This window comes from Phyllostomus discolor, chromosome 9, assembly GCF_004126475.2.
Source record: "Phyllostomus discolor isolate MPI-MPIP mPhyDis1 chromosome 9, mPhyDis1.pri.v3, whole genome shotgun sequence".
Classification (NCBI taxonomy): Eukaryota; Metazoa; Chordata; class Mammalia; order Chiroptera; family Phyllostomidae; genus Phyllostomus; species Phyllostomus discolor.
Window position 1 is genome coordinate 123,428 of NC_040911.2, and position 136,472 is coordinate 259,899.

The window sequence follows — 136,472 nt, forward strand, 5'->3', positions numbered from 1 at the left end:
TGAGGATGGAGTGGACACGCTGGAGGGAGGACCAGGGGTCACAAGATTTGCTTCACCCACGTTGACCGTGGCTGCTGAGATCTGTAGGGGTTATTGTCAAATAGATGGTTGGAAATCCAGGTCTGGATATAAGAGAGCCCAGGGCAGAAATACGAATTTAAAGGCACTGTAATATGGATGACAAGTGAAGCCATAAATGTGGATGAGAGAGAATCTTGAGCCCAACACAAGGGAGCGTAGCAGACGGAGGTTACTTTCTGAAGCCACTTCAGCCTCGTGGCCCTACTACCTGAATACAGTCATAGTCGAAACAGAGATCCCTTTACGATCGCTTCCCTAGGTTCTTATGACGGGCGATGGAAATTAGGTAACGAAGTCTTGCAGTCCATGAGCACGGGCTGTGTTTCCATGTATTAATGTCTTCTTACTTTCTTCAGAACTCTCTTGTAGTTCTCTTTGGGCAAGTCTTTCACCTCCTTGGCTGAGTTAACTCCCAAGTGTTTTATTGCTTTGAATCTATTGTAAATGGAATTGTTTTATAATTTCTTTTTCAGAAAGTTCATTGTGTATAGAAATGTCTGATTATTTTTATATTGTTCTATATCTTGCTATTTGCTGAATTCATGTATTAGAGCTAACAGCTTCTGTGTGGAGTCTTCAGGATTTTCTAGACATAAGATCATATAATCTGCAAAAAGGTCACTTTACCTCTTTCTCTCCAATCTGCTGTAATTGTATTTCTTTTTCTTGTCTAATTGGTCTGGCTAGAACTTCTGGTATGTTGAACAGAAGTGGTAAAAGTGGACATAATTGTCTTATTACTGATCTTAGAAGGGAAGCCTTCAGTTTTACACCGTTATCACATCTGCTGGAGGTTTTTCATACACGGCTTGTGTTATATTAAGATAGTTTCCTTCCCTGGCTGGCGTGGCTCAGTGGATGGAGTGTGGGCTGCGAACCAAAGTGTCGCAGGTTCAGTTCCCAGTCAGGGTACATGCCTGGGTTGCAATGTGCTCCAGCAACTGCACATTGATGTTTCTCTCTCTTTCTCCCTCCCTTCCCTCTCTAAAAATAAATAAATAAAATCTTTTTTAAAAAAGATAGTTTCCTTCTATTCCTATTTTGTTATTTTTCATGCAAGTATTGAATTTTGTCAAGTGCTTTTTCTGCATCAATTGAGATGATCATGTTTTTTTTCCCATTTGTCAACATGGCATATCACTTGATTTTTAATGTGTTGAATCTTGCATCCCAGGAAGAAATCCCACTTGGTCATGGTGTGTAATGTATTTAATGCACAGTTGAATTCTGTTTGCTAGAATTTTCACATCAATGTTCATAAAGATACTGGTCTGTAGTTTTCTTAGCTTGTAGTGTCTTTGGCTTTTGGAATCAGGGTTATGCTGGCTTCTTAGGAGTTAAGAAATGCTTCTTCCTCTTCAAGTTTTTGTCAAAGTTTGAGAAGGATTGGTATTCGTTGTCTTTAAACATTTGGTACAAGGTAAAGCCATCGGGTCCAGGTAATTTTCGTTGTTTTGGGGAGATTTTTTGGTTACTGATTCAATCTTCTTACTTGTTACAGATCTCTACAGACTTTCTGATTTTTCATGGTGTAGTCCTGGTAGGCTTTTGTTTCAGGAAATTGTCCATTTTGTTGAAATTTTCCAATTTGCTGGTGTACAATTTTGTATAATTATGTTTTTCATTTCTTTAAAATAGGTAGTATTGGCCCCACTTTCATTTCTGATATTAGTAATTTGAACATTTTTTCTTACTTCATCTAAAGATTTGTCAATTTTGTTGCCCCTCTTGAAGGAATGTTTAGTTTCATTGATATTCGGCAGTTTTTCTATTCTCTATTTCATTTATCTCTGCTCTTTTCTTACTTCCTTCTGCTAGCTTTGGACTTCATTTGTTCCTTTTCTATTCCCTCATATTGTAAAGTTACATTGTTGATTTGACATCTTTTTTTCACGTATTTATAGCTATAAATTTCCCAGGAAGCATAGCTTTCACCATGTCTGTTAAGTTTCACTATGTTGTTGTTTCGCTTTCGTTCACCTGTTTTCTCATTTCCCTGTGGTTTATGTTATCCACTGATTACAAGTGTGTTGTTAGTCCTGGCTGCTGTAGCGAACATAGTTGGACCATCATCCCATAACCAAAAGTTTGCAGGTTTGATTTCAGGTCAGGGCACATACCTAGGTTGTGGGTTCAACCTCCCATATACCTGGGTGCAAACGGGAGGCAACTAATCAATGCTTCTGTCTCACATTGATGAATGTCTCTCTCTCCCTTCCTTCCTAAAAGCAATGAAAAAAAAAATCCTCACCACCCATCCCTGCAGTGAACATTTTTAAAAAAGAGTATGTTGTTCAATTCCCAGATTTGAATTTCCATTTTTATTTTTGTTGGTTTCTAACTTTATCCCATTATGTTCATAGAAGATATTGCATGATAGGAGTGTTTAAATCTACTGGGACTTAATTTGAGGCCCGATGGTCTCTCCTGTGGAATGCCTCATGCACATGTGAGCACGTGTGTGCCACGTGTTTGCTGCATGTAGTGCACTTGTGAGTCCTCCACTTCCTCACCATCTTCTGTCTGGGTCTCCTGTCCATCACTGGGAGAGGGGTGCTGAAGTCCCCGTTGTTACGTCAGAAGTTTCTTGTCACTTGTGTCAGTTTTTCTTAATATTTGATGGTTCATCATGAAGAGCCTACATGTTTACCATGTATCTTCCTTTATTGAAACTTTTATTAATACAGATCCTCCCTTGTCTCAAGTAACTTTTTCCACTTGAAGTCACTTCTGCCTGGTGTCAGTGTAGCCAACGGTGGTATCTTTCGGTTACTATTTGCACGGGATGTCTTTTTACGCCCTTTCACTTTCAGTCAGTTTATGCCTGAATCTGAAGTTAATCTCTTCTAGACAGCATATGGTTGGACAGTGTTTTCTTTTTAACTCACAGTTTTGTTTTGCTGTTTCTTTTCTGTATGCTGTACAGCTTTCTCTATCCCTCATTTCCTGCATTACTCTGTGGGTTTTTTTGTAGTTAAACATTTCAATTCCTTTCTCATTTTATTTTATATATTTCCTTATACATAGTCTAAAGCTATTTTCCTTGTTGTTACTATTGGGGTTACATTTAGCATCCTAAAACTGTAACATTCTGAATTTATACCAACTTAATTTCAGGGACACACAAACTCTAACAGCTATGTCCCTGACCTCTTGGCTGTTGTCACAAAGATACATATATGTACATCATGTGCCCTAGAACATAAACTAATAACTCTTTTAAATGCTGTAGTCCTTTAAATTATGTGGAAAAAATATGGAGTTACAATCATACTAGCTTTTATAGTATTACTTAAAAGATTTTATTTTTAGAGAGAAACATCAATGTGTGGTTGCCTCTCCTGCACCCCCTACTGGGGACCTGACCCACAACCCAGGCCTGTGCCCTGACTGGGAATTGAACAGGCAATATTTTGGTTTGCAGGCAGGCTCATGCTCAGTCCACTGAGCCACACCAGCCAGGGCTACACTATTAATTTATTAAAATGTACTGGTCTCTTTTAAATCATACAAAAAGCAAGAGTACTTACAAGCTGCTCTTCACTAGAACTTTTATAATTGTTCAGGCATTTACCTGTGAGATCTGTATTTCTCCATAAGGCTTCAAGTACTCTCTAGAACCCTGTCAATTCACCTGCAAAACTTTTTTTTTTTAAGACTCCTTTCTTGCAGGTCAGGTCCAGCTGTCACAAACTGCTAGCTTCTACCTGGGAATAACTTAATTTTTCCCTCACTTGAAGACAATTTTGCCAAATATAGGACTCTTGGTTGATTTTCCTCCCTTTTACCACTTTGAATATATCAGCCCACCACCTCCTGACCTTCAAGGTTTCTGATGAGAAATGTAATCTAATTGAGGATCCCTCGCATGTGATGCTTCGCTCTCTCGCTGCTTTTGATTCTTTGCGTTCGGCTTTTACAAGTCTCACTATGTGTCTCTCAGTTCATCTTCCTTGGAGCACACTGAGCTTTCATCAAATGTGGGAAAGTCTCAGCCATTCTTTCTTTAAACATTCTCTCTACCCCTTCCTCTCTCTTCCTGGGACTCCCCCAGCACGCTGGTCTGCTCCAGTGTCCCACAAGTCCCTAGGGCTCTGTTGGTGTCTCGCCAATCCTTTTTTTCCCCCCATTCCCTAGACTATAATTTTGATTATCTTGTTTCAGTTTCTGTTTCTTTCTTGTGCCTGCTCAAATCTGCATCTGAATCACTCTAGCGAATACTTCATTTCGAGTATTTCATTCCAAAATTTCTGTATGGTTTCTGTTTTTTCTTTGTTGCTAACTTCATTTTGTTCATGTATCATTTTCTAGACTTGCTCTAATGTTTAGCCCTTTGAGCACTTTAAGACAGTTTTAAAGTCTCTGTCCAGTAAATCTACCTCCAGAACTTTTTAGGAGACAGTTTCTGTGGATTTTTTCATTTGCATGGGCCATACTTTCGTATTTCTCTACAGTTTTGTTGTTGCAGTGTATTAACTCTGGAAATCAGATTGTGATCCTTCCGCAGCCTTTGCCGTCTTCTTGTCCTTTTTTTCCTCTCATTGTGGGTTGTGTCCCTGACCTCGACGGGTGTGGGGCTTCCCCAGATGGAGCCAAACCCACAAGACACCTGTTGGTGGCACAGGCTGGGCAAGAGTGCCTGTCATGACTGTTGTATCTTAAGACCTTGCAGGCCTAAGCACAGGTACACACACACAGGCTCACGCACATGGGCACTCACACTCACACACATTTTAGGACAGTGTTCTGAGGTTGTATGTAGCACACATTCATGCTTTGCTGGTTTATATGAATAGGATTCAGGCAAAATCTGCAGTGAATCTTGTCATTTCTCAGAGATTCTTCCTCTGCTTTTCTTCTTCTGGTAACTAAAACACACTTGCAATTACTCTGGGCTTTCCCACCTAGATTAACACAGTCTGATAAAACTGCTTGGAAGACCTAGTGTTGGAGCACGGGAGGCAGAAGGTGGCAGCTGACCCCTCGCAAACTTTCTCGGCCCCAATGCCGCGTGAGGCAGGCATCCAGCCCATGTGCCAATGTGCAAGTCATGGGCCTGAGCAGGGACCAACACCAGCAATTCGACCTGCCTAGAGGGAAGGACCAGCCTGCAGGGCACAGAGGCCTCTGCCACACCAGTCACTCTGCTGGAGGAACAGGGTGCCTCTCTGCTTCAGGCGGCTGACTCACCCCACATCGAGCCCCTCGCAAACCCAGGGCCCGAGCGTCTGCACGCAAAGCGGAGGCACAGGGAGGCGTGTTGTTTGGGGCAGAGTGAAGAGGCTTTACTGGACACATATTTATTGAGAGTTCCGCACAAGTTCTTCCCAGAACAGCTGTCTTTTAAAAGCCGAGTGTGACTTTCTCGTGCTCCGTGCTGAGAGGCACTATGCGTGAGTGAGTCTTATAAAAATGGGGTCATGGGGCATTCCTTCCACAGAACTTAGCATTATCCAGAGATAAATGAAATATTGCAGGCTAGAATTTTTCTGCTCTGCCTTCAGCCACTGAAAGTGTTTTTTAAAAAGACAGACGGAAACCAAATTGCTTTCATATACACCGGGAACATCTGTGCTCCTGGTCAGGACACACCCCTGGGTTGTGGGTTCAATCCCTGGTCTGGTGTGTTTCTCTCCCTCACCGAGGTTTTCTCCTTCCTCTGTCTCTAAAATGGACAGACATACTCTCAGGTGAGGATTAAAGAGACAAAAATGTGGACAACGCGGCATGAAACCAACCGTGAAAAGCAGCCATTCGCAGCAGGACAGGAATGCCGGAGCCTCTGTGGAGACGCATGTGTCCCGGGACTCTGAACCCCCACCTCTGTGGGTGCGTCCCAGAGTGAGTGTGCCTGGGGGTCGCCGGGACTCCAGCCAGGAGCAAACCTGCAGGTGATGAGGACCCAGCTGCTCATCACCCGTCTCACCTTGCACAGGGCAGCAGCAGCAGGGCAGGGGAGAGACAGGGCAGGGCACCTGGGCGCCAGTCACCACGGGCTTCCCGCGAACACGCCAGAGCTGACGGTGCTTCCCAGAGCAGAACTCCGATGGGGCAGCGCCGGAGCCTCACAACCCACGCCCGTCGTGGCCCCCGACAGCCGCCTCGGTCCTCCTGCCCCCGCCTCGCATTGCCTCGGTGTCCGGCTCTGCTTGTCCGCACTCCCGCTCGCACCCCAGGGCGAGCTCCTCCGGAAGGGCCCTGCCATCCTCCGGGTCGTCCCCACCCGCCAGCTCCCACGGGTAGTCCTTGGGGGAGAGCTCCTCAGCCCTGCGGGGCCTGGCCTTCTTCCGCCTTTTCATTGCCCTTCGCAGCTCAGCCGCCGTCTCCAGCCCCGGGCAGGCCGGGCTCTCACTCTCGCCCTCGCGCCCTTTCTCCTTCCTCCTCTTGTACTCCGCGATCTGCTTGTGGAGCGCCTTGTGATCAATCCCGCACAGACTGGAGGGCACGGCAGGCCCCGGGATGTCATGTGGTGAGGGGGCCTCTGGGGCCTCGAGCTCCCTGCAGGGGAGAAGCACAGATGAAGCGCCGGAGCAACTGAGTGCGGCGCCCGGGCTGCCTGGTGCTGCACCTCCCCGCACCCCATGCACGTGAGCCATGCTCACACCGGGCAGCGGCCTGCGGCCCGTGGCGAGGACGGCACAGTGCGGACGGTCTCCAGCCCAGGACCACCCAGGGCACCGGTGGCACCTGCCTGTGGCACTGGCCATCCCAGTTCCGATGCTGCTGTCTGCACTGTCATTAAACACATTTTAAATTGTTCCCCCACTTAAACTTGGCCAATGCCCTGTGAAACAGTTGCGGGTGGGACCTTTGATACTCAGCCGACTTGATGAACCAAAGCAAAGGAGAAGCTTCTACGCCGACAGCAAACTGGGAGGACCCTTTACTCCCGAAATCCTGCCGTGTCGCCCCTCGGAACCCTCCAACTCTCCACTACAGAGGCCCCATGCCCACAGCTTTGGCCCCCACCTGCCCCCCGCCGCCCCTCCCCCCGCCACCCGCCGCGGGCTCCTCGCTGGTCCCAGACACAGTGCCTCACTGCAGCGCGGAGCCTCTGCTCAGCCCTGTGGCCCCGGAGTAGAGCACACGTGGCAGGCTGGGGTCCTAACAGAGCCCGGGGGAGGCGGTGCAGCCGGTCTCGGACCCCAGGCCGCGAGCCTGCTCGGGCTGTTCCCCTGCCTGGGCCGGCCCCTCCACACCCCCCAACTCCTCACCACCCTTTCCGAGGCCCGCCCTGCAAGGTCACCTTGCCCACCGCATGCATCTCCACGTTCACTGCTGGCGGTCAGCCTCCCCGCAAAATGCAGGCCCCACGCACGGCCGAGCATTTGCTCGCAGGGCTGCAGCACGCAGCCCTGACCTACGAGTCTTTGCAGTGTCCGCAGCGGCCAGAGGTCCGAGCACCACGGGAGGATGCCCAGAGCCCCAGGGCGTGCAGGGGCCCTGTAGCCAGGCGCCGCCGGGCCGCGCAGCCCGCCCGCCCGCAGACCCGGTTGGGCGCCAGGGCAGCCGCGCAGCCACACCCGCCGCCCGCCCGCCGGAGGCCCGGACGCACGCCCACACGCAGCACCTGAGGTCCCCGCCTCCAAGGTCTTCTTCATCTGCCGGTCCCAGATCAGCGACTGCCAGTAACCGGTCCACCTGGAGAGGAACAGGAAGGAAGGCCCTCAGCACGCGAGATCGTGCGGCGTGACGTCAGAGGGATGCGCGACCGCCATGGGTCCCTTCCGGCGCCGCTTGACGTCACTCCCGGAGGTGACAACTTCCGGGCACTGAGTGCGTTCGCCCCCTTTCAAAGAGCTGTTGTTCTAACAGCCACGTTTCTTTAATGATGAAGTTTTTAAAAACTGGATTTAAAAATATGAAACATATTAAAACTGGATTTAAACGTGTAAAAGCGAAAGTTATGAGCCAGCAGCTGGACGTCAGCCGAATTGCCCAGGCAACTTGCACCGCCGCACGGGACGCGCTGGGGGCGTGGGGAGGGGAAGGCCGGCAGAGCGTGTCCCCTGGAGCCGGAGTGCGGAGTCACCACGGCACCGGGGACGGCCCTGGACGTCTGAGGACGCAGACCTGGGGACTGTGTCTGAGCACAGGACTGGCGACGCTGCACACCGTGGACGGGCGGGGAGGAAAGACTTGCAACGCGCGCTCTGGCCAGGGATGTGGACTGGACCATGCAGCTGCACAGCCAGACAACCCGCGAGAACCGAAGGCATCACCGAAGGAGGGACGACCCGCAGCGCTCCAGGCATGCGCTGACCCCACCAGGCCGGGCGCTCCCAGCCCGCAGGTGCCCACGGATGCTGCCAGTCTCCGCTCAGTCCAGCTGCCCACCACAGCCTCACTTGGGCAGAGGACCACCAGGTGCTGATGGGTGGAGAGTCGCTGTGCTGTGTTCCCAGGGCAGATACCTGTCCCCAAAGGTGCCACCCCCACAGGAAACGCAGGGACAAGTCTTGAAGCACTGCTCGAGCCAGAGGCCCAAAGCAACTGTCCTCAAGGCCTGAAAATCAGGTGCACCGGGGGCGAAGGGGCCAGCTCCTCGGGGTGGGCAGGAAGGCGTGCATTCTGTGCCCATGATGGGAGATCACCCATCGATAAAGCTTATTTTAGAAGGGTTATCAAAGAACCAAATGCAGCCCCCAATTCTGACACGTGAACACTGGCGCACTGTGTCTCTCGGACCATCCTGCAGGGAACCCCTCGTGCAGGCCCCACTGACTCCGCCAGGCAGCGCTCTGCTCTCAGTGCGCCGACAAGCAAACAGAATAAACCACAAAACTGGCCTCCAAGTCCATGCATTTTCTTTAAAAAATTAGACTTTTTTTTCCTTTATAGTTATGAAAAATCCCATTGTAAACGCCTTCTGGTTGAAGTGTAAGATGCACAGGACAAGTACACAAGCCCCTCTATGCACAGCGTGAGACGTTTGGAGACCAAGCCCTCCTCCACGCCCGCCCGAAGGCAGCCGGCGTTCTGACTTCCAAAGTCGAAGGCGAGCACGCCCATCCTTGCTCTTCTTATAAACAGAACCAGAGCACGGGCCTCTCCTTTGGCGTCTGGGGTGAGGTGCGGGCGCAGGGGGACAGCTGGCTTGCACCACAGCGCGTTCAGCTGCTGCTAACTCGTGCCCGGTGTCCGCAGGAACTCCACACACGCCCTCCCACCGCCATCGGTACCCCCACGGGATGGTGGGGCGCAGGCCACTCAGCTTCTGAAGGTTCGACCCCAGCCTCCTCCAAAGTGGCCACGCCCGAACAGCTCAGGGGCCTGTTGCTTTGGTCAAGACCTGCAGTGTCCTCACTGCTGTCCGGTGGGCCTCGCTGGGGCAGGGTGTACACCGGAACTTTTGTGGCTTCACGTCCACGCTCCTGATGACCGTGACGCTGAGCCCTGCACCTGGGTTTACCAGCAGTAATGGGCTCAGTGTGACAGAGCTTATCACCACCCCTCTGTGAAATGTCCGCACCAGTGACCTGGAGACCGTCCTGAGAAGGTACAGGAAGGAGGAGAAACTGTTAACACCACTACCATTGCGCCCCCTGCAAGCTTCCCACACAGTGCACCCAACATAAGACACTGAGTAAACTGGTAGAAGACTCAAAGTTTCACCCATATTCCCAACTTTAATGTTTATGACCATCCAAGCTGCTTTCCCATTGCCTGACTTCAACCTATCACAAACGCAAGGGCAAGCAGGAAACAACGTGCCCTCAAACACTCATCTGTGCAAATCCGAGACCCTCTCCGAGTGAGGCCTTTGCTTACTTCTACCTGCAGTGAGACAGACTTCACGACAGCGAGCCGAGCCGAGACCAAGTCTTTACTTCGCCTCCGCTCAACACCCGGGCTTCCCTGGGCTCCGGGCACCTGCAGGACCCACCCTGGCAGTGGGGCACATAGCCAGGCCCTTCACCACCTCCTCTGGGCACATGTGGGCTGCAGCAGGACAAGCACAGTGGGACGGATGCTGCACAGGCCCGAGGCAGCCTCCAACACAGACACCCACCAGCAGACTCTGGAGAAAGGGCCTCTCTAGAACGCGCATCTCATGCACCTCCCTCCTCCCAGTGGCTTCTTCTGGACAGGAACCCACAGAGCCAGGCGGGGCCTGGAGACTGCTAGTTCTCCACCTCAGAGGGAGGGGCAGGGCGGGCAAGGGAGCAGAGGGCTCATCCTCCAGCCACACCAGGGTTTCCCTCTCCCAGTCTGACCACATGTGCCTGGGTGGATCCTTTTATTTTATTTATATTTATATTTTATTTTATTTTAGAGAGGGGAAGGGAGGGAGAAAGAGAAGGTGAGAAATACTGGTGTGAGTAACATCGATTGGTTGCCTTCCATACGTGCCTGAGGGCGGGGGTCCCCAACCTCCAGGCCATAGGCTGGTGCTGGTCTGTGGCCTGGAGGAACCGGGCTGAATAACAGGAGGTGAGTTTGAATGTAATGTCCTTGAATCATCCCAAAACCATCTGCCCCACCCCAGTCCACAGAAAAATTGTCTTCCATGAAACCAGTCCCTGGTGCCAAAAAGGCTGAGGACCTCTGCCCCAGGGAAGTGAACCTGCAACCTAGGTACATGCCCTGACCGGGAACTGAACCAGCAACTTTGTGGTTCACAGGACAATTCCCAATCCACTGAGGCACACCAGCCAGGGCTTTTTTTGATAAGCTTTTTAAAGGTATAATAACATGCCTTAATAACCACCAGGTAACCACCAACCAGATTAAAATACACACACACATATGCCCTGGCTGGTGTAGCTCAGTAGATTGAGCATGGGCTCCAAACCAAAGGGTGGCCAGTTCGATTCCCACCCAGGGCACATGCCTGTGTTGTGGGCCAGGTCCCCAGTAGGGGGCACTCGAGAGGCAACCACATATTGATGTTTCTCTCCCTCTCCCTCTCTCTAAAAATAAATAAATAAATAAATAAACTAAAACACATATATTTACATATATTTACCTTTATAATTAACCTGTAACTAAAGCAGGCAAGGGAATTGTAAAAGTTACAGTCACAGGGCAGCATGTCAACCTTGTGAGCCTTAATGATGGGAAACAGCCGTGGCTGGGCTGAAACCCAGGGAAGTGAGAGCAGGTGGCTTCGACGGCCTCAGGTTCATAAATCGAGACCTGGAGATCTGACTTACTAGTTAAGAGTTACAGAGATAAACATAAAAAAACTAAAGTCAGAAAATAAGGCTACCTCTGGTGACTGGAAGGTTTTTTTTTTCCAATTTCCTACATTAGCACAGACAAAGAAATACCTTTAAATAAAAATACTAAACTTTTGCTGAGAGATTGACAATCTTCCCAATCCGCCCTGCCCCTCCCTCTGCTGGGAACAAGCGTGGGGTCTTACTTATCATCTGTACCCCTCCCAGTGTTCGTTTGTAGAACTGTATACATTATCTTCTTAGAAATCCGACCTGCGTAACAGTTCACGTCAAAGAGCCCATGGTTTAGAGGCCTCACCTCGGCTACAGCTGCGTGGCCTTTGTCCTGGACAAACACTATCGGTGGCACGTTCCTCAGAGTCTGCTGGGACATCAAAAGATGCCTAGAGAGAGAGGATGCACATGAGTGCAGAGGCAGGTGGCAGTGGGAGGAGAGGTGCGACAGTGCCGGAAGCAAACATTTACGATTTCACACAGACATGAGAGATGAGATTTGCTTATCACATTACTCAAAGATGAAAACGTCAGCCCAGAAGCCTTCTCCAGCCAGCTGCACATCACAAAGGGGACAAGAAACGATGCCGATCCCTCTAAAGTCTAAATAATAGTATCTAACCAGAGGCTCCCACCTGGGCATCACGGTGGCCGTGGGCTCCACGGCTGGTCACTAACCGCCGTCAATGCTTCCTCCTACAGCCGATGGATATGCACAACAATGCCACCCACCACCCCGTGCCACACAGAAGTGATCTCTGTGGTCTTCAGTTATGCGACAGGGAGATAAAAGGTGACAATGTGGCTGTGACACACAGCACATCCGCTCAGTGACAGTGGGTCATGGAGCACACTAAACCCAGGGTGGCCAGAGGAGGGGGGAAAGAGGACGTTCTGTTGAACTGAATTTTCTAGCTACCTAAAAATTAATCAGGGGACAGTACTGTTACGGCGACACTTGTTAGATTTCTCACTTTCTTGTTTCTGTTAAATGTAACAGTGGAATGCACTTGCCAACCTTTAATAAGCAACTTTACAGACGCCAAGGCACCACTGTGGTGGACGTCTGTGGTCACGACGCAGGAGAGCCACACGGGGACATGAGTGTGGCAGCTGCCGTGCGACTCTGACTTCTCAGCACCTGCCCCCTTCTGACAGTGCAGGGAACAGGGGGGAGGGGCTAGAGCAGGGAGAAAGCCAAGGACAGTGGGAGGGAGGAATTCCAATTCTGCTAGGGCTGGCGGGTCGGGTGTCGGGGTATTTTAAGACTGAGGAAACTGGAGTAACTTCCCTGCTACCACCTAGCTCAGCAGTTCTCAAAGCCTCAGGGCTGCTTTACACTCAGAAAATTACTGAAGATCCCAGGGAGCTTGTGTTTATGTGGGCTATATCCAGCAATGTATACCATACTAGAAATTAATACCAGGAATTTAAAATATATTAATTCACTTATTTTCGATGAAAAATAGATTTTCTAAAAAAATTATTGCGAAGACTGGCGCTGTGTACACAGTTGCAGATTTCTGTAGTGCCCAGCTTAATGGAAGACAGCTGGATTCCCACATTTGCATCTGCATCCAATCTGTTCCCATGTTATTTTGGTCGAAACACAAGAAGGAAACCTGGCCTCGTATGATCTGTGACTGGAAGACAGAGGGCCGTCTAAACACGCTCACAAGAAGCGTGGACCTCTTTGGTGCTAAACAAAAACTCAACACGTGGCAGTGTTTTAAAGATCAGGTGCAACGTGGAATCAGAAACCAGACCAGTGAACACGCCGCACCATCACAAGGAACGCCTGGGCTCTCTTGCATTTGAGTTGACCTTTCCTCCCACGTGGTTCTGTGACCTCACACCCTGGGCGTCAGGAGACACTGGCTCACCAAGGTCTGCCGTCCTCAGGAGGCTGACACCTGTCACCACCCGTCTCATCAAGGTGCTGCACGTGCTGGAAAGCTGCCAAACTCGCAGCAGTAGAAACACTGCCTAAAAATCTGATTTTTACTTGAAGGCTTGAATTTTCTCACTGGCAACAAGTATGATCAATTGTTTTCCCTGAAGTGATGGGTTCACTTGGCTCATTTGCAGAAAACGTCTGTCAAAGTACCCGAATCTGAAAAACCGTGGTTGGTTCTCTTGCTCCTTCAAGTGAAAAAGTGTCTCTTTCCGTGTGCACAGCATCGGCCCAGGGACAGCCACTCCAGCCCGGCCCCCCACAGGGCTCCACGCACACTCCCACCACATACAATACGAACCAGGTCCATACCCAAGGGTCAGAGTTTAATGACATTAGTAGCGTTCGCTTATCCATCAAGGACATTCTTAAATAAAACTGGCCCTGTGTTTACTGCAAGCAGGCAGCATGGAGGTCCCCCGATCTCAGGGCCTCTGGGCCCACAGCTCTACCCACTGGAGCTTTGGTGCAAACGTCTACACAGTGGGAAAGGAAGTAATGTCCCACTGTGACAACAGCTTTAACCTGAAGAACACCTCCAAAGATCTCGGGGGTCGCTAGGGATCCAGGACCACAGTGAAGTAAAAAAAAAACACTTCCAAAGTTTTTCTCAAAAGCAAAAATACATCACTAAATAGGCTGGGCAACTCCGGGCGCTGCAAGAGCAAACACATTGGGCCGGCTCAGCGTCCTCACCTCATGTGCGCTGCGTGCCTCTGCAGCGTGGCCTGGGCATGCGCGTTCTGCTCGGCAGGGAGCGGCGTCCTCCAGTACACGCGGCAGGCAGAGAAGTCTGCGGTCAGAGACACCTGAGGGCCCCCCACCCCTTCAGCGTCAGTGGGTTTTCCGCAGACAGACACCACGCAGGAGCCAAATGCTAGTGCGACGGCCATCTCCACCCACCACCTGAGCTGGTGTTCCAGCCGCACCGTCGCAGGCACCACACTCACGGCCAATGACAGGGGGCCCATTGACCCGCCCCTCCCCAACCCCAACCCCAACCCCGTGGCGCTCACGGAAAACGCCCAACCTCCACGATTCTCCTCATTGTTTCCCTTTAGCTACACTCACTCTCACTAGACCGATGGCAGGAGGTCACCTCCTTCAGCTTTACCCCAAGACAAAGGTGACGTAGCCACGTATCTGACCCACAGGTGTGCGAATGTCTGACCCGGCTCTCGATGCTGTCCGGTCGGAGACACCTCCCTCCCCTGCTGTGGCAGCACACGCGCCCCCTCCACCTGTCTTTAGTGCTCAAATGGACGCACTTAGCAATGCTCCTGCAACCCAGACCAAGGGCCCTGGGAGCGACCCGGGGCCCCTTTCCCGGCAGCTGGGCTAGCAGTCCCAGCCGCGTTCCTTCTCGGTGTGGCCCCGCGGCCTACCTTGGACAGCTCCACGTTCAGGTCATAGACCTGTTGGCTCACTTCAGGAGTGCACAGCAAATCGCTGAGCGCTTTGTAGAGGAGGCCGTTCAGGGCCCTCAGGCGCACGTGGTCTTCCTTCCTGGTTTTCTTCGAGGTGCTCTTTGTCAGGAACTCCAGCTGGGACGGCTTGTAAGTCTGCGTTAGCAAGAACACATGCAAAGGCTAACGTTAGCCTGTGCGGTAAACTCGTACCAGCTTACAAAAAAAAAAAAAAAAAAAAGGCCACTGGGAAGAAGACCTTGAACACCTTGAAACCAGAAATAAATGTTACGCTCAATCACCTTAGCTTAGCCCTGGCCAGTGTGGCTCGCTTGGTTGGAGTGTCATCCCTGCACACCAGAAGGTCGTGGGTTCCATCCCCGGTCGGGGTGGGTATGAGAGGCAACTGATCAATGTTTCTCTCCTTCCCTTCCCCTCTCTCTAAAATCAGTGGGCATGTCCTCAGGTGAAGATTTAAAAAAAATACACTTTTTTTTACGGAGCTGGATCCTTCCAGGTTTTATCTACCATCCCTCCAATATAAAAATCATGGCCAGTACACATTTTTCCAAGAAAAACTTTTACTGAAATATAATCAACACATAATAAAATTCTCCCTCTTAAAATGTACAATACAGCCGTGGCCAGGTAGCTCAGTGGTTGGAGCATCGTCCTGACATGCCAAGGTTGCCAGTTTGATCCCCAGTTACAGCACATACAAGAATCGACCAATGAATGAGTGAATTAGTGGAACAATGAATTGATGTTTCTCTCTTCCTTCCTCTGTCTCTCTAAAGTCAATAAATTTTAAAAAATACAGATCAATGGTTTTTAGTACACAGTGTTTTTTCCTAACCAACATCATTCATTACATAGACTTTTACAATGTATCTACGTGTGTTTGATACCCACACACACTGAAAACCGAGTGCACTTTGCTATGTTAGAATTTGATCATAGGTATGACATTCCGGAAAACTTCGGTGTCAATAATATTTTTTTAAAGAGTTTATTTATTTATTTTCAGAGAGGGAAGGGAGGGAGAAAGAGAGAGAGAGAAACATCAATGTGCAGTTGCTGGGGGTCATGGCCTGCAACCCAGGCATGTGCCCTGACTGGAAATCGAACCTGCAACACTTTGGTTTACAGCCTGAGCTCAATCCACTGAGCTACGCCAGCCAGGGTGATAATATTTTTTAACTCAAAACTCCACATCACCAATTCACCCAGGCCCGCTCCTACAGACCCTGCACCACCCACTATGGGGCCGGAATGGCCACCAGGCTGCAGACTCCTGGAACCTCGCACCCATTGTGGCCACTCGACTCACCAGGTGCGAGCCCAGGGAAGGCCCTTCATACCAAAACTTCTTTCTACAGGAAGAAAATAAAAACTGTGTTGGACACTGACAGCAAATCAAAGAAGAAAAAGTTACAGAAGCTAGCTCAAGCTTGCAATACCACAGCGGTTTCTAAGGGGCTAAACTCTGACATTGATGTTATGAGAATGGGAAGCTACCTACCCGACAATGGCGGGGGGGGGGGGGCGGGGGGGGCGGGGGCAGAGACAGGAGAGGGCTTTAATTCCACCTCGGCTGTCACCCAAAGTGTCCCTCCCTCCCACGGGCAGAGAAGGAGAGTCTTGCAAACACGCCTGTCCGACTGCACGGGGCACTGCGCCCTACCCGAGGAAGCCCTGTGTGCGACCGACTCGGGCGGCGGAACAGCTACGCGAACAGGTGCGGGAGGAAGTCCCAGGCGAGCAAGGAAAGGAAGCTAGCACGGCCCGCGTGGTAGCGGATCGGAGCTGGAGAACTGTATGAACTCCAGCTTCCCTTACGACAGGCCCGCATGGTGGGTGACACGCAGCCGTGGTTACAGGCAAGTGCATTTGCAGGTGCGCTCCTGTGTTTTGCAGCTGAAACGGCCTAAAGACACAGCCCAGTAGCAACGCACACGTCCAGCTCTCGGGGTATCCGAGGCCGTTCGCTAACTACCGGGACGTGACATCTCACCTGCAGCAGCACAGAACAAAGGCCAGGCGGCGAAAACGGCGAAATGTTAACGGAGCAGCGGAACTGCTGGTGACCTTTCAATGACCACTCATCCGACAAGCGAGGCTACGCTCGCTGAGCCGGTGGCCGTGGGCCCCACCCCCGCCCCGAGGGCACCCCCTCCATGCCCGTACCCCCCGCCCCCTGCACTCAGGGCGCCGTACTTGGTTTTCGAGGCAAATTTCTTGAGCAGGTTCTTGCCGCCGAGGACCGGTGAGCCATGCAGGCCTCGGGCACCGCCGGGAAGACGCCCCGCGTGGCGCCCACCGAGCAGCGCCCGGAGCCCCGGGGATACCCCCAACAGCCGGAGGGCAGTCGCCCACATGGCGACCGAGCGAGCCCCGGGGCAGAGCCAGCAGAGTCCGACCGTCGCGGGGCGGGACGTAAAGAGGCGGGGCCACGCGGGGCGGGGCGAAGTGCAGGGTAAGTGCTTTGAAGACGAGTAGGAGGGACGTGAAGCAGAGGGGCGGGAAACGTGAGGCGGAGCCACGCAGGGCGGGGCGGAACGTGAAGAGACGGGGCGGGGATCCGAGCCTATCGGGCGACGTGCGTGCTGAGCGCTGGGAACGACGTACGGCGGAGAGACGTGAGGTGGGGCGGGGCGACGCTAGGGTTGGTGACGAGCGTGAGAAGCGTTGTGGAGAATGCGGGGCGGGGCCTAGATGAGGGTGGGCGGGACCTAGATGAGGGTGGGCGGGGCGTGAAGCAAGGGGGCAGAGTCGGAGGGCACTACGTGACTGCTGTGAGGGTGGGAGTGCTGCCTTTGCTGACGCTCCACCCTAACGAATGAGGCTGCGTCGCAGCTCGCCTGCCGCTAGATAGCAAGGGGAGAAATCGGGGCGGGAGGGAGGTTAGAGCTCTTAGCTCGTGGTTCGGGGGCGTGCTGGAGTGGAGCCCCTCATGTTTCTGACTCCTGACACCACCGGTCCCTTTGCTCACGCGGAACGTTTTCTTCCCGTGCCACCTCCTCTGCAGGTCCAAAACCCCTGCAGGACGGAGGCACACTGCTGCCCAGCCCGTCGTCACCGTCACCCCGGGACCGCCAGCGGCAGCCAGCCAGGCCCCCCCCCCCCCCCCTCCACGCTTGTCGCTGGCTCTCAGAGAGGCCGTGCTGTTTGGTCCTGTCCCCTACTAGGCTGCACCCCCTCAACAGTGGCGACTCGATCCCTACGGAAGCCCCAGCACTGAGAACAGCTCTGGCACCTGGAAGGCGCTCCATCGTCATTTTTTGAATGATTGAAATAAAGGCATGCACAGGGATTCGAGTTTAAGGAAGGCTACCTACTCCATGGAGCTGTGGGAATTTAATAGAATGGAAAGCAACGGCCGATGGAAAACCCACAGACCTAGCCCAGGCTTTTAATCCAGGTTCAAATATTTGCAACTTCCAAACGCTGGAGGGTTAACTGGGCTCAGGGTCAGGAGGAATGGTGACACCTCCGCTCACACGGCAGCCTTGAGAGTGGAGTGAGAATGGGAGTAAGGCCCCTAGCGGGCTCTCAGTGAATGGTCAGCGTCGTTGCTCTCCTTGGACTGTGTGTTGGGCTCTAACGTGAATACACACACAAAATGATACTTTCCCATTTAATCTGCCATATTTGGTCCCTCTGAGTCCTCAGCCCACACACATCATGTAACGAGCACCTCGTTCGGAATGGGAAGGCCCCTGAGAGAGGCCAGGATGCTTCCAACCAAGTTTTCCATCACCTGCCGTCTGGCCTGATGAGTGGCACTTCCAATGTGAGGTGTCAGAGTGACATTCTTCAACTTCAGCAAAGGATGATCCCTGAAATACAGATGAGTTGGGGAAACCACTCAGAGCTGTTTGTCTCTCGAACTTCATACTTTGGTTTCACATCCCCGCCCTGCGAGGGGAAGGCTGCAGGAGGCTTGTGCACACTCTAAATCACACCTGGGTATGACCACCACTCATCCAACCCTAGGGCGAGGGACCTTACATTTCTGGGTGCAAAACACATATCCTAACTGCATCCAGGCCATTATCACACAATGGCACAACATGCATGGTGGATTCAAGGCTGGCCCACAAGACCTGAAAGGGCCTTCGGAGACATAGGTGCTGGTCCCGGCATTACTGGACAAGCAGAGTGCACCTGAGGGGAGTAGTGGCATTCGAAGGGAGATGTCCTAACTGGAACGAGCAGATTAGAGGGAGTTCTCTCCCAGGAAGAACACGAAGGACAAGGGTCGGTCTGGAAAGAGGAGGTTCCTAATGCAGTGGGTCAGGCGGACTCAATGTGGTGACGGGTAACACTAGAACCCAGCGCAGGGGAAGGGCTGTAACCAGCCGGGCCTCCTGACTACTTTAATACGACAGAGGCCAGAGTATCCCTGTGACATTCCTAGCTGTTGAGGGAACGCCTTTTCGATCTTACGGACCCCTGACCCTGCGGAAATTCCCTGGGGGCACTTGTCACTGTGGCTGCCCCAGTCCGCAGGACTGGTCCATTTCAGCGTATCCTACAGTACAGCTAGCAGGGACGAACTCTTCTGAAAATGCTTGTCCTCCCCACAGGCGGGCCCTGCTGTGTGACACACACACTGGAAACCGCAGGGTGACTGGCTTGGTTGCAACTGACTTGGACCCAGAGGTAACTGAATCATGACCAACTGTAACACCTGTCCACAAACTATCTGGTGTAGAGGCAAGAGCCAATTTTGTTGAGAAAGTGGGGTGAATGCCTCTGTAACTGTTACTGATTTGTCCTGTAATGAAATGAAATTAAACCATGATCATATTGTGATGTGGCGTAGCACTAGCAGTGTTGGTAGAATTTAACTACCTCATGTAAATAAGTCATAAGATAATACTGCTATTGATGATCAATTGGATTGGGAGATTCAGTTAAAGCCTCTTCAGAATATAACAATTGGCAATGAGTGGCTCAATAGACTTACCTAAATAGTAGCTAATTTATATACTCATAGTACGGCACAAGTGTGTCATAAGGAACAGAGTGGTAGAGCAATGGGCAAACAATCAAGCTAGCACAAAAATACAAAAATGCATGCAATGGCTGTATAGGGTGGGTCAAGGGTTAGGCGATGACCCACCCTAGGGTGGCCATGAAATAAAGGGTTAACTCAGCAGACAGGCTTGCAGAGGTCAGACCCTGCACATTCCAAACACAGGCCTCTGGGAGTTGACCTTTGAGCCCTTGGGGTTCACTGCCTGATGTGGCGTCTCCTTATCCTTAGGACCTTGAGCACAGCCAGACAGTTTGTGTTAACAGTGGAATTTGGGGTGAATGCCTCTTTTTTGCTCACCTGGAACCCTGGCCCACTCTGAGTCATTGTGACCTCTGGCGAGGCTGGAGAGTAAGTATCTGATGTCAGACCTGTGGGCACTCCATGCCTGCGTGCTGTTTGATACCGAGGCTTGGGTGTGCTTCCCTGGTTGGAAATACTGCGTGTGTTGTGAACTACCCACGGAGGGAGGATAACTGGAAGCTCACGCCACGTGTCCCCTGGACTCTACAGGATACACTGTGTATGTTTGCTGATTTTAACCCGCATCCTTTCCCTGTGATAAATTGTAAGTACGAGAGCTTTTCTGAGTTCTGTGAGTCTTTCTACCAACCCCTTAAGCCTAAAGATGATCTTGGGGACTCCTTACACTATCAACAAATGAACTTTCCTTTTTAAAATAATATTGCAGTAAACCCTTGTGTAAGGTGAAGAATACTTTTGTAGTATGACTAGGTAATAAATCCCTAATATCCTTTTTTTACAGTAAGCAGCCCCAAAATTTCTCCCTTCAAAAAATCAAGATGAAAACTCAAGTCTGTCTGATAAAGATAATATAGAGATTAGAAATTAATATGGATATGTGAATTTAAGTTATTTGAAAGTAATTGCTAAATGTATCGGCCACAAAAATGATTTCCCACGGGGCACTAGGAGTGTACCACCTATTGGAATAAACATAACTTTAGGAAATAACTCTGGTATTTGCCCTGTGTCACCTTGTAAGTGAATCTAATACAAGCTCATTTTAGCAGACTAGACAGCATGGGTGACCACTGACTTCTAGGTTTCTGAGTAAGCGGACAACTGATTAAAATGTCCATACTTCTTCATTTATGTTGACATTATTTTTTGTTGTATATTAGTGGTGCTTAGACACTGGTTCTCAGGACCTCTTTACACTGTTAGAGATTGAAACCCCATTTGTTTATGTGGGGGTCTATCAACATTTACTGTACTAGCAACTAAAACTGGAAAACACTAATACAATAATGCAGAAGCACACGTTTCTGTGGCTGTCAGAGGGTCACCACACACCATCAGTACACTTGTCAGAAACACGCATGGAAAGTAAATCACCTCTGACAGCATTATGAGTACAGCTGCGACTTCGCAGGCCCCTGACAGGGTCTCCAGACCACCTTCTGAGAAACACTGTTCTGCCCTGGCTGGTGTGGCCCAGTGGGTTGAGTGCCAGCCTACAGACTGAAAAGTCACCGGTTCAGTTCCCCATCAGGGCATATGCCTGGTTTGCAGGCTGGGTCCCCAGCTGGGGATACTCGAGAGGCAACCAATTGATGTTTCTCTCCTCCTTTCTCCCTCCCTTCCCCTCTATCTAAAAAATCAATAAAATCTTTTAAAAAGAGAGAAACACTGTTCTAAACAAATTATTGTTTTCCTCAGAAATGCCTGTAAGTTCTACGGTCAGTCTTGGTAAAGTTAGACATTAAACTTGGCTGTAATGTCCTCCTCCTGACAGTGATTTGCTGACTAGGAGAAACCAAAGCTGGAGGAATCACAGTGCCTTACCAAATGGCAGCATCACATTTCACAGGAAGCGACAGAATCGGGACTGTCGCCCTAGCAGCCTGGGTCTTAGGGTCAAAACGCAAACACAAATGGAATGCAACAGAAATAAATGTAAAGTTCCATACATACGCTTAAAAAACAACTGCAGGAATAACAATTTTAGCCCTCTAAAAATGCAATGAGCTAAGGGCACAACGAAGCTTCTAGAACCAAGTGCTGCCAACACAAACTCTGTGTAATTTTCTGCAGCGGTCAGGCTGCGACACGAACGCTGAGTTCGGTCTCGAGAGCACAGTTCCAGAGCGCCTTAACAAAGAGTGCCGCGGGACCATGGCGACGTCCAGAAATGACAGAGGTGCCATCGCTTAGGCTGTCGTCACAGGACACGCAGATATTTAGCCTCAAAAAAACAGACTAGGATAAAATGTATTAGTTGTCTTAAACCACCTGAATGGGTTTTTATAAAAAAAGATTTTATTTATTTATTTATTTATTTTAGACAGAGAGGTAGGGAGAGAGAGAGGGAGAGAAATATCAGTGTGTGGTTGCCTCTTGCATACCCTCCACTGGAGACCTGGCCTGCAACCCAGGCACGTGCTCTGACTGGGAATCAAACTGTGACCCTTTGGTTCACAGGCTGGAGCTCAATCCACTGAGCCCCACCAGCCGGGTCCACATGAATGTTTTTAAAAGAGAAGAGAACCAAAGTTATCCTTTGATACTGGATAGGGCAGCCCAGGACCAGAGGTTTGGGGAGGACTCCCCGGAGGAAGGCGGCTCGGTGCAGAGTCCACCCACGCGGCCAGCTGCCAAATGGGCTGAGCCTGTCCGCAGAGCTGCCGGAGCAGAGGGTAGACTGTCTGCAGGACTGGACAGGTCCCCAGAGGCCTGCAGGCCCCTGCCGGCCAACGCCCTACATTTCTGTGACAACTCAGCTGCGAAAGCCACAGCAGGACAGCCTGAGGCCCCGCCCCTCCCCGCCCCTCCGTCAGAGAGGGCTGCGGGTTCTGCCTGGCGTCCTTACCTGGGCAGGGGCTCAGGGTGCGACACGTCCAGTGCTGCTGCCGTGATGACCCCGGTCTGCAGAGCTCCCACCAGGGCGTCCTGATCGATCAGCAGACCTGAGCCAACGAGACAAGTCCTCTGTGGTACACCTCAGGTAGGCAGCGCACAGAAAAGATGCTTCCACCACGTCAGCCGCTGTTCCCAGCACATCCTGACACAGGTGCACCGAACCCTCCAATCGCCCACAGTCGACACCATGTGTCGGACGAGCAAGCCGAGGCTCCTGTTTGCGCGCTCGGCAAAGACCACAGGCTCCGCCAACCTAGGTCTGAGCCTGGGCCCGGCTCACTTCTTCCCGCCACCTCCCCAAACGGCCCCCAGAGATCAGCTCTATCTGCACTCTGTACACACACTGAAAAGTGAAGCAGCCACAAACACGACCTGTAACTGTCACTTCAACACAAAACAGCAGGGTGGATGCTCAGAAGGAAACCCTTTCCTTCCAGCAGAAACCTACAAGGAGCCCACCACTGACCAGCCAGGAGCAGCCGCCCAGGTCAGGGCCAGTCAGGGCACAGAGCCCCCTGGCTTGCCTGTGTGGCTGTGGGAGAAGCCGGGTGCGAGGCCCTTGCCTGGGGCATCTGCTTCCTCAGGATCGTTACTGTGGTCACTGGCCCGTGGCATCCCCCAAAGCACGTAATGCCTATGCGGGGGGTCTGAATTCTCAGAGAAGCTCCAGCAGGTTGGTGCGGCCAGTGGGGCTGCAGGCAGCGCTGTCTGCTCACAGACAGCCCGCGGGGGGTGGGCCAGTGCTCGCCTGTGTCCTCAGCCACTGACCGCAGAGGCCAGCAGCTTGGTGTCACTCCTACCCTCCTGTGTGCGGTTGCCGGTAGGGGTCCTGAGGACTCTGTGTCCCTTCTTTACGAATGCCATGCCAGCCCGCCCCAGTAACTGGGTTAAAGCACCAGCCCACTACCTCCTGCATACAGACACAGACAGCTCTGCTACGGAAATGTCGAGCAACCAAATGAACACTGTCATTTTTCAAGTGAAGGCTCAGAAAACTCATCCCCATAAATTTTGCTTGATTGCACCCAGATGAAAACGCAATGCCCCTGCCCCCAGTGGGTGCCCAAACCTGGATCTGAAAACTCCCTCACTGACCTGAGGCTCAAAAGAGGTGAAGACAAAGATCAGAAACATTTCTAAATAAGCAGCTCAGCACCCCACCCGTCGAAGTGGGTTTTTCAGCCGCTCAGGGAACACGTTGGCTGCAGGTGCCCAGAAGCTCCTGGAACTCCTGTTTCATGGCCTCCTGGCCGCTGGGCCTGCACTCGGACGGACGGTGGCTGTACCTCTGCCGATGTTGACAAGGATGGCAGTGGGCTTCATCAGCCTCAGCTCCCTCCTCCCGATCAGCCCCTGGGTCTGGGGCGTCAGGCTCACAGCCAGCATCACAAAGTCTGAGTGCCGAAGCAGGTCGTCCAGGCTCTCGCAGTAACTGGCCCCGACAGCTTCCTCCTCCTCCAACTTCCTGTGAAGAGACCGAGGAAGAAAAACCGCATTTCCTAGTCAGAGATTCATTGTGTTGCCCCGGGGACGAGTTTCTGGAGGGGGCCAGGGACTGTCCCCAGGTGGGTCCAGGACTGGTCCCGGAACCCCTGTGGGTACCGGCCTCTCTGCAGGGCCTCGCAGTGACCCAGGGCTCCTTGAGCCAGGGCTGTGCTCTCGCTGAGCCCGCAGAGCCTGGTAAAAGCACGACTGTGTGTCAGACGTGCTTCAAGTCATGCCGGAGCGTCAGCAAGTGTGGGGACATGCATCACCGTTCCCAGCAAACAGTGCAAAACAGGGGAGGGCCGAGAGTGCTGTCTGTCTGTTAATCAGACTAGAGGGTCCGAGCGTCTGGCGGAGGCAGGGTTGTGCTGCGGCTCTGGTCCAGTCTGAACTCCCTGCGCTGGCCTCCCCAGACGGCTTGAATGCTCCACGGGAATTCCAGGCTCCAGGAGGTCACGGCAGGCAGCTGCCAGTGCCACCAAGAATGGGACACGAAATTCTATGAATCGGGCACACCAGGAAGGAAGCACACCCAGCTCCCTCCGCGATGCCCTGCCGGCGCGGCGCAGCCTGTCCAGAGGGCACTGGCCTCGGCCTCGGCCCTCTCCTCACACTGAGCACTGCCTCCACTGCGCGCTGTGCAAACAGTGGCTGAAAACAGGGATAGGTCTTGACCTAATGTCCCCCGGCTCACCGCACCACCCCGGATTTCTCATCAGCCACAATTCCACTCCACAGTGCCAGGGCAGCCACCACGAGGGGGAAGCAGTGTCGTGCTGGCCGATGTGCGGAGCGGACTGGGTGTCCAGGAGCAGGCTGGCGGCCCCTGGGGGATGTGCAAATGGGGTGAGACAACAGGCGGGTTGGAGGGCCGTTTGGTGACCAACCATTAGGGCTGCTGTTGGCTGAATCGGACATGACAGGAAGCGGCCTTCAGACTGGGGTGAGTGGGTGAGCACAGAGCTCAGCACTAGAGAAACCGGCCAAACTGCTGTGTGTGTGTGGACGGCACCTCCTGTGATCAAAAGTCACTCAAGAAATAAAAAAGAACGATTATATTGAGCTAAAATCCCTTCCTGGTGAGTTTTTTTTAATGGAAACCAGTCACACATTCCTGAGTCATGGTAAAAATACTGCCGCCCCTTTCTGGACCGTCAGCTCTGCTTTCTGGAAGAAAGAGCAGGGAGTCTGATGGGAAACGTGGAGCTCGTACACCCCAGCCACAGTCAGGGCAGCGCTGGCGTGCGTTCTGCTGGGCTCACTTCCAGTCCGCTCCGGCTCTCACCTGCGTCTCCTGTTGTGGTACAGAATCTTCATGTCAAACGCCCTGGCCCGCTGAGCCACCTTGTAGCCGATTCTGCCCATGCCCACGATCCCCAGGGTGGCCCCCGTCACTTCCTGACCCATCCAGTTAGTGGGAAAGTTCTGTGTGTCCGGTGAGATGGCCAGCTGGTGACCTAAGGTGCACGAGAAGACAGAGGGGAGTGGGGATGGCACCACACTGGAACCCACGGCCTTTCCTGAGGCCGCTTTGTCAAGGTGACACGGGTAGGGGACGCCAGTGGCAGACCATGGCTCTCATGCACTCTCTGGGACAGCAAACGAATGTGTCCGCCAGGGAAGCAGGGGGACGGACGGCAATGTCCTCCTCGCACAGCCAGTGCTCCCTGGGGAAATGCCATAAAAGAGCAGGTCCTTTCGAACTGGGGAAGTCTTCCTGGTTAAAGTCGGTTGGGGGTGTGTCTGTGCATGTGACTATGTGCGTGGCTGTGTCCATGTTTATATCTGTGACTGTGAGCACGTGTGGGACTGTGCACATGTGTACTCTATCTGTGTGGGACTGCACACGTATACTCTATCCGTGTGGGACTGTGTACGTGTGTACTCTATCCGTGTGGGACTGTGTACGTGTACTCTACCTGTGTGGGACTGTGTACACGTGTACTCTACCTGTGTGGGAGTGTGTACATGTGTACTCTATCCATGTGGGACTGTGCACATGTGTGCTCTATCCATGTGGGACTGTGTACATGTGTGCTCTACCTGTGTGGGACTGTGTACACGTGTACTCTATCCATGTGGGACTGTGTACACGTGTACTCTATCCATGTGGGGCTGTGTACACGTGTACTCTATCCATGTGGGGCTGTGTACATGTGTACTCTATCTGTGTGGGACTGTGTACACGTGTACTCTATCTGTGTGGGACTGTGTGTGGGACTGTGAGTACATGTGGGTTACTGCATGTGTGTGTGTGCGTGCATGAACCAGCATTCGGAAACAGAGACTACTTCCTGCTTCTCTCTCCTCGGACCCTTCACACCACAGCTCCACAGGGAGGGTGGGCGAGCCGAGGGGATACCCTGCCTTTCCTGGGATGCCCTGGAGAGGTCCGGTACACGGACAGGTGGGATGTTGCCTACTCACAGGCAGGCCTTCGCCCCCAGGTGGCATGCTGCCCAGCCAGTGAATGACCCCCAGGGCACTTCCAGAGTGGAGCTGAAACTACCGCACGCACACACTTTCCACCTGTCATGCGAATGAGTGGCATTTGGTGGAGGGAAACGGCTGCCAAGAGAAAGGCTGCTGAAGTACTTGTGCCTGGAGCGGGGCCTGAGCACTCAGCAGGATGCACATGGCCAGGAGGGACTCCAGTTCCCAGGGCCACCAAGTCCGGGACGTAGTGTAAAGCAATCAGGGCCAAAGACTTGAAGTTTGAAAGTAATGTTATACTTGTCATCTGTTGATAAGTGTTTGCCATCGATCTCTTGGGAAAACCAGCATCTCCAAGGTGGCTTACCTTCCACTACCCTCCGGGCTGCCGCCAGCAGCAAGGCCATCCCCATGTCAGCCGTGGGGCTGGACACAGCCTGCGGCGTGTTGGCCACCTTCACACCAAAGCTGGCGAGGAGCTTCAGGTCCAGGTGGTCTAGACCGGCTCCTGGGTTGGCAACAATCTTCAGGGCGGGCAGGCCCTCCAGGAGCTCCTGAGTAATAGCTGGCTTTCCGCCCCAGATGCACACAGCCTGAATCTGTGGACCCAATTGTGCTTTATTGTCCAGAAATTCTTGCATGGTAATGAGAGTAAAGTGTTTCTGCAGCTCTGCAACATGATCTTCACATATACCAGACGGTCCTTCCAATGCAGACACCAGAACTCCTGGAAGGTCCCAATCCCCCATGGCCTGCGGAGAGACAACCGTGACTTCTGCTGTCAACACAGAGTCTGTAGGACAACAACCTGTGTGCTCCCCCAATCTTCAGATTTTCTAAATTACAACCCAGCTGGAATGCATTTGAAAGTCCCCAGACCCAGAACTCTGAAGGCACCCTCCTGGCAATCAGGCCTTGGTGTGACTCCAACCCTGGGGTGTGCTTCCAGTGAAGAGAAGATGGCAGAGCAGGAGGTCGCTGCCTGATGCTGGGAAGCAGCCTGTGCCGGCGCCGAGACTGAACTTAGAAGCAGGTCTAAGAGGCCGGCCTAAACCAGGTGAGCCTGGAGATGTTGCAGCCCCCGTCAACACCTCAGTTAAAGTTTCATGAGAGACCCTGAGCTAGGGCCACCCAGGTAAGACACTCCTGGGTTTCTGACCTGGAGGCCTGGGAGATAGCAGGTGTTTGTTTTTCCAGCCACTAAAATTTAGGGTAATTTGCTATATATGCAACAATAACTAATAAAATTGTGGACAAAAAAAGGGTTCTGTAAAAAGTAACCTCACCGGGTGATCTATGAGGTCATAAATTCCTAACTTGGCAAATCACACCCCAGGTATATAACTTTTTGTAGCAAAAACTTTATCTTTGCCCTAAGAAAATCCTATCCATTGTTGTTGTGTATCTGGGTAAATGTGGCTTTGAAATGCCAGGTTACTCCTATTTCTCAGACCCCTGAAGTGTGGCCGCCCTCAAGGGAGGCAATTTGGTCAGCCCCCCTGTAATCCAATCCCCACCTGCTCTGTCCCACCTTCCTTTCATCTTCCTCACATTCCCTTCTTCGTTCCAAGCACATTAAAAACAAACAAACAAAAGACATTCATGCCCTGGCTGGTATGGCTCTGTGGTTGAGTGCTGGCCAGCAAATCAAAGGGTTGCCGGTTCAATTCCCAGTCAGGGCACATGCCTGGGTTACAGGCCAGGTCCCCAGTAGGGGGCATGTGAGAGGCAACCACACATTGGTGTTTCTCTCCCTCTCTTCCTCCCTCCCTCCCCTCTCTCAAAGTAAATAAATAAAAAAAAATTTTTAAACCCAAAACTGTCATCCTGGGGAGCGTTTGAGATCTTGCCTCCTGGCAATTTTCAGTTTTGGGTCAAATAAACTCTTGTTAAGATTCTCTACAGGTTTGGAAGTTACAGTGACCATTTTTCACCATGAAAATAAGATATTTTTTATCTGTCAAATGAATTAAGTAAGGTTTTATGTTCCTTGTCACTCATTAAAAATAAGGTATTTCTAACATTTTATAGCCTTCCTCAAAAGTAAAAGCAGCTGTGTTTTGAGAATTGAGGCCAACAAAGCATTACATCTTTGTGTCATGACTTAGCTAAACATATTTAACGCTTAGGGCACAGCTGGTTTAAAAACGTTGTTTGGATGTTAAGTAAAAGGGTAAAAAAAACTGTATCACAGTAAGAAGACTTCAGTTTATTTTTGCGGAGAGGGAACTTGATCCCCAACCACTTTGCCCTTGACCTTCCACCAGCACCAGTGAAAGGGCAATGGCACACGCCCATCACACCACTACGGCCAGGGTTCTGGGTGGAAGAGAGCTGAGACTCTCCACGCGACGCGCGGCTGCTCCAGGAGCTGCGAGGGGGCGAGATTCCCCGTGGGGGCGGGGAGGAGAGGAGGCCCAGTGACGGACCTCCTCTCCTCCCCGCCCCCCCCCCCCCCCCCGACCGGGCAGACGCGGGGCTCAGGCCTTTCCTGGTCTCTGTCTCTCGCACCGGACTTCGACCCTCGGCAATCACGGCCCGGAGCCCAGCGAAGGGGCAGGAGGTGTTGGATTCGCTGGACAATTGTCTGATTAGCGCAGGACCAGATAAGGGAACTAAGAGATGAAGCTGTGCCAGGGGTTTTACCGAGTCCTGGAGGACCTGTTTGCTAGTCCGAGATTAATGAAAACTGCGCCGTTTGCGCCTTTCGGGTAAGGTTTCTTGAGTCACCAGGCATTAACAAATGCGATATAATTCTAAACCAATGCACTATCACGCCGCGTCCCAGCAGAAACAGGTGTTACGCTCCTAAAAAACCGGGTTCGCGTGAGGAAGTAAACTAGGACCTAAAATCTGATGCGGGTGTTGGAGGTTTGCCCACTTAAAGCCAAAGGGCCCGTTGCCTACAGCTTAGAAAAATAGCATCTGTCCACATCGACCTTTAAATTCTGGCCGAGTCCCCGACGCGCGGCATCGTCCCTCCAACGAGGCAACGTGGCGTTTTCCCCGTAAAACCCTCCAGGACCCTCCTGTGCGGGTCGGGGTGGGTCTCGGGACTCCAACGCGGCGCACTTGTCCCGGGTGAGGTCTGCTGTCCCCGCCCGACTCCTGCGGCGGAACTCCGTCCGGTCTTCCGCCCTCGCCACGACGTCCTAGGGGCGCCACGACGTCCTAGGGGCGCCACGACGTCCTAGGGCACGCTTACCTTTTCAAAAGACCCCGGGTTTTACGGATAAACGAGCAGAACCCAGGCTCTCAGCCGCGCACCTCACAGTGAACGCCAAGGTTCAAAGAGCACAGCGACCTCGCACCTGCCCACCCCGTCTCGCCTAACCCCGCCCCTGCTCCGCTTAGCCCCGCCCCTTCCCGGCCTGCCCCGCCCCCGCCTGTGCGGGGACCAGCAGGACCGCCCCCTATTCCTCGGGCTCCGCCCCGGCCCCGCCTCAGCCAGGCCCGACAGGCCCCTCCCCCTGTTTTAGTTTCCAGCTGGAATTCCGCGGAAGCCGAGGCTGGGGCGCACCGGAAGTGCCTTTGCGTGCGTGCGTGCGTGTGTACGGTGGCTGAGAAGGGCTTGACGCCCGTGATGGCTGGGGCTGGGTTTGGGAGGGAGCCTCCTTCTCGACCGTTGGCGAAGCCGGGGCGGTTCTGCCCCTGGGAGGTGGGGCGAGTGGCGGGCGTGGCCAAAGCGCGGCGGGAGTGGAGGCTGGCGTGGGGCGGCACGCCTCGGAGCCAGGAATCCCGGGGCTTCAATAGCCAGTTAAAGTTGTACGTATGGTTACTAGGGTTTCAAAGCCACATGTTTACAAGTGAAAGTGTTTTAATACACTTGTAAAAAGAGTAAAATGTGGCTTGGACGTAGGAATGAAGTAGGGCGCGCTACATCTGATGTCCGTGATGGGGAGCAGCCCAGCTGCTGGGGTGGGGCTGGGCTCAGCGATGAGAACCTGTGGAGAAGCCACGACAGCAAGGGGACATTAGGTTACAAATACTGGGAGTTTGCAAGAACTATCTGAGAGTTTCGGAGTGGGTGAGGCAACTCTTCTAAAAATCTCTCTGAAGACCCTTGCGGCGTTCCCGCTGAACAGTAGCAAGAAACCACAGGGCCCACCTACCAACACTGCAAGGTCAAGGCCAGGGTACAAAAGTCAATTTTGTTTCTATACTCTAGTTACGAAAGGTCTGAAAATATTTAAAACAATCATTTAAATAGCACCAAACAAGAATAAAATACTTAGGAATATAACTAAGTGCAAGATGTGGACCCTGAAAACTCACAGAAATTTTAAAAAGTCTTAAATAAATGTAAAGAAATCCCACATGCATGGATTGGAAGAATTGATCTTAAATGGTAACACTCCCTAAATTGGTGTACGGGTTCAATGCAAATCCCTACCAAAATCCCCAGCTGCCTTTTGCTGAAGTTGGCAGACTAACTCTAACATTTGTCGGGAATGCAAGGGACCCAGGAGAGCCAAACCAGTCTTGAATGAGCAAAACTGAGGGACTCACTTTCGGATTCTAGACTTACTACAAAACTCACGAATCAAGACAGACTGACATAAGGCTACACACTGTTGGGGACCGCCCTGCCTGGTATCAGAAGCTGTAACCCCCCGCTAAGGCTAAGGCTGAGGGAGTGACCTTGGCCCTTAAGCCAGCAAGGAGACAAAAGCTTATCTCCCTGGCAGGAGAGCTGCTTCTGCTGCTTCATTCATAACTGAACCCCAAGGCTTGGTCGGTTAGCCAATAATGGGTAAGATTCCCCAAGGAGGGAACAATCTAAGACAGGCACGATCACATGGGAGGCCCCCAAGGAAGGACTTTGGGGGCTACAGCAAAAGGGGGTGATTGACCCTCACCCCTAAGCTTTGACAAAGCCTGAGTCATCTTCGTCTGGGAGAAAAATCTCCTTATCCCTTGGCTGCCTTGCTTCCCTTACTCCAGCTAAGCCTGAAACAATGACAGAGGGTGGTACCACCCTGTGCTGGAAAGGGGGGATTTGGGTGATCAGGCCTAAGAAAGAATATGTAAAATCCTGTGAAACCTGCTTTGTTTAGAATGCTCTCAGTTGAATGAGAAGGGTCCAAGGAAGAAGTTAGTTTGTCCCTTAAAGTTTTTTATAGTTCCTTAGCTATCTGACCCTGACTCAGAATAGGCCCTCAGATTTCCCTGTTATTTGATCCTTACTTCTGGGCAATGATTAATGAGCTTTACCTGAATTCCTGGGTAAACGAACCCAATAAAAGCAGTTGGGGAAAAGGCTCCTGGTCCTTCCTGTGAGAGATCGGCCACCTTTCCTCCCCAAGCAGATCGTGTCTTGGTAGACTTGCTCTCATCCGTGGCGGACGGCGGGCTCTGCGGACAAAGCTCCCCCACAACACACAAGGATCACTGGAGTAGAACTGACACTACAGAAATAACTCCTTGCATCTAAAGTCAATTGATGTTCAATAACGGTGCCAACGCATTTGATGGGGAAAGAACAATCTCTCCAATAAACGATGTGGGACGACTGGATACCCACATGCAAAAGAAACAAGTTGGACACCTGACGTACACAAAAGTTAACTAAAATTATCGTAGACCTAAATGTAAGAGTTAAAAGCATAAAATTCTTACAGGAATAAGGAGAAAACAGGAGTAAACATTCATGACCTGGGTTTCTTAGGCATATGACACCAAAAGCACAAGCAACAAAAGAAAAAAATAAATTGGACTTAATCAAAATGTGAAACTTTTGTGCTGCAAATAACACCAATATATTAGCTTGGGGTACTTTCGTGTTAACAAACTGCTTTAGGCAAGGAAAGCAGAGTGTGCTTTCATTCGGTGCTTCTGTGGAGTGACTGGGACAAGCCCCGCCCCAGGCAGGGCGGCTCCGCCCCGAAGCCGCTTTCAGTCCGACACAGACCCCGCCCTTCGGACGGTGGACCCGCCCCTTCGCGACCAGACTCGGCGACAGCCAGAGTACTCACCCGGGCAGGCAGCCCCAGCACGGACGCGCGCACGGCGACGCACGCCCGGCGGGCACGCGCACGCATACGCCCGCACGCACGCCCGCTCGCCCGCCGGCCGTGAGCGGCCACTGAATTGGAGTTCGGGAATCTGCGGAGGTCGGTGTGGGCGAGGGTCGGGGCTCCGGGGTCCGGATCATGGGGGGGGGGGGGGTGGCGGGCGTTCGGGCCGGAGGGGAGCGGAGCTGGGCGGGGAATCGGGAGTGGGGTCCTGGGAGGAAGTGGGGCCCGCCGGGAGTGGGCGTCCGGGGTCCGGAGGGGGAGTGGCGACCGCGGCGGCAGCGCCCCCCGCCAGCGCCGCGCGCTGGGGTTGAGCCGGAAGCAGCTCGGCCAGCGAGTCCCTCTCCCACAGAAGCCAGCGGAGTCGCCGACATGTCGTACATGCTCCCGCACTTGCACAACGGCTGGCAGGTGGACCAGGCCATCCTTTCGGAAGAAGACCGGGTGGTGGTCATTCGGTTCGGGCACGATTGGGACCCTACGTGCATGAAGATGGACGAGGTTCTGTACAGCATCGCGGAGAAGGTACCGCAGCCCGGCTCCCGGGGCGCTGCAGCTGCTCGGTGTCTGCTTTCTTTGGCTTTGCTGGTGGGCAGGGAAATTTGAAAGTGAGGGTGAAAGCTGCAGTCCGCACTCGTTCTTCAGGCCTTAATCTCCAGAAGCCACCGAATGAAGAGAACTGACTTGGTGACGAGCTTGATTCCTAGCTATAGGGCGTTTTTCAAAATCTGCATGTGTAGTACCACGAACATAACACATTTGCAGACTTTGGCAAGAGCGGTGGCATTCACTTTTAAAAGCTCAGCTTAAAAAGTTTGTCCTTTTTTTGGTACCACGTTTACTTGTATTTATAAAGCAGAACGTTTATGTTAATGGCATAGTAAATCCTGCTGTTTCCTTTTTATTTTAATGCCACCAGGCTCATCGTGTGTCACTTGATGTGATCATTTAAATGCAGGGAACAGTCGGACAACATAGAACTGTTCCGTGTTAGATCTGGTTTTCCTGACATTTCATATACACAGGGGTTTGCCTGGGGCGCTGGGCTGCAGGCAGTAAGTGTGCAGCTGTAGGGCGTTACTCTGTAACCAGGGCCTCAGTTCTTTTTTGAAATTTCTTCATGGCGATTTTAAGATAACAGACTAGGATTTTTGCAATTGCAGCAATAGAGCAAAAGGCAAATATATTAGAGTGTTAATGAAATAATTAACTTCTTACTAATTTATGAATTATCTCAGGTTATTCATTTGATTGAAAAGTAAAAGTGGACACATTGAAACCATCTTCTTTTTAAAGATTTTATTTATTTTTAGAGAGGGGAAGGGAGAGAAACATCAGTGTGTGGTTACCTCTTACCTGCAACGTAGGCATGTGCCCTGACTGGGAATCGAACCGGCAAGCCTTTGGTTTGCAGGCTGGCACAGAATCCACTGAGCCACACCAGCCAGGGTGAAATCACCTTTTCTTTCATGGTAACAGGTGATACTAACACAGGCCGGGTTAAAATGACACTTTGAGTCAATAGCAACAGAGAAAAAGGCACGTCTTGTACTTAGGAAAGAAAAGCTGATTTTACAGTCTCCTGTTCGACAGGAGAGGCAGAGCCGGGGTGGGGGGTGGCACTGTGGACGTCAGGGACCGGTCTTCCATGTCAGTCATAATCAGTGCCCCTAGGAGTACTTACCAAGTGCATCACCAAGATCCTGACTCCATGGGTCTGGGGTGAGGTCCAGAAACGGCTTCTGTAACAAGCTTTCAGAAGCCCCTCAGCAGAGGCCTGGGTCTGAGTGTGAGTGTGGTGCCTGTTGGCCATTCCCAAGGTGCTGAGGGGCTTGAGGAGATTCCTGGGGAGCCCGGAGAGCCTCAACCGGGTCATTTGTTCATTCATTGTCTCGGCTGCAGTGGTCAAGAGCAGGTACTGCTGAGCTCAGTGGAGATGCTACTGGGCACTTTCCCGAGAAGCAGATCCTTAGCGTGCTGTCAACTAACCCAGGGTGTGTGTGCCGGGCTCTAACTTGCAGGTGGTGGCATCTCACCTGGTGATGTCCAGATCCTGCTGCCCGCAGCGCCGGGCTAGGATGGCTAGAGACGTGAGGGCTGGTTGGCTCTTCATGTCTGAGCAGAACTCGGCAAGGTGCCCTTAGCTAGGAGACAAATTTTATGCGCTAACTTAAGTTTTTAGGGATTTTGACCACAGTGGTTCTTTTCCGACACCTGTATGGCACTTTTCAAGCGAATCACGGTGTCACCAATGACCACACTCCTCTTGTAGCGAACCTGTTGATGCTAAGTTTAACTAGACTCAATTTGAGCATTTTCCTCTGGCCTTTTAAGTTACTCTTTTTCTTTTGTCCCAAAATTTGGATTTTTATTTTAATGAACTTTCAATATTGTACTATTACATAGTTATTCAAAATGCAGACTTGAAATTTGTTATAAAGCTGTTAATGTTTTTATTTCCTTCTTAGTATAAGGGCCAACTATGAATTTATAATTCTGGAAGTTCTTTTGGGAAGCTCAACAGGAATTTTTGAAATGTAAGATTTTAGTGTAAAGAACAATTTAACTCTTTAAAAATCTCCCTCTGCAGAAATGGCAGATAATGGGGGATCTTCCTCATCTTGTTACGCGCCCCGTTTGGATACCCCAGCTGTTTTAAAGTGAGTAAAAGTCCCCATGCTGAGGCTGAAATGTGGAGTGTTGACTTGGTGCTCTGACAGTGCCAGCCCCTCGTACTGGATTCGTGTTGAGCCGTCCTGAAACAGAGAGATGCTCTTTACAAATGTCCCAAAGTCGGGAGAGTGGTCATAACAAACTTTTCTGTTAAGCAGATGGTTTTATGTGCAGGGCACCCCGCCCCGCTCCCGCCGCCGCCCTTTTTTTACTTTGATTGATTCCAGAGAGGGGAAGGGAGGAAGAAACAGGGAGAGAAACATTGATGTGAGAGAGAAACATCAGTGAGCTGCCTCTTGCACGTGTCCTGACCAGGGACTGAACCCTCAACCCAGATGTGTGCCGTGATGGGGAGTTGAGCCCAGGACCTTTCGGTTTGCGGGACGATGCCCCACGCACTGAGCCACGTGGCCAGGGCTGTATGCAGCTTCGAAAAGAGACTGGCTCGCGTCCCTCTGCGTTGTCTGCCGTCCTGTAGGAACACAGTCTGTCACAGCCCGCTGTTACCTGAGTCTCGTGAGGGGTAAGAGTAAGTGGGGTGTTTAATTTTTGTGTTAAAAAGCCCAGAAAGTAGTTTAAAACATGCAACACCCCAGTAGCATTGGCTTGGAACTATACATTCTAAAAGGAGCTGTGTGTAAGGCAAGCACACGGATAGGACTCTTTGGGGGTGGCCGTGGGGAGCTTTCTGAAGCATCACGTGATGTGCGTGGACCAGCGGGAGCTGGTGCTCGGTCAGTGAGGAGTCGACCGGAGCCAGCAGAAGGCGCACTGTTGTGTTTGCTGTGGGCTTGTGGCTCTGGGTGTAGCAGCCCTCCAGCAAGCAGCTCCGCGTGGCAGGACTGAGCGGTGGTTAAGGGTGAGGCTGAGCTGGAGGCTGCCACCTACTACCTGTGTGACCTGGAAGTCTGCATGACCAGGGCCGGACCCACCGGTAGCTGTGAGAGCGGAGAGGACAGAAAGGCTGCAGAACACGTCCTGCCGTGTAGGCAGTGACCGGCCCGCAGTCCCCGCCGCTGCTGTTGTGATCGCTTCCCTCACGTCACGGTCTGTCATGAATGCAGCCGTGTCGTGAGTGGAGCTAATCAGGGCACGCAGCTTTAGGAAATAAAGTCACCGTGTAATTGTTTTCGAGGCTTTGAAATGGATTACCTAGAAGTGTAACAGTTAGCCGGGGGACGCACAGACCGCGTGTCCTGGTGTGTCCGAGGGGCTCCTAGCCAGTGCGGGGGCTCAGGGCTCGTGGCGGCGGTGGCTGGTCACCGCCTCCCTGAGGAAAACGCGAGTTAGTGTGGGGGCAGCGGGCCTGGAACGGGTGTTTACTGATGCGGATGATGTGCAGACTGTGGGTATTAGAAACAACTTGATGATAAAAGTGTAATTTGTGGGTGCGGTTCATGGTTAAAAACATACTACTGAACAGCCAGTTATGATGGCTACAACGTAGCAGGGAAGTATTGTAAATATGGTAGACTTACGCAAATGAGTTCACGGTACCATTTGAAAAGACAATTCCCCTGGGTAAGTGGGAAGAGAACCTGAAAAAAGGGGAAATTCTAGTGGTTAGGTAAACTTCAGGGAAACACATTAAAATGGGCACGGTCACTTCTTGGGCACCTCAGAGACAGAAGGTGTGAGGCGTTGGGTGTGCTCCAGCCGGGACGTTCAGGTGGTGGGGCCGGCGTTGCACAAAGAGCCTGGCGAGAAGTCACCCTGTTCTCAGCCCCCGGCCCTTCGGAGGCGAGGCCTGGTCCCCCACGGGCCCATGGCTGTCGTTCACAGCGACAGGGGAGCAGCCACAGTGTCCAGTGACAGGGGGCAGTGGGCCAGGCGCAGCACCACGGGGGGGCCCCGACAGCGCCAGAGCAGGTGCTGGCAGTTGGCGGGCCAGGTATGGACGTTGGGGCTTAAACTGGAAACGCACACCCTCCCGGGTGGCGTGTTATGTGGCCGTGAAAGACAGTCTTCTCCCGGCTTTAATGAATGCGGGGGGACGATGGTGTCAGCTGGGGAAGAGCAGGGAATACAGGCTGTAGCTATTTGAAGAACTAATTGTTTAATGTAGCCATAAAAGTTGTGTTTTTGTCAAGGACAGTGTATATGAGAATGCTTGTGATTAAAGCCAGGCACTAAATATCGTATCTGTATGATCACATTTTGTTAAAACACTATGACCAGGTTTTTTTTTTTAGATATTTATTTATTTTTAGAGAGGAAGGGAGGGAGAAAGAGAGGGACAGAAACATCAGTGTGTGAGAGATACACCTATTGGTTACCTCGCACATGCCCCCTACTGGGGACCTGGCCTGCAACCTAGGCACGTGCCCTGACTGGGAATTGAACCAGCGACCTTTTGGTTCCCAGGCTGGTGCCCAATCCACTGAGCCACACCAGCCAGGGCTGAACAGATTTTTACAGTATAACTATGTATATACCAGAAAAAAATGGGAAAGAATATACTAAAAATACCTTTGCAGCAGTTAACTGTGTGTTGGTGTTGAAGGTGATTTTATTTTTCGTTTTTTTTGGGGGGGGGGGTTCTAAATCTTCTCTGATGAACTTGTAATTAAAGAAAATTTGACATACACGATATTATTTGGGACACTAGTGTTTTAGTATTTACAAGAGGCGAAACCTAAGTACATGGGGAATGTACAGCTGAATCCCAAAGGCATGTTGTAAAGCAGCTGTTCCGTGCATGTGATGAAGTATTCATACAAGTACAGCTTTGAAAAGCTTGTATAGATTATTGCTAGATCAGCGTGAATAACAGCACGTGTGGACATTTTCTGCAGGTTCTTGTAACTTGCCATTCTGAAAGCGTTAAAAGGAGGTGTACACAGCCAGTGAATTGCTCAGAATCCTGAGCTTGTTGGATTGTTTTCTGTGTTAATGCTCTTGGGGGAAATGCTGGAGAGTTAGTGTAGAAGTTGTTCTATTACACACACAGAGATGATTGTTTTCACTTCTAATGTGCTTTTGCAGAATAAAAAGTTGATTTGTTATTTCAGAATTTTTTCAATCTTCTTTCAGGTTAAAAACTTCGCAGTTATTTACCTTGTGGACATCACGGAGGTGCCTGACTTCAACAAGATGTACGAGCTGTACGACCCGTGCACGGTCATGTTCTTCTTCAGGTGCGCCCCCTCCTGCCCTCCCAGTCGCCACTGGGGTCGCCCCCTCCTCTTACAGCTGTTTCGATTGGAGTGGCTGGTCTGGAGGTCTAATGCGATCAAGGTGCCTTTAGATCCTTTTATTCAGAAGGAAGTCAGTTACGTCGCCTTGTCACTTACACGCTGTATCACCAGGCCATCAGTGCAATCCTTTAAACAATGTCCAAAGTAGCACAATTTCCCGTTTTATCGTTTCCTCGCTAACAAGTTACTCTTTTGAAATAACTTTGCCTAGAAACCTAGATGAGGTGTAATTACACAGAAGACATTTTTACTCACATTTAAGGTACCTTTAAATAACCTGCTGGTGAAAAATGTCTTTTAAAACAACTCACTTTTGAAATGTGACATCAGTGACTCTATTTAGTATTCTTTGTGAAACCTGCACTTAATTTCTTTGTTTACAAGTCATTCTGTCAGCGTAGACCTTCTGTCGTGGACTCTAGCCTGTGAATCGTTGGCCTGAAGAACAGCGTTTCCCTGGCTGCCGTAGGTGCATTCGATTCCGCAGCTCACGGGCTTTGCTTCAGAGGAAGCCATGGGAATGGACACCGGCCAGGGCCACAGGGGCCTGGCGCAGACGCCACATACGTTTGATGGTGTTCGTGTGGCAGGAAGGTCAGGGCACATCATGAGTGAAGAGATAGCTCTGTCGTGGAGGCCTCATTGGAAAGAGACCACCCTTGGACATGGCCACGTGTGCCAGTGCCTCCCTGCCGCTGCCGTCACCCAAGCCGGTGGACGGCGGTGTCGTGTCTGCCCCACGCGAGGAGCCCCCGTTGGCGAGGGCGGCCCAGGCGGGCTGTGCAGGGCGTGCCTTAGCTTCACAGTCTGTGTGACCAGTCGGCACAGCTTTGTGGCTGAAAACAGCACCGTGTGTGAACTCGGGGTCCTGCAGGCCCGAGGCCAGCAGGCTGTGTGGGTTCTCTTGGGGCAGGTCGGTTGGGGGAGGACCCCCGAGGCTCAGCCCGGTTGTTGCCTGGGCCCCGGCCCCTCGGGGGCCCTGATGAGCGTGTGCCTCTCCCTGTAGGAACAAGCACATCATGATCGACCTGGGCACCGGCAACAACAACAAGATCAACTGGGCCATGGAGGACAAGCAGGAGATGATCGACATCATCGAGACCGTGTACCGGGGCGCCCGCAAGGGCCGAGGCCTGGTCGTGTCCCCGAAGGACTACTCCACAAAGTACCGGTACTGAGCACCGGCCGCAGGCGGGGCGTGTGCGCTGAGCAGCCGCTTCCCGTGGAGACACGTGGGACTCAAAGCCTTTGCGGAGGAGTTGGGGGAAGCACGGGCCTGCGTGGCCCGCACCTGGAGGGGGCCTGGCGGCCGTACTTCCACGCTGGCGGGCGTCTGTAAACACCCAGCTGAAGTAAACGAGTGTGCGGAGACGGGGGCGTCCCAGTGGTCGGCTCCTTGTGTCGGTCACAGCTCGCGAGCAGCTTAGTTCTCCAGCCCCGGAGTGGAGGGCGGGGGTGCCCTGCGGCTGCTCTGGTTCGCCCCCTTGGCGGTGGGGTCTCCGTTTCCCAGGCTGCAAAGGGCCAGAGCCTGGGCCGCCCACACCACCCAGCAGACGTTCGTGTCTCAACAGCCTGGAGAGTGGACATCGGGGCCCCAGGCGTCTCCCAGCCCACCCGTCTCAGCTCTCATCTTCTCGAGGCCTTCTCCCCGAGTTGTGTGTGTGTCCAAATTTCCTTTTTTTTTTTTTTAATTTATTTTTACAGAGAAACATTGATTTGTTGTCCCACTTCTTGATGCATTTTTGGTTGAGTCTTATATTGCCCTGACTGGGTATTGAACCCACAACCATAACGTAGGGGGTTGACACTCTAAACAACTGAGCTACCCGGCCATGGCTAAATGCCCCCTTTTATAAGGACATGGCATTGGAGGAAGGCTCCCTGACTCCAGCCTGACCTCATCCCAGCTAATCACATCTGCAACATCCCGTGTCCACTAAGGTCACGTTCTCAGGTCCCAGGGGTGGGAGGGTGCATGCAGTTCAACCCACAACAGAACCCAAAAGTATCTTCCGGTTATAACAACAATGCAATAAAGTAATTTGGGAGGCTTTTCTTTTAAATATAAAGAGTAAACTGCTTCTTACTGCTCCTAAGATTGTATCTAATGTACTGCATTCTCTGTGGAGTCCACAAACCCTCAGTCTGACAGCTTCCACTCCAGGCTCCAGTTTCTCCTCCAGCTGCCCAGGAGCAGGGTGGGGGGGTGTGGGGAGCATGGGGTGGGCAGCATGCCTGGAGCCGCTGCCCCTCCCAGGTTTCACAGGGGCAGGGGGTGGGGGCAGTCTCTTCCTGGGCAAGTGGCTCGAGTCCGGAGCGAGAAGGGGGCGACAGTGACCACACAGAAGGCCTGCAGGCTTCCAATAAGAGCAGCTACCCAGTGAGTGGCTGCTGGCCAGCTCACAGACCGCGCTCACGTCCCTGAGTGCGCGCGGGAGCTCCAGGCTGGTACATTCTTTCACAACCACTTACACCTTCCTTCTCCCAAACAAAGTGTGAACACCCACCAACTCCACCTGCTGCTGCTGGTTTAGACTTCCTGCCCCAGGACCTGGCATTTTTCTGGCGGATGAGTCACGGGTACGAGTGCTTGTTGTGGATTATTTGTAGTCACAAGAAAGCCGGTAGAACCTCAGTGTCCGAGACAACAGACTCGCAGCCGTGAAAGGTGTGTGTGAGATGTTCACCTAGGAAAAACATTCATGCCCTGGCCGGTGTGGCTCCGTGGTGGAGTGCTGGCCAGCAAATCAAAGGGTCGCCGGTTCGATTCCCGTCAGGGCACAGGCCTGGGTTGCAGGCCAGGTGCCCTGGTAGGAGGCACACAAGAGGTGACCATACATTGAGGTTTCTCTGCCTTCCCATCTCAAAAGATTAATGAAATCCTAAAAAGTGTTCATGACATGCCAAGAAAACAGGATATAAACACATCAACTATATAAAATTGGGTGAACAGTGTGGCTCAGTTGGGGCATCGTCCCATGCACCAAAGGATCCTGAGTTCGATTCCCAGCCAGGACACATGCCTAGGTTGTGGGTTCAGTGGGGCGCATGCAGGAGGCATAGTTCTCTAGATCAATGTTTCTCTCCCCACCTCTAAAATCAATACATCAAAAAGGAAAAGATGTTGACAGTAATTAATCTAAATTGTACAATTATGGTAGATTTTGAGTGATGAACATGATTTATATGCAGCAATATATATATATTTTTTACAATGAGAGCCTATAACTGACCCTTTTGGGGGTGATCAGGTTTATTTCACTCTGGCTCCAGAGAGAGGGGAGCTGGGTAATGGTTTGAAAGTGCGTCTCCGTTACCTACAGAGACCTAGTTGCTGACTGCCTCCAGGGAGCAAAGGGCAGGGCACCCGGAGTCGGCGGTGTTCCTGGCTCACCTGCCTCCTTGGTTCTCGTCAGGCTCGGTTTGGCCTGGAGAGCGCAGCTCCCAGAGCCTGTCTGGACTGCTCAGGTCCGAGCGCGTCATCTCAAGGCCATGTGACTGGAGACGCTGGGTAATGCAGCTGTCCACACAGCAACCTCCACTAGGAGACGGCTGTAGAACTTCTTTGAAGAAGATCTACATAGAATCGACTTCGGAAAGAAATTGGCCTCACACGGCTCACGCTTCTCTTGCACAACTCCCAGAGTCCGGTGTGGACGGAGACATGTTCTGCCCCGGCACACCTCTTGGTTACGTGGTTCGTCACCCTCAGAGTTGCATTCTTACCCCGTGGCCTTTGTTTCTTTAATCTTTTATTTTACTAAAATGAATTTTCAAATACTAAAAACCAAAACTCAGATTATGTAGATTATTAGGAAGTTTTTGAGGACTTCCAGCCAAGATGGAGGCGTAGGCAGACACACTGTGCCTCTTTTGCACAACCCAAAGAACAACAATTTAGAAACAAAAAACCAGAACTGACAAAATTGAACATGTATGGAAGTCCAACAACCCAGGAGTTAAAGAAGACACACTCCTCCAGACCCATAGGAGGGGCGGACACAGGCAACCGGGCAGGGAGGACTCACGGCAAGGCGGCGGCTGGAGGACCAGTGCGGGCAAGGCGGCAGCTGCATTCACGTGCGGAGAAACCGGGAGAAACACCCGGGGAGCGGATGGACCACACAACCCAGGGCCCCAGCGGGGAAATAAAGCCTCAAAGCCTGTGACTGAAAACACCCGTGGGGGTTGAGGCGGCAGTGGGAGAAATTCCCAGCCTCGGGAGAGTTCGCTGGAGAGACCCACAGGGTCCTAGAACGTACACAAGCCCACCCACCTGGGAATCAGCACCAGATGGGCCCACTTTGCTGGTGGGCAGCGGGGGACGTGACTGAAATCTGGCACAAAGTGGAGCAACCGCCACTGTTCCCTCTCAGACCCCTGCCCCACACACAGCGTCACAACCCAGCGACGGGGTTGCCCCGCCCTGGTAACACCTGAGGCCCCGCCCCTCATACGTAACAGTTTCGTCAAGACAACAACAACAACAACAAAAAGGCCCAAACGAAATAACAGATCAAAGCCCCAGAAAAAATACAACTAAGCTATGAAGAGATAGCCAACTAACAATGCACAGTTCAAAACACGGGTATCAGCCCTGACTGGTGTGGGTGAGTGGATTGAGCACTGGGCCTGCAAACGAAAAAGTTGCTGGTTCGATTTCCAGTCAGGGCACATGCCTGGGGTGAGGCCAGGTCCCCCGTAGGGGACATGGGGGAAGGAGAAGCAACTGCACAAATCTGTTTCCCTCCCTCTCCTCTCTCTAAAAATAAATAAATTTTTAAAAAACCCCACTGGTAACCAGAATGCTCACAGAATTGGTTGAATTTGGTCACAAATTACATTTAAAAAATGAAGGCTACACTAAGTGAAATAACAATAGTGATGGGAAGGAAACTGGGACTCAAATCAACATTGTGGACCAGAAGGAAGAAATAAACAATCAACCAGAAAAGAATGAAGAAACAAGAATTCAAAAAAATGAAGAGAGACTTAGGAACCTCCAGGACATCTTTAAACATTCCCACATCCAAATCATAGGGGTACCAGAAGGAGAAGAGGAAGAGCAACAAATTCAAAACTTATTTGAACAAATAATAAAGGAGAACTCCCCCAATCTGGCAAAGGAAATAGACTTCCAGGAAGTCCAGGAAGCTCAGAGAGCCCCAAACAAGTTGGACGCAAGGAGGAACACACCAAGACACATCATAATTACATTAGCCAAGATTAAAGTGAAGGAGAGAATCCTAGAAGCAGCAAGAGATAAGGGGACAGTCACCTACAAAGGAGTTCCCATCAGACTGTCAGCTGATTTCTCATAAGAGACTTTACAGGCAAGAAGGGGCTGGAGAGAAGTATTCCAAGTCATGAAAGGCAAAGACCTACGTCCAAGATTGCTCTATCCAGCAAAGCTTTCATTCAGAATGGAAGGGTAGATGAAGTGCTTCTCAGATGAGGTCAAGTTAAAGGAGTTCATCATCACCAAGCCCTTATTATAAAAAATACGAACAGTAAAATGACAGCAAACTCACAATTATTAACAACCACACCTAAAACAAAAACACATGCAAACTAAGCAAACAACTAGAACAGGAACAGAACCACAGAAATGGAGACCACATGGAGGGTTAGCAACAGGGGAGTGGGAGGGGGAGAGAGGGGGAAAGGGTACGGAGAATAAGTAGCACAGACGGTGGGTAGAAAACAGATGGGGAGGTTGAGAATAGTGTGGGAAAGGTAGAAGCCAAGTAACATGTACAACTCTTGGACATGAACTCAGTGGGGGGAATGTGGGTGGAAGGGGGTGTGCAGGGTGGAGGGGAATAAAGGGGAGAAAATGGGACAACTCTAACAGCATAATCAATAAAACATATTTTAAAAGAGCAGTTTTCATTTAATCACATTTTCAAGTGACTGGTCCGCTGTCTGCGGGGGTGAGGGAGAAGTTGGAAAGAGGCAAAGGTCTGCTTACGCACCAGTTAACGCCCAGTCAGATAAACCGGAGTTTCCCAAGCTTTCGATGGAGGTGCCTTCGTCCCCTGTGGTGACGACGGAAACACCCTTTGCGTGGGGAAACTCCAGGGTGCAGAAAAACGTGACGACGGGCGACCTTCGTTTCAGTCGGGCGGGGTCAACGAGGACTCCCGGTGAGGACCAGTGAGCAGGGCGCCTCGAGTCCGCCTCCCATCGCCGGGGCCCCGGGGTTCTGGAGAGCCTCCTCCTGTCTGTGGAAGGAGACGTGGTACAGGTGTCACAGGTGTAGTGTAACGCGGACACTGGCCAGGAGCCCGGTCCTTCCGAATGTAGAACAGTGTAGTTCCTGACGTCACGTGGGCCATGGACTCTCGTCCCTCTCACAATGCCCACAACAGGAACACGAGTTTGGGGGTTTGCCAAATGAATCCCCTGAAACCCGTGGCACAGGCCCTGACCTGACATCACCAACAAGCACAGGTTTAGCCAACCAGACCTGCATTTATTTATGCCTTTTCATGTCAAAGGCACTGACGGTGTTTGAGCAGACTTAGATTCCTGGCGGCTCCTCTCTGCTGCTTTGAAGAATGGCTGCAGGAGCATCAGAAAGTGAGGTCTTGATACGCACCGAACCATGCAGTTTGATGCCCAGTATTTAGTGTAGTTTGGCCAGATTTAAAACCCGGCTGGAGTCGAGGTGATGAGGGAAGGAACTCAGTTCCCGCACCGCCATCCCACGCCTGGGGGTGTGCCCACTGGGGGTCTTGCAGAACCTGGCCCACTACCCCTGCCCTCGGGCACTGGCCTTTCCCCAGCGAGCCCTCAGGGGAATGGCCCAGTGTCCAGGAGGCCTAGAAGGGACTGCAGGGCAGGTGGGCCCGTCTGATGCAGCCTCAGCGAGGAGGACAGGTGTTGTCTTCACCCACGGCAGCGTTTGAGAGCCCTCCCCAGTGTGCTCCGGATGGAGACGTTCATGTCTCGGACGGTGGACTGGCTCTGCTTTAGCAGGCAAGTGTGGGCGATTTGCCAGATGGCTTAGGGTGACAGTTGTCAAAGAAGTGGGAAAACAAAAGCATGTGATTATTAAAATAGGCTCATATAACCAGAATGTGATGTCAGTAAAACATACATATGTGTCTTAAGGAAGTTGTGCCTCTGCACATGCGTCACATGGACGTAAGGTCAGTCCAGGACCTGAAGGTAAGCGTTTGTGTGCATCTCACGAGGCCGTGCAAAATTCCACCGGAAGGGCGGGGCCCTGCAGACTCCGGGAGTGGGCTGAGGGCTCAGTGCAGCGTGTGCTCCAGTGGTTCCACGAGTGCATTGTCTCCGACAGGAACCGCTGGTTACAATCCCCAGTGTGCAAATCACTGTGGCTTGTGTTTTGCCTGAAGGTTAACTGGGGGAGGGGTGGGAGTAAACAGGTATTTGAATGAAATCCAACTTTTATATAATAAAGCTTTTCATTTGAAACGTGCACTTCTAAAGGAATATGATAAACAGTGTTAAATTGGTCTATTAATTTTTTTTTACTTACTGATTTTAAGGGGGAGAGAGAGAGAAACAACATCACCTTGTTGTTCTACTTACTGGTGCACCCAGTGGGTGTTTCCTGTCTGCGCCCCGACTGGGGGTTGAACCCGACACCTTGGCTCATGGGGATGACCCTCGAACCCACTGGGAGGCCGGGCCAGGGCTCAGCTGGTGCGTTTTGAAAGGAGCATTTGTGAAAGCCTTTTTCAGGTACCTGAAGGTTTTCCAGGTACGAAGGCAGGGACTCCCACAGTGAGCAAAGATGGGACTGCGTTTTCAAGACGAAAGTGATCACAGACTCTGCAGGAAGGAAACCTGGTCCCTAGCCATGGCCTTACCATCTGCTCCTCGGCGGCTTCTGTGACCCCGGCTTGCACCATCAGTTCGTCCACGTTCCTCTGCAGGTCCTGGAGGCGCCTCCCCATCTCCTCCAGTTCCGCGTCAAGGAGCACAGAGCCTCTGGCCGGAAAGCCCTGCTTCAGCCTGCACCTGCTCGCCCCTGGTCTGACAAACGCCCTCCCTGGCTGCCACCTGTAAGACCCCTGAGGTCAGGGCAGGTGCTTCCTGGAGGTCTTTGGGAGCTGTCTCCCAGCTTAGCTCTGAAAGCTCGGCTCCCCAGGTGTGGGCGCAGGTGCAGGGATGGGAGGTAGTCTGGCATGTTTTACTGTCTTAACCAAACTCTGATGAGGATGCAGATATTACGGAAATTAACTCAGTTTGTCATGTTTCAGGCTTTTTTCCCTGTGGGGACCCACCTACAGAATCAGAAATTGCAAGTTCTACGTGCAAATGCTTTGCACACAGGGTTTCAGGAGCCATTGTGATTGTGAGAAGGGAGCTCACGCTGGGCACACCTGATAACTTAACAGTCGCCTTGTCTGGGCCTGCTCAGCCGGCAACACTCGCTCTCCCCTGTGTTTGAACTCATGTCTCAGCAAAACGGGGAGCTGCTCGCGTCACAGAACACGGCTGGCGGGGGAGCCAGGTGGAGCCCCCGGGCCAGAGGTGGTCTGAGTCCTGTCTGCGGGTTTCCGAGTGCGGGGCGGCGCCTGCGGGAGGTCCCCGGGCAGACCGCAGGTCTATTCAAGGTGCGGCGGGAAGGCGAGGCTGTGGAGGCCTGTGTGGGGTGCGTGCACATTTTATTGCCGCACGAAAGGGCCTTGTGCCGCCCGTCAAGCCGGAAACAACCAGCTGTGGCTGGTAGTGAAGGCACCAGGATGCCACTTACAGGCACAGACGGAAACAGGGGTCCCAGGTCAAACATTCTCCACTGACAAGCTATTCCACGGCAATCTAACAGTTCGAAGCGCCGAGGTTTTTGCTATAACACAGAAAAGGATATTTCTGAGATTTAATGTTGCAGTCAGAGCTTGAAAATGTTCCTCAAGTCCCTGGAGTAGATTTTCTGCCTGGAAAAAAAAAAAAGAACCATAAGACAGTGAAGATAATACTCACTCCTGACGCCGGCATTTCAGAACAGTGTACGCAGTGGATTATTGACAAGGAAAGTCTTTTCGACAAGTGGGGGGGGACGATAACTAAGCTGGTGGCCCCTCCACCGCACACAGAGACCAGCCCAAGGGGACTCCGCCCCTAAGCCCGGGCGCGGAGGGCAGCAGGGAGCCCCTGGGTCGCCATGGGCCCGGAGCCTGGCCCTGGGGTCCCAGCCAGCAAGTTGGGCCTCGGCCGCTGGCCGGGCGGGGCGTCAGCCGGCCCGCTGGCCGCGCGCCCCAGAAGGAAGTGTGCCCGCTGCTGCGGAGGCAGACAGGCCCTGTGCACGGGCTGCTTCGTGCTTCACAGACGCGGCCTCAAACCGCCCGGGACGTGACGCAGCTCCCTCCCCGCACAAGCGTTACCCCCCACAGACTGGCCGCTGGCCGCCCAGAGCCCGCCTCCTCGCGGTGTGAAGACCACCGCCCACGGCCAGCCACCGTGTCGGGTACCCAGCAGGTCTCCTTCCTCCGGACCACGCAGGTGGAAGAACCTACAACATCCGACAGTGGTGCTTCCTGGTCGGTCCTTGCCTAGCTTCTCCTGCCGGAGGGTGGGCGGGGGTGCAGCAGGGGGTCCGCAGGTCCCACCCCACTCCAGGGTGGGCGGGAGAGCGAAGAGGGAGGGGCGGGGCCCCCACTCACCGCGCCCTGCAGCGCGCGCCCAAGGTCTTCGGGTCCCTGTGCATCCATGTGGCCCCGGGGCGTCGTGGGGCGGGCCTGGCGGACCCGGTGGGGCCAGGTGGGGCCAGGTGGCTCCGGCGCGTCAGGGCCGCGGTGCCGGCTTCTGGTCCCGCCGCCGCCGCCACTGCCGCCGCCGCCACTGCCGCCGCCGCCGGCCGTCTAGGGAACACCCGAGAGCCTGGCTGGGCTGCAGCACCTCCTAACCCGGACGCCCCCGCGAATTCCTGGGCGGGGCGCGCCGGCCAACCCGGAGACGCTGAAGCTGCCCAGCAGGTCCTGGGAGAAGGCCTGGAGGGTGAGGGCCAGGCAGGGGGCGGCTGCATCCTGAAGGTCACTGTCCCGCGAGGGAGTGGGCGGGCGGGCGGCGGGGAGCGGCAACCCTCTGCGGGGGCAAGACCTTCCGTCCGGCCTGCTTCCCCCGTCACGCCGGAGCTGAGAGAGGTAGCCCTAGACGGAGCCGGTCTCCTCCTCGGGCGCCTCCGCCTCATTATCATTGCTATTATTTAATTATACACAACACGAAACCCACCATGTTGGCCATTTCTCAGGGCGCAGCTCGGTGGCCCTGGGCACACGCACAGGGCCGTGCAGCCGTGACCGCCCCGACCCACAGAATTCTTTCGTCTCTCGGACTAAGCCTCTGCCCCGTTGCGCACGCGCCGCCCCCGCCCCGCCCCCGGGCCCTGCCGTCTACTGCGTGTCTGTGCTCCATCCCTTCACACGGCGCTGTCACTTCTCCCACGGGGGTGGGGGGGCGCGGGGCCCTGGGGGTCTGGCCCTGCAATCACCCGGGCAGCAGGCTGTGCTCTCCGAGTGCCTGCCAACTCTGGGGCCAACCGACAGCTGAGACTCTTGCCCTGACCTGTGTGGCTCAGTGGGCTCCGCGCCGTTCCGAACACCGGAAGGCTAAGGCTGCTGGTTTGATTCCTGGGCAGGGCGCACGCCTGGGTTTCCCGCCAGGTCCCTGGAGGGGGTGGGGGTGGGGGTGGGTGCGAGAGAGGCAGCCACACACTGATGTTTCTCTCCCTCGTTCTCCCTCCCTCCCCTTCTCTAAAAATATTTTAAAGAATAAAATCAAGAATTCTATGTTCTGCGACCCATGCCTGGCACACGGGCAACCCGTGCACCTGGGCTCTGAGGTCACTGGAGATCTGGAGGAAGCTCCCGGCCCACGCCCCTCCTTCTGGTGCCCTTTCAGCCCGAACCGGCGGCCGCTCCCGGGGCCCTTCGTGGGTGGCGACCTGTTTCATGACTCTTCACCCTTGGAGCTCCGTGGGGCAGCGCCGCGTCAGCCTGAGTCACTCCGTGTCCCAGGGGCCCGGCTGGGCCACAGCACACACACGCCCGGGCTGCCGGATGTTTGGGAAACGCGGCCGCCCGTGCGGAGCCGCCCGAATCGTTAGTCATCAGCAGGATGCGAATCAGAGCCACCTGAGGTCCCAGGTTGCACCCACGCCGGCCTGGGTCGGACACCAACAATGACAAGTGCTGACGGGAGGTGGCCCGTCTGGGGCCTCACAGCTGCCGTGGAGCCAGGACTCGGCCCGGCCAGCGTGGGAATAGCCCGCCGGTCCAGGAAACCTCCATCCCCCCTTTCTGCATCGGCCCCGGAGAAACGACCACCCATTTCTGCACGGAAAGGCACACACGAGCGTCCCCAGCGGCGCTTCTAACAATACCCAGAGGGGAAGGAGCCGGCCCGGCGTCCAGCAGGTGGACGAGCAGAGCCGGGTGGGCCTCTGAGCCGGGCAGCACTCAGCCCCAAAGGAAGTTCTGGCAGCCGCCTGGACGCGGAGGGGCCTTGAGGACATTCTGCCACGGGAAATGACGCGGTTGGTACTGGGTGACTCCAGCAGACAGCTCCGTGCCCCCGGGGCCACCTCTCACCACCGGGCCTTCCCTCTTGGGGTGCCTCGGGTCTGCCGTGAAGGACCTCGCACGTCAAACTCACGAGGAAAGGAAGCACACGATGGGTGCCGGGCAGGGGCAGCGGGTGTCTGGTGGGACGCAGAGTGTCCGGTGGGAAGGAACGGTCTGGAGAGGACGGCGGTGACGCCGCACGCCCCTGTGGGTGTGCTCGGCGCTACTGCACGTGCCCTTCAGCACGGTCGAGACGGTCGGCAGCCTGACCTTACGCACACTTCACTGCAGTGTATGTTTTCAAAGTGCGTCGCCCCTTTGAGCTCTAGGTTCAGAATTCCAGGACCCCTGCTTCCCTCCCCCTCCCCCTCGAGGACCCAGGGCAGCAGGTGGCTGTGGGCAGGCCCCCAGTTTGCCCACACGTGCCAGGGAGACAGGACCAGCAGCGTGAACCAGATGCTCCCGTGCGGGAGGAAACCTGCATCCTTCCTCAACATCCTGAAGAGAGAGGATGGAACCTTCTAGAGGCTTTACAGCAGGGCCCAGGGAGGGCGGCTGTGGGGGTGGGGGAAGTAGTGGCTCAGTAGGAACGCCTCCCGTTTCCCTCCGCCCTGTCCCTGTCCGGCTTCCTTCTCCGACTGGTGTTTGCGTTTCCCCACGCACGCGGGTGCTGCGTTCCAGGTCGCTTCCCGTGGACACTCTGGGTTGCGACAACCCAGAGGCTGCGAGGGCTGCCTCTGAGGAGTGAGAGCCCCCCCGCCCCACCAAGCCCTCCCCATCCCACCAGGCTCCTCGGCGAGTGGCTCTAACTCAGGCTGTAACTGTCATTTCCCACAAAACCTACCAGGTAGGAGCAGGCAGCCAGCTCCGTGCCCCCGGGGCCACCTCTCACCCCCAGGCCTTCCCTTTTGGGGTGCTTCCGGTCTGCCGTGGTCGAGGGGAGCGCTGAGGGGCACGCAGGGCTGGCTGGCCTCACACGGGGTCGTCCTGACCCGCCCACCCCGGGGCCGCCACTCCCAGCCCGGCCACTGCGTCCTGAGCCTGGGGGCTCGCCGCGGTGGGACGCCCTCCCGCGTCCCTGTTTCCTCCCGCTGCTCAGGGCATCCTGTCGAGGCGCCTCGCAGAACTGCGAGGCTGCGCTGCGGCGGCGACGGCGTCTCTGGGGCGCGTGCCCTAGGCCTGGGGTCCGGCCGCGGGCTGCGGGCTTTGTCCGCGAGGGGCCGCCCGCCCCACCCGGTTAAACTCCCGAACTTCTGAGTCGGTCTCTGACTCCGCGGCCCGACTCCGCCAGAGGGTGGCCGCGTGGGAGGACCCCTGGAGTAAGCCGGGGCCGCTGCCTGGGTCCCCACGCGGGGTGACGCTCGCGCTCACACCCGCCCGGTACCGCGAGCGGGGTCCCCACGCCACGCGCTGACCGTAGGGCGGCAACAGGACCCCGTCCTCCGTTCCCGGAGGCGGAGCGACGAGTCTGCACTGCGCCCGCCCGGGGACACGCGGACGGCCCACGCGCGCACCTGGCCCCGAAGGGGCGGCCCCGCGGGGCAGGCGCCTCTCACGCGGCCGGGGCGCACCTCCCCGCCGGGGCGCGCGCTCTAGGACCCGCCGGCGCCCGGCCCGCGCGGTGGGCGGGGCCCGGCATTGTGACGTCACGGCGGGGCGGGGCCCGGGCTCGGCGGGGCAGACTGACGGACGCGGGCCGGACGGGCGGAGCCCACGCGGCCGGTGAGGGCACGGAGGGGTTCGCGGGGCGCGTGGGCGCGGGGTGGGGGGCGGGCGCCGGGGTCGGGCCCCAGGACCCAGCCCCCGCCGCCCGGGCCGCGCGTCCGCGCCTCGTCCCCCCGCGATGCCTGCGCGGGCGCCCCGGGCGCCCTGACCGCGCGTGTCCCGGGAGGGGTCGCGCCCCCGCCCGGAGCACCCCCCCCGGGCCTGCGGCGCGCCCGCCCCCCCCGCCCGCCCGGGGCGCGGGACCCAGCTCTTCCCTCTTCCCTCCCGCCAGGCTCCGGCGGCGGCGGCGGCGGCCATGTGGGGGTGACAGCGCGCGCCCCGCGAGCCCGTGGGGACCCAGCCCGGCGGCCGGCGGCGCAGGTGCGGGCGATGGACGTCCCGGGCTCGGACTGGCTCCTGGTGCCGCTGCAGCAGCTGGTCTCCTGGGCGGCGGCGGGGGCCATGGTCTTCGGCGGGGTGGTGCCCTACATCCCGCAGTACCGGGACATCCGGAGGACCCAGAACGCCGAGGGCTTCTCCACCTACGTGTGCCTGGTGCTCCTGGTGGCCAACATCCTCCGGATCCTCTTCTGGCAAGTGCGGGCCCTCTCCCGTGGGGGCGCGCCTCCTCGGGGGGTTCCGGGGAGGCCCGAGGGTGCGGGTGTCTGCGCCCCGCGAGGAGCAGCCGGGGCAGCGGGCAGCTGCTCTGGGAGGGCAGGCTGGGGGCCTGGAGGGGGCCCTTCGCTCGCGGTCTGGGTCCCAGCCTCCTCCGTGTCCCCCGGGCGTTTGCGGCAGGTGCGCGTCCCGGTCTCAGCCCAGAGGACCGGCGTGGGGGGTGGGGGTGGGGGAGGGAAACAGCTGAGTGGTTGGCCCGAGTGGCAAAAAGCAGTGGCCAGTAGGAAGGACGCTTTGCCGGCCAGCGGACCCCTCAGGAGGGGGCGTCTGAGCCTGCCCGGGCGCTGTGGGGGGCACCCCGCGGCCGTCCCTGCGGGGCGTGGGGTTCTGTTTATTTCTGAGTAGGAAGTCAACTTGCTGGAAAACACTTAGACTCTCTTCCCCCTCCTCCCGGCCCGACTTCCTCTTTTTATCATTTGCATTCCGGTAAGGAACTTGAAATTAGTGCTCACAGTTGCGGAAGCCAGACCAAACCGGGCGGGCGAGGGTTCGGAGGAAATGACACGAGGTTCCGTAGCCTCGCTCTAAGGGCCCCGGGGCCCGGACTTTCCTTCCATTGGGCCGGGACGCGCGCGGGTCCCTCCGCCAGCGGGGAGGCTGCCCCGGGGGAGGCCTGGCGCTGTTGGCACAGCCATGCTCTTTGGCTCATTGACTTTAAGTGGATCTTATTGAGGCGTGGTTTCCATTAAGTACAAGTGCCCATTCTGCGAGTACAGTTGGGTGAGTTTGGACGAACTCCCTCCACCCCCAGAGTCGCCGCCGCGGTCCAGACGGGGGTTTCCCAGCCCTGCCGCTCCTCGGCTCTGCTCCTCCGTCCAGCCCAGGCCCCGCCTCCCCCGGGCCTCTGCCCCTGCGTGTCCGTTTTGCTCCTCCGTGTCACCCGGGCGTTTTCAAGGGCCAGCTGGCGAGTCAGGCACATCCGGAGTCTGTCCCAGGGCGAGCCCACTTCTCAGGGGTGGGCTGGCAGGGGCTAATTTCTGTTTAGCACAACTTGAAAACCAACATTTTGAAGATTCCTCCTTTACCTTTGGCTGAGGGGCCTCTCAAGCGGAACACCTTGCTTTCCTTTCACAAACTGGCCTTGAGTCTGAGACTGAACAGAAGCAGGTTGAAAAGAAGTGGACACTGGTGTTGACCCAGAGCCCAGTGCACAAGGTGCTGGAGCCCCCAGCCAGCACTGTGTCAGCGGGGGGGGGGGGGGGGGGGGGGGGGGGGGGGGGGCGGGGGCAGCACAGCGAGCCCTTTATTGTGGGGCAGGTTTCCTCCAGCAGGGGAGGGGACTGCCAGAGTTGGGTTACCCCATGGGAAAATAGTTCCATTTAGAGGTCTTTCCCCTCAGTGTGCTTGTCATTCAAAGTGCAAAGAGAAAACAGCGTGTCTAATCTACATCCCAGGATCTCGAGTGGAGGAGTCAGAAATTAAACCAGCTTCTGGAAGGTCGTCTCCTTTAACAGGCCTCTGGTGCCTTTGGGCCGGTGTCCTCTCTCCACCGCACCGCAGGGCCTGGGCCTCCCAGAGGGACCTGAGCTCCCTCCGGAATGCAGCCCAGGGCGGCCTCCGTGGGAGTCCAGCCTTGGTCCACCGGCAAGCCTGTCTCTGCACGTCCGATTGGCCCTTCCCCACGGAGCCAGCACCCCGAGCTGTCCCAGGCCACTTCAGGGGTCCTGTGGCCCCCGTGTGCACACACAGGGCTGCCTGCAGCCTGCATTCCGGAAGGCTGGACAGATGTGTGGGATGAGGGCAGGGCTGGCAGGGTGCCGGTCCCTTCCTGAGACTCTCTGGCCGGGACGCACTTGCCTGCATCTCACACCAGCTGGAGGGCAGGCCTCTGTTTGCAGCTTGTGCTGATGCACACCCCTCTGCCCAGCTGGCCCGAGACCCTCTACTCCGAGGGCGACGCAGATGGTCCCTTGTACCCGCCTCTCACGCCTGCGTCCCCTCCAGGCTCCCTGGGTTCCAGTCCGTTTGATTTAACAGCGTCAGAGGGTTTCCCGCGTGCCAGACACGGGCTGCATGCTGCAGTGTGCACTTCGGTGGGAGCGCTGTTTGGGGCGTGCCACACACACACAGGTTGTGGGGGGTGGGGAGGGAGAGCACGGGTCAGTGGCTGCAGCAGGCAGGGTCCATGGGAGGCAGAAACTGGGTCCACAGCAGAACTGGGCGGCAGGTAGGACTGGAGGGTGCCTGTCCCACAGCTGGCTGGGACCATAGTCCCCAGGGTACCCAGTCCACCTGGGAAGCCCGTTGCCAGATCTGTGGTGCCAGGATGTAAGTGGTTCTGCAGGAGGGGACAACCACACTGCACAAACCCAGGTTTCGGAAACTTGGGGGAACTCCTGCACCGTGTTTCTTACCATCCTCACATTCTTTTGCAAAACTAGCATTCAGCAGATCATACTCCATAAAATGCTGATGTACAGGGTTTGGCCTTTGTGGTATTAGAAGCCTGGACAAGGGCTAAGTGATGCCTTGTACCTAATATTTGCAAGCTTGTGATTTTGTAGAGACCAGGTGGGGGCAGGGTGTGTGGATGGTGCTGCACAGTCTCGCACCTTCATGGAGACAGCTCTCGGGCCCATCCCCACTGCGTGAAAACATGGTATCAGGGGTGCAATAACACTGTAGTGTATTGGAAGTGCAGCAACACTGTATTGGAGGCCTGGGAACACTGTATCGAAGCTTTAGAAACATTGTGTGAAAGATACAGCAACACTGTATCAGAGATGAGGTAACTTTCTGCTGCTAATGGCCGTAGTCCTCAGGCCCCGCAGCGAAGTAGATACACAACTTCTCTGCCACTTAGGACTTTTCCCGTCGCTGTGAGAGGCAGAGGAGATGTTTCCTGTAGAAACTCTTGGACTTGGTAGAACATTGCACGTCCCCTGCAGTGTGTATCTCCCTGGGGGCGAGGCAGGCTGCAACCGGGGGAGAGCCTGCGTCGATGGCTTTCCTGAGCGCAGGCCCCTCGCCTGCGGGGCGGGCTGTCCCCACCTCCGTAATAGGAGAGGCCGCGCCAAGCCGCACTCTGGGACAGAGAGGAGGAAGTGCTGTCCTGACATCCCTGTCTAAGGAAGAAAAAGTTTAACTAATTTCATGACTCAAAAATGGTATCTTTCTCTTTTATTTGGCTTTTAAAAATTATCCCTGGCGTGGAACTGTGTTTCACATTTCTTTTGTCCCTTGTGTCTTGTTTGTGGAACGTTGTGCTTTTTGGAATTCTGTGTCTCGCTCAGCCGGCCTGCGTCCTCAGATCAGCTAAGTACCCACTGGTGCCACCCGACACTCACGTTAAGCAGCCTCGTTTTCGCTGTGAACATCGAGTTCATCTAGATGATCCTTGGTGCATTGTGTATGGAGACGTGTAAATGGTGCTTCCCTCCCAGTTTCCCTCACTCATTGTTCCTGCGAACATTTAGAAACTGGAACTGGCCTTTTCCACGTCGCGGCCCAAGTTACCTGTTGTCGGACTTAGAGCTGGGAGTGGGCCGCATGGGAGGGGCCCCCGTCTGACTTATTTTTACCGCGATGCTGGCTGCTCAGCGCGACATGGAGCCTTTGCCATCGCTGTATTACCCCCAGCTGTGGGTGAGTCGACCTCCCGGACCAACTGGGCAGGCAGTGGGGACCAGTTGTTCGACATGACTAGCAATGTCCCCAAACAGCCTTAGAGGTTGCATCTGTGCTTTGTGGAAGAGATGGCTTGGGCCATGCATCATGGGCCAGAGGGCCTGGGGGCCGTGGTGAGCAAGGGCCAGCCTCCCGCAGGTCCTCGGCCCCACCCCAGTCTGGGCCCCTGGCCGAGAAAGCCCCAGGCACCGGCCTCTCTTCCCACGGCGCCTTCTCCTCACCCAGGCCTGGCTCGTCCTGAGCCCTTGCTCGTCCCACCCTGTCTGTGGGCTGCGGCATTCGGAGTGATTCAGAGGGGCCCGGCTGAGGGGGCTGGTCCTGCTGTCAGGGTGCCCCAGCCCCTCTGCACCCAGCTGTGTTTGGGCCGTGCAGGATGGGGCTGTCCGGCCGGGTCAGACCTGGGCCGGGTGCGCGGAGGAGGCGCCTGGCATGGGGCGCCCTCTGACCCTGGCGTCCTCGCCCCCAGGTTTGGAAGGCACTTTGAGTCCCCGCTGCTGTGGCAGAGCATCGTCATGATCGTCACCATGCTGCTGATGCTGAAGCTGTGCACCGAGGTCCGCGTGAGCAACGAGCTCAACGTCAAGCGCCGCTTCTTCGCAGGTGGGTGCCCGGCAACGTGGGGGCGGAGCCGCCGCGACCTCCCAGCCCGCCTGTGTCCGCGGGGGGCGTGGCGTCACCCTCTGCCCTGCGTCACCCAAGCGGCCTGTCTCACCGCAGGGCACTGTTGTCCGTGACTGATGTTGCCGTTCTCAGCCTGTATGTGACTTTGAGCATCACATAATGTGAGGCAGTTTCTTCCGTGGACCCCGGGCCGGGTGTCATGCGACGGGGAGGGGCGCCGGGGCTGCGCTCGCCCGGAGTCTGCACTGGGCGGCAGGCCCGCGCCTGCCGGGCTCCTTCCTGTCACGTCAGGCCTGGGGGCAGTTTTGTCTCTGACTTTCCGGGACATAAACCTGTTTCCTGCAGACGGGCCCTCGCGTGCCTGGTTAGCAAGGCTCCCGAGGCCGTGAGCGTGTGGGCTGCAGGTGACTCGCCCCGGGCGCCTGTGCTCGGGCAGCGTGACCTGCAGGCCCAGCCCGCCTGCTGCCGGGCGCTCTGGCCCACGGAGCAGAAGGTGCTCCTTCCTGCCTTTGCCGCCTTCCACTTCGGAAAAGCTCCTTCCGAGCCGCGTTCCCCTTGGCCGTCGGGCCGGTGGGCTTCCTGGGTGTGAAGGGGTCCGTGCCTCCCTCCCGGTGTCCCGCTGACGACTGAGTGTGCGACGGCCCTCACCGCGACGTGCCTGCGGTTGTGAGTGTCCTTTCCTCGGAGTGTGTTCCGTCTGGGGTGTCCGTGGACTTGAGGTCTCGCGTGCCTTTGTCCCTGACGGTCATCTCTCCCTATGAGCGGTCCCGCCCCCTCGGCGCCTGTGTTTTGAGAGAGGGATGTGTGCTCGCGGCCGCCTCTGTGGAAAGTAGGTCAGCCTGCAGCCCCGGTGTGCTGCTGGGCCACGCAGTGTCACCTGCACGACGAAGGTGAGCACCCTGGCCCTGGCGTGTTCTCCCCCTTGAGGCCACTCTCTCCTCGGGGGCTCTGTCCCTGTCCCTGGTGTCACTCAGGAAGCCCCCCCAGAGCAGGTGCTGACTGCGCCACTGGCCTTGCCTAGGAGCAGGAGCAGTGAGTGGGCCCATCCTGGGGAGGGGCACCGGGCTCTGGGCTTCTCCGGGACTCGGGCTTTCTGCCCTGTCTCTCTCTCCACCATCTGTGCTCTGGGGAGCCTCACCTCTCCGTTGGCACCGACCTCCTGGCGGCCGCAGAGGGGTGGTGGGGGGGGGGGTCACTGCTGCCATGTGCGCCCAGGAGGGCGGCAAGGCCGGGGGCAGCACAGCATGCCTGTGTGGTGGCTCTGAAACCCGAGAGCAGTTCGTGACCTTGTCTGAAGGGCCTGCAGCGAGGTCGGCTGCCAGATGTAGCAGGTGCGGGGCCTCCAGGCCACGAGGTGTCTGAGATTTAGCATTTGTGTGACCTCACGGGAGGGCCACCCGAGTCCACGCCCCACACCCCCTTCCCTCGGGATCTGCCTGCAGGTCTCCAGGTTGTCTCGGGGGGACCCTGGGCACCCCGAGCAGGGCGATGTGCCTCCTGGGGGTCCTCCCTCTGAGGGGCTCTCGGTGGAGTGAGTGGGAAGGTGGACATCTGACCATCCCTGTGATTTCCGGTGTTCTGTGTACGTTCTCCCGGAAGGAGTGTTCCTGTCCCGTTTCTGTCCTGTCCGCACGGGCGACCCGGCCGGCACCGGGGAAGGCCAACAGCGGTTTGTGTCTGAATTGCACCCCCACGGGAGCAGAGCCGAGTTCTCTCCTGCATCCTCCCCACCCTCCCCCTCCCCCTCCCTTTTTTTGGAACCTTGACCCTTAGACAAGCTGCCAGTGGCTGGTGAAATCGGTCTAAACAAAAACAAATAGAAGTGAGAGGCCGCGGAAACCCACACGACTCTGGGAAGTCAGAGTCCAGAAGCCCCGGGGTGCCACTGGGCGGGGGGCGGGGGCAGCCGGGGACGCGGTGTGGACGGTGCTGTGTGGCCCTGCCACGCTGTCCCAAGGCCGGGCAGCGGGTCTGCTGTTTGCTTTTAGCTGTTCACTTGCCAATTTTCATGTTCAGGTGAGTCTGCGTGGCCTGGGGCCGGCAACCTTTGATCCCACCTCTGCTCGGTGTTCACAGGATTTGCTGGAGGCTCCTCTCCTGTGTAGCCACCTTCCACGGGGGACCCCACCTGCAGGGACCCCACCTGCGGGCTCTCTGCCCCAGCTGTGTCTTCCAGGGTCTGGGGCAGCTCTCCCGGGCTGGGCGGCCGTGGTGGGCTGCCACGTTGCCTCCGAGACCACCCCCTCCCAGGGCTGAACCAGCTCTCAGGGAGGAGCCTCTGAAAACAGCTTATTCAAGCAGCTTTCTGCGGGGTTTTGACCCTGGGGCTGACCCGCAGCTGACCGCTGACTTCTGCGGGGGCGGGAGTGGAATCTGCTGAGTCAGACGCCACCTCTGGCCGTGGCAGTCAGGTGAAAATGTGGCTACTTTTCAGTTTTGGTCCAAATTTCCTCCCCCTCTTCTAAGCACTTATTTTGGAAGAGGGCAGGTTTGGAGAACAATAGTTCAAAGGTGGATTTCCTAAGGCACAGAAACCAAAGTCTGTGGACTTTTCTGCTCCAATTTTTTTTTTTAAAGAAATGCAGCCCTGGCTGGTGTGGCTCAGTGGACTGAGCACCGGCCTGCCAACAAAAGGGTCACTGGTTCGATTCCCAGTCAGGGCGCAGGCCTGAGTTGTGGGCCAGGTCCCCAGTAGGGGTCACAGGAGAGGCAACCACACATGGATGTTTCTCTCCCTTTCTCCCTCCCTTCCCAACTCCAAAAATAAATAAATAAAATATTTTTAAAAAGAATATAAAGCATTAAAAAAGAAGAAATACAGAAAAGGCTGAGAGACGCAGCGGCTTCTCTGTGTTAAACCCCGTCTGTTTTGTCTTCTCTTCCTCCCTGCCTCCCCCCCCTTTAAACGTGGCCGCAGAGAGTAAGGACGAGGAAGCCCGAGCCCCCCCCAGGCGGGCGTATCTGGGTATGTACCACCCTGCATGGGGCCGCCCACGCGGACGGGGTCACCGCACGCCAGCTCTGTCCCTGTCTGTCGTCACTGTCATCCGTGCTGCGTCTCGTCGTGCATGTGACTCGTTCTAACCGGCGTGGCCACGACCCCGCAGACTAACCAGCCCACGGCTGCTGCTGTCGGCAGCTCCCGGATGCCCGCGCTCTCTCTCTGTGTGCGGGTCCGTGAGAGAGAAGGCAGGAAACGAGGAACGATCGGAGGACGAGCTTTAGAGTTTTGATGCTCTGGCCAATGGAACTGTCTCCTCAACCTCATTTCGGATTGTTCGTTGCTACTTTGTAGAAACAAAATAGGTTTTTGTGCATTGATCTCCTACCCTGCGGCTTCGGCGAGCTCCTGTGTCAGGTGTCGCGGTGTTTAGTGGATGCCTAAGGGTTTTCTGTGCACAAGACTATGTCACCTGCAAACGGTTTCACGTCTTCCTTTCCCGTCCGGTTGCTGTGCACTTCTCCCCCTGGCCTGACTAGCCTGGCCAGAGCCCCTGGGCGGACGCCCTTTCCTCGTTCCTGATCCCATGAGAAGGCGGCTGGCGCTTCTCCACTGAGTAGGACGGACTTTGTGGGGTTAAGCAAGCTCCCTCTTCTGAGTTTGTTGAGTGATTTTTATCGTAAAAGCATATTGACATTTGTCACATGCTTTTCTGTGTCCACTGAGATGACCACGTGGTTTTTGTCCTATATTCCATTATTGTACTGTATTGTAAGGATTGACTTTTGCATGTGTACCACCCTCACATTTGGGGGATAAATCCCATTGGTCAAGATGTACAGTCCTTTCTATGAATTGCAAGAGTCTGTCTGCTAGTGATGCCTTGAGGATTTCTGTGCTCAGAGTCATAAGAGACACTGGTCTTTTTTATTTATTTTTCCTTGTGATGACTCTGGTTTTAGTATCAGGAAAGTGCTCGTTTTATGAAGTTGGGAAAAGCAAGTGTTCTGTTTTCTTTTTTTTTCTGAAAAGTTTGTGAAGGATTGGCACCCGTTCTTTATTAATTAAAAAATGTTACACTGAAGTGTGACATACAACATTGTGTACACTTAAGGTGCACATGTTAACTGTGGACATTTATCTGTGGCGATATGACCGCCATCGCAGCGATGACCGGCAGTCTCTCAGGTGACACAGTTGTTTCTCCTGGTGGCTGCAATAGTTAGGGTTAGGCTCTGGGCAAGTTGGATGACTGTGACACCATATTATTGTCCATGTTTACTGTCATGTACACGATCTCTCCCGGGCTTATTAGCTGCTCATTGCAAGTCTAGCGATTCTTTGAACGTTGGTGGAATTAACCGGGGAGGCCATCTGGGGCTGGGTTTTCCTTTGTGGGAAATATTTAAATTACTAACGCAGCCTCTTAGTATAAGTCTGTTCAGTTTTCCAGTTGCTGAGTTAGTTTTTATAGTTGTTTTTTTAAATTTGTCCATCAAGCCTACGTTATCTAACGTGTGGGGCTACAGTTGTTCTTAGTGCTCCCTGTGTTTCTGTTTTCGTTTCCGCGGGGTCGGCAGCGACGGCCCCTGTTTCAGGTTGACTTTAGTGACTGAGGCTCCTCTCTCTCCCTTTTCTTGTGGTCATTCAGCTACCGTTGCTCAAGTTCAGTATTTGTTTTCAAAGAACCAACACTGGTGTTGTTGGTTTTGCCTGTTGTTTTTCTGCTCAGACTGGATGCAGAGGACACACCCGAGTACTTCATCTGTCCCCTGAAAACAGGGACTCGAGGGCTCGGAACCCCCACAGGTGTCACATTTCCTCCCAACAGCAGGAAAGGGCTCAGGCCGGCCAGCCCTTGCACTTCCTGGTTCTCAGGCGCCGTTGCCTGACCCAGGCTCCCAGGGGTCAAATCGAGACCCATTGTCCCGGGTCCCGGCAGCTTTCCCGTCAGGGGCGTCCTGCTGTTGCTGCCTCTGGTCCCGCCTTTTTCCACCAGAGATTAATCCTCGTTTCTGGGAAGCACTTTGAAAGGATCTGCAGCCAGATCCTTCTCAGATTTCCCATGTTTACTGTCCACAGCAAGGACACAGGGCTGCCTGCTCCACGCAGCCAGTACACCTGTTTGTTCTGCCCTGCCGCCTGGGCTGCAGGCGGGCCCCTGCGTCCAGCCACCTTGGGACGGCCCTGGTGTCTGGGGCTACCCGGCCCAGGACACAGCCCCTTCCCCTCGTTTTTCCCCTGGTGCCTGATCAGGGAACATCCCCTGCTGCTGCTTTGGAAGGTGACTTTTGGGGGTTCCAGGGTCCTGACTGCAGGAGAGACCCTGTCCGTGCTGCGAGCCTTTCCCTGCCCTAGTGCATTTCTGCAGCCGTGATGGGTGATGGCCTTTGGCCAGGACCCTCCAGGGTCCCCTGGCTGCAGCCCCTTGAGCTGCCTGACTTGGAGGCCCGCCCGGCCCTCCCTGAGGGTTTGAACGTGCAGAAGAAGGGACTGGGGAGTGCTTTGCCTGCTGCTGCCTGCCCAGGAGGGGTGGGTTATCTGGGGTCTGCGGTCGTGGGCGCCCCAGGGCCCTGCCCCCTGCGGATCTGCTGTGACTTCCTCTTCAGCCAGTCAGGCCTCCCTCCCTGTCCCTCCCTCCCCCCACACTGTGGCCTTTCCAGCTCCCTCTTCCCTCCGTGCATTGCCCTTCTGCTGGGTTCCCCAGGGAGGTGGTTCTGGGTTATCTCCTGCTGCCCACGCCTCACCACTGGCGGTTCCCCTAGGTTTTATCGGGGTCTGCAGTCAGCTCCGATGGTGGCCTGCGTGGCAGGTGTGTGTGTAGGTTCAGGGTCAGTGTGGGAGCCCCAGGGTGACTGGTGGGTGTGGGGGGGTCCGGGCACTGGGGTCTGCCTGGAGCTCTGGCGGTGGGTTCCTCTGCACCCCCAGACTCGCAGAGCCCGTGGGGGTTCTGGGGGGCAGGATGGCTCCTGCGCTGGCACCGGGTCCTCTGTCCCCTTATCTCGAGTCACACAGGCATGAGGTCTCGGTGACAGTTATGGGCGGCCCTCTCCTGCTCCCTTGGGTGTGACCCCGACTAAGAAGAAGCTGCTGGCTGCGTGGTCACCAGCTGTCCTGTCCTAACGATTGGTCCCAGGCCCTCGAGGCAACCTTGCCGTGGGCCCTGGTGTGCAAGCCTTCCAAGGGCAGCCTTGTCAGGACAGCGCCAGGCACTCACGGCACCTGGGGCGGGGGGGGGGGGGGCCAATGCTGGCTGGGCGGGGGGGGGGGGGGGGCACAGGAGCTCGGGGCCCCAGGCAGCTTCTGTGAGAGAGGCGAGTGGCTGCCGGGGGCCTGAGCCCTCGGCACTCGGTGCCTCTCTGGGCGTGTGGAGGCCTGTGAGTGCAGGGACCCCCAAGGACGGTCTCTCCCATGAAAGTGGGACGTGTGGAGGCCCCGTGGCCATTGTGGGGCTCTCACCACTGTCTCCAGAAGGTTATCGTCGTTGCCATGGCCGCCTCTAGCTGCCACTGTGGGGGCTGGGGGCCATCCTGTGTCCTCCAGGGGGACCAGGGCCTGGACCACAGCGAGGGCCCAGCTCTCTTGCTGCTTTGCTGGGAAAGCTCTGCCTGAACTGACAGGGGCCGGCCACACGGGGGTGCTGGCGGGCCGCCTGGTCTGAGCCCAGAGGTTGTATAACCCGGCCATCAGTGGGGTGCTGCCCAGAAACACCAGTGGGGGGGGGGGGGCTCTCCCCCACCCCCTCGGTCTGCAGGGTCACAGGGTCACAGGGTGGCCTGGGGCCCAGGGCCCATCTGTGCCCCTCTGAGCGGCCGGGGTGTGTGCGTGAGGATCACCTCAAGGGCTGTGTGAATCCTGGGACAGCGTGACCCCCCCGGGGCCCCTGGGCAGGGTGGGCGCCGTCCCCCTGGGGCTCAGGGTCACACAGCGGGCACCTCCCATCCCTGACCTGTGTGTCCCTCCCAGGGGCCTCGGAGGGGAGGGGCGGGCGCTCTAATCCGGGAAAGAGACCCAGGGGCCCTGGGGCGACTGGGAGTGCCACGCCAGGGTGGGTGGGGGCTTGGCCCGTGATGCTGAGCGGCTACCTGCGGGGGCTGAGCTTCCGCCGAAGCGCCCTGGTGCAGAGCGGGTGGAGACCCACAGTTCACCCCCGGCCCCTTGGGCTGGCCTCGAGCCGCTCGCCCAGGTCACGTCCCTCCCCTCACGCTGACCTTGGCCTCTCCCCCTCTCGCCCTAGACTTTGACCCTCACCACTTCTGGCACTGGAGCAGCTTTGCCGACTACCTGCAGTGCGTGCTGGCCTTCGCGGGCGTCGCCGGCTACGTCACGTACCTGTCCATCGACTCGGCGCTCTTCGTGGAGACCCTGGGCTTCCTGGCCGTGCTGACGGAGGCCATGCTGGGCGTGCCGCAGCTGTACCGCAACCACCGCCACCGGTCCACGGAGGGCATGAGGTGGGTGGGCGCCCGGCGCGGCGGCCGTCCTCGTCGGCAGCAGGTGCACGCGCACCGGGTGAAAGTCAAACGGGCACAAAGCCGGCTGCTTTACTTCCGGTTACACCTGTGAAACAGCCGGCCAGAGAGCAGTGCAGGTGTGAGCACATGGGTCCACCGACCTTGCAACGCGTGAGCCTTGTGTGTGTGTGACAGGTGGGGAGAGGCTGAGACCCTCTCGGGGGCAGGCGACAGGCCACGGGATCGGAGAGCTGCTCCTTCCGGGCCGCGGAGCCTGAGGCGTGTGAGTGGGGGGAGCAGGCGGTGCCCGCAGCAGCAGGGCGCAGCTCCGGGCCCCTGTGTGCCCGGGCGCTCTCTCAGGACGCAACCCAGGACGTGTCGGATTGAATCCACACCGAAGTATCTCATTTGCTTGTGAGCACCTGTAGTCGGTGTCGCATCTGAAGTTACATTTCCACGTGCTTGCTGGTGCCCAGAAGCACAGTGCCCTGTGCGTGGACCCCGTGGCCAGGCTCCAGCTGTGCTTTGAGGGAGGAAGAGTCCATCTTCCGGGCGGCCGGAGTCTGCGTCACCCGCGGTTTTGACTGACCCTCTGTCTCTGTGCGGAAGACACGCTTGTCTGCGGCTCAGGCACGCACCTGCAGCTGTCTCGCAGGCTGGCCCTTTGACCTTCCTCTTATTGATTTTTGGATCCATAGGCATTTTATTCTTTTAACTATGTTCCTCTGCTTTTTTTTTCTTTCCTGCTTCTTCTTCTCCTTAAAGGAGGCCCTTTAACATTTCTTGGAAGACGGGTTTGGTGGTCACAGACTCCTCTGGCTTTTTCTCCTCTGGGAAACTCCTCTTACTAGTGTTTGACAGAGTGCCCATGACCTCTGGATGTGCCCTTGCCTGGGTGCTCAGACGTTTTACTTTGGTGTCTCAGCTGCTTGCCTGAAGGCCCTGATGGCAGGGCTGTGTCCTGTTCCACTGTCTCCCTGTCACCTGACGCAGTGTTTGGAAGATTATAGCAGCTCAGAAAGTATTTACTGAATGAATGAATGAGGAAATGCAGTACTTGGTTCTCTAAACCACCAACATTGCCTTTGGAAGCTCGGAGAACAGCTGGGGACATTTATGGATGTGGAGGGTCCTCCAGTGCAGGCACCTGGCTGATCGTCCTAATTTTTTTTTTTTTAGGATTTTATTTATTTATGTTTAGAGAGAGGGGAAGGAAGGGAGAGAGGGAGAGAAACATCAGTGTGTGGTTGCCTCTTGCACGCCCCCTACTGGGGACCTGGCCCACAACCCAGGCACGTGCCCTGATGGGGAACTGAACTGGTGACCCTTTGGTTCACAGGCTGGCACTCAGTCCACTGAGCCACACCGGGCAGGGTGATCGTCCTAATTCTTGAAGAGCTGGTAGCAGGGGGAGTGTTGGAGGGAGACGCCGCCCAGGCCGGCCCGCCGGAGTCTAAGCTGCTCTGCCAGAGCCCCGGGTGGGCTGGCGTGTCCCCAGTCCCACTTGCAGTTCACCCAGCTCCGGTTCTCTGAGGCCGGGGCTGCGGCCGATTTGTGCAGAAGGCGAGTGTTGGGCTCTGAGAAGAGGAGGGCCACAGTCGCCCACAGGTCAGGGGACCTCGCACACCCCCTGGACCCTGACTTCAGGGTGTACAGGACGTGTGGGGTCCTCAGCCGCTGGGCGCCCAGGCCCTCTCCCACAGGCTCCCCCACCCGCCCCGCTCACCTTCTCCCAGGGGTGCTGAGGGCAAGGGATGCAGGAGGAGGGCGCTTGACAGAAGGCCCAGGTGAGGAGGGGACTCCGGTTACCTTGACGGGGCTCGGCCGGTGCGGCGAGAGGAGCGAGTCTGTGCCAGGACCCAGGAGGGGGCTTTGCACTGAGGGCCGTGGTGGGCGGGCCTGTGCCTCGGAGCAGGGCCACCGAGTCGGCCAGGTGCAGGGTGGGCCCGTCGAGACCCACGTCACCTCGCTGGGACACTCACTTAAAAACGGCTCATGCCTCCACACAGGCCTGCTGGCGGGGTCGGGGTGGGGGGCGACTCCATCAGGCGCCCTTCCATGTGGCTGTCGCGTGGAATGAGCCACAGGATGCCTGCCGGCAGAGTCGCCTCTCGAAGGGACTTGGGCTGGGCTCATGGGGCGTGTCTGCAGGGCCTGGCCAGGGCGGTCCCAGGGCCTTGAGCCCTTGGCCTGTGGCCCTGCCCTCTGCCCACGTGGGGCCTGGTGGTGCCGCCCCACGCCGAGGCTCATGGAGAGGTGAGGTGAGATGCAGGGAGCGGTTTCCAGGGCTGTGGAGGGTCACGGGTTTTCTGTTACGGGCGGGCACGGTCCCATTTCCTTCCTGGACTCTGTGTGCAACAGAGTTGACACCGGAAGGTGTCCTCTCCCTGCATCTGCTTAGAAGAAAACATCCTCTTTCTCCGGCGAGTGCAGACTGGAGGTGGGTTTGGAGGGCAGTGCCTGGTGGAGCCCAGTGACTGCGTGGTGTCCTCTGCAAATGTGTGCATTTCAAAGACGTCCGTGTGAGAGGCACTCACACGGCGCTGCCGTCCGGTGTGGACTAAATTCTGAACACATGCGCAGAGGATCCAGCCCAGCTTCGCCCCATGGAGGGACGGGGGTTTGGCCGTCTCCACCGGCTTCTCCCAGCCCAGCTCGCCGCGCCCGGCCCTTCACCATCTCCTGCGCGGAGCACGCGGCTGCGTCTCCCCTCGGGTGCCTGCCCCATCCCCCCTTCCGTCCTGGCTGTCATTCCGCCTCCCTCCCCGGGGGCCTCCGCTCTCCGGCGCTGCAGCGTCCCCAGTGGCCAGCACAGCTCGGCAGCCGGAGGCCGGGGAACCCCGCGCCTGATCTCGGAGCGAGAAATGAGCGTCCGGCAGAGCGTGTGCGCTTCCCGGAGAACAATCTCCCGTTCATGGTGATGTGTGGGCGGTGTGCACGCGACCCGGGCACCTACACCCGTGTGCAAACACACCGACAGAAGGTCACACGTACCTGGACGCAGGCTGCCTGGAGTGCTCTCACCTGGTCCTCGGGAACCACCGGCACCTGAGCCGTGGAGACGCGCATGCGCCCTCCCTCCCCTGGGACGCGGGGCCGGGCCGCGCGGGGTGGGAGGGGCCCGGGGACGCCTCCCGGCGTCCGCACGCTCCGTCAGCCGCCTGGCACACCTGCCCCTCACGGGACGTCGGGAGCACCCGCACGTGCGTGCCTCTGCACACCGGCCCCCGTGCACTCAGGTGCTCACTAATGTGCACGCACGCCCCCACACTTGGGCACACGCACACATGCTTTTTTCTGCCTTGGAGCAACTGCCAGAGATATTTTAAATGATTTTCCTTAAAAAAAAAAAAGTTAAGCGATTGTTGCTTCTGAACCAGTAAAGCAGTGACGAAGCTTTTGAAGTAACTTTATTAATTCACACAGGAAACGCTGAGGGGCAGAGTCTGTAGGACCCTTTGCCTCTTCTTTCCTCCACGTTTCGTAGATTTAAGACTGTTCCCCAGCACGCGATTACGGGGGAGCCCGAGGTGGAGAGAGGGCAGAGGGGCCGCGGCCTCGGACCAGCGCGGGGAGGGTGCGCCGGAGGCGCTGGGATCGCGGGAGAGCGCGGCTCGGCGGTCCGGACTGGAGTGGCGGGCGCCCGCGCAGGCCCGCGCAGGCGGTGACGGGGGAGGGAGGCCGCCCCCTGTGGTGTGTGTGGCACGTGTCCCGGCTGCTGTGGGTTGCGGACGAGGTGCAAGCCCCCCCACCCCGCGGCGGCAGTGGGTAGAATTTGAACCCTGCTCTCTGGTCTGCCCTGCCCCTCCCAGCCAGACACTCGGTGGTCACGCCCCGTGGCGCAGCCTGAAACTGCCCCACCTGGTCCTGCCCAGCATCGCCCTGACCCCTGGAGGCAGTAGCTTGGGGTCTCGGCTGCTTGGGAGGTGGGACGGGTCTCCCCGCCCCGGCCACCTCACCGCTGTGCCCCCAGGGCCTGTCTTTGTGCCTTTTTGACACAAAACCGGCCAGGGAACGGTGAGTGGGGTGCGCTATGCACATGCGTGGGTACGGGCATGCGTGTGCACGTGCACACTCACTACACGCACACACCCGCCCGGTCAGCAGCCCGACAAAGCGGGGGCTGGAACTCTCTGGAAAGTGCCTTTCCTGGGGCACTGCCCACCAGGCACTCACCCACTGAAGTGCGCGGTTGGATGGATTCCACTGTTTCCAGAGTCGCGCGGCCGCCACCGCAGTCTAATTTAGGGCGTTGCCATCGTCCGAAAGGAAGTCTGCACCCCGGGGGACCACGCCTCCTGTGCCCCCCAACCCTCCCCCGCTGGGCCCCCGGGGCCAGGTGCTGCCGCGTGGGTCTGTCTGCGCCGGGCCCCTCGCACGAGTGGTGCAGCACTCGGCCTTTTCCCTTCGCACTTCCCTGACGACTGATGATGCTGCGGCCTGTCATGCGATCATTGGCCAGTTGCACATCTTCTTTGGAGAAAGGCCTACGCAGGTCCTTGGCCTGTGTTCAAGTTTGTTTTTGTCTTTTTGCGACCGAGTCGCAGAGTCCCGCACGTTGCCAGGACCCCGTCAGATTCGTGACTTGCCCCCCTCTCTGCCCTGCTGGAGGTGGTCTTCCCAGCAGGAACGGTTTTACTTTGGACGACGTCACAAATACATGTCGTTGCTGATGCTTTTGGTGTTGCGCCCGGGGCCCCCGGGCCGAGAGACCGCCTCTGGGGCACGTGTGGGCATCGTGGAGAGCTCCCCTGGGGTGGGGAGGAGGGCCGGGTCCGGGCCGTGTGGGCGTGAGCTCCTGCGGGGAAGCTGGGGGTTCGTCTCCTGGGCCCCCAGCTGGGAGGGGCTCCCCTGGCTGCCGGGCAGGCTGGGATGAGGTGAGAGGTATTTTGGGAACAGCGATCTGGCAGCCCAGTTGGGGAGGCAAAATGCCGGAGCCAAGAATGAGGTCACTGGGGTCAGGATTAAAATGGTGGGGGGGGTGGGGGGAGGGTCAGGTGCAGGACACGGCAGCTGGAGCTGGGGGCCGCCTGAGGGGCCCGGAAAAGGGGAGCCCAGCTCCCAGGCACGAGCCTGGGCCAGGAGAGGGAAGCCTGGGCCCTGGGCAGTGACGGTGCCCCCTCCCCCTCAAACTGCCCGTCTGCAAGGTTCTTGGCTCGGGGTGGGCATCCAGGGTGGGCTCCAGGCCCTGTTGGAGCCTATGCGGGCTGAGCTTCCCCTGAAGGCAGGACTCCTGCCCCCAGGATGAGGGCAGACATGGCCACTCCGCACTTGGTGTTTGCTCCGACCTCCTGGCGCGCTGCATGGCGGGAGCAGGGCCTCTGAGGCTGCCAGCATGCCAGCGCCGTGGGAGGGCAGGGGTTGCAGGACCCCTGTGTCGGGAGGGGCGGAGCTCCTGGCTTGCTGAGAGCCCCCCTTGAGGCTCTCTGACTGGCTGCTGGGCCCTGTCCTCCCTGAGCCCTCACGCAGGCGGCCGTTGTGGGGCCGTGGCAAGGCAGCCGCCGAGGGCCCAGGCAGGTGAGGCATCCGGGCAGCTAAAAGTGTCCCTGAGCGTCAGGCAGAGTCCAGCTCCAGAGACGACCTCGTGTCCTTGCTGGCCGGGTGATGAGTGCACCTGTGCCTCAGGGCCTCGGGGCCTCGCCTGGCCCCAGGCAGGCGGCCCCAGCACAGCAACAGGTGGCCCCGGCCCCCTGCCTGGTTTTGGGCCCCTGTCCCCCTGCCCCCTGGCCAGCACCTGCTGTGTGCCCTGGGGTGCGTCGCTAAACCAGCCTGTGCCTCAGTTTCTCCTCTGTGAGGCGGGAGCCATGCAGCCCACCCGGTCTCGTTTCAGGGTGGCGGGTGGCATGCATGCATGAGGGTGCTGTGGGGGGGCTGCCTTCTGCACGGGTTTCTCAGTGTCAGGCAAACCAGACCCCGAAGCTGCACCTGTCAGCTCCGGCACAGGTCACAGCATGCCCCCTTACGGCCCCCAACTGTCTGACCAGGGCTGCGGCCTGGGCCCTTGGGAGCCGAGAGTCCAGCACCTGCTTGTGTTCTCCCTGGTGGGACGAGCTCCCCTGCCCCTGCCCTGGGGGCCCCAGCAGCCGAGTGGCCTCACCGCCCCCGGGCTCCCTGGGCCGTGCATGTGTGACCGTTGTGTGAGCCCGGCCTCGGGGAGGAGTCGAGAGCCAGCGTCGGCTGGAGACCCCGGGAGAGAGAATTCGGACCTGTCTTCCTGTTGGCGTTTCCGGAACAAACTCCCCAGGGAATGAAGTGTATGGCTGGTGCGGGCGGCCCCCGGCGGGCCACGAAGTGCGTCCGTCCGGCCGCGTGTCTGGGCAGCCACGGGGAGCGTTTCCAGGGAGGAGAGCCCCGCGATGGCGGCTCGAGGTGGGAACTGGGTGCCACGCCCCCGCCCCCCACTTGGATTCACTGGACACAGCAGGTGGGAAGGGCGGGCCCTGGGTGGGCTCCTCCTGGGGTGCGTGACTCGGCCTTGGGGTCATTCCAGGCACTTCTGCGGCTTCCGTGGACCTGGTGCAGGCGGGGGCTCTGTGGGCTGGAGGCGAGGGGCGTGGGCCGAGAGGGCCACTGCCCCCGGGCCAAGCTCCTCCTGCAGCCCCCAGGGCACAGCCTGGCTGAGCCAGGACCTCAGAGGCCGGTCCCAGGGGTCCCTGTGGCCAGTGCCACGCTCCCGAGCTGGGAGTTCTCCAGCGCTGCTGCCCCCAGAGCCGGCAGAGGTCCTTCCCCCCCCCCCCCGCCCCCCAAGGAGCCCACACCCGGTGCCGCTGCGAGGTGGTGGGTCTGCTCCACGCGGGCCCGGCCCCTGCCCGGAAGGCCAAGGGCCCCCCAGCCGAGGGGCCTTTCCGTCCCTAGCGTTGCCAGGCAGTGACCTCTCACCTCGGGGACAGGAGGGCGGGAGGGAGGGGCCAGCCCGGCTGCCCCCGACCCCGGCTGCCCCCGACCCCGGCCCGTGTCTCCGCAGCATCAAGATGGTGCTCATGTGGACGAGCGGCGACACCTTCAAGACGGCGTACTTCCTGCTGAACGGCGCCCCGCTGCAGTTCTCCGTGTGCGGCCTGCTGCAGGTGCTGGTGGACCTGGCCATCCTCGCGCAGGCCTACGCCTTCGCCCGCCGCCCCTCCAAGCCCAGCCCCCACACGGTGCACCCCACCAGCGCCAAGGCCCTCTGAGGGGCCGGGAGAACGAGGATGTGTGGCCGCTGGCCGCAGGCACCGGCTGGTCACCTGTCCTCCCGCGTGGGCTCCTGGGCCGGTGGGCGGGCAGGGCCCCGGGCGCCGTGGCCGGGCTGACTCGCTGGAGGGCAGGCGTCGCCCCCGCCGGGGACGGCAGTGGTTTCCAGGCGCTGGGAAAGCAGGCTGCACACCCACTTGCTCTCAGAGCACTGGGGGACCCGGGGAGAGGCCCACAGACCCGGACACAGCGGAGCAGGCGGCCGCAGCCGGCCGCGACCTGAAGCCCCGGCCCGGCCCGAGGCACAGAGCGGAGACGGCACAGGGAGAGCTCAGGCCCCAGCCCGTGGGCAGAGTCCGCGGTCAGACACGCTGCGGGACAGTGTGTGGGGAGGGGCGGGGTGAGCCCAGCAGAGAGCGCAAGGCCCAGGCGCTGTGGCCACGAGGAAGGGGGGCCGCAGCGAAGCACGGGACGTGTGTCCCAGCCCCGCTGGCCGGGTGGCCTTGCCTGGGCCACCTGGAGCACTGCCGCCTCACCCTCACGGGGCTTGGGGACCAGCCCTTGCCCTCCGTTCGGCTCGGCTCGGCCCTGGAGGCCTCGCTGCTGCACTGGCCTCCCCCCACGGGGGGCGAGGGAGCCGCCCGCGTCTGTGCCAGCCGGGCGCTGGCCGGAGCACGCTCAGGGGCGTTTGACCCGGAGCCCGGGCGCTCCGCAAGCCCTCGAGGGCGTGGCGGGTGCTGGCGGCGGCAGGAGTGGCGCTCCCCCCTTTCCCGGGAAGGGCGAAGAGGATCTCAGCGCACGGCCTGTGACGCCCGTCTGCCAGGACAGGGACGCACCTCGGGGCTCCGCTCCCCACACTCTGAGCTCCGGGGCCTGAAGTGACCTCCCGGGGCAGTGGGGTGGCCTGGCACGGGCGCTCCTGCCCACCCTCTCCCGTCCGCACGGCTCTCTGTGCGGGCTGCAGGTGGCGGTGGTGAGGCCGCTGCTCCGACGGTCGTCACCCACGGCTGTCCGCCTTCCACCGTCCACGGGCGCCTCCGCCGGGCCAGCCCTGCGCCGGCTCCCAGGCCCCCAGAGGCCACGAGTTCCAGAGGCTCCTGTGTGGCTCCCACAGGCAGCACTTCCCCTTCTGCTGGGCAGAGGGCCCCTCTGTGCCTTGCCAGCCCGAGGCCGCGGCGCTCGAGGCGTCTGCGCTGGCCGGTGAGAAGCTGTGTCCTCCGCCTGAGTTTTCCTCAAAAGCTCCGAATGTTGGAGTGAGACTCCTGCTTAGTCCTTTGGCTTGTAAGATGCTTTGAAAATGTTTATTTAAAAAATAATGAAGGGAGATGTCTGTAGCAGTAATTGCCTCCAAATTAAAATGTCGCTGATTACGGTGGTGACCGCAGTACCCGAGGTTCTGTCAGTACGGTACGGAGACTCTGAATGGACACACTGTGCGAGGCGGACGCGGGGTGGCCAGGGGTGGCCGGCAATCCGAGGGGTGCCCAGGGCCCATGTTCTTATTTCACCACGAGGGACTCCAGGGAAGGGCCAGCCCCTCCACAGGCCTCTGCCCAGAAGCGTCACGTCCCCTGGGCTGGACTGGCACCCCTCCTGGGGCCCCGCTCTGGCCCCTGTCCTGTGAGACAGCCCCCTAGGGTGGACAGCTGACCAGGCAGCTGGGCCTGTCTGTGCATGCAGGCAGGGTGACAGGTGTCGGGCCAGGTGCCGAGCCCCCGGAGCCCACCCTGGACAGCCCCATCTCCCCGCCGGGTGTGAGCTTCCACGAGCACCCTGGACGGTGGGGCACGGGCCTCGCCTCCCGTGGTTGGGGACCCTCAGCCCACTCTGGCCCCTGCAGTTTCTTGGTTGCTGGTGAGACCACGGTGTTTGTTTCCCGGGCCCCTGTCCACCTGACACTGACCAAGACTTGGTCGGTGGGGCCCGGGCAGTCCTGTGCCAACTGACCGGGGGCCGGGAGTGAGGAGGAAGACCCCAGGGAAACCCACGCTCCTCACTCCCGGTGGCCCAGCCAGCCTGTCCCCGTGGCTGAGCACGGGTTGCTGCCCTCTCCCATGCTGGCCTGTCCCCTGGAGCACTCAGCCCCATCCTGGGGGGCGGGGGGTGGGCAGCCAGAGGCCAGGGGTACTTGGAACAGGAGGGCCACCTGGGCTCTGCATGCGGGGGTGCTCCCTAGGTACAGGGCCCCACACTCTGCATGGCCAGACTCCCTGTGAGCACAGGAGCCCCCTCCTGGCCCCCGAGCCCCTGTGCGCTGAGGAGGGTGCCAGCCCTGCCCTTGGGGACCAGCGGGACCATTGTACAGGAGGCTGCCCCCTGGCCCACAGCCCCCTCCCCAGCTCAGGCCCCCACCTGGGGCCCCCCAAAAGGCAGGAGGGGTGGTGGTGGGCCTCTGGGTGGTGCAGGATCCCCTGCAGCTGGGTCTTTGGCAGAAGTCACGGCTCAGCGCAGGGATTAGCGGGTTCCACCCCCCCCCCAAAGAAGAAAAGGCTCCCGCCTCAGTGACCACGGGTTTCTAGCAGCTCAAGGCCCCCTCCCCCATCTCCTCCCCGAACCGCCCCCCCAGGCCTGGAGCTCCAGGGAAGTGTCCCTACTGGAGACGAGGGTCCCAGCGGGTAGGGTGCAGTCCCCTGGCAGCTGAAAGGGTGGCGCGTTTCAGGGGACACCCGTGAGGAGGCGACCCAGGAAGACCCCCGCAGGACAGGGCCAGCGAAGGAGGTCAGAGGGCAGGGCTGCACCCCCAAAGGAACTGGGGCTGCGAGCATCCACGTGACACCTCTGTGCCTGTGGCTTGGCAGGGATGCGGACTTCTGCAGAGCGGGGTGCCCCGGGAAGGCCTTCCTCCCGTGGGGCACAGCCCACCCGGGGGGACGCGGCAGGAGGGGACTGCCCCCAGACTGCTCCTCCGGGACTGCCCGCCGGTGCACCCCACCCCCACCCCCACCTCTGCTCCAGCGACCTCCAGGCGGAAGAGCAGGGAAGAGCCAGGCTGAGGCCTGGGGCGGTGTGACCTCCCAGTGTCGCTACCGGCTGGGACGCTCTGGGACTCACCAGCCGAGGAGCCATGACTTCCCAGGGAGGCGAGGGAGGACAGGCTGGGTGCCCCCTAGGGACCCGCTCAAAGCGCAGGACGGCTTTCTACGTCACTTCCGGGCCGGCGCCAGCCCAGGCCTGGTTCTGCCGCCTGCTCCTGATAGCATGCACGTGGGCTGGGTATACCCACCAGAGGGGGGCCCCTTTGGGCGCTAGGAGCTGCTGCCCCCAAGGGCAGTCCCTGTCCTCTGCGTGGTGGGAGGCAAGGACCGCGGTTCTGTTTCTAGCTGGAGAAGAGCAGCCTCCAGTGACCGCCAGCCACGGCCACCTCTGGGCGCAGGCAGGGCCCCCGCCCGGGTCAGGCCGGCCCTGCGCGCTCCCACGCGCCATCAGCGGAGTCCCCAGTCTCTAAGGCGCCGTCGGGACCCTGCGAGCTGTCCTCGGTGGCGCAAGCAGAGCGCGTGCTCTCCTCGGGCAGGGACGGCTCAGGGCTGGCAGCCCGCTGCTGCTGCTCCTTGAGTTCGGAGTAAGAGCGCGAGAAGGTGTGGAAGATGGAGGTCACGGGGAAGGCCATGAGCAGGATGCCGCTGAGGATGCTGCTCAGCGCCACCACCTGCCCGGGCACGCTGCGCGGCACCATGTCCCCGTAACCCACGGTGGTCATGGAGATGACGGCCCACCAGTAGCTGGCCGGCACGCTGGAGAAGTCGCGGCCCGCGCCCAGCTCGCGCTCAGCCAGGTGCACGAGTGGCGCGAACAGGGCCATGGCCACGCAGAGGAAGAGCAGCAGCAGCCCGAACTCGCGCGCGCAGCGGCGCACCGTCAAGCCCAGCGAGCGCAGCCCAAGCGAGTGGCGCGCCAAGCGCATCACATAGAGCACGCGCAGTGCGCGCAGCAGCCGCAGCACCAGCCCTGCGCGCTCCAACAGCTTGTTGCCGCCTGCGCCTGCGCCTGCCCGCGCCGCGCCGCCCGCAGCCAGGCCCACGAGCAGCGACACGTAGAAGGGCAGGATGGCCAGAATGTCGATGATGTTGAGCGGCGTCCGCAGGAAGGCACACTTGCTCTCTGCCTGCAGCGAGCGCAGCAGGAACTCGAAGGAGAACCAGGCGACGCACACGGTCTCCAGCACGAAGAGGTTGCGGCATTTGCGGGAGCACTCGCCCTGGGGAGGAGAGGGACACATGTTGGGGGCTGGGAGGCCCGCGCCCTTGCTTCCCCAGGATGGGGGATGTCACACTGGGGTTGGGGGGCCCAACTCGCGACCCCAGCCCATGCAAGCCTGCCACTGGGGGAGCTCCAGGGGTATCCACAAAAATGCCCCATTCCTGTAAAAAAAGATTCCTTTGGAGATGAAATTTCCACAGGAGCTCAGCTGACCTGTTCCCCAGCAAACATGGAAAGCATTTAAAAAAACAGCCAAAGCTTCTAGAAATGGTTGAAGGTGAGCTGCAGATGCAACAGGCAATCAAGAAAATCTACGAGCCCTGGCTGGTGTAGCTCAGTGGATTGAGCGCATGCTGGGAACCAAAGTGTCCCAGGTTCGATTCCCAGCCAGGGCACATGCCTGGGTTGCAGGCCATAACCCCCAGCAACCACACATTGATGTTTCTCTCTCTCTCTCTCTCTCTCTCCCTTCCCTCTCTAAAAATAAATAAATAAAATCTATTTTAAAAACTCAATAAAAGAATAGATGAATTAAAAAAAAGAAAAGCTATGAAAATTTGTGAGGGCAGGCAGGGGTCTGCCACGGGATCACAGCCTCCGCACGGCACCCAAGCGGCTGTAGCCAGGGGTCCCTGCAGGAGAGAGGCTTCGGCGGCCAGGGCTGCCCCAGCTGCCTGCCGCTGGGCCGGACCCAAGCGACGGGGTGGAGAAGAGCCGCTGAGCGGAGACCGTGCGCTGAGTCGGGGCCGCCTCACACTGGAGACGAGACCAGTGGGGGCCCTGCGGGGGCCGCTCGGCCTCCTGCGCCTCGCAGTGCCCTGCACCTGGCTCAGGTCCCTCTGGGCGCTGAGAACAGACCCTCCCGCCTGACCAGCCGCCCGCGCCCTCTCGGCAGGGGGTCCGTGGGGGCCGGGGGGCAGCAGTGCCCTTCTGCCACCCAGAGGCAGCGGCTCGAGACCCACCTGATGCCTCAGAAGGAGACCAGGTCAGGGGTCAGCGGTGAGCTTGTCAACACCTTGGAGCTCGAGGCCCTCAGGGCTGCTCCCCAAGTCCTGCCTCGTCTCTCCACGCGGGGCACCGATGTGTACCACCGGTCTGCCAGGAACCGGGCAAACGGGGCCCCGCAAACCCCCGAGGACCGGCACTCGGGGCCGGGTGAGGAGTGTGTGGAGGGGAGCTCCCCAGTAACGAGCTGTCCGAGCCCAGCACCGTGGCCGCTGTGCTGGTCATGGTCCCCAGGGTGGGCCCGGAAACCCTGCCCACTGACTGGCTCCCCCGGGGGGCTCCCGGACATGAGGGGGCGCCCCAGACAGGCCCCTGGCTTCTGACCCCCAGCACCACTCCAGACCCTCCTGGGGTGGGCCTCCCGCCCCACACCCGGCGTCACCCCTAAACAAGAGCCCCACTGCGCTGTGGCTCTCCGTTGCCTTTGAGCTCAGCCAGGGAGGCAGCCGGGGGAAGGGTCTCCGAGGCCACTTCTGACGCCTGTTCGTTGCCTGAGGGCAGTAAAGGCCCATCGCCATGCGGGGCTGCCTGGGCCCGTGGAACCTCTGGGTCTGGTCCTGGGCCTCGTGGGGCTGCGGGTGGGGGCTCTGAGCCCCGACGTCCAGCCTGGGGGGCACCAGGAGGGGTCTGACTCTGCCACGCCCCATGTCCAGCCGGGTCTAAGCTGCCAGAGGTTAGGGGGTGTCTCAGGACGGAGCAGGAGGACCTTTCTGCCGGACTGGGGCCCATAACTGGATTTGGGGGAAACCCAGGTCCACAAGTTTTCAGTCAAGACCCAGCTGGGGCCCGTGGGGACTGGGACGGAGCTGGCTGGAAACCTGTGCTCCGCCCAAGGAAGGGAGGAGGGGACCCCCATCCCCGGGGGGGAGGGGGCTGGCTGGCTGACGGGAGACACGTGGAGGCCAGGCACGACACCAGGCCTTGGCCTGGTCAGAAGGAGCCTGATGACCTCAGCCCAGGGAGCCGGTGGTGGTGCCGTGACCCGTGACCCACAGCCCCAGACACCCGCCCCCCCCCCCCCCCCCGCAATGCCCCTTGTCTGGCCCCCATGTCCCGGCACAGGCACCCAGCCAGGTGCGGCGTGAGCCCCCCGGGGGCGTCGTGACCGCTGTGTTTGGGGAGAGGACGCTGCAGTCCCTGGGCCCCTGTGGGGGCTGGTCTGAGAAGGACCCCGCCCACGAAGGAGGAGCTACCCTGGTGGGTTCTGGAGGCGACGGGCCGGTGGGGGCCCCGGCACCCCTCCCCCACTCTCTCCTCAAGGACCAGCTGTGCAGGTGAACTGTAGGAAGCTATTTCTGGAGCTTTTAGCCCAGAAAACAGACCTTGATTTATCATAGTTTGACACATCTGGCCCATTTGGCCCAAACTGGGTCAGAAATGAATCTCCCTTCAGCTGGCTCACCAGGTTTTGACGCCCCCTCCCCCACCAGACAAGTCTGGGTTTCGCTTGCGTTTCCCAGATGCCCACGGCGTTCGTGAACCCGGCCAGGTGCCTGTATGCGCTCGTCAAGGCCTGCGCACCAGGCGCGGCTGCCCCCGTGGCCCTGCCCGGCCCAGCTGGGTGCCTCTGAAACGCCGCCGGCCCGGCCAGCTGTGCGGCACGGGCTCCGCTCCCGGCTCCCATCAGACTGGCCACCAGGGTGGACAGAGCATCCTGCTGACGGCTGCCCAGCTGGCTGCTCCTGGGGGCCAGAGGGTTCCAGTTCCTTTTCGAATGTGTTTTCTTCCAGGGCTGGAACTGGGCCTCCTCCGGTGACTCGTGGCTCAAGAACTGAAGCCAGCTGCCCCCGAGGAAGCAGCTCAAGCACGTGTGAGCTTCGAGCTAATTGCAGACACACGGGCCGTGGGGAGGGTTGTGAGTGCGTACCTGGCCCCCATGCGAGCGGCGTCATCCACCGTCATAAAACCCACCCAAGCACAAGATGGCTCGGAATGTTCCACACCCCCGAGCTGCGGGACCCAGCTGCGGGACCCAGCTGCAGGCAGGGCGGGCGGGCCGGCTGGAGGAGCGCCAACAGCACCCTGGAGGGGCCGTCCACGCCAGGCTGACGAGGCCCGGGCACAGGCCGGCAGGGATGGTGACAGCGGGCCGAGCTCGCTTCCGGAAAAGCAGCATTTTGGAAACCACCATTGGAAGGCACGGCCTCCCCCCGTGGCATCCAGCTGGCACTGTTTCTATTTTCCAGTGAAAACACACGGAAGCTCAGGGCCGAGTCTCGTCCATCACAGAGGCCTTGGGGCGGCTGGCGGCCGACTCCCGGGAGAGGCCTGGCCCCGGGGCGTGCCCGCCCCGGCCTTGTTCTCATTTTAGAGCATCAGAACTTCAGCGGCGTGAGCCCTGCCAAGCATGCGGCTGGTTCCAGGAAAGCAGGAGGTAGAGGCCGCCAGCGGGGAGGCCTCTCCAGAAGCCAACGGTGGGGGAGGGCCCAGCGGAGCCCCTGCTGCAGCCAGGCCACGGGTCCTGGCTGGGGCCCGTCCAGGACCCCAACGCCCCCGGGCTGTCCTGTTCTCTGTCCCCAGTGTGTCCGCCTCCCTTTGCTGCCTGCGTTTTCTGGACGATGAGGCCCTCGTCTCCATCAGTCTGTCAGGGGCGCCAAACAGACCGGCGGGCGGCGGCCCACAGGGCGCCGTGTGGACAGCGCCTGCAGACAGCACTGGGCCTGTGGGCCTCCCCCACGGCGTGCTGAGGGACGGTTGGCCTCCCCGAGTGCCCAGAGGAAGATACTTCACTCACGCCACTGACTACGAACGTGTAGTTTGGCTTCATTTTTTCTTCTGTCGGCGTCTACCCTGGGCTTCATGCCCTGACTCTGCGTCTGGGACCACACGCTCCCCCCACGGGGCCCTCCCGCCACCACAAGCTGCGTGGAGCCCTGCTGCCCCCGCCCAGGGCCCCCGCCCTGGCTCAGGGCCGCCCGCAGCCCTGGGGGCGCACCCCGAGGCCTCCTGCGCAGAAGGTCGGGGGCTCCGGGCCCTTCTGGAGGCGAGTCATCAGAGACGCTGCTCCACCTTCTCGCCCACACCTTCCTGCTCCGTTGGGCTCCCCGGGCAGGGCCTGGGCAGTGGGGGCTCTGCGAGCCGCCTGCGGGGGTGTGACCGGCACCCTGGCTGTTCAGGGACAGCAGGACTCAGGCCTGGTGCGGGGCCCTGGGGCTCCAGCAGGGAGGGCCCCTCGGAGCCCAGGCCGAGCCTCTGGGGTGCTCTGCCCGGCGGCTGCCGCTTCACCCCAGAGCCACCAGGGCTGTGCTGGGGCGCGGGGTGGGGAGCTGCCTGCGGCCCGAGGCCCCGGGAGGGAGGGGCAGGGGGCGCCGCTGCTGCTCCGAGAGTCGCCAAGACTTGGGAGCAGCTGAGACACCGCCCGAGGGCCCTTCCGGACAGTGGAGGTCTGGTCCTCCATGAACAGAATGGCCGTCCAGCCGTGGAGAGTCCCGGAGGGACCTGACGCAGAGTGACAGAGCCAGTCTGCAAAGGCCGCGCGCTGTGTCACGTTCCAAGTGCACGACCTTCTGGAAAGGGCCGAACCGTGGGGTCAGGAGGCAGACCCGCCTGTGCCAGGGCTGGGGGGTGGGCTGGGGGCGCATCTGTGGGACACCGTGGTGGTGGGCGCCGACATTTCCCACGGACTGGCCCCCAGCTGCGACCCTGCGGTTGGCCACGGACAGGGGGATGGCGACGCCCCGATGCAGGCCTGTCGCTGTAGGCAGGTCCCTCCTGGGGGCTGCCGTGGAGTGTGGGCAGGCTGCACGGTGGGGGGGGGGGGGGCAGGTAGACATGGGGAATCTCAACACCTTTCTCCCAGTCCTGCTGTGAGCCCAAAACTGCTCCAAAAAAATAAAGCCTTAAAAAAAATCTTGCAGCTTCTACTCCAGGCATCTGAGCACAGGTCGTTGTTTTCCCGGTAAGCACAAATCCAAAGCACAAACCCCCTATTTTTGGGGGGCTGCCGAATTTGTGCAGAAAATAGACGGAAAAGGAGTCCCAAGGTTTATGTTGATCCCCTGGCAAAGCCGGCTGCTGCAGGTGCCTCTGAGAGCCGCAGCAGGTCTCTGTGAAGACGGGCAGTGGCCGCTCCCAGGTGGGCGCTGACGGTCTGCCGGGCCTGGGGCGGGATTCTGGGCGGGGTGGGGGGCCGGGCCTCAGGGGAGGGGCTGATGTCCGGAGGACGCAGCGCCCCAGCCACACACTCGCCTCCCACCCTCGGCAGCCCCAGAGACGGGCGTGGGGTCGGGGCCTGAGCCCGGGCACTGGCTGACCAGGAGGGCAGGCCACGGCTCGGGACTGGTGCTGGGTTTTGCCGACCCCAGGACTAGAGGTGTGCTCGCACGCAGGGTGGCTGGAACAGCACAGGGCAGAGCAGTCACTCGGTTCTCTCGGTTCCGGAAGCCCTCCGTCCGGGGCCGCAGATCCGGGGCCTGGCGGGGCTGCTTCCTGGCTCCCAGATGGCCGGTGGCTCCGCCTGTCCTCACGTGGTGGGGGGCCCTTCGGGGACTTAGGGTCCCACTCACGGGGGCTCCTGCCTGGTGGCCGCACCTCCTCCAAAGGCCCCACCCCCTGGCACTATTGCATGGGGGGTTCAGTGTCAACCTTGGCATTTGGGGGACACAACGTTCAGCCCACTGCACCTGCCCTTGCCCAAGAAATGGGTTCCTGGCACAGCAGCCCTGGCCGGCCAGGGCTCAGGCCCTCGTCTCTGCTTCCCGGCCTGCGTTCAGGACTCGGGGAGACCATCCTTGGGCCCCGGCTCCGCGGGAGGCCCCATCACAGGCACCCCTAGGTCCCGAGGTGTGATTTCTCCTCTCTCGGGGCCCCGCCTCCTGGGACATGCCAGTGGACAGGACTCCCCACCTGAGCCAGACACACGGACCACGGGACAGCGAGAGCCACGGGGTCCGGACAGTCGGGCCAACGAGACCCTGGGTCTGTCCGTGGGGGAGCTTCTGAGTGAGATGGACACCCGAGTTGCTGGACCCCCAGTGGACCCAGTGGTCCCAAGGGTGTGGGTGGGCCTGGTCCAAGCAGCCGACATCTCCCCCTCGGCCCTTCCCGGGTCTCCAGCCACCCGACCGCGGGCCTCGGGGCGCTTAGCCTCCGTCATGGTGCGTGCCACTCCCTGTGAGACGTGCACACACAGGGTGGGCCGGCCGTTGTTCGTGTGGAAAACAGTGCCACGACCCGTGAGTACACAGGAACGAGCTTGCCCGTTGCAGAACGGCAAACCTGCTCTCGCCCGCCCTGGGTGCACCCCTCCCGCGGCTCCGTTCTCCGGAACCCGGCATTGGGCGAAGCCCCGCCTCTGGGAGCAGCCTGACCCACACCCACAGGCAGCGGGAACACTGTCACCAGCCTCCCAGGCCACTGCCAAACGTCCTCAGGGAATTCGATTGCCGCAGTCCCGGCCCTGAAATCCATGACTGATTAGGCGGGTCCCCATTGAATCACAGGAGCCAAAAGGAAGAAAATCGACACCCAGAGCCAGACCCCAGAGCAGTGAGGAGGGCGTGGCTGGCGGCTTCCCCGCAGCACGGCCCCACCCTGAGGGTCTGCCAGACCACCCTGGTCTCCCCACAGGCTGGCGCACAGCCTGCCCCGCCCTCCGCCAGGCCCTGGGGTGCTCAGCACTGTCTCCCAGCAGCGCCCAGGCCACCACCGCACAGCGGAACCCCAGAGCCGCTTGCTGGGACACCGGCCTCTGCCCCCACCCTACACCCACTCTGCAGGCCTCTCCTGCAGGTCCTGTGCACCTTCCACCACGGCCTACACCCGGGCACGACCTTGACCTCTCCTGGCCATGGCGGGGGGGGGGGGGGGGGGGGAGTGCTCGGCCCCAATGACCGTGCCGTTGTCAACAACCTTGACTGCAGACATGGGCTCTCAGAAGGGTCCACACTCGCTTCAGGTTACCCCCCAGGAACCGGGGTGCTCGGTCACACCTGGAGGCTCGCTGGTGCCTCCGTCGAGGTGCCCGGCCCTGGGCAAGGCAGGCAGAGCTGTGAACGCCGCAGACCCACCTGAGAAGGCACCACAGGGGCAGCAGAAAGTGGGGGTCTTGACACCCCCTCTGACTTGAGGCTTCCAGAGTGACGGGGGCTGAGAGGCTGGGGTCCCTGGCTGACTGCAGGGGTGCCTCGCACTCCGAGAGCTGGAGAGGCCCCTCCTACTGAGCCTGGTCCTGCTCAGAGACAGGTGACAGACCACCACCTCCGGCTCTGAGTCCCCCCATGGCCTCCCCACACGTGGCACCAGAACATCTATCTGTCTGCCAACTCCAACCTGGGACGCAGGTGATGGAGAGCCCTCCGGTTGTCACCGGTGCTGTGGCCACTCCTCCCCAGAGTCACCGGGAAGCAGGGCTCCCACCGGGCGTGGGTCTTGTTGAGCAGAGGGTGCATTTTGGGATCAGAAAATTCAGAATTTTTTGTGGATGCTTAGGGTTTTGGTGCTGCCACCCCCCAGACGACAGGGGACTGTCGAACAAGTCACCCTAAGGTCTGGGTCTGGGGACCCGTAAGCCTTTCCTTCCTCAGAAGCTGTGGCTGCTGCACTCGGGCCTGGTTCCCACGGCTGGAAGGAGCCCGGGGGGCGGACCTGCAAGCCCCGAACGAAGGTGCCCGGCCCAGCTCCTGCAGGTCACCTTCAAGTTCCACCAGCAGCCAGGGTGGCCACGCCCGAGGTCACGCCAGCTGACGGCCGGGGTCCAGGGGCACGTGTCCCGTCCCCTCCAGCTCCTCACTGTCTGCATGCTGCGCGGACTCACTGGGCGAGCTCTGCCACAACCCCCGGCACTGGGGCCCTGTCCGAGGGAGGGCTCCATGCGGAGCCAGCGCCAGCCCCTGCAGCGAGACGGCCCCTCACCCAACCCTGGCCCCCGCCCCGGCCTCCATCAGGAACCACAGGGCAACACTCAGCAACGTCCTTCACGCACCCAGAGTGCCCTCTTCTCGCTGGGACAGCGCAAACCGCAGGCTTCCCTGACCGTGTCCTGGGCACGTAGCCGCTGCCTGGAGAGCGACATTCCCCGGAGGGTCCCATGCCGGCATTCCCAGAGGACAGCGGGGATGGGAAGCCTACCCTGTGCTCAGAACACCGCCCCCTTCTGGACGAAGCCCGCACCTGGGTCGCCTGAGGCCCGAGCCTGGCCTGGCGGTCACACCTTCAAAGAAGTGGAGGCCACACCCTTTGGGTTCTAGACGCACAAGTCTTCAGGACACGAGGTGTTTCAGCCCCTTGCTGACCAAGTCTCCAGGGCCTGGGGGTAGGGGGGTACCGGGAGGGGCCTGCTGCCCCAACAGTCTGGCTGAGCTATGCACGTCGCTGTTATCCCAGCATCTCCTGTGAGCACACAGCCCCGCGGCAATGGCAGCCTGCGGGAGGGGGGCGCCCAGGGCGCACTAAGGAGCACACCAAGGGGACCCAGCGCTTGTAGTTGCGCCACCAGCGACAGAAGGTTTCTGAGGCCCCACTCAGTGGGCGTTCCCTAAACCCGGCTGCCTCCAGGCCCAGGCCTCGGCCTACTGGCTGCACCCTGGGCCAGCCCACCCCAGCCCAGCCCCAGCTCCCAGCCCCGCCCCGTCCGCGCTCACCCGCTCTTCCTCTGCACGGATGTCCGGCATGGTGCTCAGGCACAGGCCGACTGCTGTGACGGCCACAAAGGCCACGGACACGCAGGCGAAGAGTTTGCCGGCCAGCCCTGAGTGCGGGTTGTCCACCAAGTCGCGCAGGCGCCGCCGGCCACGCGCCAGCCGCCCGCGGGACCCCAGGGCGCAGCCGGGACTTCCCGGCGCCATGCGCTCCGCAGGTCGCGACCCGGTGCGCGCCTCGGCAGCCTCCTCCTCCCGGCGGCGCAGGCGGCGCAGGCAGCAGCGCTCCAGCCGCGCCTCATCGATGCCCCAGTAGGCCAGCTCGTCGCGGAAGGCCAGCGCGCACGGGCCGCGCAGCAGCCGCAGCTTGTCCGCGCGCAGGAGCGCCACAATGGCGCGGAAAGCGCACGGGCTGCGGTCAAAGAAGAACTCGTCGCGGCTCACGTCGTAGTCGTCACACACGCGCAGCAGCTCCTCGTGGCCACGGCAGGTGCGCAGGCGCTCGAGGCGCGCGAGGGGACAGCGGGCCAGCGCGGCCCAGGCCAGGCGCACCCTGCAGCCGCCCACATTGATGATGATGTGCCGGGCGTGGGCCCTGCTGCCGCCGCCCGGGGGCTCCACGGACCCGGGGAGCAGGGCCATGGCCCCATGCGCGGCGCCGTGGTCAGGAGGCTGGGCCTGTGAATGGAAAGGAGAGTGCGTTAGGCTGGGGACTCCCCGGGCCTGGGGACCCAGCAGAACCAAGGACTCCCTTCGGCCTGCCCTCTCATCTTCCCTCTGGCACTCCTGCCATCTGCAAGTGACCCAAATGGCAACCCCAGCCTTTCTCCCAGACCCTGGCTAAGTGGTGGCAGGCCTCAGTTTACCTCCTAAAGACTAGGTAACCTGGGGGGCGGGGATGAGGGGGTGGAGGAAGCCCGCCCTGCAGAGGCTGCCCCCTCTGGAAATCTGGGCTGGGGCCAGACACCAGCCTGTTACCTGACGGTCACCTGGGAAAGACAAAGGGGACAGAGGGCGTGTTAAACCTAAGAGACTTTGTCATCCTTGCCGGGGGCCCATGGTTTGACTCCTCCCACTCCATGTCCCCGGGGGCCACGCACTAAATCGTAGACTGGCTGGCCGGCTCCTTTTGTAGCCACATCAATCGTGTGCCCCCAATTCTTGGCAGGCAGGAAACCCCATCACAATCATCAGTGAGACGACTGGGTAACCGGCAGAAGCTGGAACTCCTGCTGTCAGGTTCAGTTCCCCCAGAATATACGTGCACAAGCACAAACGTGACTGGTGTGCTTACTCTTTAAGAGTCTAAGAAAGAGGCTGACCGCTCAGCAGAAACAATGGACAAGGTGTCACCAAGTTCACGGGGCAGGGGAGGGAGAGTGGCTCTGGAACCCATGAGACGAGGGGCAACTTCGCTCGTGACGGCAAAACGAAACCCCACAGACCCCCCCCCCCCACCTCTTGCTGATGAAAACGCCAGGGTGCGAGGTCCCTGAGAGGTGCTCATGTGAGACGGAGGGTGGGCTGTGCCCCCGTGGCAGGCAGGCTGAGCCTGCAGGAGCCCTGCAGGAAGCCAGACCCCATCGGGCTGCACGCTCAGGGCCAGAGTGTCCGGGAGAAACCTTGCCTCAGGGCTGCTCCCAGGTGAAACAGGTTTGTGTGCCTACTTCCTACCTGCACGGTGGGTTTGGGGTGGGAATGTCGGTCTGTGAAGCTCAGAGCTGAGAGAGGAGCCCCGTAAGTAGTGGTCTCCAGCGGGCGGCCTGGCTGAGGCGTGGGTGACCACCAGACCCACACTCGGGGTGGGGCAGGGCTCCCCCACAGGGTGACTCTGCCCCAGGGGCAACGGGCCGGGTCAGGACCGGGAGTGAGAGGCACTCGGTGCATAGAAACCAGGGGGCTGCGGAAACCTACAGGACAAAGGGCTGGGAGTCAGCCCCACACGTCCACGGGGCCACTGCTGAGAGGGTTCAAGCCTCGTAGGGTGCTCTCCGATGCAGCCCCAGCCGAGACGGCTTTACAGACCCGAATTGCGAGACACTCGGGGCACCAACCTTTGTGGGCAAATGCCAGCAGACGCACAACTAGCAGGATGAGGCCCCTAGGGACTTCAGAGAAAGCATCGTCAGAAATAAAGATATGACAGAAGGCATTAAAAGCGCAGAGGAGAAATGACCTCCCGGGGAAGACGAGGAGAACTCAGTAAGGAACGCGGCTCCTGTCACCTGGAGACAGCCCAGAGACGAGGCTGGAAGTCAGAGGGGAGGTGGGGCAGGCCGTGCCCTCGCCCAGGGGCGCCCCGGAGCCAGCAGGAGGCCGACGCCACACTCGGAGGAGACAGCGATGTTATCTGTTGACCAGGAGTCCCAGAGGAAGAGGCGACAGTCGACCGAGGAGGGAAAGGGTTGGGGTTTGGGTCTGCAGGGTTGGGGCGGTGCCAGACAGGCGGAAAGTTCCACGTCAGCTGCACTCTGGGGGACTGGGGAGCGTTAAGCCCTAAAATGAACGCATGCGGTGGAACCTGAGAGGTTTTAACCTGGAGGAAGTCCTCATGCTTTTGCTCAGGGGAGGGACGGGGCTGAGTGCTGACCACCCTCGGCCACCAGCCTCCGGCCTCCCTGGCTGTCTCAGCTGCGCCGTTCCCAGCCGAGTCCCCAGGACACTTGGTGCTTGGGGCGGGGACCCACCCGGCGGGTCACGGGGGAAAGCCTGGGTCCGCTCCTTTCCCAGGCAGATGCCCTCAGAGGCCCGAGAGGTGTCCTCCCCATCACCCCGCCGTCTCCATCCTGGAGCCCTGCCCGGCAGCCTCACCCCCGTCCCCGGAGCTGTGAGCCCGCTGCCCACGCGCGCCTGCGAGCGGCAGCAGCCCCTGGCAGGAAACCAGCGCCCGCAGCGCCAGCAGGCTCCTCGAGAACGGAGCACACACACGCGGAGGGAGGAGGCGCCGGCTGGGGCAGCCCCTCCTGGGGGCCGCGGAGGCAGCGCTGGCAGGGAGCGAGTGAGCCCGCGTGGGCATGTGTGAGCGTGAGTGGGTGCGTGTGAGCATATGTGAGCGCGCGGGCAGGGCCTCCTGGTCTCGGCGCAAGGGGGGCGAGGGGGAGAGTGCACGGATCGGGAGTGGGGTCCCGGGCCGGGAAGGCCCGCCCGCAGCGGAGGAGGAAACACCTGCGGCCCACCTTCCCCTCCTGAACTTGGGCCTAAAGACAGGAACTGGAAGGGGCTCCAGCCCCTCCAGCAGACCGTGAGGTCCGAGACTTGAAAAGACGTGCAGAATTCTTGTCTAGGAGAAATCTCTTTCCTTTGCAGAAAGAGGCAGCATTCTGCCAGGAGAAGGTCAGCTTTAGAATGAGACCCTGATTACACTGGGAGCTGGAGCCATGCTGTTGGGTCCCCCTGTCCCCCACATCCTTCTGGCCCCCACAGACCACGACCCCCAGGCCCCCCAGGCCCCCCAGCTCCTGGCCCCCCTGTGCACACACCGGTGGACTCCCGGCTGCTGGCAGGTCCTCCCTTCGCTCCCCGTCTCCGGGGGCCTCGCTTGCTGACTTGCTCTGCCCCCCCCCCCGCCTCGTCCCTTCCTCGTGTGGCCCCTGACAGCCCCACTGGTTTTGCTGGGATTGCTCCCCAGGTGAGCCGCTTGCTTCTGAGTCCCTGCCATGGGGTCTTCTCGGGAAGAACCTGAACTCGGACAGTCAGGAGGTGAGTTTGGAGCCCAGGCAACCCGGAACTTCTCGGAAACAGGAATTCGCAGGAAGAAAGTGTGTGACAGAGAATGTCATCCACGGTCTCGCTCACTCACTCACTCATTCACTCATTCACTCACCGATTCATTCACTCATTCATTTACTCATTAGTTCAGTCAGCCACTCACTCATTCATTCATCTGCTCACTCATTCATTCGTCCACTCACTCATTCATTCATCCACTCATTCATTCATCTGCTCACTCATTCATTCACTCATTCATTCACGCGCTTCATTCATTCACTCGCTCATTCATGCGCTCACTCATTCATTCATGCGCTCATTCATTCATCCGCTCACTCATTCATTTATCCGCTCACTCATTCATTCACTCACTCACTCATTCATTCACTCACTCACTCACTCGCTCATTCACTCATTCACTCGCTCATTCACTCGCTCATTCACTCACCTGCTCATTCACTCACCTGCTCATTCATTCACCTGCTCATTCATCCACCCACTCATTCATTCATCCACTCATTCATTCATCTACTCATTCATTCATTCATCTGCTCACTCATTCATTCATCTGCTCACTCATTCATTCATCCGCTCACTCACTCATTCATCCACTCATTCTTTCACCCACTCATTCATTCACTCATTCCTTCATTCATCCACTCACTTATTCACACACTCATTCACTGTCTCATTCATTCAATCACTGATTCATTCACTCATTCATTTATTCATTAATTCAGTCAGTCACTCAGTCATTCACCCACCCACCCATCCACTCACTCACCCATCCACTCACTCATTCATCCACTCACTCATTCCTTCTCTCATTCATTCACTCACTCAACCAATGATTTTCAAGGCCTCCTGGGCATCTCAGAATAGAACTTCCTCTTCCTGCAGCGGCAAAAAGGAGTCTAATGACTCTATCTTGGGTCTTTCGGAAGAATTAGTACTGTTTTACGATATGTCTGTGTGGCCCAGAATGCCCAGTTTCTGCCCTGCCCATCACTTTCTGTCCCCAGGCAATTTGGGGAGCTCAGGTCACTTGACATCCAAGCTGGGACACTTTTTGGAAGGAACAGGGTGCTTGTAACAGTGACACCAGGAGACTGGAGTGCACGGGCCGTCCCGCAACCGAGAGGGATGCCACCCTGACGCAGGGTCCCGTGGCTGCCGTGCCCCAGGGGGAGCAGAGGGCCAGAGCAGAGCCCTCTGGGAAGGGCCAGGGCCATCGCCGCAGGCCCACGGTGGCCTCGCATCTGCGTCCCACCGGGTCTCGAGACAGCTTGCTCAGGCCGCTCGCGGAGGGAGGCCGCACGGGCCCCAGGCGTCCCCGCTCACTTGCCAGCCCAGCCCCCAGAAATGAGACTGCGAGAAGCAGAGGGTCCCCGGGGCCCCACCCAGCTGCCCAGAGAGCGGTGTGGGGTGGAGGTGGCAGATGGGGGCGGCAGGGACAGCCGCTCTGGCGACCTGCTGATAGGACTTTCGAGAGTCCGTTGACCATAAGGTGCACACGGCCCCCGGGCGCACGGCAAGACGCTTGCAGGGGCGCTCACCGGGGGCGCAGACGCGGCACTGGAGAGCGAGGCCGAGACTGTCCACACCCCCGGCCCCGGCGCCTACGTGAGGACGTGAAGGAGGCCGGCGGGGAGATGCATCCACCCGAGACGTGGTGCTGGAGCAGAGCCCCGCAGAGACCCGGCACCACCAGAAAGACGGACGCGGGGGCGGAGAGAAAGTCAAGGCCGAGACGGCGCGGGAAGCAACCCCAGCCAAACGAGTCTGCCCTCCTCCTGGGTCGCGTCAGGGGAAGGCAGGTTCCCAGGAGAACGCGATGGTGCTGGGGACGCGGGGGCAGCGGGAGCAGAGGCCCAACGCGAGACGGACGCACTCCACGCAAGAAGCCACCCGTGGAGTCTGCCTCCGGGGCCCGAGCAGGGCTGTGCGGGCGGGACACCGGGGACGTCACGCATCCACGGGGCCCCCAGGACTCGGGGCCGCCCGATGGCACGTCGCACGCACGGGACCCTCGGGGACATCTCGCAGGTCGGTAAACGGAGGCGCAGAGAGGCCAGCTCCCCGGCCACACCTGGGAGTGACAGCGAGGACCCATTCCCGCCTGTCTTCTGCTCAGACCACGCCGATTGGTCCCGGGAGCCATAGGCCCCGCCCCCTGCTGCGTCTGCTGTCGCCGGACCAATCAGCTACTCCGTGGGGGTGGGGGTTGGCTCGGCCGGCTGTTCTAAATAATAACAATCATCATTCTTAATATAATCAGGACGGCAACGCACAAATGGGGCGATGAGTCTTTTTTTTTTTAAGATTTTATTTATTTATTTTTAGAGAGGGAAGGGAGGGAGAAAGAGAGAGAGAAAAACACCAATGTGCGGTTGCTGGGGGCCGTGGCCTGCAACCCAGGCATGTGCCCTGACTGGGAATCGAACCTGCAACTCTTTGGTTCGCAGCCTGAGCTCAGTCCACTGAGCTACGTGTGGCCATGAGTCTTACAGCGGAGCCAGGTGCACTGGACATGCCCCGTTGAGGAAACACAATCTGAGTAAGATTTGCTTTTCTTCCACAACCCACCAGCCCCGACCGTGGCCGAGGGGTTACAATAAAGACGGGTCAACTGTCCCTGAACAATCAAAAAACCGAAGAGCCCAACGCAAACACCTAACTCCACGTAAGACATGGCTCTTTAGGAGGTTCTCAGAGTCTGAAAAAACTCTCAGGGTCATTTCCATCATTTCTCTCTGATCGTTAAACTCGTTTCTGCTTAATTATTTTGTTTTGAAATGGATTTATTTTCTGTCAAAGTTACCCAGACCACAAAAGGCTTCTGGAGTGCATATATGAGCAGAACTCAAAACGCACTAATTAGATCTATTTTCAGCCATGTCGTTAACAGAAATTGATGGCTTCTTTTGTTATGATGCATGAGACCCACATAGAATCTGCAAATCCAGAAATGTGGCAACTACTAACTCCTGTCCCCAAAGAAAGGTGCACACAACCCGGCTGCATGTGCAGCCCTGAGGATTTTTTTAAGTCACACTTTTAGGGGGACTTCCGGCCAAGATTGAGGTGTATGTACATACACTGCGCCTCTTTGCACAACCAAAAGAAGGACGGCAACAATTTAAAAATAAAAAAACAACCAGAACTGACAGAAAATTGAACTGTATGGAAGTCAAACAGCCAAGGAGTTAGAGACGAAACACCCATCCAGACCTGCAGGAGGGGCGGAGGTGGGCAGCCGGGCAGAGAGGGGTCGCAGCAAAGCCGCGGTGGAGGACCCAGCGAAGGGGTGGATTGTGGAGCAGGGCAGGCAAGGTGGCGGCTGGTGGAGCCTGCAGTCCCACACTCACGTGCAGACAAACCAGGAGGAACACCTGGAGAGTGGGACAGACCTCGCAACCTGGGGTCCCAGCACCAGGAAATAACATAAAGCCTCACCTGAAAACACCTGTGAGGGTTGTGGTGGCAGCGGGAGAAACTCCCAGCCTCACAGGAGAGTTCCTTGGAGAGACCCACAGGGTCCTAAAATGTACACAAACCCACCCACCCGGGAACCGGCACCAGAAGGGCCCACTTTGCTTGTGGGCAGTGGGGGAAGCGACTGAAATCCAGCAGAGAGCAGAGCAAGTGCCACTGTTCCCTCCAGGACCCCTCCCCCACATACATTGTCACAATGCAGTGACCTGGATTGCCCCACCCTGGTGAATACCTAAGACTTCACCCCTTACTATGTAGCAGGTTCGCTGAGACAAAATAAATAAATAAATAAATAAATAAAAATGGCCCAAATGAAAGAACAGATCAAAGCTCCAGAAAAAATACAACTAAGCAACCAAGAGATAGCTAACCCATCAGATGCATAGTTCAAAACACTGGTAATCAGGATGCTCACAGGATTGGTTGGATTTAGTTGCAAAATAGATGAAAAGGTGAAGGCTACACTAAGTGAAATGAAGGAAAATGTACAGGGAACCAACAGTGATGGGAAGGAAACTGGGCCTCAAATCAACAGTGTGGACCAGAAGGAAGAATGAAACATTCAACCAGAAAAGAATGAAGAAACAAGAATTCAAAAAAATGAGGAGAGACTTAGGAACCTCCAGGACACCTTTAAACGTTCCAATATCCAAATTATAGGGGTGCCAGAAGAAGAAGAGGAAGAGCAACAAATTCAAAACTTATTTGAACAAATAATGAAGGAGAACTTCCCCATTCTGGCAAAGGAAATAGACTTCTAGGAAGTCCAGGAAGCTCAGAGAGTCCCAAAGAAGTTGGACCCAAGGAGGAACACACCAAGGCACATCATAATTACATTAGCCAAGATTAAAGAGAAGGAGAGAATCCTAGAAGCAGCAAGAGGAAAGGAGACAGTTACCTACAAAGGAATGCCCATAAGACTGTCAGCTGATTTCTCAAAAGAGACCTTGTGGGCAAGAAGGAGCTGGAAAGAAGTATTCCAAGTCATGAAAGACAAGGACCTACATCCCAGATTGCTCTATAATGAAAGCAAAGCTATCATTGAGAATGGAAGGGCAGATAAAGTGCTTCTCAGATAAGGTCAAGTTAAGGAGTTCATCATCACCAAGCCCTTATTATATGAAATGTTAAAGGGACTTATCTAAGAAAAAGAAGATAAAAAACATGTACAGTAAATGACAGCAAACTCACAATTATTAATAACCACACCTAAAACAAAAACAAACACAAACTAAGCAAACAACTAGAACAGGAACAGAACCACAGAAATGGAGATCACATGGAGGGTTAGCAACAGGGGAGTGGGAGGAGGAGAGAGGGGGAAAGGGTATGGAGAATAAGTAGCATAGATGGTGGGTGGAAAACAGACAGGGGGAGGGCAAGAATAGTGTGGGAAATGTAGAAGCTAAAGAACTTACATGTATGACCCATGGACATGAACTAAAGGGGGGAATGTGGGTGAGAGGGGGTGTGCAGGGTGGAGGTGAGTGAAGGGGGGAAACGGGACAACTGTAATAGCATAGTCAATCAAATGTATTAAAAAATAAATCAGCTTTAGTTCTGAGGCTGCAAGGAGCCTCGCACCCATCGCCCCATTTGCCCAGCGGTCGCATCGCACAAACTGCAGCCCGGCCTTCCAGCCCGGACGCCGCAGGGACGCGGCCAGACACACCCCGGCCCGTGTGCATCTCCACACACGGGCGTTCCAAGGGACGTAGAGACGGACCCCCTCAGCGATCTCTCCCGGTGCGCCCAGGCCCCGGCTGCTCCGTTCACAGGCAGGGCACCGCCCCCCCCCCCCGCCCCCAGGACTAGAGCATTGCGAGCGGAGCTGCGCTCCCCAGAAGGTGTCCTTTCCCCGGGGTGAACGCCCAGTGACGCGGAGGGTTTCATTTTTGAGAAAGTCCAGGTTGTCGTTTCTTCTTTTATTGACTGTGCGTTTGGGGTCAAGGGTAGCTCCTGAAGTCCGACACCCCAAAGGTTTTCTAAACCGTACAGCTTCCCACTTCACATTTAACCACGACGCACTTGGAGCTGGTTTCCGAGGCAGGGGTGGGACTGAGGCCCAGGCTTTGGGCAGGCGGCCGTCCGGCGGTCCCGGCACCGCGAGCCCAGGCGGCCGGCCGCCCTCCCTCCGTCGGAGCACTTCGCACCTTCGTCAGAGCCCCGCGGGGCACACCTGCGCACCTGCCTCTGGACCTCCTGGTCCGTCCCGGCGCCCGTGTAAACGTCTCCCCACCGACCGCACCGTCCGACACTCGTGGCCACACGGCAGATCCCGGGACGGGGGCACTGACTCCTCCAAGGTGACTCTTCCCCTCCGAAGCCGGTCCCACTGCTCTAGCTCCTTTTCACACAAACGCACTTGGGACCTTCCGTCCATATTCACAGAACCCCCCCCCCCCCCGTCTCCCCCGGTCGGTCCGCAGTGCCTGTCGCCCCGGGTCTCCTCACCCACACGCACACACACGCGTGTGTCAGGCACGCCTCTCTGTGCCTGTTCCCGAGACATTTGGGGAGAACACTGTGCTCCGGTACAACGCCAGCCGCTGAATCTGCTCTGGTGCGTGAGCAGGAGAGACGGAGCTGGCACGCGTGTTCGCAGATGTGCTGTTACCCGTTCCTGCCTCGAGCAGCCTTTTACGTCAGCAGCTGTGCTTCCGGAGCCCAGGACGGGGCCCGCCCCCAGCCCCCGCCCCTCTGAGGGCCTGGCCGGCAGGGGGCGGCCTCACCCTTCTGCCCACCGGCGGTGCCCCCAGCCACTCGGAGGAGACGTGATCTGGAGGGAGGGGTAACACTCCCGGGGGCTCGTCTGTCCTTCCAGAACCCCCAACCCCCACCCACACTGAGCATCTCTGCCCTCGACGGTCTTGGGGACAGTGGGTGATGGGCCCTTGGCGTGTCGAGGGGCCCCAGGGCCTGGCCCTCAGCAGCTTGTCCATCTCTACCAGGTGACACTGTGCACACGACATGCCGACCCACAGCCCCCGCCCCCCCGCCGTGTCCTCAAGTGCCGAGACCGGCAAGCCTGAGGGCCTGCTCCCCGTCAGAGGGGCCTGAGCACTCACGGGCCCCAGGGTGTCCCTGCCCGAGAGGTCGGGGCTCCGGTCCAGCCTGGCCCTGGACACAACCCCGAGAAGATGCTCTCACAGAGACTGAGCTACTGCTGGACTGAAGGGGACGCAAAGGGGACGTGGCCTGAAATTCTCCTGGGCCCACCGCCACGGGGTGGGGGGAGCGTGCCCCTATATCACAGGTGTCCCGGCACCTGGGGGGTGGGCCGCACCTGGAGCAGTCCCCCACCCCAGGATTCTCTGAGCCCTATGTGGGGGTCCCCGGGATGGGCCCCCATTGCACCCCACTGAAGGCCAGCAGGCGCCCTCCCACCCCAGAGAGGCCGAGGCCGGCACATCTCAGTCCCCTGACCCCAGAGGGCGCCAGCCACACCCAGTGCTCCAGACGCCGAGTTTCCACTTCTAAATCACGAGGTTCTTAGGTCAACGTCACCGAGCAAGGGTCCCTCAGGGACAGCACGGACCACACACGATGCAAGTTTTCGGGGAGCTGCACCGGAGGCCACCCTGCCGCCATCAGCAGCGCAAGTGTGGGACAAGCTGTGGAGAAGCCCCCCCCCCCTCCGCTCCTAGTGGCTGTGACCTCCCCCCCCACCCTGGCGGGGCAGCCCCACCCCCCCGGCTGACTCTCTGCAGAAGCCAGCCTCCCACGGAGGGCTGCCTGCTCCAGAAACTGCCGTTCCGTGTGACTGCGGTGTGGCCCACAGGGCAGGACCCGGACATCCCTGCACCCCATGCAAGGACCGCCCCCTCCCGGCCGCAGACCCACGGGACAGAGCCCAGGGCTCCCCCTGTGGGACCGGCATTTCTCCTGCTCACGTCCTCTTCAGCCTGGGGCCGGCGCCCAGGACAAGGTGCTCAGCGGAAGGAGCAGGTCGCAGCCCAGAGCAGACGGGGACTGTGTGTGTGTGTGCACAGCGTTGCCCCTGTGCGCAGGTGCGCAAAGAAACTTCCGGAAGGAAAGGCATTGGCAGGTTGTTAGTACGTAGGTGTGGGCATTGGAACTTCAGGTGATCTTTCTTGTTTCATTTTGTTTTTCTTTCCTTTTGTTTTTAAAGCAAAAGATACAAATACCTTTAGTATCTAGAAAAAGGAATAAAACACTCTAATTTTAGAGGGAAAATCCCATCGTATAGTCTTTTATATGACGAGACTGAGGTCTCACGAAACGCCAGTGTGATCGGCACACCTTTGTGTTAAGTCCGCGTTGGCGTTCAACACCCTGAGAGCGCAGCCTCTTGGCCGCGGAGCCTGGGCTCAGACCAGCCGCTCTCCGAGCTGCAGCAGATGGACAGGGGAGATACTTTGTATCCAGGCCGCGGCCACCCTTGCAAACCAGGGCGGACAATACTCTGTAACGTGTTGCTTTGCAAACACTAACGCTCAAAATTCTAGGACGAGATTTCCCAGTCACTCCACTTTAAAAGTTTTCCTTTCTGCAACCCCATGACTATATTAAAGAAACTTAACTTTTGAAACAGAAGTCATTTCAAAAACCATAAGATGTCCTCTGAAACCGTCCAGGTGAGTAAACCTGGAAATGGGTACCCTGCCGGGGAAACAGACCAGCAGGCTGGAGTCTGCTCCGCGTGGGCTGCGCTGGGAGAGGAGCAAGCGGGTTCAAAGGAAGACCCAGGGAAAGGGAGGACCCTCTGGGCGGGACAGCGGTGCGTGAGGCGGGGCAGGCGTCCGCTGCACCGCGCAGAAGAAATCCAGGAGGGACAAACTGGGCAGTAAAGAGACTGGGGGCGGGGCGGGGGGGCGTGGAAGGGTGCACAGAGCCCGGTGTGACCTCTCCGAGGGCCCTCGGCGTGGCCAGTGTGCGCCACTGCCTCCCATGCCGCCGGACTAACCCCACTGCCAGGGGAGTGGGAAGCAGCCACTCACGCCGGAAGAAACGAAAGAAGACACACACAGTCGGAAACGCACCACCCCTGGCCGTGGGCAGGAAGACTTGACGTTGCTACAGTTCAACACTCCCCAAAGGGGTGGGCAGATCCAATCAAGCCCATCAAACCCCCAGCATGTTTCCCCAGAAACGTTCAAGTTCATGGGGGGTCTCAGGGGCCTGGAGCAGCCAAGGCGACCTTTGAAAGAACAGGGCTGAAGGGCTCATTCACACACCGTAGTGTGGGCCTGACGTACAGACAGACAGACCAACGGGACAGAACAGACACAAACCCTCGCACACGTGGTCCGGGACTCCGACAACGGTGCCAAGGCTATTGAAGGAGAAAGGACAGTATTTCCAGCGAACGGTGCTGGGAAAACTGCACGTCCACACGAAAAAGACAGAAGCTGGACCCTTACCTAACAGCACATACGAAAGGCAGCCCAGCCCTGGCTTGTCTGGCTCAGTGGACTGAGTGTCAGCCTGTGAACCCAAGGGTCGCAGGTTCGATTCCCAGTCAGGGCACAGGCCTGGATTGCAGGCCAGGTTCCCAGTGGGGGGCACACAAGAGGCACCCACACACTGATGTGTCCTTCTCTCTCACCTTCCCTTCCCTTCTCTCTAAAACTAAATAAATAAAATCTTTTAAAAAAAAATCAGCCCAAAGTGGATCCCAACCTAAACATAAGAGCTGGAAGACTGAAGGGAAAAGCTTCATGACATTGGAGTTGGTGATGATTTCTTGGATACGATATTGAAGGCACAAGCAACAGGACAAAAAATAGATTAACTGCACTTCATTAGCATTAAATAATTTTGTGCACCAAAATCAACCGAGTGAAAAGACAACCCACAGATCAGATTATAGGGAAAATATTTTAAACCGCGGGTCTGATAAAGGATTAATACCCCAAATATGTACAGAGGACTCCTACAAAAGCAACAAAACCCTCTGTTTTAAGAAAATGGGCGAAGGATGTGAAAAGATGTTGCTCTGCAGAAGAAGATAAACAGATGCCAACAATCACATGAAAAGATGCTCACCATCATTAATTTCTATTAATCCCATCAATCTGGTTAATCTCATTAATCTGTGGGAGAGAAATGAGCATCGAAACCACACCAGACAGCACGCCGCCCCTGTCAGGGGGGGAACGCAGTGCTCGGCCACCCCCTGGCTGTGCACTCTGACCGGCAGCATCTGGGTGGGGGGTGGAGACCACGGTGGCCGCTGTGAGGAAGCTGCCGTACTACCTCCCAGGAGGCTCTGGGGCCCGGGGGCCCCTCTGTGAGCCTGGAGACGGGACTGAGATTCGAGAGTGGAGGCGGTTCTGAGAGGCCACAGTCCCCGAGGAGCCTGGCCAGGTCCACACCTGCAGCCTGGGTTGTGGTCCGGACGAACTCACCTGCAGAGGGTTTCAGCCCCTCTGCTCCCCGGTGGGCACCCTCCTCCACACCTGCCTCCTCTCCTCTCCTCTCCTCTCCTCTCCTCTCCCTGCCCTGCCGCACGCTTGCTCCACGGCAGCCCTGCCCTGAGGCCCGCGGCGAGACGGTCAGGGGGAGACTCCCGCCCAGTCGGTGCGCTTTAACGTGCTGGAAAGGTGGCCCGTCAGCGAGCACGCAGACAGCGGCTTCTCCACAGTCTCACTGCCGATCGGTGCCGAGGCCGTCACGGCCACACTCTCCCTGCAGGGATTCTGCGGGACACACAGCCGGGAGCCGGGAGCCGGGAGCCGGGAGCCGGGTCGAGGGAGCTGCAGAAACAGCCTCCGTAGGTGTCGCACCTGGAGCCAGTCATACGGGAAACCCGGCCCCAAAAGGCTTGAGGGCTGCTGCCCCCAGCCAGGTGGCTGGGGTCCAGGTGACGCCGCACTGGGGCGCCGTCGGCAAGTCAGCCAACCACCCTGTGTCCCGGGTCTGCGTCTGTCAGGGCAGGAGGTGACGGGAGCACCCTGCGTCCCCGAGTAAGGAGACGGGGTGGGGGTCCGAGCCTGGAAGGGCCGTTCTTCATGCCACAGTCTCCCACCGAGCGGCAGCGCTCAGACCGCCCCTCCGTGCCCCTCCTCCCGCCCCCAGCGCCCTCCGGGGCGTGGACAGCGGCGTCACTCAAGCTGAGCAGCACCTTCCCCACACCCGCTCCGTCAGGCCCGTGATTTCACGTTCATGAGAAAGAGCACGTGACACATGGTAGCCAGCACACGTGTCCGCATCCCCCGGATTCGACTGGAAATGGGCCCTTCAGCCATTTCCGGAGGAAACACAGTGAACTTGGGACAACTGAGCGGCTCGCTCCCGCGCCGTCTGCGTGCTGAGCCATGTCACGCCCGGCCCACGGCAGCGGGAGGAGGAGCCGCCCCAGGGGACAGGCACCTGCGCGGGGTCCCCGCCAATGCGCTGCTGTCCCCGGGGCTCAGGCACGTGACCCCCCCCACGAGTCCCAGGGCCCCTGAGCCCATCTGAGCTGCGTGTCAGGGAGGGTTGGGCTTTCCGCACGCGCAGGCTGGAAGCGAGTGACTCCCAGCACGCCCATCACCCGACTACGAGCTGGGGGCTCTGCCTCGACTTCCCCATCAGCACTTTGCGCCCCCCCCCCCCCACCGGAGAAATGTCCCAGAGTCCCCGCAGCCTGCCCCACGGAGGCAGCTGTCTCGACGGGACTTTGGGGGTTAATTCAACCAAATGCACCATCACATGAACCCCGAGATCGGCCACCACCAATGCAGGAAGTTCGCACATTCCATTCAGCGAAACCCACGGGCTGTGGGTCAGCCGCTGGGGCCCTGGAGGGCCTCCCACCGCGGGTGGCGCTGCCCTCTGACCCCGTTGGACCCAGAGGGGGCGTCCGGCTGCTGCTTATTCTCTACGTTAATCTGCGGGCGCGAGTCTTAGACATTCTCGTCACGAAAAGTAGTGCCCGATCTCGCAGCTGAGCCGCCACGAAAGGAGACTCGGACGGCACCGCAAAGTGGAAGGAAAACCCCTCCAACCTTCGCTGAGACACGCACTGTCCACACCGGGCCCACACCGGGTGTCTGCGCGTGGTTTCCCTGGGTGGCCGCGGTGCACAGGCACAGCAGGTGGGCGGGGCGGGACAGGTGGGCGGGGCATGATAGGTGGGCGGGGCATGGAAGGTGGGCGGGGCACCCTTGGAAGGAAGGGCGGGAAGCCGCCCCAGGGCGCGGCTCACGCCTCGAGTCCCCCTCCCTCCCGTGGAGTCAGCAGGAACCGGGCTTGGCAGGACCTGCAGCCGCGGGAGGGGTCTGGCTGGCCCGGGGGCCGCGGGCGTGGCGGCGTGAGAGTGTCCGCGTGTGATCCGTGTATAACCCTGGGAGACGGAGGGAAGCACCCCCGTAGGCCAGGACCCCGCGCCCCCGCGGAGGGCCCCGCCTGAGATGCCGAAAACGCGCCTTCGCCTTCGCGGACGCTCCGGCCCGCCGCGGGCACAGGCGCCTCTCCCAGCTGCAGGGGAAGCTGCGGCGGGCGGGCGAGGTCGCGCTCGCTGCCTCGGGAAACGGGGCTGGTTTTCTTTGTCACCCTCGCTCGGTCCGGCGGCTCACCCAGCAGGCGTCCCCTGCCGACCGGGCCGGCCAGGACCGCGGGCCGGGCTCCTGGCGGGGCTGGGCCCCGGGAAGCCTGCCCATCCTCGCGGGTCCTCAAGAACAACGGCCCCAGTGTGCTGTCCAGCAGCTCCCCCACCCCCGCATTCCCCGAGACTCTAGAAGTTTCCATTTTTAATTTGGCGAGTAGTAAAGAAGCCAATGATATCGACTTCCCCTCTTTCCTCATCTAAAAGAGGTCATTTTTTCTTTTTGTTTTCATGGGAAAAAGTTCAAGGAGATTTGTTCACGGTCAGAAACTGTCATTTTCTTGCCGTAACCGTGACCAGTGGCCACTCCAGAGGGAGAGGAGGAAGACGGACGTCACCTCCTCCAGACACCGAGCCCCAGGCCCCCGGGGTGGCCGGAGGCTGCTCCCCCCGGGGCCGCACCAGCTGGTCTGCAGGACGGGCCTTCACGCCGGGGGTGTCAGCCCGTCGCTTTAACTGCCATGCCGTTAAATAAAACATCCAGACGCAAAACTTGGCATGTGCTTTTTCCTGTTAATACACAGAGACACCTGTCCCGACCCCCTTCCCCCAAACCAGAAAGAAAACAGGAAGGGGACCCCCTTCCTGGCCGTAAGTTCCGAGGCGACCAGAGTCCCCGGGCGTCGGGGTGGGGGCTGCACGAGCGCCTGTTCTGCCGGAGGGGATCTGCCCAGTTCTGACGCGCCAGGCGGGGAGCAAGGCTGACCCTCCTGGGAATTCCAGGCTGCGCTCGGCCGGACTCAGGGGAAGGAGAGCAGGGTGCCCGGGGAGGCAGGCCCTCTGTGGCCCCCACCTCCGCAGGCCTGTGAGATCGGAGCCGGGAGCAGATCCTTTCCGGAAACAGGCCCGCCTCTGCGAGCCGGAACTCAGTGAGAGCTCTGTGACCTCCAGACTTGGAGGCTTTGCCGGTCCCGCAGCCCCAGCCTCTGATTTCCACGCGCCCAGCACTCTCCGAGTCTACGCTAAGACCCACATGCCACCGTGTAAATATCTGAGAAGGCTGAACACGCTCAGGAAGGTCGCTGCATTCTGGGAACCGCAGCCCGAGGCCCGGGCCACACCTGCACTAGCCCCTTCCGCACCCAGCCCGCGCGTCCCAGCGAGGCTGAGCCCAGCTTGGGCACGGAGCCGTGGGGGCCCCGCAGGTGCACCAGTGAGACAAGGGAAGGGACCCCAAGTCAAGACTGGCCCTGAGTTCCAGAGGGAGAGGGGGAGGAGGCAGAGGATAGGGGCCACCCCAGCCCCGCCCGCAAAGCACCAGGACCCCAGAACGGCTCCCGGGGTGGGGCGGGGGGGCCATTGGCTCCGTGAGCTCTGGCAGGGTCTTGCTGCATTGATTTAATTAAGTGACATAAAGGTCTGCCGTGCCATTTCTACACGACACTTCCATAAGTCTTTCCTAAACACACAATCAAATTAAAACCTTGGGCGTCTGCATTTACAGCGAGTGTGTGAGATTCCTGATCCTTCGCTTTGACACAAGCGCCCCCTCTGAAGTCAGAGGCTCCAGCGGGCGGCCAGCCCTCGTCCGGCTCCGGAGGCATCGGCCGTGAGTGAGCAGATCTGCCCGTCTCGCAGGCTGGGACTCACACCGGCCTCGTGGGAGCGGTCGCCACAGGTTTCCAGGGGCGTGGTCACCGCAAAGCTCTGAGCAGCCCGTTCCTGTGTCACTGGGCAGTCTGACCCCCCGGTCACACGGGCAGGCTGAACGGGAGCGTTTGTAAGTTCCTCCTGGGAGCTCTGTGGCTCTGAGCGGCCCCGTGGCGTCCTCACGGGGGTCTTTCTCACCCTGACGGTCGGGTTGCTCCTCAAAGTTTTCTGATTCGGGTTTTTCTCACAAACAAACCAGCCGGGTGAATGGAGCCCAGGACGGGCTGCAGGCATCCACAGGTGCGACCCCAGGGGAGAGGGCCTCCCGGCCAAGGGGCTGCCTGCCCCCTCCTCTGCTCCACTCCAGCCGGTCCTGTGAGAACCGCCGAAGCTCCCGGGAAGTGCCGGACAGTGAGGGTGACGTGGGCCAAGTGGGCCCCGAGTGGCCCTTGCTGTGACGGGCAGGTTGGTCACACGGGAGGAGGCAGGGCCCGTGCAGCCCCCCGAGCGGGCCGAGTGCTGCGTCCCTCGGTGCCCAGGGCTGGCGGGCCCGGACCCCGCACTGGGCTGGGCCCAGGGCTGCCGGGGGGGGGGGCACCCTGCCCAGTGCCTCAGCAGGAGGCTGGGGGGCAGCGGGGCCTCTGAGACTTCAGTCCCACGTCGTCCTTGTCCCTCATGAAAGTGCCCGTCCACACACGGGCTCGGATGTTCCGACATGCACGCTGCTCTTCTCGGACCCCCGGGACCCCCACCACCCTCACCCCACAGCCAGGGGCGCCCCTTCCGGCGCATCCCGACCCCCGGCGCCCACGCTCCCGGGTGCTGCCCCATCTGCTCCCCTCCACCACCACCCCCACACATCCGAACTCTGCAGAAGTGAGAACCTCCTCCCACGGCGCCACCCGCGGCCTCGCGGCCCCGCCCCCCGGGCGCCTGAGTGACAGGCTCTCCTGGAGGGCAGCCAAGCCCCGGCCAAAGGGGGCCCAGGCGGCAGGGCCCGGCCGCCAGCCCACCGGCCGCTCAGGCCCACCTGCTCGGCCAGGGCCCGCCCCGCGAGTCACTCCCACCTAGCCAGGGGCCCTGCCCGACGCGTGAACCCCGCACGCACGCACGCCCAAGGCGGACGCGCGCCGTGCCAGCGCGCCCCGCGCGGGGACTCTCAGCTCCGACTCGGCGAACCCACCAGCACATATTTCGGAGCATCTGGCACCGCGGACGCTGCCAGGCACCGAGAGGAAAGCTGCTCAGCCCCCCGCTCCGCACAGCGAAGGGCTCGCCTCGCTCCTTCCCTCCGTGCCCACAAACACCCCACTTCTTCTCAGATTATGGAAATCGCAAGGTATCAAAAAAAGACTGCGAAGTGGGATACAGAAATTGAAGAGGAAGGGACTCGGAACACTGTTTGGCACTGGCCTCAGAACGAATGTGAAAACTGTTTTCATAACGTGTCCCCGGTTTGGGTGCAGAGGCAGGAGCTTTTGCTTGGCAGCGTCCCCTCAGTCCTGGGCGGGTGGGGCTGGGTGCACACACCCAGCTCCCCAGCTCCCGCAGCCGAGGGGACCCAACACCCTGTGTGGCCCCCAGAGGTCCCAGTGTAGGGGAAGCCAGAACAATCCCCCCCGCCCCCATCGACTAAGAGGGAGCCGTGCGTGACGTGGAGCCTGGTGGGCCAGCTGCATCCCAGACCCTGGGGCCGTGGGGGTGAGGGTGGGGGGGTGCTTCCTTTTGCTTAAACCTGCCTGGGGTCTGTGGGAGCCACGCTGCATTTCCCAGCAGAAATGAAAACTCCTCAACTTAGTCCCTTGTGCTTCCATGGCCTGGAAGACAGGGTGACCTTGGGGAGCTCACACTTAACCCATACCCCCCTTTCCACAGTTGCCCCTGAATGGGGCCGAGGGGGGCGCCAGCCTGGGCAGTTGGGGCTCCTCAGAGGCCCCCCCCAGGAGCCATCCCGATGCACCTGGTGAAGATGCAGCTGACGACCAGCCCCTCCGCACTTGGGCCTTGAGCCCCAGAGAAGGGAGGAGAGGGGAGGCTCCAGGCAGCGGAAGAGGGTTTGCTGGAATTGTTGAGGGTTTGCCACCGCGTGGACTGTGTCCAGCCCGAACCGAGCTCTGGGCTGTGGCTCTGGGAGAGGGTCGCAGTGGGACCACCGCCCACCGCCTCCACTGAAGCCGGTTCCAGGGGCCAAACCCCGGAACCCAGCTGGGGAGCGAGGCAGGCTGGGGGAGGCGGCCCGCACAGGTTACCCGGGAACTGCTGGACTGCAAACCCACTCAGTGCCCCCGCCCCCGCCCCCGCCCCGCCCACTGTGCTGACCCGGGTCTGCTCCCCGCACCCCCACCCCAGCACCAGCGGAGGGGGCGGGCCTGTGTGGAAGCCCCCTGCCCCGGTGGCAGCTCAGCTCAGGGTCGGAGTTTGTAGAATTCGCAGGATTCTGGTCGGCGCCGGGGTCATGCCCCGGCCAGAGAAGGCGGGGCTGAGAGGGCCCCGTGCACGTGCGAGCGTGTGCACGCGTGTTTGCGTGCATTTCTGTGTGTGCCTGTGCAAGCATGTGCACGTGTGTGCGAGCGCGCGCGCGCGCGTGGGGGCGATGCTCACTACCACAGGGGCGGCGGGCAGGGGCGGGGGAAGGGCCCTCGCGGCGCCGAGAACTCACCCACGTTCTGCCTCCTCCTCCTCGCGGAGCCGGTGCGCCCGGCAACCCAGCCCGGGCGCGCGCCGGCGGAACACGGTCAGCCCACTCGGGCGCCCCCACTGACCTCCCGCCCAGGCCGCCTGCCCCACGTCGCAGACGCCGCTTTGCCCCTCCTCTCGCCGCTCTCACCTGGGCTTGGGCAGGTCCCTCGTGCACAGATGGGGTGGCGGCTGGAGCCAGGCTCCGGCCACCGGCCGCCCGGACCTCCGTGAGAGCGCACCAGGCGTTCGAGCTTGTGGGGAGCGAGGGGGCGGTGCCCAGCGCAGCCCAGACCCCAGCTCCAGTGGCCCAGGGGCGTGAGGCGGGGCGCGCGGAAGGAGGGCGCTTGCACCGTCTCTCCCCAGTCTCTTTCGCCTCCACCCCACCGCGGAACCCGGTGGAAACTGCGCGCACCTGACCCTCGCCGCTTCGGGACAGGTGCCTGCAGCACGCGCCCCTCCCCACGCCCCCTGCTCTGCTCGCCGCGGATCCCTGCCGTGGTGTAGATCCCTGACCACTTCCCCAGCCCACGTTTCTTCCCTGGGACCCCCCGTGTAGACTCCCGGCCCCACCGGACGCCCAACTTTACCTCGGGACCAGGCTCCTCGGCTGCCGCTTCTCTTGCCCGGCCGGCGGCCTCCAAGGGGCGGAGTGCGGCGTCTCCCGAGCCCGCAGCCCGCGGAGTCCGTCCGGCACCGCCCCGCGCGCCGCCCCCGGCCCGGCCCCAGAGCTCCACACGGCTGCGGTGGCGCGGCGCCCCCTCGCGCCCGACCGCGGGTCGCGAGGGCCAGCAGACCCCAGCGCGCCTGCCAGGAGTCCGCCCAGAGCGAACCCCCCGGGGCGCAAGAGCCTCGGATCCGCGGTGCGCACCGCGCCCACCAGGCACTGGCGCTCTCACACACAGTGCCTCCCACACTGCAGGCAACCCTCGAGCAAAGGGCAGAGGAGGGTTCGCCAAGTGGGCGCTATGCTGAGGGCCCCAGGGAAGCCACCTGGGGCCTGGAGAGCCTGGTGTGGAGCCCGCGGTGCCGCAGGAGCAGGATCGGGATGGCCGGGCGCACTCTGGTGAGGAATCTCACCATTTGGTCTGCCAGAAGGCAGTGTTCTCTGCGGCTCGGGCCTGAACACCCTGGCCGGAAAGAAGGCTTTTTCTCCATAGAAACACTAATTGCGTTTCGAGCTGGAGAGGCCGGGCCACCGCAGCCTTGGGAGGCCTCCTCCCTCCCCTAGGCAGGCTCCCTCACGGTCTCCCCGGCACGTGCCACTGAGGAGGGAACACCTGTAGCTTCGTGGGGACTGGGGCGAGACTCCCTCCAACACAGGACACCCCCACCCCCGCCCCAGAGAGACACTCACGGAGACACAAGCCGACAACACACTTCCCAGGAAGCTCCCCCAGCGCCTGCCTGGCTCGGGGCGCGCCCCGCTGGTGGTGGTCTCCCTTATGTCGGTCGCTGTGTGTGTGGCTTCTCTGCTCAGGGGTCCCCAGTCCCTGCCCCAGCCCCACCCGGCTGCCTCCTGCAGGCCCCGCACCTGGTACCGCGTCCCTGGGGCACTGTGACCCCGCAGAGTGGGCCCAGCCGCCACCCCCTTTCCTGATCCCGACGCTGCCGCTCGGTGTATCCTCCAAGTCACGTGTTCCACCAGCCCTGGCCTTTCGGCCAACGAAACCCCGGGGGTCACTCTGTCTGTGCTGGCACAGCTGTTTTCCGATTTCTCCCCATCCGTCAGCTTCAGCTCTCTGGCTCTGGAGACTCTAGCTGCAGTGCATTACAGTGTGTTTGCTCCTATTCGGTTTTACCGCGTTAGTCCTTACTGACCTTTCTGGCGAGGCCGCCAGGTGCTGCCGAGCCTTCACCCGACCACGCAGCAGGTTGGACGCCAAGTCGTCCTGAGGTCACCACTGCACGGGTGCGGGGGAGGGGCGCCTGGGGCCGGGCTGGGGGTCCTGGCTCCGGCGCGGACCGACCACCAATTGGGCGCTGCTCTGCCTGGCCCCAGGCCGCCCAGGGAAGCCGCGGTTTCCATCCTGTTTGGGAGGTGTCCATGGAGACGGGCGAAGCCCCTTCTGAAATCGAATATAGCCAATCAGGCATCTGAGCTGAAAATCCACCAACGTGACCCTCTCCTCCTCCCAAAAGACAGGAAATTCGGTCTGTTTTACACGGCTTTGGCAGCATGGGACGAACACTCACCCTTTTCTTGCCGAAGCCGTGTGCTGTGACCCCGCGGGCCCGGCAGGTGCGAAGCCGGGGCCACCCCGTGGAGGTGTGTGTCCTCCGCCAAGTCGCTCAGCCCCGTGCGCCCGGCCCGCCCGGCCGCACCACGAGGGCCGGAGTAGAACCGGCTCTGCTGCCCCTCGCCATGGCCGCTGAGTCAATTCGGGGACACGGTGGGCCCGCCGTGAGCACGGTGGGAGCCAGGGCTGTCTGGGGGCTCACACAACAGGGTGACCTGGGACGCTTCAGGGGCAAGGAAACAAGACGGCGAACCCAGGACACCCCTGGAGACGTCACTCAATCCCGCTGCCCCCAAGGGCTCGGCCGGCGACGCCAGGGGCTGGTGGGGCCACTGTCGCAGCTGCAGAGCCCCAGCCGGTGGGCAGGTGCGTGCACCCCGCATCTCGGGGACTGAGGTCCCTTTAAATCCCTCTTCGCTCCCGTGCGCACCCCTCACCCCCCAGCCCCTCCCACGCCCTCCCTGGCTGCCGCGTGCTCCCCTGGGTTGCTCTAGTCGCCGTGTTTCTGCATGTGGGACCCCACCGCTCCCCTCACACTGGCGTCACAGCTACAGGGCGCCGGCGAGGGGCTGGCGCGGAGGTCCTGGTGGCCAGGCGCCTGGGACCCCAGCCCCGGACACGAGGCCGGGGCCACCGGGTGGCATTCGCTCGCAGAGGGTGACATTCATCCTTCCCGGCAGAGTCCCCGCTGCGGCTTCTGCATAACGAACGCCAGGCCTGTGTCTGGCGGTTGCATCTGCACTGTGCGTGGCTTCTATTTTAGGAAAGGAGGAAACACTCACAAAGCATTGTTGTATGCAATAAACGGCCGTTGTAAAAAATCAGTGAGCTTTCTGTGAAAGACACAACGGAGAAAACCAGGGACTTCCTGTGTCTCCCAGCTGCATCGTCCCGACGTCTTCCCCGCTTCTGCTTTGGTACCAAACACTCTGGTCCTTTTTAGCATAAAACCACGCCTGTGTTTGTTTACACACGAAAACGCCATCGCACCACACGCTGGATTCTCGTCATTTAACAGGAAAGGAGCCCTTCCGGCCGTCTGCAGGCTCCCACGCCATTTCAAGGGAGCACACCGAGCGCCACCCCGAGCTAGGTCCCCCTTTTAGCCGAAGCCACTGCAGGGCTCGCGCGCTCCCAGGTGTCAGCGCCGGAAAGTGCGAGGCCTCACACGCCTCCGAGTCTCCAGCTGCGCCACGGCCTGGACCCCACGGCGCTCTGGTGAGCCGGCGGCTGGGCCCCGGGCGGGGCAGGCGCCTCTGGGTCCCAGCCTGGCACCCGCCGGTGTGCCCTCGAGCGGTCGCCGGGAGCCCGCCAGCAGGGACCCGGGCGGGCGCGGCACCTGCACGGATGTCTCCTCTCTTCCTTCCCCGGTGTTTCCCCGGTGAGTGATTTTCCTCTCGGGGTCCAGCTGTGGTTTTCATTTCTTGGCTGATTTTCAGAACAAGATGAGACACTCCCTCCTGATTTGGGCCGCAGCTTGACTGAGAGGGTTCGGACCCCACCGAACCCCGGAGTTCCCGTGTGCTGCTTGGTGGCTCTGGGGTGCTCAGAGCCGCTCACCATCTTCCTAAAGAACACTTCGCTGCCTGTAAGGGGGCCCAGGCCCTCTGTCACCGCCCAGCCCTCCCAGCCCCTGCAGCACGACCGGCTGCCGTCGTCCGGCTGTCCGGCTGTCTGTCTGTCTGTCTCCTCTGCGTCCGCCGGCACCACAGAGCGGGAAGGTGGGGGCTCCCCACGGCTCGGGGCCTTCCTTTCATCTGCCTGGTTCTGAGCGTTCCTTCGAGTTCTTTCTTCTTCTCGCGGAAGGAGGGGCTGTCTCCGACTCTGTCTCCTGCCCCCTCTGCACCCAGCGGCAGCAGCCAGCTCTCCCTCCTCCGCGGGGGGGCCCCTCCCGCCGACGGCCCCCCTCCTGCACCGCCGCCCCTGGCGCCCCCAGAACACCATGTCTTCCTGTGCTTCTGTTCCCCGGTTTCCCTCCTCCTGGGGGTTCTCCCGCGGTGTCCCGGGCAGCCTCTCGTCTGCCCCGACTCTCGTCCCCTTTGAAAGATCAGACGCGTCCCCTCACAAAGCCACGCTCCGGCTGCGCCTTCTCCGGCTTCCTCCTTGAAGAGTTCCTACGTTGCATCCCCTGCCCCAGTCCCTGCGCCTGCATGTCTGTCACCGCGTCTCCTGTCGTAACCTGAGCTCCATGAAGGGGACAGTCAGTCGTCCTCCCGGCCACTGCACGCCCTCGACGCAGCAGAGCTCACGGCGGGGGGGGGGGGGGGGGGGGGGGGGCCTTCGCCTCGGCCAAGTGGCCCAGGGGCAGACGGTGTCCACCGGGAAGCGGGCGTGCGCCCGAGCCGGTGCCCGTGCTGAGCCTGTGAGTGGGTTCCGGTGGAGACACCCGCGGAGGGGGGGCTCCGGTTGAGGGCCCGCCCTCCGAGCCAGTTCCCCATGGTGTCCACCGCACATCACAGGGGTCGGGGAGTCGGGGGGCCCTCGGTCGGCCTGGTCTCTCCTGGCGCCTCGCCTGGGCGGCGGCTCCCCGCACAGCCCGTCGGCTCTCGGCGCTTCTTTGCTGAGGAACCACGTCAACGACCCTCCGAGGCCCAATTCAGTCACAGGGCACGGACGGCACATCCGCCCGGGGCTGCCCCGCCAGCCGGCACCTGCCCCCGGGGGCACTCGGCTCCCCCGCGGCTGCCGGGAAGGACCGTGGTCGCCCTGACGGGGCTCCGGGAGCAGGAGGCGAGGCCCCAGCCAGAAGACCCTCCGGGGCCGCGGGCCGCAGACACCGCGGTGACCGTGGGTCTCGGGGAACTCCCCGGCAGAGCCTCGGCGGGGGCGGTGCCCCCGGGCCAGGGGGGACAGGGCGTGGCCTGTCCTGGTCTGTCTGCCGAAGAGAGTCACTCACGCTGTCCCGGCCCTGAGACCCCGAGACCCCGAGACCCCCAGGCGTGGCCCCAGCGCCCCGGCAACAGCAACCCGCTGCGGGGTGTCCGTGTCTGCACCGTGCGCCTGTGGTGCTCAAAGCCTGTGGGCCCCAAGACAGGACCCTGGGGCGGGTGGCTGGGGGCGCGGGCCCTGCTTTGCCCCTGCAGCAGGGACGGGGGGGGGGGGGGACGTCAGCTCCCGTGGGCAGGACTGGGAGCAGGAGGGGTGGAGGGTGGCTGCAGCAGCAGGGGTTCGCACGCCCCTCGTCCGGGAGGCACAGGCCCTTCCCCCTGCTGTCACCGCCGCCTTTCATGTGGTGCTTCCGCCGGGTCCTTTCTTCTCAGATGAATGGAAACGCCGGGAACGGTCCGGCCACGTCTCCCCCGGACGTTTGAAGCTGCCTCATCCTGTCTTTGGACCCGCACCCGCCCCATCGCCGCCACCGAAGACCACACGGGGCCAGGGCTTGGCCAGAGGAAACCAAGAGGGCAGTGACGGCACGGCGGTCCGTCGGGGGAGGGAGGGCAGCCGCGCCCGGGGTCCCCGCTCCCCGGCGCTGGGGGTGGGTCAGGACTGGGGAGCCATTTGCCAGGATGGGGGAGGGGCTGCTTGGAGGGACACTGGCGTCTCGTGGGTGCGGTCAGGGGGCCTCCAAACACGAGAGCCCACAACGGCGGTCCGCCCCGTTGTCCCCGAAGCCCCAGACCCCCACCGTGGGGCCCGCGGAGCCGGACACAGGATGTTCTGGGTGGTGAGTGCAGCCCGCCCTCCCCCACTCCCGGCTCGGGCACTTCTGCCCGGCCAGCGGCTTCCACGGGCTGCACCTGCCAGGCCCTCCCTCACCTGCACAGGTGCAGAGCCCGTGTGGCGGGCGCCCATGCTGGGCTGCATTCTGGCCACCGCTGTCAGAGAGACGGGACACGGGTCGCGCCGCGCTGACCACGGGCGACCAACCAGAACCCACCGGCCCTTGCCAGCCGCTGAGTCGGCTCACTGAGGCGTCACGTGTCCCCTCAAATCCACCGCACGAGCCGGCAGGGACAGGTGCTGTCGACACAGTTTCCCGTCCCCATGAGGTGGTCCTTCCCGTGCCCCCAGAGCTTTCCAGAACCACCTTTGCAGTGCGAGGCCCATGTCGGGCGCTGGCGGTGCAAAGGGTTCCGGTCACCGAGGACCGTCCATTCTGGTGGAGCTGCACACAGGTGCCGGCGGGATGGCGCAGGGGCGGGGTGATGGCCGAGGAAACGGAGGCTTGGGGACACCGCACTTCGGGCAGCAGCATGTGCCTGGCTGCACGGGGGCCTGTCCTGCTGGGGACCCGGGGGACCCGGGGGTGGCTCTGGACGGGTGGAGCCCCGCCCCTCTCTGGCTCCAGCCACCTCAAGCAGGTCGCCTGCCCGTAGTCTGGGGCCGTGTGCCGGCAGGGCCCGTCGGACGGCGGCCTCTGGGAGGGAAGCCCGGGCAGTGGCCCGGGCGGGGAGACTGAGGCGGCAGGAGCAGTGGCTCCGAGGCCGGGTCGTCCACCCTGCGGCCATGTGCGAGGGGACCTCGAGGGCAGCTTCGCTGGGTCCAGGCTGGCCGCGCCCCTGCCCCTGCGGCTCACCGGTCCTCAGCAGCCGTCCTCAGAGACCCGCAAGGGCCAGGCGCCGCGGCCACTACCTGGGACAGGCGCCGAAAGGGGCCTCAGGCTGTGTGTGGGGCATCCCACAGGAACTGGGGACCGTCGGGGGCCAGACTCACACGGCTTCTCCGTCACTGACCCTCCTGGGTTTGCTGTGGGGCGGCCAGGAAGTCCCGGAGCTGCCAGGGGCAGAGACAGAAGACCCCGTGCCCTGCGGGCTGACCCAGCCCGGCGAGGGGAGGCCCTGCCTCCCTGGAAGCCCTCGCTCACCCGGTCCCTACGTGGCCGGAGCGGCTGGAGACACGGTTGCTACTGAGAAAAAGCACCTCCTGCTGCCAGGTTTAGATTTTTCTTGTCTGCTGCGTTGGACTCTGGACAAGCAGGGAACTGGAGAGGTGGATTTAGAAGGAGGTGGGCCACTGGTTTGAGAGTCTCGGCGGGTCGGGCGGGAGACCGGCCTCGGTCCGCCACTCTGACCCGGGGGGAGCACTGTCTGCAGACCCGGAGTGTCACCCTCCAGGACAAAGCATCTTCAGCTAAAACTGCCAGACCTAAGTTTGCACATGACCAGTTTTGCTCTCGCCTCCCTTGGGGGGAGGGTGGACAGTCCCGGCTTCCTCCCCTGGGCAGAGCCGCCTCGCCTCTGCCTGGGGACCTGCACAGGGCTGGGGGCACCCACGGAGGAGACTCACAGTGTGGGGGGGCCTTGAGCCGGGTGGTCCAGGGTGTGTGGCCGATCGCCGGCCCAACAGAGGCCACACAGTGCGTGCGGCTTCCCCTGCCCACAAGCCTGGCAGCAGCTCACCTGTGTGGGGGGTGTGGGTGGGCGTGTGTGTGCACGTGTGCATGCCTCCACACCCATGTCTGCACCTGAGGGTGTGTGCGCGTCCGTGTGCACGGGTGTGCTCGGGGGCGTGTGCTGGAGGAGCTGGGTCTGTAATGGGTTTAGAGAGAAGAGAGGCAGGTCAAGGGCAGCTGACAGAAGCGGACGGGAGGGTGGGGGAGGGACAGCAGCCGAGCGGAACCAGCGCGTGGCAGGCTCTGGGGGGTGTTCCGGGGCCTCTCGGGGCAGCAAGCCCCCCCACCTCAGAGTCAGAGGAGGTGGACATGGCGGTGGGAGCCTGTCGGAGACTCGGGCTCGGGCCCCACCCCCGGCTCCTGACACGATGCCCACGATCCATCGAGAAAGTTCCAGAGCGTGCACCCCCCATCTCTGGTCTCTCCTGGTCGACATTTATTGGATTCTATGAAAAGAACAGCGGCTCTGAAGAGGCTATAAAGGGACCAGCTGAGCAGGCGAGTGTTGATTAGGAAGGCTTGCTCACCTCGAGGCTGCCAGGGGCCAGTGTCGGGGGCCGGGGGGTGTGGGGGGGGGCCGAGAGAGCAAGGCAGCAGCGGCCACGCACACAGCCATGATGAGAGACCGACTTTCATAACCGGCCACGAAGGAGATGCAGCCGAGTCAAGCTCATCCACCCCTGTCCTGCGTTTTCTTACCCTCGCTGGCATGGCGACGGGGCCGTGTCTGACCCCGGCCGGGTGGGGGCGCGGGGCTCGCACCGGAGGTCAGCGGATGCCACAGCCCAGCCCACCCATGCCGAACGAATCCTAACACAGACCTGTGAGCCGGCTCACCTGTGCCCGCCGAGGCCAGACTCCCGGTCCAGGTGAGCTGGGCGGGTGGGGACCCCGAAGCCACTTGCCGCGGGGCCGGCAAGAAGCGGGGCCTGTGCCCTGCAGGTTCGCGGTTGGCACAGCCTTCCCAGCTGCTCCGCCCAGGCCCGCGGCTGCCTGCCGTGGCCACAAGGGGCCTGGGCCGCGTGAACCGCGGGGGAGACGTTTGCACTCACAGGCCCGGGAAGCGCAGCGGGGGCCGAAACCGGGGCAGCCCCCCAGCCACAGAGGGGTCTGGGCCCGGCCCCCACCCCGGCCCCAGGCCACAGCCGCCCCTGAGGACGGAGGGCCTCCTCACACAGGATGGACCCGAGTCTGAACAGTCAAACCCGAGTCCCAACAGTGGGCACCCGGCCTTTCCTTTCTCCACAGCCGGGCAGCCGGCACGCCCCTGGGGCACCCCCACCCCGAATCCCTGAACTCCCAGCCCCTCTGGACTCCGTGCTTCCGGTGCTGGGTGGCCAGGCTGCCAGCGCCAGCCACCCCCTCCCCCAACCCCAGGCTTCGACCCCGTTCCGCGCCCTCCCACCTGGGCACTCGGTTTCACCTTTTAAAACCTGATGCGGTCCATCCTCAGAGCCCGGGAACCCGGTGACCGGAACGGCCCGGGGGGCCGCCTGAGCCGGCCCCTGCGCTCTGAGCTGAGGGCTGTCCTCCTCCCTGTGGGCGGGGGGCCTGCAGAGTCCTGGGGCCTTTCCCACGGCAGGTGGGGGTGTCCCTGCGGGGTGGCAGCTCCGGGTCTGCAGACCCCGGGCAGCGGGGAGTTAGCGTGTTTGAGTCTCCGCGCCGGAGCCTTCGGCCTCCGGGACCGACTGGCCGCCGGGCCCTCAGCCCGTGCGCTGGGCCTGGTTTCTGCCGTCGGGCCCGGTCGCTCCGGCACGGGCCCCTTCCCCAGCACCCGTGCCCCGGCCCGTGGACAGGGCGAGCGCAGCCCCGCCTGCGTGCCACCCGACCCTGGGGGTCCGTCCTCGGGGCCTGTCAGAGCGCCAGGTCGCTGCGGCGGGCTCTGCGTGCGGGTCTCACGTGTGCACTGTGCTGGTGCCGGCACGGACACCCCAACGACACGTGCCCGTGGAAGCCACCTCGCCAGCGCGTTTAAAGAGCACTCCCTCTCCGCGATGTGCCCCAAATAGCCCTGATTCTCCCCCCGACGAAGGACGGGAGCCCCTCACTGTCGCTCCTGCGCTCCTCTGCTGACGGTGTGGGTTCCCGTCCCTCCCCAGGGTTCTGTGTGAAGACAGGCCGCCCCCGCCCCTGAGTGTCACCGCAGCCCGGCCGGGCCCCTGGCCCCGACGGCCGTCCGGGCTCGGGCCGTGCCCCAGCGGGTCCGACCCGCAAGGCAACGTGAGGAAAGGCCGCGAGTCCTCAAGCCGAGGCGCCCAGACGCCGCGTGAGGCCCAGGGCCGGGCCCCAGAGCAGCAGAAGAGGAGGAGCGTGGGGCGGCCCGGCCGGCCCTCCTCGGCACGGGGACGCGCGTGGGCTCCGAGCGTGGCACAGGCGGCCCCGGGCCGGGACCCGGACCCGCCCCTGCGCAGCAGGGGGATCACGGGTCACCCACCCCGCTCCCTGACCTGGCGAGGGGCCCTGGGGAGCCGTGTTCTTTGTGGGAAACACCCAAGGAGCACAGCGACGTTCTCCTTCTGCCCACATATTTCGGTGTTCACTCCTCGGGGGTCTCACTCTGAGCGAACATGACCCGTCAGCCCGAGGGTCCCGGGAAAATGCCAGCAGGACGTCTCCCAGCTGCAGGCGTAGGGGCGGCGTGTCTGGGGCCCGCGAGCCTGGGGACCAGGGCTTGGGAAGGTCGCCCGCAGTCTCGGCAGGACAACGCGGCCAGGTCCTGCCAACTGGACCCCAGCCTGTGTCTTCATGTTCTTGTTCCCACACCTGCACCCCCAGTCCCACCGCAGCCTCCCCACCCAGGGGCCCCTCGGCTCAGGGCTCCTGGGGGCGGGCTCTCCCCGTCCTGCAGAGGCTGGTGGGGCTCGCCATGCGCCCACGCCCCGAGGAGGCTCCGGAGCTCCTGCTGCAGGGACGGCCGAGCCCCAGATGTGCTGCCAGTGTGTGTGCACTCATGGGGGGAGAGGCCTCCACCCGCCCCTGCTCCGCTGCCGTGTCCCGGGGGTCCGGAGCCCGTCCTGGGATGCGGTCTGTGCCTCTGCTGCCCCAACGGTGGACAGCAGAGAGTCCTGCTGGGGGCTGGGGTCAGCTCCACCCACGCACGTGAACTGTTACAAAACCAACAACAGGGGCGGGGTGCTCAGGAGGGCTGGATGCCTGCCTCGAGGGGCCGGGGCCTGCTCTGCAGCTCAGGGCTCCTCCCGGCGCCCCCTGGCTGTGCCTGAGCCACCCCCCCACCCCACCCGAGGACGGAGCTTCTGCAGAGGCAGGAAGAACGGGCGGAGGGTGGGGGGAGCACACCTGGGGCCAGGCCAGGCCAGGCGCCTGGACACTCACAACACTCACTTGGCCCTGAAGACCGACCCCGGAGCCACCAGGCCGCCGCCTCCCGTGTGAGAAAAGCAGCCCTTTGCTGAGGTCAGGGAACCAGCGGGGTCCCACTCGGCGTCCCGGGGGCTCAATGCCCAGAGACAGGGGCTGCTGGGGAGGAGCAGGGCCCCCTCGTGGGACAGCAGCTGGGCCACCGTCCCACACACCCTCTGGGACATCGCCTGGAGCGGCCGCCCTGTCCGGGCACGTCACAGGCCACAGGTGCTCCCGGCCTCCTGCGCTCTCAACCCACAGCCAGAGCTCAGCAGGGGACAGAGGAGGGGCCCAGGGGTCTCAGGGCAATGGGGGGCCCAGACGTCCGGCTGGCGTGCCGTGTGTGCCGGGCCCTGCCCCACAGCTCGCCGGCAGGGGGGCTCTTGCGCCCAGCGCTGCTGCGTCTGCAGGTTCTCCCCGCGTTTCCACGGATGGAAGGGTCCGCGTCGGCAGCGGCCCCTCCGCATTCCCGGTGCCTCACCACAGGCTCTGACCCGCGTCTCCAAGTAACAGGGGGACCCACAGCCACGGGCGGCGGACAACTGACCCCCACAGCAGTCCTTCCCCCGGGGCCTCTGGGCATGGGGCTGCCCTGCAAGCTCCCTGACCGCGGAGGGGCCCACTCGCCACGGCAACGCACCAGACAGAAGAGCGTACAAAAAGGACTTTATTAAACGGAGGAGCCACCGTGTGGGGCATCGGGTAGCAAATGTACAAAACTTCACGCCGGGTCTGGGGCGCGGGAGTGGATGGCCAGGCCGGGCCCAGTGCCAGGGGCCCGGCGCCACGCAGAAACGAGCCCTGAGGGTGGTGGGGGCCGCGGGGCCCCCAGGCCTGGCCACTGGTGGGCGCCAGCCTCTCAGAAACCCCTGCACACCCAGGAGCTTCCGCGGGACGACGGAGCACAGGCCGAGGGTTCCTGTCGCGCCTCCGTGTCCCGCCAGGCCCCTGCCTGCACCCGGAACCGTCAGGCACGCCGCTCGTGGGAGAACAGCCCCAGCCCCTTACTCCACGACAGGAGCCACGCCCAGTCCCGCGCAGCCAGGCTCCGCGATGAGGTCTTTGGCATGGCCCACGCTTCCTGGTAGTAAAACTTCTCAGAACACCAACTTCTGCAAAATACTGTGTTTCTGTGCGTGGAGCTCTGCAAAACAGACACATCTTTCCGGAGAGGAGGCGACCCACGAGAAGACCGGCACGGGAAGGCAGGTGGGTCCGCGCCAGGCCTCGGGGGTCACACGAGGTCGAGCTCCGCCTCCAGCGCCGCGGCCATCTCGTCCGCCTCAGAGCTGCTGCCCTCCTCGTCCTCGCCGCTGGACGCCCTGCTGGACTCGCTGGCCGCGTCCTCCTCGCTCAGCTTCCGCTTGTGGCCCCTGGAAGAGGAGGACTCGCTGGGACGCCCCGGCACACACGCCCGGCGGCCGTCAGCGGGGGCTCCGGGGCGCCCAGGCCCCACCCGGAAGCCACGCCCCCAGCGCGGAGGCGGAGGACGTGGCTGGCCCCGCCCCGTGGGAGCGCGCGCCGCAGCGGACGGACGTTGCTCCTGGGCGAACAGGGGGCAGGGCGGGCTCCGGCCAGCCCCCAGGGCAGTGCCCCCCCCACCCCCAGCGCCTCGGGCCGCCCTCCTCCGCCGCGGGGCCCGCCCTCACCTGGGCCCCCGGCCGTCGGCCACACTCCTCTCACTGGGCGGCCTGGGCGCCAGCGTGGGCCTCCTCGGGGCCGCTGGGGCCGCCGGCTCCTGGGGCGCAGCCCCGCCCTCCTGCTCCTGCTGCTCCTCCTCCTCCGCCTTCTTCTTCTCGCTGTCGCTGTCGTCGCTGCCTTCCCCCAGGATGTCGTCCACCTGTGGGGGCCCAGGGTCAGCGCTTACCCAGCGGTGCCCCGGAGAGCCCGCCCACGTGCCCCCGGCAGGCAGGTCCGCAGCGCGGCCCCTCCTGTTACCCAGCAGACACGCCTGCAGCGCAGCCCGTGGGCCGCGCGTGGGCTGCGGCTCTATGCTCCCGCGGGGCCCAGCGCGGCCAAACCCCAGCACCCAGGATCGCGGCTGGCGCTCCGGCCACCCCACGCCAGCGGGGACTCAGCTGGGGAGGGGGCACTGCTGCCGCTGCCCGCGGGCTCAGGCAGGACGGCTGACCGTGGCGGGGTTTGCTCCCCAGGAAGGTAAACAGAAGACACAGCGACACCCAGTATTCCCGCCCATCACCATGACGACGAGGCCGGAGGAGGGGGTCTCCTCCCGGAGGAGACCAGGCCTGTGCCGCCTGGACTGGGCCCGGTTCCCCGCGTGGATCCTCCACCCCTGCGGCTTCCTGGGCGAGAGCGGCGACCTCTGTCCCCGTGTGACTCTGTGGCTCTGGTGGCCCCTGGACAGGGCCGGTCGCCAGGAAGAGCAGGCCGTGGTGACCAGCTGCAGCTCTCAGGCCCCCTGCAGCCTTCGGGGACCGGGGGGTCTGGGGGGACCGGGGGTCAGGCCGTGGATGGAGTGGGCAATCAGTCACCCCTCTCGAGGAGGCCCCCCGGGCCCCGAGTGCTGGGACGTGCCCCCACCCGGGCACTTCAGGTGGGAGGGAGCACCCACGCACTGGGCGACAGAGGCCCCTGCCCCATGGGACAGGAGCTCCTGCACTCGGGGCCCCCGGGGCTCACCCGGGAACCCTCCCCCACGTGACAAACGGGCGCACATGAGCCATTCGGCCAATAGGAGGACGAGTGGGGGACATGGGGACCCAGACAGCTGCAGGGGCTGAGGCCACAGCCTGGGGCACCTGGCCTGGGGGTCCGGGCGTCAGTGTCCACGGTGCCTGCCGTGGACACCTGCCCTCCAGTCACGGGAGCCCCTCTGAGTGACGCGGGACCACACCCACCCACGACGGGCGGGGGGGGGGGGGGGCAGAGGCTTCGCCCTCGGGTCCTCGCCGGGCAGACCTGCCGGCGGCGCCCACGGTGCTGCCTGCTTGTAGCGAGGGCCCCCGTCCAGCCCTGCCTGGTGTCTGGGTGCACCGGGCGCGCGGCTGTCTCGACTCTAGGAGGAGCCCGCCTCCCGCTGGGACGCTGTGCTCTGCTCTGAAACACGTGAGGCCTTGAACCATGTCACACGTTTCCCCAGAGAAGACGGGGCTGAACCAGCTGCTGTGGGTCTGACCGGCCCAGTCCCGTCCCCACAGCCCAGGCCCACCAGGTGGCCCGGGTCTCACTGTCGGTGTCAGCGCTTGGGCCCCGGCCGGCCAGAGACACCGAAGCCACGGGAGCCGGCCTCCCGCTCGAACCCGCCCCCACTCCCGCTCCCCTGGCAGATGGCGCCCGAGGCCGGCAGCTTCCGGGCTCTCTGCACGAGACAGCCGCCGCGCCATCCCTGAGAGTCAGTCGTCTGTGGAAACGTCCACCCCACGTCGCTTTACAGGGCACGGGTGGGCAGGCTACAGTCTTAGAACTCCGAAAGCAGGTGTGCGAAGAGAAGCAAAACTCACTCTCACCGAGCCAGCGACTGAAATCCCCCCGAGTTTGGTCACACATACGCTGCCACCACACACGTCTCCAGCGACCCCGGGAGACACGCGACCCCAGAACCAGGGGGACTGACCTGGAGGTGGGGCGGAGGGGCTGGCCGCTGTCCCCAGGGCGAGACCCGGCACTCCGCCCTCAGGCCCCACTTCAGCCCCCGGGGCTGGCGCCCCCTCCCACCTTCCCGCTCTTCCTGGCGCTGCGCCCTCTCCCACGAGACGGGAGCGAGACGGGAGCCTGCAGGCGCACGGAGACCCAGCTTCCCCAAGGAGGGAGGCACCGCCTCTGCGCGCCCCCAAGTTCCCCGCCCTCAGGGGCCCCCGTCTCCCTCTTCTGCCCCGCACACTCCACCCGACCTCCGGGCGCTGCCCCGCACTGGTCCGGCAGCCCGCAGACTCGGGACCCCACGCTGTGAGAAGGGAATCGGGACGTGTCCCGCCTCTGCGACCAGGACGCCGAAACGCCATTTCCACGGATGCCCTTCCGCCAGGCCGAGGCCGCACGGGCCCACCCCTCGAGGTGTCTGGGATGTCCGTGACGGGGACCGCACGGCCCCCGGCCCCGACGCACACACGCTCCGTGTGCAGACACGGGCTCTCCAGCGCTGGGAATCCCCCCCCCCACCCCGAGTCTCCGAGCTCGCTGGCCAGTCCGTGAGCCCCTGCCCCAAAGGGCCCCTCGGCGTGTCCTGCAGCGTCCCTGCCCAGCCCAGTCAGCCCCACGCCTTGTGCTGGCCTCCGGGCGGCCGGGCTCCGGGGCCGGAGGGCGGCTCACCTCTTTGTCCATGCTCTCCAAGTCCTCCTTGCACAGCGTGTACAGCGGCATGGTCTCGGACATGCTGGGCTGCCGCTGCCTCCGACAAGGGCCCGGCCGCGCGGCGTCGGGAGCGCCTGGCGGCTCCTCCCCAAACATCTGCTGCTGGTGTGGCTGGACAGCGCTGCAAGGAGAGTGGAGGGCCCACGTGAGGGAGGTCGCTGGAGGTCCCTGACCCAGCGCGGGTGCACACGCACGCACACGCACGCACACGCACGCACACGCAGTCCGCTCCTCCCCCGGGCTGTGTGGGCTGGGCCGGCGGGGAGCCAGCTCCCACCCCCCGCCCTCCCAGGCACCGGTGCGGCTTTACCCACTTCCTGACAAAGGGGAAATGAGAAGAGCAAAGACGAGAAACTTCCCAGAAACCAGCAGAAAGTGTCACTTATCCTCAAAATACGGTCAAACAAGTAGTAAGATTAAAAAAAAAAAAAAAAGGAAAATACTTCTATGCTACCCAGGCTGTAAGACAGAACACCCGTGACGCTGAGGTTTGGAGACGGAACAGCCCCCACCCCCAAGGCGCAGACGAGGCTGCTCCCGGTGCACGTCCGTGGTCGGCTCCCGTGGCCCAGGCCGAGGTGCTCCGCCCGGGGCTGGCACCTTGCTCCCCACTGAGGGGCCCCAGAGAAGGGGGCTGGCTCCGTCAGTGCAGACAGGCCTCGGGGGGAGCAGCGCCCACTCAAGACGGCGCTCCGGGCACGAGGGGACGGTCCCCCGACTGCAGCCGACACACCCCCAGCGCTGGCCCAGGTCCCCCTGCTCTGACGGTCCCCAAGTCCCAGGGTGTGGGTGGCAGCCCCGGCGGACCACACACAGACGGAGACGCAGAGGTGCGAGCCTCGCGGGCGGAGGGTCCGAGGGAGGAAGGGGACAGCCCAGCCCCGTCTCCGTCTGCGCGGGAACCTCTGTCCCCTGCGACTCTGCGCGGACAAGGGGCAGGGTGGGGCGGTCTCGGCCTGCCACGGGAGGGAGTGACAGGGGCCTGTGCCTGACACCGGAGCGAGTGGGGAGGCCGGCAGCAGACCCCACAGCCAGGCGAGGTGCCCGCCCGGCGGACTGCGAGGCGAGGCTGGACCCGCGGGGCCGGTGTCCCGGCAGAGGACACCCCGACGCCGGGCAGACACTGAGTGCCAGGGTCAATGCCGAGGTCACGAGGCTGCCCCCCACCGGGGCAGCTGGGCAGGTCCTCGCACGGGGACCACACACACTCCCAGCGCCCGTGCAGCAGTCACGGCTGGCTGCTCCCCCAGGACGGACGGTGGCGGCGTCTGCAGCCCCACGCAGAACACACCCCGGTGTCCACAGTGGCGAGCGGTCACCACGAAGCAGTGCCCAGCAGTGAGGACGGAGACGACGAGGAGGGGAGCCTCAGGACGCTGGGAGCTGGGGACGGAGATGGGTCCGTGGGTGCCGGGGTGGGTGGGGGAGGGCGGCCGTGTGGGCCCACGTGCCTGTCCCCATCCTGGCCGGGAGGCCGGGCGGCAGCTGGGGGCATCTGGGTCTTCCCACGTCCCTTCTCACCACTGCCCGTGAATCCAGTCGTCTTAAAATAAAACCTCTAACAAGAAAAAGCGCCCCCTCTGTGTCGCTGAGGTAGGACACAGTCCCACCCTCTGGCACAGGTGGGGGCAGCTCGACTCACGGTTTCGCTGGGAGCGCCCCCAGACCCGTGCGGACGGGGACAGCCCGAGAGAGCACCCCCAGGCCCTGCAGGCCCCGAAGCTCAGGGCCCTCAGGCTTTCCGACTGCACGGTGGGTGCTAAGACAGGCACCCCTCTCTTCTTGCAGAGCTCGGACACCCCGCCAATCTGGAACGCGGCACCCGCCGCACAGCGCCCCAGAGCCCGCGAACTCCAGGAGAACCCGGTCCCTTGGCGGCACCGGGGAGGACGGGCGGTGGGAACTGAGACGCGCAACGGTGGTTCTGGAAAAACCCGGGGCCCCTCGGACTCGATCAGCCCTGCCACACAACGGGCGGCTCCGCGGCAACGCCTACAACCACGCCGGGGCAGTGGCTGACCGCAGGGACCCGCACTTCCGAGTGCGGAAAAGGAGGACGCCTCACCGAAAGCCAGCCCGTCACGGTCCAGTGCAGCCCTCGGGGCGTCGTCCTCGGAGGCGGAACGTCTACTCACGCCCCGAACCCTGAACTCAACCTGCCTTCGACCTGCCCTGGAGCCGGAGCAGGGAGGGGCGGCCTGCCCGTCCTGGGGCGCCACCTCCTGGCCAGAGCCCCGTCCTGCGTGCAGCGAGGCTGATGCAGAACCCATTTCCGAGCCCGACTTTCAAATTCCCCAAACAACTCGGGCAACGTGCCTCTGCCCCTCGGGTTCGAGACAAGTCCCCGGCGGCGGTCTCCCTTTCAACGGCGGGAAGCGCAGGTCTGAGACGTGAGCACCGCTCACGAGGGCCCCGCAGCGGCCATGTGACCACTGTGGGTTCCAGGAGCCACTGCAGCGCTGCAGCCCCCAGGCTGCGCCTCGGCACCCCCTCCCACGCCCAGACCCCCCCCGACACCCCGCAGAAGGTCGGCACCCCCCCCGGCACCCCCTCCCACGCCCAGACCCCCCCCTGACACCCTGCAGAAGGTCGGCACCCCCCCGGCACCCCCTCCTACACCCAGCCCCCCCCCGACACCCCGCAGAAGGTCGGCACCCCCTCGGCACCCCCTCCCACGCCCAGACCCCCCCCGACACCCCGCAGAAGGTCAGCACCCCCCCGGCACCCCCTCCCACGCCCAGACCCCCCCCCCGACACCCCGCAGAAGGTCGGCACCCCCTCGGCACCCCCTCCCACGCCCAGACCCCCCCCCCGACACCCCGCAGAAGGTCGGCACCACCCCCGGCACCCCCTCCCACGCCCAGACCCCCCCCCCCCGACACCCTGCAGAAGGTTGGCACCCCCCCCGGCACCCCCTCCCACGCCGACCCCCCCGACACCCCGCAGAAGGTCGGCACCCCCTCCCACGCCCAGAGCCCCCGCCCCCCCGACACCCCGCAGAAGGGCTCCTGGGTGGGACGGAAGCCCTGACCGCGCGGCACCGTCCCCTCCCCCGGCAGTGCCAACCGCAGGGTCTGGGGACAGGGCACAGCTGCTGGGAAGACCCCCGGCCCCTCCACCCCTCACGCTCAATGCAGCGAATCACGGCATCGTCCTCCTGCAGCGGAAGGCCAGCCCCCAGAGCCCACCAGCAACCACTCCGGGCTGGTCCAGGCCGGATTGCGTGAGCTGGACCAAGCAGCACGCAGCGGCCCTTGAACAACACGGGCACAGCCGGTGCACTGGCGTGGGCCACGGGCACAGCCCGTGCACTGGCGTGGGCCACGGGCACACACGCTCCCTCCAATCAGCACCTGCTGCTCCTGACCCACACTATTCCAGAGGGGACCCCAGCGTCCCTCGCGGGGGCCGCGGTCAGCGTGCGTGCTGGGGAGTCAGGAGCCATGTGTGGGTCTTCGACTGCACGGGGCAGCCGCCCCACCCCCTGCGCGGGGGCTGCACCGAGGTTCAGTCTGAGCAGGACGGCGCTGGGAACGCTGTCGGCCTCACGGCCGCGCCACCACCCCTCACCCCTGCTGGCCCAGTCGGAGCCCCAGACTCAGTGGGGACCCCGACAGGGCAGGAGACGCGGAGAGACCGGACGTGGAGGTTGGGGGGGCGGCTCCGGGCTGGCCTCCAGGGCTCGCAGCCAGGCAGCTAAGTCCGATCCAGAACTGGAACCGGGTGCTGCCCGACTCCCCTCCAGCCCCCCTAGCTCGCCGGGCGAACCCAGCAGGACGCACCGGAAGGAGGAGTGTTCCGTGTGGACCTGCAGGGAGCCGGGGGGCCCGGGCCCAGCCGCACCCTTCCGGATGAGCTTGCCCGTGCTGGCATCGTAGATGCGCACGTCGGGGCCGGGCTGCGCCCTGGGGTGCACGGGCGTCGGGTGGAACAGGGCAGCCGGGAGCACCCCCTGCCGGTCCGGGAAGGCCGCGGGGCCATCCTCCCTGCGGGCGAGAAGGGGCCGTGAGACGGGACTGGGCCGACTATGGACGTGGGGCCCCGAGCAGGCCGTGAGCTGAGCTCCCCCACCCCCACCGGACACCCAGAGCCTGAGTGGGGCAGGACGCGGCAGGACGCGGGCCCCAGCACAGAGCGCGCTGTGGGCCTCTCAGCCCGCCCCGAGCTTCCTCACCAGCAGCCCACGCAGACCCCGACAGAGGACGGGGCGCCTTGCGCAAGCCGCCCTCAGAAACAGAAACACAGAGGACTCACCCAGGCACCCTCGTCACAGCCCAGCCGCGCCCCCACCCGACCCCGCAGCGGCCGTGTGGCTCACGTGCCCGCCCGCAGCCCGGGGCCCCGCCGACAGCCAGCCCCACAGGCTCGGGAAGCACAGCACCCTCTCCCCGCTGGCGGGAGGCCCCGGGGGGACGCGCCCGTGAGCAGCTCACCTGGGTGCCCTGCCGTAGTCCTCGCTCAGTGGGAAGAGCTGCTCCTCCACCTTGTCCCAGCGCTCCAGGCAGCTCCACAGCCAGTCGGGGTTCACCACGTGCAGCCGCCCGCAGGCCTGGGCCTGCCGCACCTTCTCCGTGCCTGCAACGAGGGGCCGGCGGCCCTGCTGCCCAGGGGCCCAGTGCCTGCACGCACGGCCCTCGCCCAGGACACCCCCACCCCGTGCGTGCAGGGCCCAGGCGGGCAGGCCCGGAGCCAGCCCTGTTAGGGTCTCACCGGCAGGCGACCCCCAGAACAACGCGTCTGAGAATTCCGCGTAGAGTCGGAGCCCTGCCCTTCCTGAGAGAGACCGCGGAGGCCCGCCCCCGCTGCCCCCCCCCCCCCCCGGAGGCCCCGAGGCCAGCCGGCACTCACCGGCCCGGGCAGCAATCAGGTGGGTGGCCCTGTCCGGGGCGTCGGGGTCCAGCACCAGCTGGGTGAGGATCCTGGCCCCAAGGGCCGTGGCGTGGTAGTGCTCCCGCGTCTTCTCCACGGGGAAGTTGGTGGGGTGCAGCCCGCTGAACGCTATGGCCACGTCCGCCAGCACGCGGCTCTTCAGCTCAGGGACGATCTTCCGGACGTCGGGGGCCTCCGGCGTCTCCCCGCGCAGGTAGCGGTCGTACCGGGCGTAGTAGTCGGAGTGCACGCGGGCCAGGATCTCCTCCAGGTGCACCAGGTGGTCGTCCTCATCCTCGTCGTCCTCCTCCTCCTCCTCCACGCTCTGGTCCAGGGACTCGCCCACCGTGATGCCGGACTGCTCGCTGTTCTGGGACTCCGTCTCCGCCTCCTTCCGGTCCGCCGCGCCGCCCGCCAGCCCGCAGAGGCTGTCCCGCTCGCCCTCCTCCTGCAGGTCCGGGTGCACGCCGGGCGCGGGCTCCCCGCAGTGGTTTGCCCCCGCGGGCCGCTCCCCTCCGGGCCCGCCCTGCTGCCCGCCCCGCCCGGCGTCCCGTGCGGGCTCCGGCCGCCTCTGGCTGCCCTTCTCCCCGCTTTCACCGTCAGAGGCGGCTGAGGACGGGCCTTCGGACTCGCCGCTGCCCTCGCTGTCGCTGGACAGGTCGAAGTCCAGGTCGCCGCCCGCCGCGCCCTGGGCGGGCCGCCTCTCCGCCGAGGTCTGACCCTGCTGCGGAGCACACACTGGGGGCCCCCTGTCGTCGGCCGCGGGGGCTGTGGGTGGCGGGCCGGGGGCCCCTCTCCTCCGCCAGGCCGGGCAAGGCCACGTCCCCGTTGAGCTCCCGTGCGGGCTTCCCAAGGCCGTTGCTCTGCTCCAGCCCCGCGGCCGGCCTCCCGTCCTCGGCGTCCTTGGCGGGCGGAGCGCCTTCTGCGGCGTCGGCCCCCTTGGGGGGACGGCTCGCTGCGCGTGCACACGAGACGAGAGGGCGCGTGACTCCCGAGACGGGGAAACGCAGGGTGCGCCGGCCGCACCCGCTCGCCCCCAGCCCGACCCCCAGTCCCGCCGCAGGGGCTGCAGCAGAAACTGCAGACCCTGAGGCCTGACTCTGCCCCCCCAGGCTGCAAAGGCGTCCAGGCGAGCACGGCTAACAGAACCCAGAAGTGAAACCAAGCAGCACCCTGCTTTCCAGTCTGACTCGACCCCGCGACACAGAGAGACCCCGGGACTCAGAGCCGCTGGACCCCCCCCCCCTCCCACGGGGACGGTCAGGACACAGGAGCACGCCCCGCTCTGGGGGCCCGGAAGGCAGCTGCCCACCTTTCTTCCTCGCCGGAGGCTCCCGGGAGCCGGGCGGGGCGTGGATGTCGCCCGTGCCCTGGAAGTAGACGTACTTCTTCACGGTGATCAGGTTGGGGGCGAACTTCCAGACGTCCTCCCGGTCGTCGATGATGCACACCATCGAGTCTCCACACGGGAAGAGGTTTCTGCGGGGGCACGAGCGTCAGGGCCGCCCGCGCAACCTGCGGAGAAGCCTCACCCGCCCGCGTCACGACGGCCTTCCCCACGGGACCAGCACACGGCCGAGCGGCAGCGAACAGGTGCACACACCGCACCGGGCCTCCGCCTGGGCCTCCGCCGGGTGGTCACGCCGTCCCCGGAGAAGGCACCGGGCAGGGTGACGGTCTGCCCCGCCGCCCTGGGGCTTCTTGCAGGAGGACTCACGGGAACGTGACCCCGGCTGCTCACGCTCGCGGGCCCCGAGGCACGCCAGCTCCCCCGACGCCACACCGCGAGGCCCATGGCCGGAGGCCCACACCGCCACCCCATTTCCCGCGCCCCGCCCTGCTCCCAGCTCCATCTCCCACGCACCGGCCTCCTGGGCCCCCGCTGCCGCCGCCGGGACACACTGGGAGGGCGGGGGGGGGGGGGCGGTGCCCAGGGGACAGTGGCAAGGACAGCAGCGGGCCCGGCAGCGGCAGCAGAGTGCCCGCGGGAGCATGGTGGCGAGGACGCACCTGAGGTTCCCGGTCTTGGAGAACGGGTCGATGCACTCGTCCCTCGACAGGATCCGGTGGGAGAAGAGCTTCTTCTCGGGGTCCAGGAAGCCTGCAAGGAGGGGCCCGCCCGCGGTCACAGGCGCCCCAGACGCCGGAGGGAGGCCCCACGGCACGGCAAGGAGCTCCCGTTTCTCCACCGTAGGACGGAGTGCCACACCCGGGCGCCAGCCGCGCCTCCCCTTTCGGGCCAGACCACCACCCCCCGCGGCCTGCTCCTCGCTCAGCGGGGGTTTGGGGCGCCGTCCCGGAGACGCTGGCCCCAGCGCCGCTCGGCCGCCCCCTGGGAAGCACGGGCACCTGCCCACCATGTGCGCAGGCCCCGCCCCGGGCGAGGCACACTGCCTCGTGTCGGCCCCTGCGCCCCAGCCACTGGCAAGCAAAGGGGCGACCGGGCACCTCAGCAGCACCGTGAAGGCACCCTGACAACCGGCCGTGGTTTGGGGGGTGGGGGGGGGCGGTCCCGCGGGCGCAGCACCACCAGCACGTGTCCTCAGCCCAAGTCACTCAGAGCGGGGCCAGCAGCGAAGCCCACCCACCCGCCTCAGCCCCTCCAAGCCCCTCCTGCCGCCCCCACCACCACCCGGGGGGTCAGCGAGTTGTCGGCCGGCCGGCACCAGGAAACACCGGCTCCTGCGGGAGAGACGCCGCGTCGCCTCGCGGCGGAAAGGACTCGCAGCTCTGCACGTCCACCAGCGGTCAGGACCGGTCCCAGCTGCCCCAGGAGGCGGCCCTGCACCCCAGGCCCAGGGCTCCCGCCCGCACACGAGGCAGGAGCGCAGCCACACGGCCCGGCGCCGGCAGAGACGCGGGTCGAGGCTCAGCCGCCACACTGCTCGCGCCCAGCACGAGGGCCGTCCGTCGGCACCTCGAGTGCCAAACGCAGACGGACCGGACGGCGTGGCTCCGCACCTGCCCCCAGACCCGTCACTTACACGACCTTCAGGTTCGTTCACGTGACGGGCCCCTCGCCCAGGCCCTGCAGTGCCGACCGGGCTCCAAACCGGCCCGCGGCTGCACCCGACCGCGTGAGCGACAGCAGCCCGTCCCTCTGGCCCGGCCCGGGGGGTGGGGGAGACCAGGGGCCAGGGCTCACCCGCGATGGTGTGCGCGTACAGTCGGCTGCCGAAGGTGAAGACGTGCAGCTCGTACAGCCGGGCGACCTTCTCCAGGAACTCCCTGCAGTGCGGGCGCAGGCGGGTGTGCAGCATGGGCTCGCCCCGGCCCAGCTGGAAGTGCAGGATGCCCTGCGGGGCGGGGGGGGCGTCAGCGGAGGGGCCCGCGAGGACGCCCACAGACCCACGCCCCCCCCACCCCCCACCGCCACGCGCTCTCGCTGACGACGGAGCAGCGCCGGGGTCTGGGGGGACGCCGCACACCCCGAGCTTCCAAACGCCGAGGGCAGGGCCCCCGAGGCAGCGCCCCGAGGTCCCCGGCACCAGGCGCCGCAGCAACAGCGCCTGCGTCTCCACGCCGCCCTGCCGGCGAGCTCACGCTCCGCAGGGAGTGCGCTCCGGCCCTCCCCACCCCGCCTGTCGTTAATTTTCTCAGAAACAAGACTCTGAAGCACAGCCGAGGCGAAAAGGGTCGACGACCTCAGGCTCAGTCAACTCTTCCTGGGTCCGGGGGGTCAGTCCAAGTCCTCCTGACGAGGCTCCTCTGCGGGAAGCCTCTGGGGTCTGAGCTCTGTGAGCCCTCCCCCACTCAGCAGTCAGAGTCCGTGACGCGCAAACCACCCTCCAAAGCACGAGCTGGGAACTCAGGGCGTCTTCCTGAGGCCGCCAGCAGTGCCAGGTGCAGCGGCAGCACGTCGGTGGGCGCCGGGCGGTGGGCAAAGCCCCGTCCCCGCTGTGCCAGGCCCCACGGAGGGACGGCCCGCCCACGGGCAGGGTGTGGCAGGGGCACGAGGAAGCCACCAGCAGTCGCTGAGGCCGGGCCGCGCCGATGCCGCGCACCTCCGCCTCCTGGACCACCCGGGCCGGGAGACCGGCAAGTCACAGCCTGTTCGAGCCGCCCGAGGGACTTCAAAGGCACCGCACGTCTGCGAGCTGCCGGGCCCCGCCCGTCGGGGACGCCGTGGGGCAGCGCTGTCCTGACCGGGCCGGGAGCTCCGCAGGAGCAAACACCCGGCACCGGCAGAGGTCTGCCCGTCACTGCCCAGGGCCACGGGGCTGAAACCACGACGGCCTCGGCGACGCTGCGTCTCCGTGGGGAACGGCCACAGGAGCCGACACCGGCCGCTTGCAGCTTGGAGACCTTCCGGGGGGTCCAGAGAGTCAGCCCCGCAGCTCCACGCAGCACACAGACAGATTACACACAGCAGGCAGGGCCCCACCCGCCCCGGGCCTCCTGCCCTGGAGAGCCTGCGTAGGGCGTCCAGCCCCCGCTGTGGCCAGGCGTCCACCTGTGCTGCCCCCCGACACGGGGGACGTTCCCCTCCCCTCAGGGCTGCTCCCGAGCCCCCAGCCCCTGGCTCCCACGGCCACGCGGTGGGCTTGGGTGTCGAGGAGCCGGGAGTGTGCCGAGGTGTCTCCTGCCGACCCGAGGGGGGACTCCGTGGAGTGTGGGAGGCCAGGCTCACCTTGTTGGACATCTGCTGGCAGTGCTGCTCGGTGGTGTGGATCAGGGTCTGGTCCAGGTCGACCATGAGCACCAGCTTCCTGTTCCGGTGCAGGCGCTGCTGGTCCTCCCTGCCCAGCTGCTCCGCTTGCTGTGGCGGGAGAGACGTGGCGGCGTGCGCACTCGCGGTGCGAGACAACACCCAGCTCTCAGGGGGGAGGCCGAGCGTGGCCCATGCATCCCCCCCCCCCCCCGGAGCCCGCTGTGCGAGCTCCGCCCACACCTGGCCACCAGGAGACCCCAGCCGTGGAGACACGCGGCACCAGGGACTCGGGGGCTCTTGGGACACAGGAAAGGAACAGCGGTGGTCAAGTGCCAGCTCCCCACCGTGCAGACCCCTTCGGTTCTGGCGTGGGGGACGCCGGCATGTGGACGAACGGGGGCCCCGGGGAGCTCTGTAGCCCCTGCACACTCAGCCCGGGGGGCCAGGCCTGTGGTCCTGTGGCTCATCCCCCCAGCCCTGGGGAGCAGAGACCAGGGGCCCTCTCAGGGAAGAGACGGGCCCAGCCCTGCCCGCACCCCCTCCCGCCCCCTGAGGTCACTTCAGGACCCCCGGGCGACACTCACCTCGGAGCTCACCATCAGCTCTGGGACGCTGTGCACCATCGACACGGTGGCCGTGGACAGCGGCACGTGCTGCCTGCCGTTCTTGCTCTGCAGCCTGCGGGAGCGAGGGGGCTGTGAGGCAGCCGTGGTGAGCACGCTCCCTCCCGTGGGGCTCTCGGTGCTGCCAGCACCTGCTCTGTGGCCCCCACTTGGCGCACACGAGAGACCAGCCACACTGGGCCGTCCCAGCCTCCCCAAGCGCTCCCAAATGCCAGCCCTCCCCCTGGAGCCTGGGCCGGCGGACACCACCCCGCGCACAGCGGGGTCAGAAACGCATCTGAACCCACCAGCGGCACCCTTCCCCGACTGCGGGTGCCTGGAGCACTGAGCCTCGTGTGTGGGGTGTGGGGAAGGGCATCTGCCAGCAGCCGCTGGCCCCAGCCTGCCCGTGCCCTCTGCCCCTCTCCTTGGCACCACAACCCCCGCCCCCCGGGGCACGGGTTCTCTCCACACCAGGACTTACTGGGTCAGGTCTTGGCCACACTCGGCGCACAAGCCCTTCATGACGACTGGGTGGCTGCATCCTTCCACTCGCACCAGGACCTCGCTGGGAGCGGGGCAAACGCAGCCATCAGGAAGGGCGGCCCTGGAGCTCTGGCGCCCCCCGTCCCCGAAAACGCCGAGGGGAGGGGATGCCTGGCCCACCGCACACCCGGGCTGCAGGTCCCCCCCTCCAGGGCCCAGCTCTCTGGCCATAAAACAAAGGGGGGCACTTCACCCTTGGACCTGTCTTCCTGAAACATGACAAGGCACGTGGGTAGGAGCAGGACGATGGACGCCCAGCAGGGGCAGGCGGCGAGGGGCAGCGTGGAAACCACCTCACACCCTCCAGTTCCGGACAAACGGCTCACGGAACCGACACGGCATGCACACATGAGGAGTCATGACAGCAGCGAGTGATGGACACCCGCCTCCCCTCCCCCGTCTGTCCGTCCGTGAGGCAGAGAGGCGGCCACGCAGCTACGTGTCTGCCTAAACCTCATCCCAGCTCCAGCTCCTACGCACGCACGCATGCACGGGTCGCCATTTCCCTCCCGCGTTCACAGCCGGTCTCGGGAGCCGCCAGCCCCGGAGTGCTCTGTCCCCAGCAGGGCATCCCTCTCCCCTGGCGGACCCCCGCCCCCAAACCGCAGTTAACACCTGAACAGAGACTGCCCCAATTCCCCACCCTGAACAGACAACAACAGGGACAGACCAGCCCCGCACCGGACCCCGGACCCCAGACCGCTCCTCAAAGCGCCCTGCCCCACGGAGCGTGGCCAGACGCCTCTGCCCCAGGTCCCCGCCCGGCCCCTCGGGCTCCCTGAATTTCTTCAGCTCTCGCCACCAAGCTTCCTGCCTCTGGTCTCCGCAGCCAGCCTCTGGGCCCCTCTTGGGACGCTGGCCCAGCTGCCCCTCTCTGCCAGGTGGCTCCACGGCTCCCCACACACACCCAGCCACTTGCGGGCACCCCTTCTTCCAGTTACCCGGGCTCAGTGGCCCCGCAGGAGCACCTGCACCCTCTTCTCCAATCCTGCACCCAGGTCCTGCACTGAGGACCCACCCCGCCTGCAGTTCTCCCCCGCCCCTTCCCAGACGCCCTCCCCACTGTCCCCCGCCCCCCGGTCTGACAGAGAGTGGCAGAGTCAGTCACCGGCTGGGTCCCGTCACTGACCTGCCTGGGCTGCGGTGGCCCTCTCCACACGGAGGAGCAGAGTGGCACAGTGGCCAGCACCTCACCTCAGGGGCCTCCTACACAGAGACACGCCAGGACTGGGCTTCCCCTCCATCAGGCACGGATGGCGGGTTTACAGGCTCCTTGGGCCCCAAGCAAAAGTCGGCTGAGCTCTGACTTCAGAGCAGTGATGACAGCGTTCCACAGTGTGTCACTCGGACAACAGTGAGCCCCTCCCTCTAAAGAAGCCAGCTCTGTCCCGAGGCCGCACCCCTTCCTGTCCCAGTGGGTAGGCGTGGGTGTCTGAGCTGCAGGCTGGGCACCCAGTGTCATCTCCAAAGGACAAGCAGGGAGAGTGGGCGCAGGGCAAGGCTATCAGGACTGGGATGAAGAATGGGCATGTCCCATCGCTCCCCCGTCCTCAGCTTCTGAGGCGGGTACGGGCTCCACAGCTGAGAGTCAGTGCAAGCCCCAGGGGGAGGGGAGCACGTCACAGGGAGCAGCAGCGCCACCAACGAAGGGCGGGGTGGACAGAAAGAAACCAGCTGCAGGGGATGCACTGTGGCCCCCTGGAAAGAAGCTGTACACCAGTCACCCCAAGCAGAGGCGGGAGCGCTCACCTGCCCTGCCTGTTCCTGACAATAAAAACATCGAGGCGTCTCAGGCACACACACCTGTGCGCACTTCAATCCGATCTCAGGAGCACACAAAGTATGCACGAACAGGTTCACACGCCTCAACAGAGGAAAACAGTCCCTTTACGAGGTTAACACTAAGCCCCGGCGTCTGGGCCCCTCCTAAGACGGTGTACTACCACCTGCGCCCGGCTGTATCCCCTTCCTGAACTACTACGCAGAAACACAGCGGATTTTACGACCGCGTTCCACAAGGTTTACGAGGATCTGAAGTGCACACCCCCTAGAGTTTATAGCGCGATGACAAGCGTGCAGCGCGCTCATGTGTCCTGCGCTTGCTGTCGCTCCGAGTTTTCCTAACTTACAAACGCGGTGTCTTGGAAACAGGTTCCTACTACAAAAAAGAAACGAACACAACCCACCTCAAAAGACACTTAGCAAGCAATGACCGCCGTGCACCCTTAAAAAGGCACGCAGACACGCAGCTGGGCGGGGGAGTCCCACCTAGGAGAGTTGCCCCCCCCCCGCCCCCGAGCACAGCCCCTGGCCCCTTTCCTGCCTAGTGCCGGCCCCTGCCCCTCTGCTGGCCCAGGATGCCCGTCCGCCCTCCCCTTGCACACACTCACCCGGGAGCCACCACCTGGCCCGGCTGCGCACACAGCTCCCGCACCACTCCGGCACGCTCCGACCTCAGCCTGCGCTCGGCGCGCACGCAGCCCCCGGAGCCCGCGCGGGCAGGGGCGGGCCCGGCGGGCGGCGCGGAGGAGGCGGCCTCGCACACGGCCAGCACCGAGCCGATGCGCACAGTCGTGCCCGTCGCCACCCTCCACTCGAGCAGGCGCAGCGGCCCGGGGCCGGGGCAGCGCACCTCCGCCACGGCCGCCGGCGGGGTGCCCTCGGCGGGAACGCGGTCGGCGGGTGGCGCCTCCATCGTGGCGGGCAGGGTCGCTGCGGAGATGCGGCGGGCGGGCGGGCGCTCAGGGTCCGGCGCCCATCGCGGACGAACGGGCGGGCCGGCGACTCCAGCCCAGGCGGCGGTGGTGGCTGCGCTGCGACTCCAAATCCGGCACCGGCTTCCACCCGCCACCCGGGTCCGCGCCGACTTCCGGGACAGCGTGTGACGTCGTTACGCCACGTGCATGCGCTAGGAGGCCCGTGTGTAAACACAAGCCCACGCGGGGCCCGACGGGCGCTGCACCAGCCATAGGTACCAGAAGCATCCTGGATCAAACCCGTGGGGCTGGATCTGGCGGGATAGTGTTACTACGCCGGTTTACTCTGTGAATAACGGTCCCGGCATGCAACGCGGGCCGCCGTCCCACAGGGCCCTTTACGCGCTGATACCCGAGGGCTTTTTTCCGACCGTGTGTCCCAGCGTGCACCGCGCGCTACCTTACTGCGGTCTCCAAGGAGCGCTGCGAGTCCCGGCATGCAACGCGGGCCGCCGACTACCGTCCTCTCGCCCGCGGAGGTGTGCACCCTGGGAACTACGAGTCCCGGCATGCACCGCCCGCCACCAGGCTGCGGACCTCCCTTAGACGCGGCGAGTCCCAGCATGCAACGCGAGCAGCCGACCTACTGACCCCTCCCGCGCTAAGGCGGTTGTCCTGAGAACTACGAGTCCCGGCCTGCAACGCGGGCCGCCGCCCGAACGACCCCTGGAGAGTAAAGCGGTCGCTCTGAGAACTACGAGTCCCGGCATGCAACGCGGGCCTCAGAGTCGCAGTCCCGGCAGTCTGGGGCGCGGTCAGGGGTCAGTGGGTGAGGGGCGCCCCAGCTCGTCTGGCGCATTCCGGCTGCCGTCCGAGCTGTTGTTCCGCCCACGTGCCCACGTGCCCACGTGCCCCCGTGGGGAGGCCGTGGTGCCGTCACCAGTTCCCAGCACGGAGCGCTTCTGGAAGTCGCGGTGGTGACCGGGAAGGGCATTCCCCACAGCGGGGACGAGACCCCCCTGTCGAGGCAGCCGGGGGCCGAAGCCCCTGTCCCTGCCGCCGCAGAGGTCGGGGGCCCGACCCGAGGACGTGCAGGCGGTGCAAGCGGGACCCGCGGCGCAGGCTGCGGGGTCAGCGCGCGCCCCGGCCTCGGGCGGGACTAACAACGGTTCCCCGAGGTTGCGTGAGCCGCACCGAGCTTGTTCCCTGCCCCCCATGACGTTAAATTGGGGTCTCCGTGGGGGGTTCGCAGTTGCCTGGAAACGAGACCGCAGAAGCAGCGAGCGTGGCTCAGGAGTCGCAGAGCGGGAAGAACGCGGGGTTGAAGGGAAGGACGTAGACTGACCTTGGGTGCCGCAGCTGACGCCGCGCTCGGCGCGTGCGGCTGAGATTCCTGTCCCCGCAGGAGAGGAAGTTTCTCGAATCAGTCATCTAGCCTCTGGCCGTAAGAAGTCAGACAAAGAAGAGCAGACGAAACCCCAGGCAGGCAGGCGAGAAACGATTGTTAGGCAGAAACAAATGAAATACAAAAACACTGGGGGAACCCTATGAACCCAAAAGTTGATTCTTTGAAAAGATTTCAAAAGTTGAGCAGCCCTGGCTGGCGTAGCTCAGTGGAGTGAGCTCGGGCCGCGAACCAAAGTGTCGCTGGTTCGATTCCCAGTCAGGGCACATGCCTGGGTTGCAGGCCATGACCCCCAGCAACCGTATATTGATGTTTCTCTCTCTCTCTTTCTCCCTCCCTTCCCTCTCTAACAATAAATAAAATCTTTTTAAAAAATGGACCAAACTAGCTGGTTGACAAGACGATGAAAAGGAATTACTCCAGTCAGGAATGGAAGAGAAGACAGCACTGCCGACCTCACAGGTCTGAAAAGGGTTCTGCAGGAACGACGTGAACGCCCGCACGTCACCGAGTTCGGGGCTAGATAAGCCAGGTGACATAGGTGACATGGAGGAGCAAAAAAAGTGCGGAAACAGGAGAAGTGGGAAAGGGGGGGGGGCCTGCAGCCCGTGGCTGGCACTGATCCCATCATCTCGGGGTGCTACCAAAGCCTGGCAGACTCTGGCCTTCCAGCGAGGGTTTTCCCCCCACACCTGTCACTCTGCACCCGAGCCCTGGCCCCACCCTGGAGGAGCTCCCTGGGGTGCCCAGGGTCCCCTCTAGAGGTTCCTTCAAGGACCAGGTCCTCAGGTGTGGCCAGGAGTTGAAGGAAGCCACTCCTCCCAGCAGTGGCTGTTGCTGATTTTTCTTTCCCTGGTTCTCCAAGGAGTGCACGCAACTCACTATGGGATCGCTGTTTTTCTGGAATTAACACGGCTAACACGTTTGGTGAAAGCATATATTTCTTATTAAAGTGACATCAACCCATGTTTAGAAAACAGCAACACAATTTTCACATTGCTGCCATGCAGTTGTGGTTGGCTGTCCCCAATCCTAACACACGGTTGTTCCTATGGAAAACCACACCATAATTGATAAATAACTGAGAATAAACTTGTTTTGTGTACTCACAACTGTAACCCACTTTTGCCTCCCCCGTACTTGACCCACACGGTGACGTGCGGACCACCTAGTCTGCCTTGCAGAGATGGTACTCTATTTTTTTTTCTGGAGCTTGAATCCTTTTCCTGACAAAAGGAGGTGACTTCAGTCACTCTGAGCAGCCCAGGTCAGTCCAGCTGTCACAGAAGCCTGCTTTTCCCGGCTCAGCGGCCCCTGCAAGTTCTCCAGCTGCCGCCCTCCCCAAACAGTTGGGGAAGCCTCGAGGGACCATTCTGCAGTGCCCCAGAGAGCCTTCTCGACTTCTCCCCGGCACTGTTCCCCCAGTGAGTCTCAGGACTCACCCCCAGGCTCCCTTCTGTGCAGGCCCGTGAGGCCCAGTGCAGTCCCCGAACTTCCACAAAATGCCAGGCATTCAGAACACCTGTCTTCCTTCGGTAGCCACTCAGGGCACAGGGCTGGTCACCTCCCCTCGAGTCGGCAACCAGCTCTGCCAGGGCTGTGCTGGAGTCAGGTGTGGCGCCATCCTCCTGGCTTCCGGCATCTCGAGAGTGAGGCTCCCTGGGCGCTGTGGCAGGCCCTTCCCACTGGTGGGAAGTTGTTTACCCTCCTCTCCAAGGGCAGGGGATTGCGCACCGTCTTGCAAGCCCGGGCACAGCCCCAAGCCCTGCAGGCCTCGCTAGCACCACGCAAATGTCCCGGGAGGAAAGCCTTTGTCTCCGGTCTGTCACAGCCCACACAGAGGCTGGTCTTCGCCTGGCCAAGCCCCTGCATCTCCGACAAGCTCAGGCTCAGACTCTGCCCACACGCGCGAAGCGCCTTGGGGAGGGAAAGGCCGCTGATGGCAGCAGACCCAGAGCCAGCTCCTCTCTCTCCCGGGTTTTCTTCCTTTCAGCCCCCTTGTCTCCAGAGCTCGTGGGTGCAGAGCAGCAGCGATGCGGCACCTGCCTCTCCACCCCACTGGGAGGAGGAGACCGTGTGTGGGGTTTCGGCATGAGGAGAAGAGAACACAGGCATCGGGGCTGTCTTGATTGAGGTTCTGGGGGCTCCAGCGGCAGAGCCCCGGGCAGCGGAAAGGCTGATGTCTCAGGCACATTGTCAGGACGGCCTCCATGCGCTGCAGACTGGGTTGAGCTGGGATTGATGTCAGGGTGTGAGGTGCATTTAGGACCAAGTGCGGAGAAGAGAGGAGGGGAGGGGAGAGGAGAGGAGAGAGGAAGCAGGCCGGGCAGAGAGGAGTTGAACTGCAGCTCTGGCTGCCCAGCCGGCCCTGGCACTCGGGGCACATGTGGCCCTCCAGCGGCCGACGTGGCCTGTGTGCAGCTCTGCAGATGAGGACGGAGGTGGGGGGCTCCCCCCACTGTGGCTGCAGCTGGGCAGCAGGGCCTCCCTGCAGGGCCAGTGCTGGCGTGTCCTCTGAGGCTTACAGGCGAGGCGTGGCAGTGGCAGACCTAAGGGTGGAGGGGTCTCGTGTGTCC

The 136,472-nt window shown here is 60.9% G+C and overlaps 7 protein-coding genes across 11 annotated transcripts; 2 read left to right on the plus strand and 5 right to left on the minus strand.

Moving 5' to 3' along the window:
• Positions 1–3,858: 3,858 nt before the first annotated feature.
• RBFA (ribosome binding factor A) lies at positions 3,859–17,062 on the minus strand. Its single transcript, XM_028524928.2, has 7 exons — positions 16,836–17,062; positions 15,949–15,991; positions 14,598–14,774; positions 13,909–14,021; positions 11,563–11,647; positions 7,652–7,722; positions 3,859–6,579 (listed from the first exon to the last, which is right to left on the minus strand). Exons 1-7 carry the CDS (start codon positions 16,994–16,996, stop codon positions 6,147–6,149), a joined length of 1,083 nt encoding a protein of 360 aa, XP_028380729.1. The 5' UTR covers positions 16,997–17,062; the 3' UTR covers positions 3,859–6,146.
• A 1,179-nt stretch (positions 17,063–18,241) lies between these two features.
• On the minus strand, positions 18,242–29,801 carry LOC114506557 (glyoxylate/hydroxypyruvate reductase B-like). 2 transcript variants are annotated; one of them, XM_028524307.2, is made up of 6 exons: positions 29,666–29,801; positions 26,828–27,212; positions 25,313–25,484; positions 23,829–24,007; positions 22,493–22,589; positions 18,242–18,457 (listed from the first exon to the last, which is right to left on the minus strand). In XM_028524307.2, exons 2-6 carry the CDS (start codon positions 27,207–27,209, stop codon positions 18,301–18,303), a joined length of 987 nt encoding a protein of 328 aa, XP_028380108.1. In that variant the 5' UTR covers positions 27,210–27,212; positions 29,666–29,801; the 3' UTR covers positions 18,242–18,300. The 2 variants fall into 2 exon arrangements, with proteins under 2 accessions (XP_028380108.1, XP_035866030.1); XM_036010137.1 differs by having other exon boundaries at positions 29,728–29,800.
• A 2,718-nt stretch (positions 29,802–32,519) lies between these two features.
• Positions 32,520–40,029, plus strand: TXNL4A (thioredoxin like 4A). 2 transcript variants are annotated; one of them, XM_028524319.2, is made up of 4 exons: positions 32,520–32,573; positions 32,827–32,999; positions 38,181–38,284; positions 39,351–40,029. In XM_028524319.2, the coding sequence occupies exons 2-4, from the start codon at positions 32,847–32,849 to the stop codon at positions 39,520–39,522; spliced, it is 429 nt and encodes a 142-aa protein (XP_028380120.1). In that variant the 5' UTR covers positions 32,520–32,573; positions 32,827–32,846; the 3' UTR covers positions 39,523–40,029. The 2 variants fall into 2 exon arrangements, with proteins under 2 accessions (XP_028380120.1, XP_035866032.1); XM_036010139.1 differs by lacking the exon at positions 32,520–32,573 and adding an exon at positions 35,065–35,134 and having other exon boundaries at positions 32,861–32,999.
• Positions 40,030–44,196: 4,167 nt separating this feature from the next.
• Positions 44,197–48,142, minus strand: HSBP1L1 (heat shock factor binding protein 1 like 1). The gene is made up of 4 exons (XM_028524309.2): positions 47,986–48,142; positions 47,193–47,259; positions 46,189–46,283; positions 44,197–44,568 (listed from the first exon to the last, which is right to left on the minus strand). The coding sequence occupies exons 1-4, from the start codon at positions 48,031–48,033 to the stop codon at positions 44,461–44,463; spliced, it is 318 nt and encodes a 105-aa protein (XP_028380110.1). The 5' UTR covers positions 48,034–48,142; the 3' UTR covers positions 44,197–44,460.
• Positions 48,143–51,522: 3,380 nt separating this feature from the next.
• Positions 51,523–72,458, plus strand: SLC66A2 (solute carrier family 66 member 2). 3 transcript variants are annotated; one of them, XM_036010138.1, is made up of 6 exons: positions 51,523–51,606; positions 51,881–52,181; positions 56,357–56,490; positions 59,423–59,476; positions 63,690–63,906; positions 70,871–72,458. In XM_036010138.1, the coding sequence occupies exons 2-6, from the start codon at positions 51,979–51,981 to the stop codon at positions 71,076–71,078; spliced, it is 816 nt and encodes a 271-aa protein (XP_035866031.1). In that variant the 5' UTR covers positions 51,523–51,606; positions 51,881–51,978; the 3' UTR covers positions 71,079–72,458. The 3 variants fall into 3 exon arrangements, with proteins under 3 accessions (XP_035866031.1, XP_028380021.1, XP_028380022.1); XM_028524220.2 differs by having other exon boundaries at positions 59,429–59,476; XM_028524221.2 differs by lacking the exon at positions 59,423–59,476 and having other exon boundaries at positions 51,524–51,606.
• Positions 72,459–73,454: 996 nt separating this feature from the next.
• KCNG2 (potassium voltage-gated channel modifier subfamily G member 2) lies at positions 73,455–84,638 on the minus strand. Its single transcript, XM_028524312.2, is given in 3 exon segments — positions 73,455–75,274; positions 83,862–84,470; positions 84,473–84,638. Coding segments are annotated over 3 exon segments (1,449 nt in total). The 5' UTR covers positions 84,509–84,638; the 3' UTR covers positions 73,455–74,470.
• A 30,824-nt stretch (positions 84,639–115,462) lies between these two features.
• On the minus strand, positions 115,463–132,490 carry CTDP1 (CTD phosphatase subunit 1). The gene is given in 14 exon segments (XM_028524146.2): positions 115,463–116,186; positions 116,463–116,653; positions 119,086–119,248; positions 122,910–123,113; positions 123,561–123,702; positions 123,976–124,733; positions 124,735–124,951; positions 125,309–125,475; positions 126,007–126,097; positions 127,142–127,292; positions 128,627–128,755; positions 129,232–129,325; positions 129,734–129,817; positions 132,186–132,490. Coding segments are annotated over 14 exon segments (2,835 nt in total). The 3' UTR covers positions 115,463–116,047.
• Between the last annotated feature and the right edge of the window lie 3,982 nt (positions 132,491–136,472).

Bases quoted from the DNA above. Each gene is read 5' to 3' on its own strand.
- HSBP1L1 (XM_028524309.2), bottom strand. From the start codon at position 48,033: ATGGATGCACAGGGACCCGAAGACCTTGGGCGCGCGCTGCAGGGCGCG. The intron at 46,284-47,192 runs ATATCCTTTTCT...TTGACGCGGAAC, and splicing joins TGCAACATTAAATCTCAGAA to TGGAGGAGATGGGGAGGCGC. The intron at 44,569-46,188 runs GTAAGGCCATGG...CTCCTTCCACAG, and splicing joins AAGCCGCCGAGGAGCAGATG to ACAGGAGGAGGCTCTCCAGA.
- SLC66A2 (XM_036010138.1), top strand. From the start codon at position 51,979: ATGGACGTCCCGGGCTCGGACTGGCTCCTGGTGCCGCTGCAGCAGCTG. The intron at 52,182-56,356 runs GCAAGTGCGGGC...CCTCGCCCCCAG, and splicing joins ATCCTCCGGATCCTCTTCTG to GTTTGGAAGGCACTTTGAGT. The intron at 59,477-63,689 runs GTATGTACCACC...CTCTCGCCCTAG, and splicing joins CCCCAGGCGGGCGTATCTGG to ACTTTGACCCTCACCACTTC.
- LOC114506557 (XM_028524307.2), bottom strand. From the start codon at position 27,209: ATGGGGGATTGGGACCTTCCAGGAGTTCTGGTGTCTGCATTGGAAGGA. The intron at 25,485-26,827 runs GTAAGCCACCTT...CGTGCACCTTAG, and splicing joins AGCCCGGAGGGTAGTGGAAG to GTCACCAGCTGGCCATCTCA. The intron at 24,008-25,312 runs GTGAGAGCCGGA...GTCTCTTCACAG, and splicing joins TACCACAACAGGAGACGCAG to GAAGTTGGAGGAGGAGGAAG.
- RBFA (XM_028524928.2), bottom strand. From the start codon at position 16,996: ATGTGGGCGACTGCCCTCCGGCTGTTGGGGGTATCCCCGGGGCTCCGG. The intron at 14,022-14,597 runs GTAGGCCGCGGG...GGGGGCCCTCAG, and splicing joins TGAACGTGGAGCTGTCCAAG to GTGTCTCTGACCGCAGACTT. The intron at 7,723-11,562 runs GTGAGGCCTCTA...GTTCCTCTCCAG, and splicing joins GCCACGCAGCTGTAGCCGAG to GTGGACCGGTTACTGGCAGT.
- TXNL4A (XM_028524319.2), top strand. From the start codon at position 32,847: ATGTCGTACATGCTCCCGCACTTGCACAACGGCTGGCAGGTGGACCAG. The intron at 33,000-38,180 runs GTACCGCAGCCC...ATCTTCTTTCAG, and splicing joins TGTACAGCATCGCGGAGAAG to GTTAAAAACTTCGCAGTTAT. The intron at 38,285-39,350 runs GTGCGCCCCCTC...CTCTCCCTGTAG, and splicing joins ACGGTCATGTTCTTCTTCAG to GAACAAGCACATCATGATCG.